This window comes from Cynocephalus volans, chromosome 2 (assembly GCF_027409185.1).
Source record: "Cynocephalus volans isolate mCynVol1 chromosome 2, mCynVol1.pri, whole genome shotgun sequence".
NCBI classification, from domain to species: domain Eukaryota; kingdom Metazoa; phylum Chordata; class Mammalia; order Dermoptera; family Cynocephalidae; genus Cynocephalus; species Cynocephalus volans.
The window spans coordinates 118347081-118491259 of NC_084461.1; the positions used below are offsets into that span (position 1 = coordinate 118347081).

At 39.1% G+C, this 144179-nt stretch overlaps 3 protein-coding genes across 6 annotated transcripts; 1 reads left to right on the plus strand and 2 right to left on the minus strand.

Moving 5' to 3' along the window:
* Positions 1 to 16012: 16012 nt before the first annotated feature.
* Positions 16013 to 66493, minus strand: CDKL3 (cyclin dependent kinase like 3). The gene is made up of 13 exons (XM_063086640.1): positions 66334 to 66493; positions 65719 to 65904; positions 63405 to 63599; positions 51408 to 51586; positions 31824 to 31936; positions 30150 to 30289; positions 25669 to 25757; positions 22861 to 23014; positions 22424 to 22752; positions 21189 to 21282; positions 19984 to 20146; positions 17989 to 18086; positions 16013 to 16066 (listed from the first exon to the last, which is right to left on the minus strand). The coding sequence occupies exons 2-13, from the start codon at positions 65881 to 65883 to the stop codon at positions 16013 to 16015; spliced, it is 1773 nt and encodes a 590-aa protein (XP_062942710.1). The 5' UTR covers positions 65884 to 65904; positions 66334 to 66493.
* Positions 66494 to 66579: 86 nt separating this feature from the next.
* Positions 66580 to 85560, plus strand: UBE2B (ubiquitin conjugating enzyme E2 B). Of its 4 annotated transcripts, none has more exons than XM_063086988.1 (6): positions 66580 to 66648; positions 71932 to 72012; positions 73722 to 73747; positions 77770 to 77859; positions 81708 to 81796; positions 82966 to 85560. In XM_063086988.1, the coding sequence occupies exons 2-6, from the start codon at positions 71987 to 71989 to the stop codon at positions 83092 to 83094; spliced, it is 360 nt and encodes a 119-aa protein (XP_062943058.1). In that variant the 5' UTR covers positions 66580 to 66648; positions 71932 to 71986; the 3' UTR covers positions 83095 to 85560. The 4 variants fall into 4 exon arrangements, with proteins under 4 accessions (XP_062943058.1, XP_062943057.1, XP_062943055.1 ...); XM_063086987.1 differs by lacking the exon at positions 66580 to 66648 and adding an exon at positions 69300 to 69386; XM_063086985.1 differs by lacking the exon at positions 66580 to 66648 and adding an exon at positions 69625 to 69780.
* Positions 85561 to 92864: 7304 nt separating this feature from the next.
* CDKN2AIPNL (CDKN2A interacting protein N-terminal like) lies at positions 92865 to 99059 on the minus strand. The gene is made up of 4 exons (XM_063087918.1): positions 98797 to 99059; positions 97510 to 97609; positions 94275 to 94350; positions 92865 to 93192 (listed from the first exon to the last, which is right to left on the minus strand). Exons 1-3 carry the CDS (start codon positions 99033 to 99035, stop codon positions 94330 to 94332), a joined length of 360 nt encoding a protein of 119 aa, XP_062943988.1. The 5' UTR covers positions 99036 to 99059; the 3' UTR covers positions 92865 to 93192; positions 94275 to 94329.
* Between the last annotated feature and the right edge of the window lie 45120 nt (positions 99060 to 144179).

Here is a 144179-nt window from a genome sequence, read left to right on the forward strand (position 1 = left end):
GTGACAGTGACCCAGGGCCCAGGGTTCTCACATTGCAAGATGGTGGAAGCAGGAAGAGAGAGAGAGGAGAGAGAGGAAAGAAAGGAGAGAGAGGAGAAAGAGAAAGAGAGAGAGAGAGAGAGAGACTCTCCTCTGTCTTCTTTTAAAGCCCTCAGAACCACACCCCGAACACCATTTTTAACCCATTCACTGTAGCATGGTCCTATAATCCAGTCACCTCTTTTAGTCCCCACCTCCGAATTACCATAGTAGGATTTTCCACTCTCTTAACAGTCACAATGGGATCTAAGTTTCTAATACATGTCCTGGAGGACACAATTCAAGCTTCAGTGAGTTTTGGGGAGACATAATTCAATCCACTACACTATGATTGATTTTTACAGTTAATAGTCATTTATATTTACCCACACATTTCTCCTTTTGTTTTTTTCCATTCCTTCTCAAACTTCCTGTTTCCATTTGGGTCTATTTTCCTTCTGCTTAAAGACCCCCCTCCGTCAGCTTTTTTCATTAGGGCAGGTCTGCAGGCAGTAAGTTCTCTCTGCTTTTGTTTGTAAAGAAAAAAAGTCTTTATTTTGCCCTCATTTTTGAAGTATATTTTCACTGGGTTAGCAGCTATTTTTCAGCACTTCAAAGATATCATTCCATCGTCTTCTGGATTTCATCATTATTGTTGCGATCAGCTTGTTTGAAGGAAACATGTTTTGTTTTGGTTTGGTTTTCTGTCTGCTTTTTAGATTTTCTCTTTTATATTTGTTTTCAGCAGTTTTACTATGATGTGCTTAGGTGGGGTTTTCTTTGTACATCTCCTGCTTAGGGTTCACAGATCTTCTTAAATATATGAGTTTTTGTCTTTGATCAGTTGGAAATATTTTTAGACATTATCTCTTCAAATATTGCTTCTGCTTTATTTTATCTCTCTTCTAATTAGGGGAACCCAATTATACTTGTTAGATCTTTCCATTCTGTCTTGAGGGGGAACTGACTATGTGTTGAGACCTTTCATGTCTCTAATATTGTCACTGTAGCTGCATGGAACTACCAAATAGCTCCATTCGTTTCTTTGTACCCCGGTAGCAGCCCTCTTCCAGAGCCAAGTATGAATTCTCAGTTTCTTGCCTGCTTCAAAAGTCAATATATACCCCCTGGGGAAAAGCCACTGTAAATCATCAGCTCAACTCTCTGGGAATATTCCCTTAAATCATTGTTGTATCATCGGCTCTCTGCCTTTAAACAGAAACTTCTTGAATTTTATCCAGCTTCAGTTGTTCTCCATGGATGATTAATTTTGTTGCAAACAAAGAAGCATAAGTCTCGCATAAGTTTTGAGACTGCATTTTTATTATTGTTCTTTTTAATGTATTTTCTAATTTCCATTACTATTTTTTCTTTGACACATTCAGAAAGTATATCTTAAAGTTTCATACATGTGGGTTATATTTTGTTGTTGGGTGCAATGTTTTCTTTTTTTTTTAAATGTTTTCTTATATATGCATTAAATCAAACTTGAACATTGTGTTATTCAAATCTATATCCATATTTTGCTTAATTTGTCAAAAGTTACTAAAAGAGGAATGTTAAGAACCTCACACTACAGTAATGGAGTTTTCAAGTTCTCCTTTGGTTTACTAAATTTATGTTTCATGTATTTGGAAGGCATATTATTAGTTGCAAAAACTTTTTTAGCATTTATGCCTTCTTGGTGAATTAAATAAAGCATCATATGCGGTATCTCTCTTTATGCATTGTAATTTTTTTGCTTTACAGTTTGTTTCTCCTCATATTAACATAGCTACATCAATATTTTCTCCTTAGCATTTGCTTGGTATATCTTTTCCAACATATATTATCACTATTTCTGTGTCCTAATATTTTATGAATAACAGCAGTAGTTAGATTTTCATTCCTTACATTTTTGACAATATTTATATTCTAACTGAGGTTTACATCATTTATATTTCTTAAGATTACTGATATACTTAAATTTATACCTGCCATGTTATTTTGTGCTATTTTTCCTTTTTCTAAATTCTTTCTAATTTATTCCCTTTTTTTGGAAAACTAAGTATAATATTGTGAAACTGTGTCTCATATAAACAAAGTCAAAAGATAAGCAGTTTATGGTTGGCTTGGCAGTGGCAATCATGAAGAACCCAGTCTCCAACTACCTTGATACTCCTCCATCCGTAGAGTGCTACCTTATGGTCCAGAATGGCTGCTTGAGCTCCAGTCTTCATGCCTGTATTCTAGACAGCAAAAAGGGCAGAGAAAGGAATGACCTTTTTCTTTAAAGATACTTTCCCATAAGATGCAAATGACACTTCCCTTTACATCTCATTGACCTGAACTAAGTTACATGACCTAACTGTAAGAAAGGCTAGGAAAAATGGTTTTTATTCCAGGCATTTACAAGCTCAGTTTAAAATCAGGGATTTTATTACAAAAGATGTGGGGAACAGATATTGGGAAACAAATATTAATCTGCCACAGTATGTCAGGTGTACAGCTATTTTCTCTTCGCCCTTGGAAGATATTATTTCACTGTCTTCTGGTTTCTATTGCTAATATTGAGAAGTCAGCTGTCATTCTACCTGTCATTCATTTATTTTATGACTGCTTTTAATTTTTTCACTTCTTTGGTGTTCTGTATTTTTTTTTTTTTTTTAGTAGCCTGGCAGGTATGAGGATCTGAACCATTGACTTTGGTTTTATAACACCATGCTCTAACCAACTGAGCTAACCATGCAGTCTTCTTCTGTATTTCATGATGATATATCTGGGAGTGGGTTTCATTTTAGTTGTTCTGGTTAGGATTCACTGGCATTCCTGAATCTGAGGATTCTTGTCTTTCATCAATTCTAGAAAATGATCAGCTATTATTTCTTTGAATATTGACCTCCCCCATTTTTTTATTCATTCCTTTTGTAATTCTAATTAATCATATGTTAGGTTTTTTTCATACTTCACCCATGTCTCTTAACTTTTACTTCATCTTTTCTACCTCTTTATCTCCCTGGGCTGAAATCTGTATAATTTCTTTAGATCTATTTTTCAGTTCACTAATTTTCTCTTCAGGTCTGTCTAATTTGCTATTTAACCAATCTACTAGGCTTCTAATTTCAATTATTATGTTTTTATTTCTAGATGTTTTGTTATTTTTTTCAAAACTGCCTAGTTATCTTTGTAGTCTCTCATTTTTTAATTACATATTCAATACGTTCTTTTATTTCTTTATATATATAGTAATAAACTTTTGTATATTATGCACCCAACAAGTTTAATTTTTGAAGTTTTTCCAAGTTTGATCCTATTAGCTGTTTCTGCAAACTCTCACTCATGTTGGCTTATTTCTTTATGTGTTTGTGATTTTTAATAGTAAGCTGATGTTCACAGGATCTCTATCCGTAGACATTATTTAAGATCCTAGTTAGAGTGCATTCCTCCAGAAAGGTTTTGCGTTTGCTTCTGTCAGGCACCTTGGTTTCATTACTTATCCATTATCACTTTACATTCTAATCTTGTATATTTTGGATACATGTAGTATGAGTTCTGAAACCAAACTTGCATAAAGGATAGTTATGAATTCTCAGGGGAAGGATTGTTGGGATTTTTTCCTTTCCATCCACAGCCAGAAACAAGAAAGGAAAATTTCCCTACAATCTCTTTTTATGGAGTAGACTTTTTTCTAATTCACTCTTTAGTAAGGGTGTCACTTTGTACGGACTCATCTTTATGTTCAGTCTTCAATATAATTTCCTATCTTGCTTAGGCTCTATACTTATCTCTTTCCACATGGGTGATCTGTTCAAATCAATGCTCTAAACCACCAGTAACTGGTCTTTTTTATAATTGTAATTTTTCAGGATATACAGTACACATATTGACAGAAACCTAGAACACATATTACCAAAAATAAAAAAGTACATTTGCTTTTGATTTAAGATGGCTGAAATTTCAGAAAATCTTCTACATCTTCCTAAAGGCAAACAGAATTGTGAGTACTATGAAGTTTTAAAGAAGATCTACAGCATGACACCACTAACTCACATCAAGATTTCTTCTGGCAACTTTGCTCAGTGACCTCCATGCCTCAGATTCTTACTGATCATTTTTAACATCATTCATTGATCCTTCAGCAAATCTCCAAACTACCAAAGTGACTTTAAATTTAAATTACTTGTTCTGTAGATATTAAAGTACATAATTATATAAAGGCAGGCATTGGGGGGTACAGTGATAAAAGTAAAAAGACATTTGACAACTCTGACCTCCCAAGAGCTATAAGTTTAGTTGAGGACACACGTAAATTAAGAGGTAACTAGCATCACAAAGCGAGATGTGAAACACAGTATAAACAATAAAAAATATGGAACCTAGAGGAAAAAGACATAGCATTTTTATGGGAAAAGTCCAGGTCATGCAAGGGAGGCTACACAAGCTTAAATATGAAAAATTAGTATAATTCAAGAGGATCAAAGTGTGTTAGAATAAATCAAGTAGGCCTGCTCCAGGAATGGCTAACAGATACATGGAAACTGAAAAAATAAAGGATTTCCCTGGTTTGAACCTTGAAAACAAGAAAAGCTAAAAAGGAAAGATGGTTTGGGGGAAACTATTTCAATTTAGATACGTTAAGTTTGAAGAGACAGCAAAATGATAAAGTAGAAATATTTTGCAAACACGTATAGACTGGGGCTTCAGATAAATGTCAGTGTTGGAAATATAAATTTTGGAGCAATACTCTCAAATACCCTTAGAGGTGGTAGTCAAACTATAAGAGCAACACACTGCTCTCAAGGAAACAGGGAAGAATGGAGGGCTTAAGAACCAAACTTCAAGGGCCAGCCCATGGCTCACTCGGGAGAGTGTGGTGCTGATAACAAACACCAAGGCCGCGGGTTTGGATCCTATATAGGGATGGCTGGTTAGTTCACTGGCTGAGCGTGATGCTGACAACACCAAGTCAAGGGTTAAGATCCCCCTTACCAGTCATCTTTTAAAAGAAAAAAAAAAAGAACCAAACTTCAGAGAATCCTAACAGGGAAACAGGTAGGAAGATAAACTTGCAGTACAGCAGAAAAGCATTTAGAGGTAAGAAGAAAATGATGACGTGACAAAAAAGATAAGAATGTTTCAAGAAAGGAAAGATAATTTATAGTGTCAAATGTGATACAAAAATCAGGAAAAATAAGGACTTGAAGAAAACCACTGAATTTGACAATCATGAGATTAATTGGTGTCCATCAAAAGCAAGATTTTATTACTGTGGTAAAATAGAAGCCAGACTCAATTATTTAATGAACCAAATATTAATTTTATTCTTCAAGGAATTTTAAATGCAGCGGGGTACTCACTATCCCTACGACTATATTCCATGTCCCTTCTTCCAAATTAAAGGAAATGAGTGTTACATAGCAGCAACCCACTGAGCCACCAATTGTAACCCACTCCATTTACGATAACACATAGCAAAGGAATACAGCCAGGACTCCCAATCATCTCAATTGACATGGATGCCTACCCAACAGCCTTCACTTGATTGCCAATTCAGCTGCCACTGCCACTGCCATAACCCACTTCTCTTCATGAATTTTGATGGCCATGGAGACTCAAGTGGCAGCAATCCTATCAGCAGAGACCTATTTCCTGAGAAGCCAGTGTAGGCCCTCCCTTGCACAGGCTCCTTCCAAAGCCAAGGAAGCAGCCCTAGAAATTTTGTTTTTAAAATTTTGTATTCTTTTTCTCAAAAAGGGTCCTCATTTAAAAGCTTCAGACTCCATAAAACCTGGATCTGCCTAAATTAACCAGTAACTCCTCCACTCAACACTCTACCACAACTAAGTTTGTAACATCACCTTACAAACTCCACTAATGCACAAAGATTCTGATAAAATCCAATGTAGCCTCAGAAGGTAAAAGTTGGGAATTGCTGGTCTAGACTTGATCTTCCCAGGATGGAAAAGAAGTACATTACTAGCATCCCCCCTTTGACATGGCACAACTCTAAAAAGGACTACTGAGTCTCCAGAGATTAATTTTCTTCCCAACCTTAATAGGAGACAAATTATATAATTCTCCTTGAAAACTCTAAATGCCATGTTTATTCTTGTATTTAATGAAACATTTTATACATGCTGAGCAGATACTGATGTACTTATCACTCATGCCAACTTCATGTCTGAATAAATGGAGACTAATGCACAGATACCCTCAGAATGTCACAAGCAGTATGCAACAAGAGTAGAGGACACCTCTAGACCTAATTTGTTACCAAAGGGAATAAAGTCAGGATAAACTCATACAACTTGAACAACAGAACTAAAATAAAGAACATAATTCTGTATCCTTGAAGAAGACCCCAGAGGCCCTGTGAACAACTCGATTTCATCAGCATAAACTCACTATGCCCTAAGTGGGTTAAATCTTATCTCAGTGAGTCCTCACAATATCTCTAAGAGGTAAGCTATTCTTGTCCCTATTTTCTAGCTGGGAAAATTGAGGCAACAAAGCAACACACACACACACACACACACACATACACACACTTCCCAGTGAAGAGGTGGTAAAGGCACTAACCACTCAGGCACGTGCTTTCAAACTCAGGCAGTCTGATGCTAATCAGGACTCTGACTATTATACTATATGGCTTTTAATAAAAATGGAATGTTTAATAAATTTTTTTAAGAAAGAATCCCTAGGAGTTTATAGGTATAGTTTCAATTAATATTCTGTTACTGTACCACCTAGTTTTCTGTTTGGAGGATAGACAGAAATTAAAGGAACCAATTTTCCAAACTCAACAACAATCCAAGTGTATGAGTCCGTTTCTGTTGCTTATAACAAAATACTTGGAACTGGGTGATTTGTAAGAAAGCAAAATTCATTGCTTACAGTTTCAGAGACTGGGGAGTCCAAAGTCCAGGGAACACATCTGGTAAAGGCCTTGTTGCTGGTGATAGTGACCCAGGTGTCTCACATGACAGAATGGAGGAGCAGAGAGAGAGATAGCTCCTCATGCACTCTCCATTTAAAGCCCTCAAAACAAGGGCCACGAACACCATTAAATCATCAACATATTACTCCATTTACTAGGACATGGTCCTCACAATCTAATCACCTCTTCAAGGTCCCACCTTTCAATTACCATAATAGGATTTCCCACTCTCAATAGTTGCAGTGGGGATTAAGCTTCAATGACTTTGGGGTCATTCAATCCACTGCACCAAGGAAGATCATTAATAGCAGAATTATTCCACAATAAATCTTGTTTTTAAAGTTTTTCATGAGGCATCAGATGCTTTTAACATTATAATAACACTGTCCAGTGAAATAATTAGTAGCCACAAAGAAATTACTCAAAGGAGACGCCCAAGAGTAAATGCTGTCTGAAATTATATAAACATACTAGGGCTTGGTTTGAAATGTCATCCATCTGAGAAAACCCAGTTCCTACCTTGCATTTTTATTGCATCTCTTATCTCAGGGATTTAGAGCAAAAAGTGCTGCTGTATTAGTATCCCATTTTCATACACCAGTTTAGTCCAATGGAGGACCAAATGACTTCTCTGTTAGGCCAGGGCAAGACTGGCTCCAGATCTTGAAAATCCTGGATCTTGGGCTCCCTCTGGAGGAGACTAGGACTATATGACTTCAAAAAGAACAGAATCATCCTTACTCTCTTGAGTGAAAGGCATATAAGACCATGTAATAGCTACTGGATACCTACATTCTATATACCGCTATCTAGAAAACTAAATTAATACTAGCATACTACAGAGAGCATATTATATTCCACCAGTAAAATTTGCCCATACTTCATTCTTCTTTTGTTGTTTCTCAAGTGGCTTACTATGGGGGGTGCTTAATAAATCCATTCATTCATTTGTTCGTTCACGCACAAAGCAAATGTTATTGAGCGCCAATATATGCTGGGCACTGTTCAAAGCATGGAGAATACAGCAGTGAACAAAACACTAAATCCATGCCCTTATGGAATCATATTTTTGTGGGTGGTGACAATAAACAAGATAAATAAGTAACATGTATATCTTGTCAGATAGGGAAATGCTGTATTAAAAAAAGCAAATATGAAAGGGGAATAGGAATGGGGAAAGTTATAATTTTATAATTATATAATATTATTTTGGTAGGGGAGGTTTTATATATGAATAAAGATCGGTAGAGAGGTTATCTTAAAAAACTGGAAAGAGGTGAAGGAGGAAATCACGCAGACATCTGGAGAAAGAAATTTCTAGGCAGAGGAAACAGCAAAAGCAAAGGTTCTGAGGCAAGAGCATAGCTGTTGTGCTCTAGGAACTGCAAGAGAGCTAATGGGCCTGGAACAGAATGAACAATATGAAGAGAAGTAGCAAATGGGGTCAAAGAAGGGGTAGAGACATACAGTGTAGGGCCTTGTAGGTTACTGTAATGTCTGTGGTTTTTACTCTGAGAGAAGTGAGAAGCCGTTGGTGGGGTTTGAGAAGAGCAATGACATCCTCTGCTTTTTTCATTAAGAACATCCAGGCAGTGCATTGATAAGAAAGTAGAGGTTAAATAAGGGTGAAAGCAGTAAGATCAGTTAGGAGATTTCTACAAATTCCAGGCAAGAGATGTGAATAGCAGTGGAGGGGTAAAAAGCTGTCATCTTGAAAATACTTTGAAGATAGAGATGAAATAATGTAAGGAATGAGAGAAAGGAGTCAAGGATTATTCCAAGGTTTTCCTGCTGAGCAACTGGAAGAACAGAGTTGCCCTTCACTAAAATGTGGAAAACACTGAGGGGAGCAAGTGGGAGTGGGAAAGAGAGACCAGGACCTTAATTTTGGACATTTTAGCTTCGAGATACCTATTGCATGCTTTAATGGAGCTGTTGAATGGGCAAGTGGATATCTGAGTCTGAAGTTTGGGAGTCAAGTCTAGGCACGGAGAGAGATTTGAGAGTAATTCTCATATAAAAAGTATTTAAGGCCATGAGTCTGGATGAGACCACGAAGGGAGTGTAGACAGAAAAGAGATGTCTAAGAACTGAGTTCAAATGCTTGTTGATTACTTGAACTACAAAACATCCTATCTCTTGCTTTCCCATTGTTTACATGGTTCTTTAAACTATTAGTAAGAGAAACTAACCAGATAAAATAACAAATTCATAGTGATTATTATCTACTGTTCCTCCAGATGACTGTAAATCAACTATCTGGAGATTCTTTCTAGGTCTCCAGTTTTCAAAATTAAGCTGAACAAATCTGTTATTTTTTTGCCCAAGATATTTTTAAGAAGGGTGCTACAGTTTTCTGTTCTCTGAGAGTTTTCCCAAATAAGAGTTCAAAATTAATCAATACCAACTACTTCTGACAAATCCTAGGATGAATGACAATATACTGAACAAGTCTGAATAGAACACAACCTGAAGAACTCTTACTAGCTGTGTCCTCTTCTCTTTAGTTTGGCTTCCATCCTACCCACCATAAGTGCATATTTCTAGTTTTCTGACCTCAGGATTACTTTTTGAAAAAAGAAGAAAAGTTGTTATAATCCTCTGCATGTCACAGTCATCAGTTAAGGCTCTCCCTAGCCCTGCAGGAGAAGGTAGGCAGTTAGGAGGTTAGTGGGATAGTAGGATATTTTGTTTCTATTGTTTGCCTTTTATTAAAATCAAAGAATACTTTCTTGCTATCTTTTATCATCTTGTAATTTATGGCTCCCACATCACCTAAGATTTCTTGATTGCTTCCCAATTCAATTCTGCTAGTTGTTTTAATAACATGGCCCAATATCCAGTTAGAGCCATTTAATTTACACTTTGGGCATCTGTATGATTCTGAATTTGACCAACTTTTACTCTTCTTGGCATTCCTATGTACTGGTTTAGTTTCTTCCTAAGTACGTAGAACTATGTTTCTAAAAAGGTATGACATTCTGAAGCTTGAATTTGAGAAAAATGTTGACTCTGCAGCAATCTACCACAACTGTGGCTTAGTAGGCACTGAAACTACACTTTAAACTATTGTTACTCAGACCCTGGAAATCCAACTCCTTGATCAGAGTTTATGAAAATGCTGCAAGGATGAAATAGAAATAACAAGCACAGAAATCAAGATTACATCTTCTATCAAAGACTCTCTGAGCCCTATCCTAACATCATGTTCTAGCCACCATAAGTTATTTTCATTTTTGATGTGAGAAGCTCACTACTTCAACGATTCATTTTTTTTTAAGTGCCTCATAACAAAGGTTTACAAGACAGTCATATATGGAAAACGAAAACAGACCAGAAATACAACCCAAACACACCTGCCTGACTAATACCTTTGACAAGTTATCATCAGCCAAAAAATATCCAACTACATTCACTGCTGAAGTTTCTTTTCTTTTTTTTTTTTTTGGCGGCTGGTAAGGGGATCCAAACCCATGACCATGGCATTACTAGCACCACGCTCTCTCAAGTGAACTAATCAGCCAGCCCCTCATTGCTGATGTTTCATTATACTATTGGCAAAAAAGTTTACATGTAAGTAACTGGAATAAGGATGAAATGAAAAAAAAAAAAAAAAGTATGGGCAAGCCCCTACTTATTTTAATAAGGGGACAAATTACTGTCCCCATATCTATACCCTTAGGTATGGTTTTAAATAAAATATCAGACAATCAATCAGTAGTAATTTACATAAAACAGAACTATATCTTTTAGTAGTTACTCTAAAAGTTCTTTAAAATTCTTAAGATGGGGCCAACCCCGTGGCTCACTCGGGAGAGTGCGGCGCTGGGAGCACAGCGGCGCTCCCGCCGCGGGTTCGGATCCTATATAGGGCTGGCCGGTGCGCTCACTGGCTGAGCGCGGTGCGGATGACACCAAGCCAAGGGTTGCGATCCCCTTACTGGTCACACACACACACAAAAAAAAAAAAATTCTTAAGATGAATGTCATTCTGTTAATCTGTAGATCTCCACTATTCACTCTAGTGACTAGATCTCCTGCAAGAACTCTTTAACTGAACTTCCATTTCCAGCTGTGATAAAATAACAGGTATTGGTCTTAACCTAAACAATGATAAATTTGGACAAAATATATAAAACAACTGTTTCCAGGCACTGACTAGCAGATAAATTCAATTTCATCAGAAATATAATAGTACTAAGTATAACAGAGCTTCAAAATACATAAAGCAACTACTGATAGAAATGGAAGGGAAAACAGACGGATCCACAATTATGGTTGAAGATTTCAATATTCCTCCCTCAGTAATTGATAAAACAAGCAAACTGAAAAATCAGTAAAGATATAAGACCTAAGTGCTCTATTGACCAACTTGACCTAACTGCCATTTATAGAACACTACAGCCAACTTTAGCAGAATAACATTCTCTTCAAATGCAAATATTCAGTAAAGTAGACCATATGGTGGGATATAAAACAAGTTTCAATGAATTTAGAAGAACTGAAATAAGACAGAGTATATTCTCTGACCACAATGGAATTAAATTAAAAATCAGTAACAGTAAGATATATAAAATGGCCCCAAATAGTTGGTAATTAAACAACATGCTTTTAAACAAATGAAAAAAAATCAAAAGGAAAATTGGGAAATATACTGATTAATAGACAACATTTAAATTTGTGGGATGCAGCTAAGAGAGAAATTTAAAGTTTTAAATGCACATATTGTAACAGGCTGAACAGACTCCATTTTGTTTAACTTCTAAATTTAAAAGTATTTTTTTCTTACTCTTGTAACCTAAACCGCATAGCTTGCAGCTGGACATTAGAATACAATGAATGATTCTTGTTCACATGATTGCTAGAACATAATGGCTTTTGCTCACACTGTACACAGAATAATTATAGAAGAAATTATTAACCCAGGTAGCTATTCTTTACAAGTCACTAACTAGACCTTTTTGAGGTTAACAGGAACTGAATCCATGACTTGACTTCACGGAGGATGGCCATCATCAGTCAGTTCCCACCTGAGAAGTTCTCTGATGCTTATCAGCAATTTTATGATTATGCTGGCACATCCCTGCTTAGATCACCATGAATCAGCCCCCCTACCATCTGTCCCTATAAAACCCTTTGGCAAGTCTGGGAAAAGTGGAGACGGTCTTTGAGACATAAGTCAACCATTCCCCCAGGCTACCAGCTTCCTGATTAAAGGCTACCTTTCCTTAAACCAACACTTGTCTCTCAATTATTGGCTATTGAGCAGTGAGCAAACGGACCTGTGGGGTTTTGGTAACAATATTAGAAAAGTAGAAAAGTCTCACATCAATGACCTCAGCCTCCACCTTCAGTAGCTAGAAAAAGAAGAGCAAATTAAACCCAAAATAAATAGAAGGAAGAAATAATAAAGATAAAAGCAAAATTCAATAAAATAGAAAACAAATGGGCTGTTACCTGGGGCTCACTCGGGAGAGTGTGGTGCTGGGAGCGCAGCAGCGCTGCCGCCGTGGGTTCAGATCCTGCATAGGGATGGCCGCTGCGCTCACTGGCTGAGCGCAGTGCGGGCAACACCAAGCCAAGGGTTGTAATCCCCTTACCGGTCACAAAAAAAGAAGAAAAAAAAAATAGAAAACAAACAATAGAAACAACCAATAAAACCAAAAGCTAGCTTTTTGAAAATATTAGCAAAATTGACAAATCTCTATCTATACTTGCTAAGAAAAAAAAAAGGAAGAGGAAAAACACAAATTACCAACACCAGGAATGATAAAGGGAACATCACCTAGATCCCACCAACTTTAAAAAGATAACAAGGGAAAATGATAAAAAATTTTATGCAAATAAAATCAGCAACTTATATGGAATGAATAAATTACTTAAAATAGGCAAATTACCAAAACTGAAACAAATCAAATTGGAATATCCCTATATTTATTAAATAACTTTAAGGAAATTGAAATTGTATATTAAAACCTTTCTACCATGAAAACTCCAGGCCCTGTTGGCCTCCCTGCTGATTTCTAACGAACATTTAAGGAGGAAATAAAATCAATCCTTCACAAATTCTTTCAGGAAAGAGAGGAGAGGGGAATACTTCTCAACTCATTTTATGACGTATTTTTAACATAACAAAGATAACAAAACCAGATGAGGACAATACAAGAAAAAAAATGAATTAAAATACTTTATTAACATAGATGCCAAAACCCTTAATAAAATATTAACCAATCAAATCCAACATAGAAAGGATCAAGTGAAAGTTAATCCCAGGAATACAGGGATGTTTTAATATTTGAACGTCTATTAATCTAATTCACCCAAATGGAATAAAGGAGGAAAATCATAAGAATATCTCAGTAGATACAAAAAAAGCATTTGACAAAATTCAACACTGATTCATGGTAAGGACTCTCAGCAAAAAGGAGCAGAAGGAAACTTCCTCAGTCTAATAAAGGTCATCTACATGAAGCCTACAACTAACAACATACTCAGTCGGAAAGAACTGAATCCTTTCCTTCTGCTATAGGAAAAAAAAAACGAGAATGTCCACTCTCACTAGTTTTACTAAACATTGTATCACACATCCTATCCAGTGCAATAAGGCAAGAAAAAGTAATAAAAGGCATAAACATTGGAAAGGAAGAAATAAAACTGTTTTTATCTGCAGATGTCATGAGTGCCTATTTGGAAATCATAAGGAATATACAAAAAAAAAAAAAAGAAAGAAAGAAAGAAGAAGAAAAAGAAGAAAGGAAGGAAGGAAGAGAGAAAAGGAAGAAGGGAGGAAGACAGAATGCAAGAAAAGAAATCTACTAGAACTAAGAAGTGAATTTAACAAGGTCTCAGGATATAAGATCAATATAGAAAAACAAATTGTACCTCTGTATACTAGCAACAGACAACTGGAAGATGAAGTTAAAAAGCAATACCATTTATAATAGCATCAAAAAACAAAATACATAAGAATAAATTTAACAAACAATGTATAAGACTACTACATTGAAAACTACAAAATATTGCTGAGAGAAATTAAAGATCTAAATAACTGGTGAGTTTATATCATGCTTGTGGGTTGGAAGACTCAATATTAAGATATTCATTCTCTTCAAATTTATATATAGATTTAAAACATCCTGATCAAAATCCCAGTAGGCATTTTTGTAAAATTGATTTTAAAAACTGACAATCTTTGATATTGGTGTAAGCATCAACAAATATATAAATGCAACAGGCAATGGGCAAGACTTATACCTGTTGAAACTACCACAGAGGACAACTCTTTAATTTCCCTGAAGGAGATTTGTTGCTAAAGCTAAGTCTGTTACAGTCCGTTAGAAAGGTATATTATGAATAATAATCTCAGCTATTAATTCTAATCCAGCTTTTTCTGAGATGGAAAGAGATCACAATATTGTAATAAAGAAAAGATGTTCTTTGTTTTTCATATTTATTTAGTAAAAACAAAATCAGGTAGAGTCCTGGTAAAAACACCAGGTAATCCAATTTTATTATTTTTCTCAAGAACAGGAAAATCCAGAGTTTTGATAGTATACTGCTTCTGAGCTGTATAATTTACTTTATTAAATAGAAAAAGTCCGTACCATATAAAAGACACTATCAGATTGAACTAGGAAACTGAAAGAGTGCTGGCAATTGTTTAAAATAATAAAAGAATTTAATAACATCTGAATACCATATCATTTTTAGATATTTTATAAATATTATAAATGATTTTACTGCTGACCAACAGAACATATGTTTAATCATGAAATGGTAATGGATAGCCTTTAAAACAGTGGGTCAGATAGTTCATTAAGAACTCACTTCAGGAAGCCTGAACATTCTAGAAGGTAATTGACTCGAGCTAATGCGACTACACAGGGCAGAGATCAGTATAAGTATAGTGTGTGTCATGTGACAGGATGTGTTACCCACTAAGTAATAGCAAGAAAGAAGCAGGCAGAGAGAAGATGATTTTATAATTCCAAATCAAAGCATCACATCAAAAGAGTTCTTAGAAGAAAGAAAGAATACAGTGAATATTTTGTTAACAAAACAAAACAACAAAAAATTGGATAATGCTAATGTAGACAGATGGCTGTCTTAACAGCTCACATTACATTTCTATTGTATATTAAATAAAAAAGGAAGAGTTGTCAGCTATATTTCTAAGATTATTTAAAAGAAAATACACTATCAGAAAAAAAAGTCTGTTCCTCTTCAAATTCCTCCCCTCACAATGGCCAATGCCACCCTAAAATTAGAAACCAAGCTAGTAAGAACCAGAGATAAGAATATAAGCATAAGCTGCCAAAACCTTGACTATATTAACGTTAAATTATAATGTGAACTACTAAATGATAAACACGCTGGTCAAATCAAAATTTTGCTTGAACGCTTTGCTCATTTCCATACATTTTTTTTTTTTTTTTTTTTTTTGTCTTTTTGTGACCGGCCGTACCGCACTCAGCCAGTGAGCACACCGGCCATCCTTATATACGATCCGAACCCGCGGCGGGAGCGCAGCAGCAGTCCCTGAGTGCGCCACGGGGTCGACCCTCATTTCCATCCTTTTAAACGATTTAAACGCTGCTCCAGAAATGTTCAGTGTGTAACCAAAACTCATGTTTCCTGCTTATCAAGTACACCCATTTGCTCAGAAATGTTTGGTGTTCCCAGACATTGGGCTCTCACTTTATTATACAATTACAAAATTTTCCTTCTGTAATTATAGAGCTCTGAGCCAAAGGTAAGAATGACCACTAATCAAACATGATTGAAATAACAGATGATCGAATAAAATTATATGACTTACTGTAAGCTGCAGTTTTATTAGGATGTACCAGTCAGGCAGTTTTTATAAACTAATGTTCAAATTAAGGAAACAAAAATAATTTAAAGATTAATAAATTTAAAAACAAATTTAGGGGAATATACACATAACTTCACAGGATTTATGATATATCTGTAGAATTATCTAGACAGTATTTTTGTGCATGTAACATTAATAAAAAGGATTTCTTTTAAACCATACAGTGATTCTGGGATTCCCTGAATTTTCAGCTGCTGCATTTTCTACTCTACATCTGGCAGGTTCTTCTTCCTTTCAGTTTGTGCATTTCCTGTCTTCTAAAAAGTAAATAGAAACAGGACCTTAATTGAGGAAATGGTGAGTCTTTGGCTAAGGAAAGACAGCCAGAGATAAATACTTGTACTTTGCACCTGGTGGTTGTTTCATAAAGTACAGGTAGATTATTTAGCAAAGTATTTCTCATTATCATCATCAAACAGAATTAAATGTGACCTTTGCATGAACTCTTTTCTCTCTTGCCTAAGTCATCCATTCACAGTAATTTAGGGTTTCTCTCAGGTCATAGACCCTACTCAATGCATGTGTGCACTATTTTAACATACATTTAAGGTGCCTGAAACAGTTTAATGTGCATCTGAAAAGTGCTTGGATCTGATTAGGTAATTCAAAAAACAAGTCAATGGCAGAGTCAAGAATAGAACAAATAAGTTGCTATTCCCTATCTTATGTTTTGAAAAACACGTCATATTCTCTCATCCTCTAAAATCAACTACATACTCAAAATTTAAGAAATTTTCTTAATCCTGACATTAATTTATTAAAAGCATGTGGACTAGCCTTCTATGCAGTTTCAGTCACTTGTCAGACTACATTTAAATGGGTAGTACAAATAAACTGTAACCAACACTGATGACTTCTGGTTATTTCTAATGACTACAACAAAGTCACTCTTTTAAAAAGGTCATCTTTTCAGGAGGTCTACATCATATAAACAAGAAGGGGTTTTCCCTTCCTATCTATTTATTTATCCTAAAAATGACAGAACTGTCTTAAGAGTTCCTTTCCTCCTGCATTGGAATGTAATTTTAGTTCCTGGGTTTTTCATAGGACAGCAGAATAAACACATGCAGCCCATGACTAGTCTGCCCAAATTCAGAAGTCCCAACTCACCCATTCACTAAAAAAATGTGGAAATGGTGTGCTGTGCAACATGCTGTAACATGAGTAAGTCACCCAAATTTAAAAGTTTAAAGCCATCTTATTACTTTTTGTAATGAATAAAAGCTTACCTTTTATGGCTTTCTTGTTCTATGATATCTCTTTTCTGCAAAGTGGATTGTAAAGACTAAATGTCACATGAGAATACATCTAATAATGTCTGATAATGCTCTTATCCAAATATTGTAGAAATTCAGTAGCCTTAGTTAAAATGCTTTCTTACATAGTTTCAGAACAGTTTTTTTATATTTTTAATTTCTTCAAATTTTCTTAATAAATATGTGCTAATTTTATCATGAATAAAAATGTAATAAATTTATTTTTTTAAAAACAGAGAAAATGAAGTTGATAAGTCACAAACAGAGATGACCTAACAAGTGTAGAATTGGAAGCCATCTATTTGATTTAATTCTGTGGGCACTCAGTACAATCTCTTTCCCTTAAAAGAGTATCTTTAGAGAGTATTCATTTGAATGTTGAAGGCTTCAAGGTTTCCAAATAAAATTCAAGAATCTCTCTGGTAGATAGAGGCTGGGGAAATTTCAACAGGATTACCTGACAGCTAGCTGAGAGCAAATATCTGTGAAAATAGGACAGTAGACAAACAGCAGAAATAGGGGAATAAACTGGGGCAAAAACAAGAAGGAAAGAAAAGGCCAAAGACAAATATATATAGGCTCGTGGCCAGTATAACCATATGTTTTTACCATTACTCATTTTTACTGACATGGCTTACCTGCCCAATGTTTGACTATATAGTAAAACAGATACTACTTTCCCTGAATATTGTGTATTCTAAACATTTAAGATTCAAATAAGGGCAGGAATTACTAACCCAAAAATAACTTTCAGAAACTTTTAGTAATTGGTAATTCTATGAAAATATAGATCTGTTTCTAGAGTTCAAAGATTACAGAATTTTGAATTTTTATATAGTTTCCAAATAACTAAATTTATACACTGAATCAAGGGCTTTAAACAACATATAGCTCAGTAAAAGCTATAAACAAAATAGTTTTACCTCTTGTTTTTCTTGATTTTGATCCACATTAAGTAAAGTTGGTATTTTAGATGAATCTGTTTTCTTTGACTCCCTCTTCAGCACTTTTATCTGTTTAACTTTTGCAAAAATATATAAAAAAATAAAATTTGTTATTCTACCTTGAAATTTTACTTACCTTTTCACAAATTTCAAAAAGAAATTCTGATGATCAATATCCAGAATATACAGGGAATTCACACAACTCAACAGCAAAAAAATAAATAAATAATCCAATTTTTAAAATTGGCAAAAGACCCGAATAGACATTTCTCAAAAGAAGACATACAATGGTCAACACATATATGAAAAAATTGCTCAACTGACCATCAGGGAAATGCAAATCAAAACAACAGTGAGATACCACCTCACTCCAGTTAGAATGGCTATTACCAAGAAGACAAAAGAAAACAAGTATTGGTGAGGATGTGGAGAAAAGGGAACGCTTGTACACTGTTGGTAGAAATGTAAATTAGTACAGCTATTATGGAAAACAATAGGGAGGTTCCTCAAAAACTTAAAAATAGAACTACCATTTGATCCACCAATCCCACTACTGGAATATACCCAAAGGAAATTAAGTCAGTATGTTGAAGAGATATTTGCACTCCTATGTTTATTGCAGCACAATTTACAACAGCCAAGATATAAAATCAATCTAAGTGTCCAACAACAGATGAATGGATTTAAATATATATATATATGGTATATATACACAATGGAATACTATTCAGCCATTAAAAAGAATGAAATCCTGTCATCTGTGGCAACATTGACATTACGTTATGTGAAGTAAGCCAGGTACAGAAAGACAAATACCACACACTGATATGTGGAATATAAAAAAAAAAAGTTGGTGTTGTAGAAGCAGAGAGTAGAACGGTGGTTACCAGAGACTCGGTAGGGGATAGGGGAGGGAAGACAGAGAGTACGAAATTACAATTAAATAGGAGGAATAAGTTCTGATATTCTATTGCACAGCAGGATGACTATGGTTAACAGTTAAGTTTTGTATATTACATAATAGCTAGAGGAGAGGCTTATGAATGTTTTTACCACAATAAAATGATAAATCCATGAGGTGAGGTGATTGATACATTAACTACCCTAACCTGATTATTATACAACATATATGTCTACCAAAACATCAGTTTGTACTCCATACATATGTTTAATTACAATGTGTCAACTGAAATTTTTTAAAAAATAGTCTACCAAGTATTAAAAGAAGGCATTTATTTTCTTTTATTTTTTTCATTCTGAGTATAACATTAAGTGGATCAGATAATTTCTCTTGAGCTGTATTAAGTACTATATTCTTCCTATTATATTAGCTTTTCACAAGGTGTCACTATTCTTCAAAGAAACATAAGAACATTTACTGAAAGCAAAAAAGAGTTTCATTTTAAGATAAATCTTAAATTTACAAATCTTAATCTACTAAATGCTTGGTTGCACGTATAACATTCCTGTTACTATATGGGCAAACAATCATGGAGAAATGCAGGAAGGTGATTCACTCCAGGTCATATACTGAACCACAACCACCTTTCTCAGGGCTGGCTAGTTGGCTCAGTTGGTTAGAGTACGGTGTTATAACACCCAAGCCAAGGGTCTGGATCCCTGTACCGGCCTGCTGGAAAAAAACAAAACACCACCTTCCTCAAATATTGTTCTAACATTTCAATTACATTGAGCTAATGTAAAATTTACCCTTTAAAGCAGTCTTCCCTGTACTGGCCAGCCACCAGAAGAAAATAAATAAATAAAATAAAGCTGTCTTAATCCTTTTTTAAAATTATCTCCTTTAAGTGTCTATTTGACTATGAGAAAAACATTTTGTCAGCTGAAAGTGTTTTTCTCAGCAATTTACTATTTTCTACCTAAATCACACTATAAAATGTAAGTAGCACTACAAAAAAAGTCTTGTAAATTATATCATCTGGAGATTTGTAAAGCTATGCAACAAATGTGTACCTTCCATTCCTTTCATCTCCTTTGACTGTATTGTGAAAGGTAATTCTGGGAAATGGAATTCTTTTCTGTCAAATCTGGAAAAATTCAGTTTCCTTTTGTTCCCATTTGCCATTTGGTCACTTTGACCTGTTTGCTCATTAAATACACCCTTCTCCGTTTGGCTCTAAACAAACAAACAAGAGTTAGTCTGAAGAAACGTGTGTAACTATTTGAGAATGACAAACCTGGAATTGCTAGTTATTTGGATGGTATATGATAGGCATAACAACTATTTTAATAACTAAGAAATAGAATAGAATTCCATTAAACATATGAACAGATCAAACTCCAATAAAAGTTTCATAAAACAAATGTTTTTAACATATTTAATATTCTGAGAATAATAGTCTTGATCATAAGAACCATAATCTTAACTTTTAATTTTCAGTACTATTCATTGCATACTGATGAACAAATTGCTTCTGTTAATCTTATTAATAACTTATTTTTCTATTTACAAAATGATATGCTTTATGGATACTGGGAAAACCCAAAGGAAAAAATTAATTGTGCACCCAGCATCTAGAAAACCTTTTGTGTTACTTACTTTAACAACAGAACATTTAACAACAGAACATTTAACAACAGAACAGATCATAAAAACTTTCCTAGGTCAATAAACATTCTTCCATGACGTAATGTGTAGTATCCCACTGTATGAATGTACCCTAATGTACTTAATTGGTCACCTGCTTTTGGATAGGTTTGTGTTGTTTTCAACTTATTATTATTATAAATAACACTGTGCTTCGATTTTGAATAAGCCACTTTCCTATGTAAAAAATCGGGGAGAGGGGAGATGAACTACACTGATTATTTTTTTCTAGTGAAAGTCAGTTGTGTCTATTTGGCAATTGTTTTTAATCCATAAAGTAAGATATTAAAATCATTTTTGGGAAGGGAAAAAACAAAAATTCTTGTGACTTTTAAAGGTGGAAATCTTAGCTTCTGCCCAAGTCACACATTAAATACACAAATTAAGATATAGGAAATTAACTAAAATTGTGAAAACACTAAGGGAATGGTGGCCTATTTTCATCTCAGGAAGAAAAAAAAAGAAACTAAAAGCACATTTTTAAAAGTGTTAGTGCTCCAAAGACAGAGAAAAGGAAAGGGCATGTAATGTTAAAAGAGACCATATTTTAATGACTAGCTTCTTGCCTTACTTGAATGAGACCTATATCCTCTTGCCTGTTATTAGACATAACTCGTCCAATAGATTGTGAAGAAATGTGTCTCTTTTTTGCTCTTTCAGTTAACCTATTAATTAAAAACAAATAAGAAGTTATTAGAACTCTCCAGAAGTGCCTTCATTTTATCTTCAGGAACGAACAAGTTATACTGTGGAAGTCTACTGTTTGAACACTGAGTGTCAAAATGCAATTGTCAATCCTCGGGCAGAGAACAACTAATTCACGGCTAACATCAGTAGTGACAACCATTTTGTGGGGTTACTCCTGCTGGCCTTCTTGCTCCCTTCTACCTGTTCTGAGCTTGTATCTCTCAACTACTGGGGTTTCTCAATTTATGAGCTTGCTGTCCAAGACTGGCTTGTAACCACAATCGCTGGCTCCATGGTTTTGGGGTCACCTGAAGAAAAACTGGGCTATTGCAGTCTGTAGACTGCTGCACATCTGGACTGACACAGATATGTTTACTTGCCCACCCCTGCAGACCACTAAGCTTTACAACCTACAGCTCAAACCAGTCTGCTAGAATCTGCTTGGGCTAATGAACTTAAGTCTTCTTCCTCACCTAGAATCACAGTAGTCTCCCTAAATATAGAAATGGCCCTAATGCCTTGCTAGATAGACTCTCACCATCCATCACACTGCCCTTGATGAACCAAACTCATTGTACCAATCTCTCAATCTGATACCACTGAATCTGATACCATTGATTCCACTGAATCTGTCAATCTCATTGTATCAGAGGCTAAATCTTAAACTGGCCCAATACACTGTTTTTCTCCCCAAATATTTGAACTTGAAAGACTATTTCACTATTAAAGATTATTTTTGACAATCCTTTCTCCATTTAGAGAATTTGCTGTGATAGGGAAATAAAGCCTTTGTTACACCAAGGTACATCAATACCAGAACTTAGGCCGTATCACTTTTTTCTCTTCAAAGGTAAGACATTTTCTAAGAATCTATTTTTTTTAAATGAGGTTTTTCCAAAAGACATGAATGAAATATTAAACATCTATATATCTGAGAAAAGTTAATTTCTTTTATAGCATTCATAAGAAGCACTCAGTAAATGGCCCATTATTTAATTAAAATTTCAATATGTCCTCTTCAAGTTCAGTTCACATACAGACACTATGAATGTGATTCTCTGAAATACCATTATACAAGAACATTGAATTACTTTAGGTCTCTTCTCTGTTACAGCTCACCTTGGATTGGGGTGGGAGAGATTCAAATTCAAATTTGCAGTCATCAAATTAGTACTAGTTATGTTGATGGGTGGCATTGTCATACAACCTCCACCATGTGGATCTTCTTTCATGACATTAGAGTTAGTGCTGGGATTGACAGGGTTTGGTGGTTCAATGATTACAGATCTTGTATCTTGAGACATAGCATGGGCATTTTCAGTTGAATCCTGCTGACAATGTACTCTTTCATACTCTATTTTTTTTGCTTCTGAGATATCTCCTTTTCCTCCTTTGACTTTAATAACTCTGACTTTGATCTCCTTGGGCTTTTTCTCTTTTTCTATTTCCTGGAATAGACACATCCAGAATCTGAGTCATGAGAACAGTTATTTTTGTCACTGGAGTGATAACTATAATGCAGTTATACTGGCTGAAATGAAAACCAAAGTTCTTACCTTTCCCAAAACTGAACTATTTGGCAGTGTATTGGTATAAATTGTTTTTCTTTCATCTTTCATAAGTTCATTTTCTTTAGAATTATCTTTTGTCTTTATGAATGAATTGACTTTTGCTTCTTGTAGTAATTTAGCTCTCAGCTCTGGTAAGAATCTGATAAAACAAACAACATAAACCAACAATCTTTTTATTTATGTAGATTATCTTTAATGAACCATTTCATCAATTAGTTTACACTTCAGCTATAGCACAAATAATGCTTTATAATTATAATTCATGACAAGAGATGGCATATTTATCTAATAAAAATTGCTTCCTAGTAAAGATACATCTTTCACTGCCATAAAGAATCTACTACAGGGCCGGCCCCATGGCTCACTCGGGAGAGTGCGGCACTGATAGCGCCAAGGCCACAGGTTCAACATCCGGTGAGCTCACTGGCTGAGCATGGTGCAGACAGCACCAAGCCATAGGCTGCAAATCCCCTTACCAGTCAAAAAAAAAAAAAAAAAATCTACTACATAAAGCTTTTACAAATTAAACTTATATGAATTAGATTCCTTTTGTGATGCAAACTTTGCTCAGTAAAAGTAGTTTTTAATTTTGATATACTATTCTTTTTGAGGAAGTCTCAGACCACTTTGTCCTCTTTGTGGTTAAAGTAACAGGACTTAAAAAATTAACTAACTAGTTTTTTGAAATCTTACTCTGGAGAAATATTTTCAGTACAAAATGTAACAGAATACATTAATATTGAAGGGAGATTGTTTTGGTTTTAGTGGTCTTTCTTTTTAAAAGTTTTTTTTTTAACAGAAAATCCACTCATATGGTTCAAAATTTAAAAGGCTATACTGAAAAGTCACCTTCCTACTCTTTACTTGAATTACACAGTTCCCCCTCATTGAAGCAGCTACTGCTATCAGTTTGGGAAAGTTCTAAAACATCAGTCCATGAATGAATTTTTCCCTGTTCCAGCCTACTCTCGCCAATGCTGGCACATGTTTAATAAAGGCAGTGTGAGGAGATGAAAAAAATAAAGAACAATTGTGATTATCTTGACTAAATGAGAAAATGTAACTTTTCTGTCAAAACACCTTGCATTGCAGAAAGGCCCATGAAAGAAAGAGGCATCTTATCAAAAGAAAAGGTCTTACTCAAACATTTTCCAAAGGCTCTATAATTTAAACTTAAGGTACTTTTACCCCATGATAGTAAAATCCTAATATCTGTACATCCGAAAGAAATCAATTTAGTCTATGTAGAATTGATATGAAAGAACCTTTTATTCAATAACTGGCACTTTTCATCAATAGCACTTTTTTTTTTTTTTTTTTTTTGCAGCTAGCCAGTATAGGTACAAGGATTGAACCCTGGACCTTGGTGTTATCAGCACTACACCCTAGTCTAGTGAGCTAACTGGCCAGCCCAATGGCACTTTCAATATAGCTTCTTCTCATTTCTTCTCATTTTTTGTCTTAGAGTAAAATTCCTTAAATGCTTGAAGTTCTCGTTATGCTCAAAGATTCTCTTTTCTTTGCCTTTTTCTATTTAGTCTATCTCCAGGGGCAGTTCCTGGACTTTTCCATACCTGACTTTAACCCTATCGCATTTTTTTTATAAATGATGACCGGTAAGGGGATCTTAACCCTTGACTTCGTGTTGCCAGTTCCATGCTCTACCAAGTGAGCTAACTGGCCATCCCTATATAGGGATCCAAACCCGTGGCCTTGGTGTTATCAGCACCACACTCTCCAAAGTGAGCCACGGGCCGGCCCGAACTCTATCGCATTTTTATTAGATGTCCGTCTCTCTGACTTCAGGTCCAAAGGCCGACTGAATGATTTTGCAATTAATAAGAAACTTTTCCTGTTTCTTTCAAAGCCCAAATATAAAATGGTGTTTTTTAGAAATATGGTTGACTAATAAATCTAAATTGGCATTACATACTACATGCTGAGCATGTCATAGGCAATGTGGAACACAGAAGAGCTATAACTTCAAAGCATGGTCTCTATCTTCAGGGAACTTCCAATTTAGTGGGTAGGATAAGACAACAGACAATAAATGGAGAAAAGAATCATTTCGGAAGTAACTGCTAATTATAATATATAGATCAAAGATGCAATCAGAAGTAGAAAGACCAAGATTAATCACTGAGTCAGAGGTCCAAATGGGAGTAAAGCTAAAAAGTATTGTTTGTGTATATTGACCTAGGTCTGGGTCTGGAGTTCACAGACCCCTCAAGCCCGTTTTCCAGATTGGGTCACAAACCCTTCACAGGCAGGTCTACAAGCTAGGTAAGCAGCCAAAAGGTCCTTGGAGCCGTAGGTTTGAGAGCATGGCCGCACACGCAGCAGCTGCCCGAGGCAGTCAACACCAGCCAAGTGGTGGCACTGCCCATGCACATGAACTCCACCCATGCACAACTTATTTACAAAGAATGCGCTGCACCACCCCCAGCCAGACCCAAGGCAAGGAGGCCTGATTAAATTATTCTATTTTCCCAACAGTGTATTTAATATTATCTCTGTTCTATGACAACACTGAAATCGTACTATATAAAGAATTCAGCACACAGCCTAGGACATTGTAACTGTGTAACAAACATTAGCTGCAATTATTTTTATTACTAGAATTTTCACCTATGATACCTGTAAGTCTACCAAATACCTAGTCAATACCTGATACAATAACTCAGCGTCTGTTAGATATTTTTTATGTAACATTAACCTAAGTAGCAATTCTCCTGCTAGTAAAATTTCCTAATATAAAATGCTAAAAAAACCACTTTCATTCAAAATGCTTACTTTTCAATAAATCCATCTCTAGTAAAATACTCATGATGCAAAAGATCAGTAGATGAAATCCTCTCAGCAGGATCAATTTGTAAACAAGCCTTGAAAAGGAAAAAGATTTTAATAAATGAGCTATTAACAGGTCTCCATATGGTAAAACTTAAGTTTATTCAATAAATGAAATAATTAATTATCCAGAGCTAAAAGGGTCTTGAAAAGATAGACATAGACCTCAGGAATTTCTGAGTAAGTTCTGACCATTTATCTCCCTGAGAAATTTGCACTTACATTATTAGCGATTTGCCAAACTAGAATTTTACCCTGTGTTTTCTGACTCCAAATCCAGTCCTCTTTCTATGGTGTAATACAATTTTGCAAATATTCAAGCCCCCAAATCTTTTAATAATCTATTATTAGAACAGCCCTTTTCTGGTCCCTGCCTTAAGAGTACTTCAACTATGTAGAGAAACAACCAAAAATAACAAAAAACAAAAACAATGCAAGGAAATTTTGAATATTAAGTTGTACATAATTTATACTTAATTAAATAAATATAACCATAAATAGAATGCATTTCTTTAATCAAAATATTAAAGACAGAATATGAATAAAAGGCATCTACTTCAGAATTTTCATTCTTTTTCTGAAGGAAGGAAAAACATAATAAAAATAGGTAACTTTTATTAATGCTTACTATGTACCGGACAATGCCCTAGCCTTTTCCTATCACTTCATCCCAACAACAATCCTACATAGTAGATATTATTATTATCCTCATCGTATAGTCGAGGAGACTGAGACCCAGGGAGGTTAAGTAATTTGTTGAAGATCCATGAGTAGAGGAGCAAGAATTAAAATCTAGAAAATCCAGGGTAATTTTATACAATATTTTGCTTCTGCTTATTTCAAAATACATAGTTTTAATTGAGTCACAGGAAGAGTTCTACAGATCTGCTATACAACAATGTGCATATAGTTAAAAATGCTGTACTGTACACTTAAAAACCTGGTTAGAGAGTAGATTTCATGTTATATGGTTTTTTTTTTACCACTATTTAAAAAATTAATTCACAAAGTGAAGTATTACCTACTTTATTATGTGGGAATACCTAGATACTTAAAACTGCAACTAGCTAAAAATATGTGCTTATTTTAGAACACAGTAGTAATCCATCAATAAAACTTAATAAGAAAAATGCTAAAAGGTCTGCCCAAATCATAGCGTGTTAGTGGGAGACAAATTAGAGACAGTCTTTCTGTGAATAATATAATTCAGAAGATTTAAACATATGCCCTATTTTGGAAAATGTAAAATGTGACACTCTGGGAAACAAATTGTCAGTTTCTTCAAAAATTAAACATATACCTACCTTATGACCCAGCCATTCCACTCTTAGATATTTAGCCAAGAGGAATGAAAATATACATTCACACAAAGACTTGTACACGAGTACTCATGGCAACTTTATTTGTAATAGCCAAAAATGGGAAACAACCCAAGTGTCCATCAACAGGGCAATGGATAAAAAATTGTGGTATATTCATACATGCAATACTAATCAGCAAAAAAGGGAACAAATTACTCACTCACACCAAAACATGAATGAATCTCTCAATCTTTATGCTAAGTGGAAGAAGCCGGACATAAAAGTGTACATACTGTATGGTTCTATTTATATAATATTCTATAAAATGTAAACTAATCTATGGTGACAGAAAGCAACTCATTGGTTGTCTGGGGACAGGAATGGAGAGAAAGCTGGGTTGCAAAAGGACACAAGGAAATTTTGGAGGATGATGGAAATATTAGGTATCTTGACTGTTGTGGTGGTTCAGCATGTGTATGTCTATCAAAACTCATCAAATCGTACATTTGAAGTATGTGTAATTTACTGTTCATAAATCAAACCTCAATAAAGTTATTTAGAAAATTTATATCTGGGAAAAAATACATGTCCTACACCACATATTAAAATTTATTTTGGGGCCGAGCCCGTGGCGCACTCGGGAGAGTGCAGCGCTGGGAGCGCAGCGACGCTCCCGCCTCGGGTTCGGATCCTATATAGGAATGGCCGGTGCACTCACTGGCTGAGTACCGGTCACGAAAAAGACCAAAAAAAAAAAAAAAAAAATTTATTTTAAGGTTACAATAATCAATCAAAATCGTACTAATTCTAGAATAAAGAGAGAAATCAATGGAACAGAAAAAGACCCAAGCATGTATAAGCATTCTGGTTTATGATAAATGTGTCATTCCAAATCACTGAATTATTCTACTTGTGAAAAAGGTATTTGCAACTTATGACAAAACATTAATATCCTGGGTCGGCTTTAGCTCAAGCGGTTACTTCCTCAAGCCAGACTTCAAAACATTAATATCCTTATTATTTTACAAGTCAATATGAAAAAATATAAATAATCTAATTGACAAATAGTTTAAGAATTCTTTAAAAAAAAGAAATACAAACAGCCATTGAATATTAACAAAATTTTCAACTCCTCCTGTAATGATATAAATTTTTTAAAAGAAGCAATTTTTAAAAAGATATCATTTCTAGATTATTAAGCTGGCAAAGATTTTTAAAACTATAATAACCAATGCTAGATTGACAGTAGGGATATAAATCAGTGAAACCTTTCTGGAAAAAAATAGCAAAATATATCAAAAATTATAAAATGTGTAAACCCTTTGGCCCACTAATCCCACTTCTAGCAATGTAACCTAAGGTGCATAAAGACAAATACAAAAGATGTTGTAACATCCTCATCAATAGCAGAGGGTAAAAAAAAAAAAAGTAACTTAAATGTCCAAAATGCAAAGTCAGACTGGCTGGTTAGCTCAGTTGGTTAGAGTGAGCCTTATAGCTCCAAGGTCATGGGTTTGGATCCCCATACCGGCCAGCTGCCAAAAAAAAAAAAATGCAAGTTAATTAAATAAATTAACGGTATAGTCATACAAAGAAATACTATGCAGCCATCGAAAATTATGATGTGATTTCATATTTATTGGCATAGATGTATGTTTACGATATACTGCTAAGTAAAAATAAACAGATTACTTAGCAGTATGTTAAGTATGACACCTTGTAAAAAGCACACATTTCTATACATATATTTGGTTGGGAAAATTCTAGAAGTATTTAAACCAAAATGTTAATAGTAATTTTTTCTGGGTTATGGGAGTTGGGATAACTTAGTTTCTTTTTGTTTATTGTGTATTTTCTATTTTTTCGATAATTATTATATATTTCTTGTATAATTAAAACTATAAAATATAAGAAAAAAGAAATTAAGCTGGAAATGTAGTAAAGAAATCTGAGTTTTAATAAATCCAGTTCTCTCTACATATCAATTAAACAATTTTTTTCTTTCAATAATATTCTTTAGATGTCACATATGAGTATGCATAGGTTTATATCAGTAACAGCAAAAACAGCAATTAACATTTGTTGACAGCTTATTCAGGGCCCTGTGCTGAACACATTTCCAACATTACCTCATTTAACCCTCTAGCCCCAGAAGATAAGAACTACTATCGTCATTTTTTAGCCCAGTAAACTGAGGCAGAGAGATTAAGGTTACAGAGCTAATCAGTGAGATCTGGGTTTTTTATGTAGTCTGTGTGATTCCAGAGCCTCTTTTAAACACTACACTATACTTGTTCTGAAATTTAGGGAACCACTTTTCGTTAAGGGCTGTATGTTAGGAATAAGTGATCTTAATTGCCCCTGGTAAAGGAAATTGTCTGCTTAAAGAAATGAAAGCAAATTTATTTTCCATAGTAAACCCATATTACATTTTGGATTTGGTACTAAATGTGTTGGTATATTTATTGCCTAGTTGAAACAAAACTTAAACATTAAAATACTTTTTAAAAGGTTTACATAATGTTTTTGTTTTCTACAATTCAAGGTGAATTTTGGCAACGGTGTATATTCAAACAAAATTAGAATTGCAGCTGGCCATGCCTTGAAGATACCTTAGGATACCACAGTACAAAGAATAAATCCCTAACCTGGCTAGACTGGATGTTAAAAGGTGGTGATAAACATGGTTAAGTCCTCAGAATTTTTCCAGTTTATACCTAATTATCATAAAAATTAGGATAAACTAAAAATAATGAATATAATTGTCTTATGGGGCATTCAATTCTAACAGTCTATGAATTTTAATTTCTCTGGATTAAAGATTTAACTTTCTATAGAAAAAATTACTTTAGGATTCCTTCTGGAATTTCATTAAAGTAAAAATTTTATTTTATTTTATTTTATTTATTTATTTATTTATTTTTTTGTCTTTTTCGAGACCTGCACTCAGCCAGTGAGTGCACGGGCCATTCCTATATAGGATCCGAACCCGCGGCGGGAGCGTCACTGCGCTCCCAGCGCCGCACTCTCCCGAGTGCGCCACCGGCTCGGCCCTAAAGTAAAAATTTTAAACTATTAAAATTTACGCAAATTTCTCAGATATAAATTATTAATCTCTTAACATACGTGAACTATATCTGCCAACAATCCATTAAGCTTTGGGTATTTTTTTCTTGCACTTTTGGGGTGTTGAACTTGGGGAAGTACCACCCCAGCAAAAACTGGACTCTTGGAAAAGATATTCTGCAAATGAGGCGTCAGATTGCCTGAAAAGAGAAAAAAAAACACATATAAGAAAACAGAGAAATTAGTCTACCATCAAAAAATTTAAATTGCTTTGTGATCAGCATTAAATTAGTGAAAACTCAAACAAGAAAGAATAACAATTATGTGTTTTAATTTTTTGAAGTTGAACAAGAAACTATTTAAAGATGTCATAAAAAAATTGAGGTTTCCCCAGTAATCTGGGATAACACATAGGCAGCAGAGAATGTGAAACCACCAGGTTCATTTTCTTTTCCCAAACCGTAAGACATAATATGTAATGCTATCATGAAAAGCACATTCAAACTTTTAACACACTTCCATATGGGTATCAAAATGGTTTCACTATCAAGTGTTAATCAGCGAAATATGTTGAACCCTTACTTACACAGCTAAAATATTTAAATTATTTAGAAAGAAAAAATATTGCAAAGAAGATACAAGGCTAGAGAGTAGTAGTAGAATGGAAAGAACTATAAATAGTAGCAGAGATAACTAAATTCTTGCATGTTTTGCTGTAATTAATCCTGTGACCTTGGGCAAATCTCTTCCCCTTTTGTGCCTTGGTTTCCTAATCTGCAAAATGACAAGATTAATCCCATTATCTCTAAACTTCCTTCTAACTTTAATCTCATAACCAGAACATTAATTTCTTTTTTTTTTTTTGTCTTTTTCGTGACCGGTACTCAGCCAGTGAGTGCACTGGCCATTCCTATATAGGATCCGAACCCGCGGCGGGAGCGTCGCTGCGCTCCCAGTGCTGCACTCTCCCGAGTGCGCCACAGGCTCGGCCCATAACCAGAACATTAAAGACACAAAAACGTCTGATGCTTTAAGGCCCTGACCTGTATCTTAAATCAATATTTATCCAGATTTCTTTGTTTTTATAAATGTTCACACTACCTTCCTCATTATCCTGTAATCACGTCTATGTCTAGCTTCCCCACACACAAAGGGCTCCTCAAGTTCCTCATTCAGAAATATTACAGATAAATCATTGAAATACCATGTGCAATGCTAACCATCAAAATATCTGGGCAGTCCAAGCAGATCATCAAATAATTAAACTTTCATGAAATATATTCTTGAATAAGTTATTTAGGTACCTGGCTATCTATTGTGGGTTTTTTAAAAAAGGAGAGTGGTTTCTAAGTAAATAATAGATTTTCTGTCTCTAAAAAAGCATCTGATTTAACTCTGTTATCTAAAAGTCCTTGTTTAGAGGTGCAAATATTTGTAGAAGCCAAAATTTAAAAACAATTTCTAGACAAATTGAAGTACTTTGCTATTGTACTATTTTTCTTAGCATCAACCGTCAACATATGGGTTAGCTATTTGCATCCTGGCAAAGAAAATATTATTTGGAAAAACAGAATTTTCTGCCTTCTTTATCAGCCCAAGGTATCCATCTGCTGCCATCATCAAAACAATATCCTTCCCTGTTCTTATGCAGAAAAGCTAAATTTAAATATCAAGCAGAATTGATCTGGCAATATCTATTTTAGATGTGTAACAGAATATTTTAGCAATACCTACCTACTTTTAAAACAATCTTATGTAGTAAATCCAAATCAGAGCTGCTAGGAAGAAAAGGATTTCCAGTGGCCATCTCAATGATCATACATCCTAAAGCCCAGATATCCACAGGTCTGAAACAGATCAGAATAAATCACCTTTTCATGCAGAAATACAAGGATACTTCAACTGTTTTGTGAAAAAATGAAATTAAGTGATAATACAAATCTTTCTATGAACTTTTTGAAGACTCCTCATATGTAAAATATCTAATCTAAAAAAAAAATTTAATAAGATCAAGGTTAAAGAATATTTAAGTGGTATCATTTATGAATTTTCACTGCAGCATCATATGCCAACTTTAGAATATACATTAAACAGTATACCATTTTATTATAATAACATTAAACAATTTGTAATTAAGTTGCATGAGAAGAAAAGTAGCAAGTCTAGATAAAAAGTAACTAATTCTAAAATTGTTCCAGATATTTATATAAGGATATTATCATAATGGCTTATGAATTAGAATAACTGAATAATAAAATCTTACATTTAAAAATTTTTAATCTCAAATATTTTTACCACTTACATTTTAATTATTTATCTTAACCCGTTATGAGTCAGCTATAACCTGTAATTTTTTTCCACATAACGTTTTTTAAGATAGTTTCTATCCCAGGGACTTTTAAATAGGTAAAATGATACCCAACCCCTCCCATTTAAAAGAAATATAAACACAATGAGATCTATTTTTCACTGATCTAAATGAGAAAGATTATAAGAACTGATAACTGCTATATTGGTGAGGCAATGGGGAATAAATATTTCCGTGTACTGTTTTGGGAGTGTAAAATTATATTTCTTCGGAGAGAAAATTGGGGGTTCAGATCCCTGTACAAGCCAGCCACTAAAAAAAAAAAAAAAAACTTGGCAAAAGCTACTCAAACAAATTAAAGTAATACATACTTTTGACTGTACAACGTTATTCCTAGGAATTTATCCTAAGATATACTCACATGTCTGCACAAAGATAAATTATATGAGAATTGCACTGCAGCATTGCTTGTGGTAGAAAAAGACTGGAAACAACCTAAACATCCATCAGTAAGGGAATGGCTAAGTAAATTTTTGTACAACCACACAATGAAATATTATTCAGCTATTAAAAATGACGAGGTCGGTCTATCTATATGTGCTGAAATGGAATGAGCTTTAAGATAAATTGTCAAGGGAAAAAAGCAAGATTCATGAAGTAAATCAAAGAAGATCTAAATAGATGGAGAGTTAGTTCATGTTCATGGATGGGAAGGCTCAATATTGCCAAGATGTCAGTTTTCCCAAACTTTATAAAAGACTCAATGCAATCACATTTAAAATCCCAGTAAATTATAAAATGATAACAATGTGAGGTAATGCATATGTTAATTAGCTAGATTGAGTCATTCCACAATATATATATATATATATATATATACTTCAAAACATCATGTTGTACATGATAAATACATGCAATTATCTGTCAATTAAAAATATCCCACTACATTATTTTGTAGATATTGACAAATTGATTGTAAAGGTTATTTGGAAAGGCAATAGACCCAGAATAGCCAACCCAATGTTGAAGAAGAACAACAAAGTCAAAGGAATAATACTACCTGACTTCAAGTTGTACTATAAAGCTACAATAAGCAAAACAATGTGGTGTTGGTGAAAAAATAGACAAATAGATCAAGAGAACAGAGTAAAGAGCAAAGAAATACTCTCAAACATACTCAACTGATCTTTGACAAAGCAAAGGCAAAAGAGTTGAGAAAGGATAGTCTTTTCAACACATAGTGCTGGAACAAATGGGCATCCAACTGCAAAAAAATAGATCAAGATGTAAACCTTTCACCTTTCATAAAAATTAACTCAAAATGGATGATGGACCTAAATGTAAAATGCAAAATTTAAAAACCTCTAGACAATCCCATAGGAGAAAAGCTAGATGACCTTGGTTTGTTTATGAGTTTTTAGATACAACACTAAAAGCATAATCCAGAAAAGAAAAAAATTGATAAGCAGAACTTCATTAAAGTTAAAAACTTCTGCTCTGTGAAAGACCCTGTTAAGAGCATTAAAAAACAAGCCACAGACTGGGAAGAAATATTTGCAAAACACTTATCTGATAAAGGATATGTATCCAAAATATACAAAACACACTTAAAACTCAACAATAAGAAAATAACCCAATTTTAAAATAGGACAAGCAACCTCACCAAAGACAGCAAATATGCATATTAAAAGACGCTCAATATCATATATCACTAAGGGAATCGCAAATTAAAACAACAATGAGGTACGATTACACACCTATTAGAATAGTTAAATTCAAAACACCACCAACACTAAATGCTGATGAGAACATAGAGCAACAGGAGCTCTCATTCATTGCTGGTAGAAATGTGAAATTATACAGTACTTTAGAGGACAGTTTGACAGCTACATACAAAGCTAAATATAGTCTTACCAGCAATCACACTCATTTGTATTTACCCAAATGAGTTAAAAATTTATGACCATACAAAAACTGGGATATGAATGTTTATAGTAGCATGCTTCATAATTGCCAAAAACTCAGAAGCAATCAAGATGTCCTTTGACAGGTGAATGGATAAACAAACTGTGGTACACACATACAATAAAATATTTTTTAGAAGTAAAAGAGAAATGAGCTATCAACCAACAAAACAAACAAACAAAGAACATGGAAAAACCTTAAACAGACTTTGCTAAGTTGAAGAAGCTAGTCTGGAAAGGGTATACACAGTATGATCCCAAATATAGGACATTCTGTAAAGGCTAAAGTACAGTGACAGTGAAAAGATCAGTGGTTTTCAGGAGTTCAGGGAGAGGGGGAAAAGAATAAAAAGGTAGAGCACAAAAAATTTTTAGGGTCATAAAACTATTCTATACGAGCCTATAATGATGGATACATGACAGTATACATTTATCAAAAGCCAAGAAGTACAACACAAAGAGTAACCCTAATGTAAACTATAAAATTTAGATAACAGTAATAATGGTCCATCAATTGTAATAACTGTACCACACTAATACATGATTTGTTTGTTTTGCTTTGTTTTTAGTGGGTGGCCAGTACAAGGATCTAAGCCTTTGATCTTGGTGTTATAACACCATGCTCTAATCAATTGAGCTAACCAGCCAGCCCAACAAGATGTTAATAATAGTGAAATGTTGCAGGAGTGGGGCGAAGGAGGTATAAGAGAAACTCTGCACTTTCGGTTAAATTTTTCTATAAACCTAAAACTTCGGTAAAAATTTAAGTCTGTTAATTTTAAAAAATTAAAAGAGAAGAAAAAAGCAAGATTCTATAAAATATATATATACTCTGTAATATATATATATACTCTTATTTATGTTTAAAAAGAAGGAGACAGATATGTGTTTGTATTGCTAGATAATTATTTAAAGAATAAGGAAATTGTAGTGTATACAATTTTTCAAGTCTATATTATAAACACAACTGGATGATATAATAGGAAACTTACAAGCTTGCTTATGTCACAAGTTTTAAGAACTTAATGGAAATTAGTAAGTTTTAGTGAAAATCAATAAAATTAAGACCAAGTTTTAGCCCTCAAATCTCTAAGTAAATTATTTTTAAGTGCTCTCCCCACAGAATGCAATTCCTACTCACCTCATCCACTTCCAACAGAGACACTAAAAACACTGCTACACAAGCCAGTTTACTTTTCAGCTTGATGTGAACTTTCATAGTACAATTTAGTAAGGTAAGCCATAATCTGCAAAAATGCAAAGATTTATCTAGGCGGGACTTTCAAAAAGCAATGGAAGACAATATATCCAGCTGATTATCATTGCAGCGGTAATCTTAAAGGGCTCCCTCATTATCCAAAATATGAGTAAGTCCTAGTTCAGCTATATAGACAATCTCTCCTCCTCATATCAACCACAGAAAAAGAGTGGTCTGCTAGAAAGAATGAAACCAAAATTAATCTCCTACCTACTGGGAGTGAAGGTATTAGGCTCAAGCCTTGGTCAAGAAAAGCAGATCCAACCAAGCTTACCACTAACATGCAGGGGTAAGGAGGAGATTAAAAAGAAGCATAGGGATGGACTTCTGGCATGACAGTGAAGAGAAAACTGCTCTACTCCCTAGTCAAATTAGGACAAATTTTTTTTTTTAAACACAATGATTTAAAGCCTCTGGAAATAGTCCTAAGGGCAAACATCAAATAAAGAAATATCCATTGAAGAAAATCTATAAATATTCAGTAAGAAAGATGACTCTACAGTGTTTAGACCAAGACAACTCCCTCCTTCCTCAGTCTCAGCTAAATGAGGCAAAGACTTCAGTCTAAGGCTCCATCTTCCCCCAGCACCCAGTTGAAGGGCTTTCTTCCCAGGAGGATCAGAATATCATCATTTCTCATACTTTCCCAACTACCTGTTGCTGAGAGTAAGTCCTGGATGAGTAGGGGTAAGAGATGGGGGTCCCTTCTTCCAACCAGTCCCCATTCATTAAACAATGGCTCTACCTTGGGTGTGGTGCACTGAGAATTGCCTTTGCCCCAGCTCATGAGGCAGTGGTTTCACTGCCAGGAGAAACAAGCTGAGGCGACCTCAAGCTGCTGCCTCCCCACACACACACCTCACTGAGCACTAAGCTCCTAGAGCAGGAGAATTACTTAGAAAGGAGATTGCCATTGCCATTAACCTAACCCAGCTCCAGAACCCTGGGTCAGAGATTCTGCCTGTGGGAAGAAGCAGGCCATAAAAGAGATGGCTCTTAATCTCTTCCAAATGAATTGACTTCATTTGCAAAAAAGTGTAGAGAAGTTCAAGGCTAAGGGTACACTCAAGAATAGTGGAGAATGTGGTGAAAGACTATTGAGTGGAGATTTATGGATTTAATGAAGATATAGTCTATACTACAGACTAGCTAGTGTGGAAAACAATCATGAAATAAGATGGTTTGGAGAGGACTTCCTGGAGTCAGAACAAATAGTAAACATTAACTGCAGAAATAATTCCTTCAAAGGAGCCACAATTTGACTGGAATAGTTCAGAGCAATTTAAGTCCCAGGGAAATGTAGAAAACAGTAGAGCAAAAAGCCACCAATTAGTGGAGTTTAACAGCTAGGAATTGTCAGGAAAAGAAAAAAAGATAACCCTATCAATACCGCTGTCATCCCAGGGTGACTGTTGGCCCACCCAAAGCTGTGCCTCACTAAGGAGCAACTACAGAGGTTTAATACTTGGGGTGGGTGGACGGAGGGAGTAGGAATAGGCTTGACTAAAATAATTCAACCAGTGACTATAATACAAACAAGCAAATAACAACAAGGGCCAGAGAGAGAAGTCCCATACCCAGAGTTGCTGCAATATGTTATCTAAAATGTTCAGGTTCCAATAAAAATGACAAGACATCCAAAGAAATATATACATACACCATAAAAAAAGCAAGCAACCCAAACTGCCTGTAAGAATAACCAGTTTTAAATTTAGCAGAAAAATATTTCAAAATAACCATTATAAACGTGTTCACAGAACTAAAGGAAAGCATGATTAAGGAAGTAAAGAAATTCAATGATTGAATTCAAGCGAAAAGAAAAAAAGTAAAGGAAGATATGATGACAATGTCACATCAAATAGAGAATATCAATCAAATAATATAAATTATATATATAAAAAGAACAAAGTGGAAATTCTGGAGTTTAAAAGTACAATAACTGAAATAAAAAATTCACTAGAGGGGCTGAACCGTAGATTTGAACAGGCAGACAAAAGAATTCATAAATGAAAATAGATCAATAGAGATTATGCAAGCTGAAGAAGAGAGAATAAAAAGAATTTTTTTTAAAAAGACCCTTGGAGAAATATCAGACACATCAAGTGCAACATCATATATATACTGAAAATGCCAAAATGAGAAGAGAGAAAAAGAAAAAAAATTGGTGAAAGAATGGATGAAAACTGTCCAAACGTATTGCAATTTATTTACTTATAACCTACAAATCCATAAAGCTCAAAAAAAACTCCACATATAAACATACAAAGAGATCCAAAACACATCATTAATAAAAATGCTGGAAGTGAAGACAAGAAGAAAATCTCGAAAGCAGCAAGAAAAAAACAAATCACTTACAAGAGAGCCTCAACAAGATTAACAGCAGACTTCTCTATAGAAATAATGTAGGCTAGAAGGCAGTGGTACAACAATTCAAAGTGCTTAAAAACAAAAACAAAAGCAAACTGTCAATCAAAAATCCTATATCCAGCAAAGCTATTTCAAAAATAAAGGTGAAAGGGGGGAGGGGATAGAGAGAAGGGGAAAAGAGGAACAGATAAAGGGACATGAAAATCAGCTACAATGTATATTGAGAAGTTAAAATAAAAAAAATTAAAAATTAAAAAATTAAATTAAATTAAATTTAAATTAAAAATAAAGGTGAAATTAAGACTTCCCAACATAAGCAAAAACTGACAGAATTTGTTGCTAGCCAACACACCCAAGAAGAAATACTAAAATAAGTTCTTAAGATTGAAGCTAGTGACCCCAAAGAGTAATCTAAATCCACACACAAAAAACCAAAAAAAAAAAAAACCTAGTAAATGTAATTATGTAATTATAAAAGGCATTATAAATACATAATTTTCTCCTTTTGTCTCTTAATTAATTTTAAAAGCAATTGTATAAAATAATATCCATATAATAGATTATTGGGCCTATAACATTAGAAATGCAATATGTGTAATATATTTATCCATAATAGCAAAAAGGAAGTGAGAGGAAGCAAAACTGTATTGGGTAAGGAAATGACTATAGATGGTAAAGTAATAATTATAACAGTGTATTGTTCAGTTTGTAATATTAATAGATGTAGTATGTACAACAAATATACCATACAAAGGGGGAAAAAAGAATAACTTTTCTATATCTATATCACTAAAATTAAGCTACTATAAATTGGAAGTTGATTCTGATTAGCTAAGGTATATATGATAAGCCTAGAGCAACCATCAAAAAAAAAAACCATCAAAAAATATAGTAAAAAATTATTAAACAAATTAAAATGATAATTAAAAAATAATCATTTAATGCCAAAGAATGTAGGAAGGGAGCAACAAAGGAAAAAAATTACACACACACAAAAAAAACCCTAAAACAACAGTTTTAAGTACAATTATATCAATAATAACATTAAATGTTAATAGATTAAACAACCCAAACAAAAAACAGAGATGATCAGTCTGGAGGGGAAAAAAAAAAAAACATGACCCAACCATATGCTGTTTGGGAAAGACATACTTTGTGTTCAAAGATACAAACAGGTTAAAAGTTAAAGGCATGAGAAAATATATCATGTGAATAACAGCCACAAGAAAGATGGAATAGCTACACTAATATCAGTGAAAATATTCTTTTAACAAAAAAATGTTACTAGAGATAAAGAGGGAAATTTCATAATGATAAAAGGGTCAATACATCAGAAAGATATAACAATTATAAATGTGTCTAAAACAACTAAACAGAAGATCAACAAGGAAACAGAAGACATGCTTAACATTATAAACTAATTAGACCTAATCGACATTTATAGAACACACCACCCAACAACACTAGAATATACATTCTTCTCAAATCACACGTAACATTCTCCAGGACAGTTTATATGCTAAGCCATATACAAACCCCAATAAATTTTAAAGGACGGAAATGATACAAAGTTCACAATGGAATAAAATTAGATATCAATAGCAGGAATGAATTCTCAAATACCTATAAATTAAACAAAGCACTACTAAATAATTAATGAGTCAAAAAAGAAATTAAAAGAGAAATCAGAAAATACTTTGAGATAAATAAAAATGAAGACAACATACAAAATGTATGGGATACAGGTAAAGCAGTACTTAGAGGAAATTTATAGCTGTAATGCCTATATGAAGAAAAATACCAAATTAATAACCTAACCTTCCAACTTAAGACACAGGGGAAATAAGAACAAACTAAACCTAAAGCTAACAAAAGGAAGGAAATAATAAAAATTAAAGTGAAAACAAATGGAACAGAGAATAAGAAAAAAATAGAGAAAATTAATGAAATCAAAAACTGGTTTTTTGTAAATTGACAAACATTTAACTAGAATGATCAAGGAAAAAAAAAGAGAGAAGACTCAAATTATTAGAATCAGAAATTAAAGAGGGAGGGCTGTCCTATGGCTCACTTGGGAGAGTGTGGTGCTGATAACACAAAGGCCACAGGTTCGGATCCCTATATAGGGATGGCAGGTTAGCTCTCATGGGAGACCGTGGTGCTGACAACACCAAGTCAAGGGTTAAGATCCCCTTACCGGTCATCTTTTTACAAAAAAAAAAGAAAGAAAGAAAGAAAGAAATTAAAGAGGAAATTAATTGACTTTACAGAAATAAAAAGGATTATAAAGGAATACAAAGAATAATTGCTTGCTAATAAATTAGATAACACATTTACAACAGCTTCCCAGAAAAACACAAACTACTAAAATTGGCTCATAGAGAAACAATCTCAATAAATCTGTAAAAAGTGAAGACTGAATTAGTAATCAAAAAACTACCCAAAAAACAAGAACAACAACAAAAAAAAAACTACCCACACACACACACACAAAAGCCCAGGATCAGATGGCTTCACTGCTGAATTCTACCATTTAAAGAAGATTAATACCAATTCTTCACCTAGTCTTTCAAAAAATTGAAGAGTGAACCCTTCCCAACCCGTTTTTAAGGACCAGTATGAGTATTACCCTGCATATTAATCTGTTTTCTGTCACTTACAATAGAATATCTGAAACTGGGTAATTTATAAAGAAACAAAATGTATTTCTTACAGTTCTGGAGGCTGAGAATAGTCCAAGATCGAGGGGGGTACATCAGGTGAGGGCCTTCTTCCTAATGGGAACTCTTGGCAGAGTCCCAAGGTGGTGCAGGGTATCATATACATAGCAAAAGGGGCAAAAGCTCATTAGCATGCTCATTTTCTCTCCTTATAAAGCTACCAGGCTGCTCTCCTGATAACTCACTCATCCATTAATCCATTAATCCATTAAGTCACAAGTGGATTAATCCATTCATGAGGGCATAGCTCTCACAATCCAATCCCCTCCCAAAGACCCCACCTTTCAATGCTGCCACATTGGGGATCAAACTTCCACATGAGCTTTGGAGTGAACAAATATTCAGACCATAGCACCCTGATACCAAAACCAGATAAAGACATTACTAGAAAAGAAAACTACAGACAAATATCTCTTATGAATATGGACACAAAATTCTCAACAAAATACTAGTAAACTGAATCCAGCAACATATGAAAAGAATTATATACGGTGACCAATGGGATTTATTCCAGGAATACAGGGTTGGTTTAATATTTAAAAATTAATAAATGCAGGGCTGGCCAGTTTGCTCACTTGGGAGCATGGTGCTGAAAACACCAAGATCAAGGGTGCAGATACCCATAATGGCCAGCTGCTAAATAAATAAATAAATGTGATACATCAATAAAATAAATCAACAGAATAAAAATCACAATTTACATTTTGATATCTCAATAAACACAGAAAAGACATTTGACAAAATCCAACACCCTTTCATGATAAAAGCACTCAACAAACTAAGAATAAAAGGAAACTTCCTCAATTTGATATAAGCCATCTGTGAAAAATCCAAGCCAATATCATACTTAATGGTGAAAGACTACATGCTTTCTCCCTAAGATTAGGAACAAGACAAGGATGTCTGATCTCATCACTTCTAGTCAACATTATACTGGCAGTTCAGGCCAAGGCAATTAGGCAAGAAAAAGAAAAAAAGCATCCAGACCATTCAAGGAGTACTTTTCTCTTGCTAACCTGTCTTTTGTTATAGGAGTGGTGGCCATGATCCTTGTGATGGGTGGGTAATACAATTGTAATACAATTGCATGCACTGAAACCCATTAAATATATTTAAGCCCATAAGTCCATATTTTTAAGTAATATTTAAGTAATATTTTTAAAAAATGAATTGGTTGCTGTATTAGTCTGTTTTGTGTTGCTTATAACAAAATACTTGGAACTGGATAGTTTATAAAGAAAATGATATTTTTTGCTTACAGTTTCTGAGGCTGGGAAGTCCAAAGTCCATTTGGTGGTGGCAAAAGTGATTCAGGGGTCTCACACTACAAGATGGTAGAAGCAGAGAGAGCAGAGAGAGAGAGCAAGACAGACTTTCCTCTTCTTACAAAGCCCTCAGAACCATGCCCCTGACCATCATTTTTAATCCATTCACTACTGCAGGGTCCTACAACCCAATCACCTCTTCAAGGCTCCACCTTTCAATTACCATAACAGTACTTCCCACCTTCTTAACAGTCACAGTGGGAGCCAAGTTTCTAATACATAAAACTTGGGGACACAGTTTTGGGGGACACAGTTCAATCCACTACAGTTGTCTTTGGAGATCACGTTTTAGAACCAACTCATCTTAAAAATTAATAAATAAATCAAACATTTATCCTATATGAACTATATCCCTGGGCAACCAAATGAGGGAAAATGTCCCTTTATAAAAGTATTCTGAGTAAGAAGTTAAAAAGAGATGATAAAGTTAAAAACCACCATTTTGAAAACCCCATGAATTGATGAAACCAGCCATTAAGCATCAATGTCTACAACATCAAAAAAAGAGACATTCAGATATTATGTGCCTCCTGATTAAAGAAGACAATAATGCCTATGTTCTTGCCAAAAGAACTGAACCTCAGACTAATTCAGCCTCTGGATACAGCTGCCAATTTGCAGGAAATATAATTCTCTGGTGGACATTAAGGAAAAAAAGAGAGAGAGAGAGACTTGAAAAACATCAAATCTTATTTAAATAAAAAAGGCAAGACCAGTTTTGACAAATATACCACAGTAATGTAAGATGATAATATTAGGGTAAATGGAAGCTGGGTGAGGGCTATATAGAAACTCTATACAACCTTTGCAAATTTTCTATAAATCTAAAATTATTCCAAAACAAAACATTTATTTCTTTAAAAAAAAAAAGGATAGTATAGCTATCCAAAAAACAAAAAAGATATGGAGAAAGTGTAACACTCATACTTGGCCAGTGGGAATGTAAAATGATGTAAACACTTTGGGAAACAGTCTGGAAGTTAGTCAAAAGATTAAACATAGTTACCAAATAATCCACGATTCCAACTCATAGGTATATACCACACAAATAAACGTGTACACAAATGTTCATAGCAGCATCATTCATAACAGCAAAAAAGTGGAAACAACCCAAAAGTTCATCAACTGATAAATGGGTAAATAAAACAAGGTATATCCATATGTATTAGTCTGTTTCTGTTGCTTGTATCAAAATATACAGAAATGGGTATTTATTAAAGAAAACGAAATTTATCGCTTACAGTTTCAGAAGGTAGGAAGTCCAAAGTCCAGGGAACACAACAGGTGAAGGCTTTGTTTGGTGGTGGCTTCAGTGACGGTGGGGTATCCCATTGCAAAAATGGCATGGCAGAGAGAGAGTTCTCACGCACTGGTCCTTTTAAAGCTATCAGAACCACACCCATGACCACCATTTTTAATCCATTCACTACAGCATGGTTCTAGAATCTAATCACCTATTCAAGGTCCCACCTTTTGATTACTATAATAGGATTTCCCACCCTCAACAGTTACACTGGGGATTAAGCCTCAATGAGATTGGGGGGCACCCAATCTATAGCACCATACAATGAGATATTATTCAGCTTTAAAATGAAGTACTGATACATGCTACGATATGGATGAACTTTGAAAATAATGTGTGAAGTGAAAGAAGCCAGTCCCAAAGGACCACATATTTTATAATGCCATTTATATGAAATGTCCAGAATAGGTAAATCTAATGAGAGAGAAAGTAGATACCTGTTTGTATTGGCTTGGAGTTGTAGGGAAAAAATAGGAAGTGATTGCTAATGGGTATAGGATTTCTTTTTGGGGTGATAAATGTGTTCTGAAATTGATTATGGTTATGGTTGCACAACTCTATGAATATACTAAGAAACCACTGAATTGTTATAAGCAACACCCCTCTTCTCTGGTACCAGTTTTCTGAATTGTACACTTTAAATGCGTAGGGCCTGGCTGGTTAGCTCAGTTGGTTAGAGCCTGATGCTGATAACACCAAGGTCCAGAATTTGATCCCTGTACCAGCCAGCCACCCAAAAAAAGTATATTAAAAAAAATAAAAACAAAATGGGTGAATTGGATGGTATGTAAATCATATCTCCCAAAAGCTGTCATGAAAAAAACCTAGATTAAACTAAATGGATATACATTTGGGCGTTAAAAGCATGAAGAAATGTAAGGAACTCATGACAATAAAAGTCAATATTGTGGTTACTTTGGGGGAAAGGGTATGTGTTGTTATTAGAGTAGGGCACATGTAGTGGATTCAATGTTTCCTTAACTTACTGAAGCTTAAATTGTGTCCCCCAAGTTTTGTGTATTAGAAACTTGGCCCCCATGGGGCCAGCCCATGGCTCACTTGGGAGAGTGTGGTGTTGATAACACCAAGGCCATGGGTTTGGATCCCTATATAGGGATGGCCAGTTAGCTCACTTGGAAGAGCATGGTGTTGACAACACCAAGTCAAGGGGTTAAGACCCCTTTACCAGTCATCTTTTTTAAAAAAGAAAGAAAGAAACTTGGCCCCCACTGTGACTGTTGGGAGTATGGGAAATCCTATCACAGTAATTGAAAGGTAGGGCCTTGAAGAGGTGATTAGATTGTGTGACCATGCCAGTGAATGGATTAATAATGGTGGTCAGGGGCATGGTTCTGAGGGCCTTAAAAAGAGAGTAAATGAGGAAGTTAGTCTCTCTCTCTCTGCTCTCTCTACTTCCACCATCTTGCAATGTGAGACACCTGGGTCACTGTCACCACCACCAGATGTGTTCCTTAGACTTTGGACTTCCAAGCCTCTGTATCTGCAAGCAATAAATTTCATTTTTCTTACAAATCACTCAGTTCCAGGTATTTTGCTATAAGCAACAGAAACAGACAAATACAGAAAATTGTTACCAGAGAAGAGGGGTGTTGCTTACAACAAATACTTGAAAATGTGGAAGCAGCTTTGGAATTTTGTATTGAGGAGAGCCTGGAGGAATTTAGAGGAACAGGCTAGAAGAAGCCTTGATGCTGGTGAAAGTTTTTCAAAGATGAGAAAAGCAAGGAAAGTTTGGAATGTTTTAGAGGTTGGTTAAACGGTGGTGACCAGAATGCTGATAGAAATATGGACTGTAAAGGCCATTCTGAGAAGGTAGATATATCATTCAGATAGAAATGAGAAGGAGCTTTTTAGAAACTGGGCCAAAGATCAACCTTGCTATGAACTGGCAAGGAACTTGGCTGTATTGTGTCCATGCCCTAGGACTTTGTGGAAGTTGGAACTTAAGAGTTCTGAACTAGAGTATTTGACAGAAGAAATTTCTAAGCAGCAAAGCATTCAGGAAGCATGGCTACTTTAACAGCCTATGCTGAGTTATGGCAGCAAAGGCATGATGTAAAGCCAGAATTTAAAAGGGAAGCAGAGGGCTGGCCAGTGGCTCACTTGGGAGAGCGTGGTGCTGACAACACCAAGTCAAGGGTTAAGATCCCCTTACCAGTCATCTTTTTAAATAAACAAATAAATAAAATAAAAGGGAAGCAGAGCATAAAGATCTGGAAAATTTACAGCCTGGCCATGTGGTAGAAAAGCAGAAAGCATTTTCAGGAGAAAACTGCAATGGTTCTAAGAAGGTTTGTACAAAAGAAACAAATTATCAAGAGAAGAGGGGAAAGGCCCTGAAGGCACTGCAGAAACCTCTACGGCCAACCCTTCCATTGCAGGGTCAGAGGGCTAAGGAGACAGAATGGTCTTGAGGCACAGGCCTGAGGTGCTCTCCGCAGGCTCATTGCACAGGACCACCTTGGGATGTTGCTTCCAGCACCCTTGCTGCCCCAGACTTGGCTAAATTGGCCTCAGGCATGGCTGGATCCACAGCTTTGAAAGATACAAGCCAGAAGCCTTGGTGGCATCCATGTGGTTTTAGGTCTGCAGGTTCACAGAATGCTAGAGCTGTGGAGGCCCAATTTCAAAGAATGTATAGAAAAGCATGGGGGCCCAGGAAGAGATCTGTCACAGGGGTGGAATCAATGCATAGAGTCTTTGCTAGACCACTGCCAAGAGGAAACGTGGGCTCCGAGCTACAGCAGAAGAACCCAACAGTGCCATACCTAGTGGAGCCGCAAGAGTGGGACCACCAGGGAGAACCCACATCTGTAGAACTACCAGAGTAGAACACCAGCCTGGGAAAGCTGAAGTATGGCCTGAAACCAGGAAAGCCATTGGAACAGAGCTGCCCAAGGACTTGGAGACTCATCCCTCACACCAGCGTGCAGAGGACACTGAACATGGAGTCGAGGTATGTGATTTGCTAGCTTTAAGATTTAATGCCTGCCCTGCTGGGGTTTGGACTTGTTTGGGACCTACTACGCCTTTCTTTTGGCCTATTTCTCCCCTTTGGAATGGGAATACGTACCCTATGTTTGTCCTACCACTGTATCTTGGAAGTAGATAATTTGTTTTTGATTTCACAGATAGGACTTTGAACTTTGGATTTTTGAGTTTTTTTTTTTTTTTTAGATTTGTGTTTTTATTATTTATTTATAAAATTTTTATTGAATCATAATTGATTATACATATTTCGGGGATTCAACATTGACATATGTTGATCAAGTCAATATTACTTGCATATACATTGTTACAAATCATACTTACTCTTTATGCCCCTTGTCTAATCTCTCCCCATCCCCCTCTCCACCCGCCCCCACCTCTGATAACCCTAGATTTCTTCTCTCATTCTTTTTCTTTTTTAAAAGATGACCGATAAGGGGCTCTTAACCCTTGACTTGGTGTTGTCAGCACCATGCTCTCCCAAGTAAGCTAACCGGCCATCCCTATATAGGATCCAAACCCGTGGCCTTGGTGTTATCAGCACCGCACTCTCCCGTGAGCCACGGGCTGGCCCTTCTTCTCTCCTTCTGAAAGAGTAATGGTTACTCTGTTAATTTGTTGCCTAGATGATCTGTCCAATGCTGAGAGGTGTGTTCAGGTCCCCCAATAGTATCGTAGAGCAGATGCTTCTTCTGTCACTCTGGAATGGGCTTTGTGGAGAGACATCCTCTTCTTTTCTTTATCTCTGCTGGTGACTGTCCTTGTGTCAATGCACTCCAGTGGCTGGCAGACCATCTGCACAGAGGTTGTGGCATCTAGCAATATTCGCGGCAGCCATGGTTATTGTAGTAGCTATGGTGGGCCACCCACATGGAGATGATGCTTTTGGCATGCTCCTTACCTGGTTGCTGGTGGCTCCCAGCTTCATACCTCAGGACCCTGAGCAGGCCCTGTGGTGCTGGCAGTGTGCCTGGTTGTGGGAAGAGGATCCGGTCCTCAGCTCCATACCTCAGGACCCCAGGTGGGCCCCAATGAGTACTCTGTTTTTTCTTTCAGTTCTGTGTTGGATTATTTGCTGGTTTCACCACTTAAACTCTGTGCTGGAACTAATTTGTTGTCCTTTGCTTACTTCAAAAGTGGGAGAACTTCCTGTGTGAACCAGTACTTGAATTCTGTGGTTGAGCTAAATTGCTGCTTTGCTGTTGATTCCCTGCAGAAGGTTTTTGTGCAGCTCAGGTTTTAATGGTTGATTTTATAAGTACTTCTGGTTATAGTGAAATCCACTGCACCTGGGTTGCATAGAAACTCTGGTCTGGGCCTGAGTCTTTTCATCAAACTACACCCCATGCAATTCTATATTACTGACCAGTCTCCTCTCAGTGGTCCTATGCTGATTGGGAGGCAGATCAGCTGTCCTTGCTGTGCCCCAGTGTTCTCCCAGTGGACCCGTCTCCCCCACTACCTGTGCTCCAAACACTTCCCATGGGATGGGCTATGCTTCGGTCCCTTGCAGTGACTCACTGGCCTCTGAGTGGCTCCTTTTTTTCATTTGTTATGGCTCCTCTGTCCTATGTGGGTCCACGGGAACCCTATTAGTGGCCTTGCTGGCCCCCCAGGCCAGCAAGGCCCTCTTCTCCCCTGCCACCACCAAGCAACTTCCTCTGAAGGGCACAGCTGTGGCTTTTGCAGGTCCAGCTCCTCGCACTTAGGAGCTCCAGCCTGGATGCGGCCAGGGCTCGAAACGGTCAGAGCTGTTTTTTCTTTTTCTCATCGTGGCTTCTCCCCCCTTCATGCACTCCATAGGTCTCTCCTCCTCTTCTCCTGAGCTGTAGCCTGGACTTTTGAGTTTAAACAAGACTTTGAGGATGAAATGAATGTTTTTGCCTGTAAAAAGGAAATGAGTTTTGGGGGGCCAGGGATGGAATGTAGTGGATTGAATGTCCCCCAAATTCATTGAAGCTTGAATTGTGCCCCTCAAGTTTTACATATTAGAAACTTGGCCCCCACTGTGACTTTTGGGAGCATGGGAAATCCTACTGTGGTAATTGAAAGGTGTGCCTTGAAGAGGTGATTGGATTGTGGGACCATGCCATAGTGAATGGATTAATAATGGTTGTCAGGAGCATGGTTCTGAAGGCTTTAAGAAGAGAGTGAATAAGAAGGTTAGTCTCGGGCCGGCCCCGCGGTGCACTCGGGAGAGTGCAGCGCTTGGGAGCGCAGCGCGCTCCCGCCGCGGGTTCGGATCCTATATAGGGATGGCCAGTGCGCTCACTGGCTGAGCGCGGTGCGGGTGACACCACACCAAGGGTTGCGATCCCCTTACCAGTCACAAAAAGACAAAAAAAAAAAAAAAAGAAGGTTAGTCTCTCTCTGCTTCTACCATCTTGCAATGTAAAACCAGTGGGTCACTCTTGCCACCACCAGATGTGTTCCTTGGACTTTGGACTTTGGACTTCCAAGCTTCTGAAACTGTAAGTAATAAATTTCATTTTTCTTATAAATTATCCAGTTCCGGGTATTTCATTATAAGCATAGAAATGGACTAATACTGTACACAAAAGGTTTTCTGGGGTGGCTAGCAAAATTGTAACTTTTGATCTGGTGGTGGAGCTATACACGTTTTTGAGGTTTTCTGCATCTGTGTTTTGCTTTACAATAAAAAGTTTTTAAAAAGACTTACTAGTAAATTTGTTTCAAACACAATGTTGAGTCTTATAGAATCCAACATTACCATGCACAAAGCACCAAATTTGGCTATGTGGAATACCAGAAATTATGCCTGTCCTCAAGGAATTTATTTTTAGCTGGAGGTTAAAAAGAGAGAGAGAGGGAGAAAGATAAAAAACTAGGCCATGTTAATTTTCTTTTTAATTTTTTTGCAGCTGGCTGGTATGGGGATCTAAACCTTTGATCTTTGTGTTACAACACCATGCTCTACATGCTCTAACCAACTGAGCTACCTGGCCAGCCCAGCCAGCCATGTTAAATATTAACTGGCACAACATTTCCAGACAACGTACTGAAAGGTTTAGAAGAGGACATAATTCACAATTTGGGGGCAAAGGATAAGTGCTAGCAAGTGTATCAGAAAAGGAATTTAAGCTACATCAGGAAAAGAGTTTGTAAAACTGGGACAGAGAGATCTTACGAAGGCTACATTATGCCCAGAGGTAAAAAAGAATTGGAGAAAAAAATGTTTGAGGGATTTTGAACAAGAATAGCTAACATTTATTAAGCATTTACTATATTTTAATACTTTTCATGCATAAAATCATTTAATCCTCACAACAAACCTATGAGGTGGGTACTATTATTATTTCCATTTTATAGATGAAGTATATCTGAGGCACAGAAACAATCTGTGCAGGGCATTAGTGGTGGGTGCAGTTGAAAAGGTACTCTGGGGCATGGAATGTGAATGTAAACCACCTGAGTTGGAATCCTGGTTGTGCCATTAATGAGCTATGTGACTTCAGGCAAATTACTTTACCTTAGTGCCCTCTTATTTAAAGTGGGAATGATAACAGTAGCACCATCATCATAGAATTGCTGTGAATGATTTAATGCATATAAAGCATTTAGAACAGTTTCTGGTAGAAAGTAAGTATTCGTTAGTATTAGATGTCATTATAATAACAGAATAATAGTTTCTAGGAAAAGCACATGGGAATGATCCCCCTTTTTCTATTAAAGTTTTGTTTTGGGGCCGGCCCGTGGCTCACTCGGGAGAGTGTGGTGCTGATAACACCAAGGCCACGGGTTCGGATCCCATATACGGATGGCCGGTTCGCTCACTGGCTGAGCGTGGTGCTGACAACACCAAGTCAAGGGTTAAGATCCCCTTACCGGTCATCTTTTTAAAAAAAAAAAAAAAAAAAAAAAAGTTTTGTTTTGTTTTTTGGCAGCTGACTAGTACGGGGATTCAAACCCTTGACCTTGGTGTTATAACACTGCACTCTTAAATAAGGTATTAAGGGCCAGCCCATGGCTCACTTCGGAGAGCATGGTGCTGACAACACCAAGTCAAGGGTTAAGATCCCCTTATTAGTCATCTTAAAAAAAAAAAGGTATTAAACTGTACACCTTTGTCCTTTTATGTTCTTCAAAATTGATTATTTATATACATATTTTTTAGATTGCTTTTTCACATTAGCCTGAGACCATGCTACTTTTTGAGGCACCCAGACCAATACAAGTTTTGAAATATTACCGGCCAATCTTTGAAAGACAGTGCCATTTTTCCAGGAAAGAGGGAACTTGGCAGTTCAACCTGTTACCACACTTGCTGAGTCAGGTAAACGATTTTAAAATCTTTGCAGAACATAGAGGCAAAAGATAAGCAGAGACAGCTCTGCCAAGGGTGTGGCACAGCTTAAAGCAAGCATGGATACACCCTGATGGATGTCTGCATAGGTCTCCTGAGGCAGTGGCCATTCAACCCCAGAGAGTACACATAGCAGCAGCCCTAGCCAGCTGTATGGGAACCTATAGGGTCTTTCTCTAAAGGTGCCTGTACTGGATTGAATTATGTCCCCCCAAAACTCATTGAAGCTTGAATTGTATCCCCCACATTTTATGTATTAGAAACTCAGCCCCAACTGTAACAGTTAAGAGGGTGGGAAATCCTATTATCGTAATTGAAAGGTGGAGCCTTGAAGAGGTGATTGGACTGTAGGACCATGCAGTAGTGAATGGATTAAAAATGGTGGTCAGGGGTATGGTTCTGAGGGCTTTAAAAGAAGAGGAGAGTCTGTCTCTCTCTCTCTGCTCTGCTTCCACCATCTCGCAATGTGAGACCCCCTGAGTCACTGTCACCACCACCAGATGGACTTTGGACTTCCCAGCCTCAGAAACTGTAAGCAATAAATGTCGTTTTTCTTTATAAATTACCCAGTTCCACGTATTTTGTTATAAGGAACAAAAATGGACTAATACAGTGCCCCTCTTCTTTAACCCCAACCCAGATGCAGAGCATAGAGAGAGTCAGTAGTAGGGATAACAGATATGCCAAGGGAAAAAAGAGATGCCTAGGAAAGGCCAGGTAGGATCCCAAAATATACATACTTTCCATAAGAAGTATCTTTTAATACTAATTCTGGAGCTCTATACCAGCGTGTGGCCACATAGTCTGTATAAATGTCCCCAGGAGCTGCTAGTGTTCGTGCAAAACCAAAATCACAGAGCTTAGTAATTCCTGACTGGGATACTAAAATATTTTCGGGTTTTATATCTCGATGAATGATCTAAAAAACAAACAGAAGATGAAATAAATTAAAATGAAGTATCATGATCTAAAGAATCTCTCAAAAATTATACAGAGAAAATCTAATCTAATTACAACACTAAAGCTATTTTCTTACCACATGCAAAGGGTTAACTACACAATTCAAAAATAGTTACATATTTTCAATTCTTGTCCCATCCATCACTTCAGATGAAATGAAGCCAAGAAAACAGACTTAATACTAAAAAGGTAAATCACATTCCTAAAATGAAAATCAAAAGAATGTAATTAAAATTTTTTAACTTTCCTTTAACCTCATGTCCCACCCCAATTACTGACTGCTTTTATTTCCTTTGCAGCTAAACCACTTGAAGACATTATCTATACTAATAGTCTTCACTTTCTGACCACCCACTCACTCAAGATAATGTAATCTATCTTCTGCTCCCACATTGCATTACAGTTCACTAACCAAAGTCATCAACATTGTTGCTACATCCAACAGACACTTCTCAATCCATTTCTTACTTGATAGCGTATAAACATTGCTAACTGCTCCTCCATTTCTGGTTTCTGGAACCTAAAATTTTCCCAGTTTCTTTCTGTCTCCATGGCAGTTCCTCTTTCTCTGTCTCTTAAATGTAGGAGTTCTGGTCTTAGGCTTTCCTCTCTTCTCAAGTTTCTTGTTCAATCTCATCTACTCTTTTTTTTTTTGCAGGGGAACCACTTTCATCACTTGCTGATGGGGACAGCATACTAACACACTCTCTTGGGCTTATTCCTACCTACTGGCTGCTCCATCTCAATCTCTTCTACTCTTTTTAAAAATCATTACTTTAATATTTTATTTATTTAAATTGACAAAAACTGTATATATTTATCATATACATGTTCTTTTGAAATACGTATACATTCTGAAATGACTAAATAAAGCTAATTGACGTATGCATTACCTTACACATTTTATTTATTCATCACCTCAAATGAAATGAAGAGAATATGTGGTGAGAATACTTAAAATCTACTCTCAACAATTTTCTTTCTTTTTTTTTTTTTAAAGATGACCAGTAAGGGGATCTTAACCCTTGACTTGGTGTTGTCAGCACCACGCTCTCTCAAGTGAGCTAACCAGCCATCCCTATATAGGGATCTGAAGAACCCTTGGCCTTGGTGTTATCAGCATCACATTCTCCCAAGTGAGCCACGGGCCAGCCCTTACTCTCAGCAACTTTCAAGAACCCAATACATTGTTTTTATCTATAGTCACCACATTGTACAATAGATCTCTCAAACTCATTCCTCCTAACTTAAATTTTTTATCCTTTGACCAACATCTCCCCAACCATCCCTCTTCCCCAAGCCCTGGAAACCACCATTCTACTCTCTCTACTTCTGAGTTCAACTTTCTGACATTCCACATGTAAGTAAGATTATGCTGTATGTTTCCTTCTATGCCTAGCTTATTTAAGTTAACATAATGTCCTCGAGTTTCATCCACATTATCATAAATAACAGGATTTCCTTCCTTTTTTAAGGCTGGATAGTATTCCACTATGTACATATACCACACTTTCTTTATCCACTCATTGGCTGATGGACACTTAGGTTGATTCCGTATCTTGACTATTGTGAATAATGCTGCAGTGAACATGGCAGTACAGATATCTCAACATACTGATACTGATTTCATATCCTTTGGATACCCAATAGCGGGAGTGCTGGATTATATGGTAGTTCTATTTTTAATTTTTTGAGGAACTTCCATACTATTTCCCATAATACAAATGAGGTTGTACTCATTTATATTTCCAGCAACAGTGTGCAAGGGTTCCCTTTTCTCCACATCCTTTCCAACATTTGTTATCTTTCATTTTTTGATAATAGCTATTTCTATCAGGTGTGAGGTAATATCTCATTGTGGTTTTAATTTGAGCTTCTCTGATGATTAGTGATTTTCAGCATTTTGTCTGAAACTCCCACAAGACTGTAAGCTTCATGAGGGCAAGATGAATGTTTGCCTTGTTCAAGCAATATCCCCAGTGTCCAGTACAGTGCCTTGAACAAAGAAGTCACTTGAAAATGTTATCAAATGAATGACAGAAGCATACACTCATCACCTGTAAAGTATCACAGCATGAGTGGAAATGTCTCAGTGACAGAAATCTGTGGTCTTTCCTTGCTTATACAATTTACTGCCATAGTCCTTAGAATTGGCTCTTGTTCTGCCTCAATCTCCCTCAATAAATAGCCAAAAAATTAACTTAGGGTAAGCCTTTCTAATTGAGCCACCTTAAAAAGTTGCCACCTATCAAACTATATTAATCCTTATTTACTTCCACAATTTTTACTGAGTGCCTACTATATACCAGGTACTATGCCAAGATCTGAGGATACAATATGAGCAAAAATAGAATTAAAAAAGCACATTAAGATACCACTTCATGCATTCTTCCCATCACATATCCATTGACCTCCTCCTTAGGGTTTGAATATGGAGCAGGAAGATCCACCCACTGGATACCCTGACATTCTCACTCTTCAACAACTAACACCATGACTACATCCAGAATTTTGTTATCCTTGGAAACCAAGCACTCTTTGAATCCCAACTTTAAAAATTCTATGTTTTGATGACATCTTCCTTGGTCTTCCATCATCACATTGAGACCTCCATAAAAATAATATTTTTCTCCATTTGATTAGGCTTCTTTAATATTTCTCATCAATGTTTAGTAGTTTTCAGTGTATAGATCTTATATATCTTTTGTCAGATTTTCCCTAAGTATTTCATATTTTTTGATGCTATTATAAATGGCATTTTTTTAATTTCAATTTTTGGTTGTTGCTAATATATAGAAATAAAATTGCTTTTGGTATATTAATCATGTATCCCACAACCTTGATAAACTTACTTATTAGTTCTGTTAATTTTGTTATAGATTCCATAGCATTTTTTACATAGGTGATCATGTCTTCCACAAATAGTTTACTTCTCAAAAAAAAAAAGATACCACTTCACACCTACTAGAATGGCTTCTACAATAAAAAGACAATAACATTCAAATCCTGATACTAGCCAGCCAGCCACCAAAAAAAAAAAAAAAAAAAATTATCAAACAGCAATTGAAGTTTTGGAAATCTTTCTCTTCCCTGTGATTTCCCTCTTCTGATCTCCCAATTCCATTTCAATGAACAAATGTATGCATGCATATACACGTGTATACACGTCCATGAATATGGATACATATATTTGTGATCTGGCTGCTTTGCAAGCACGCTGACATTTTTGTCATTCTGCAGTATTTCCTAGCCCCAGGCTTTGAGACACACTGAGCAGCCATGGAGAGGCAGCATGGTAGAAAGGAAAGAGCATGGACCACGGAGGACTTCTAGCCTCCTCTCCCATCACTTATTAACTATCTGACATTGGAAATTTATTTATTAAGCTGTAAATATGTTTCCTTGATTATTGGGTTACTATTAAAAAAAAAAACCTCTCATTTCACAATCAAATGATTAGTTTTGTATTACATCAAAAGTGCTTAGCTCCATGTGGATGAGGACAGTGGCAGGCCATCCTTGGGAAAATCATATCACTGGTCAGAACTTGTCCTAATGACTTTCTTGCCCATCCTTTGCTATACTATTACACTGAGTGTTTGTGCCACAAAACTTGGCACTTTATCATCTTTTATGTTTATTTTATCATCTGTCTAAGCCTATTTTCTCAACTATAAAATAAAATCTTTGAAGGCAACATACCTTTTCTACTTATTTTGTATCCCCAATATTATTCAGTATATTGAGTCTATCCAAACATTTTAATTACTGTTTTTTTGTTTGTTTTATTTTGGGGGGCTGGCCAGTATGGGGACCCAAACCCATGACCTTGGGATTATAAAACTGCACTCTAACCAACTGAGCTAACCAGCCAGCCCTGATTATTGCTTTAAGGAAATGTAACAAATTGATATTGTGGTGTTCCTTTTCTACATAAATATCTATAAATGGTAGATATTCATAACATCCCTGACTTGTTATCACCTATTAATTAAATTCATTTGTTTAATAAATATTTATTGACAGCGTATTCTATGAAAAATTCTGTCCTAGGCAATAAATAAAGTTCCAATCCTCATGGATTTTACAGTCTAATAAGAAAGGCAGATTATAAGCAAGTGAACAAATACACAAACAGGCTGGCTGGTTAGCTCAGTTGGTTAAGGCCAAGGGTTCAGATCCCCTTACCAGTCAGCAAATAAATAAATAAATAATACAAACAAAAGAATTACAAATTGTGAAGGCAGTGTGATAAAGAGCCAAGGGAGAGATATCAGCAGGAATGGCATATTATGGACCTCCAAAAATGCTCTCCTCCATAAAAGAATTGAGAACATTGGGGGAAAGTGTCAAAATCAACTTTTTCAGAACTCTGGAAACTAACCAAAGGCTTGCAACAATTCTGAGAGCATATTTAAAAAGAAAAAAGCAGCCAAATCTCAGTAAGAACAGCAAGCTTTGAGCTTTGTCGTATACTAAACCTGTCCTATTTCCATTCCTCTCTTCACAGCTCCTAGTAGCCTTGAAAACCAACAGCCCCACAATCATGGTGAAAACCAGCAGCTTAGTAGCCACTAACAGGGTTGTAGCTCCTCTAAAGCCCAATTCCTAAGGGCCGGCCCGTGGCTCACTCAGGAGAGTGTGGTGCTGATAACACCAAGGCCACGGTTTCGGATCCTATATAGGGATGGCCGGTTAGCTCACTGCCTGAGCGTGGTGCTGACAACACCAAGCCAAGGGTTGAGATCCCTTACCGGTCATCTTTTAAAAAAAATAAAGCCCCATTCCTAGATAACTATCATCATTTGACCTGTCTGGCAGTTCCCTGGAAAATCCCACTAGAAAGCTTGTCTTTATTTGACCTAACTCAGAACTTGCCTGTGAAAACAGCCTGTCCCCTGGGGCCTTCACTGTAAATAATTATTGGCTATTGTATATCACAGCCACCTGAGGCAGCTATAAGTTAGGGCCAATAACAAGCTAACCAAAATATTTAAAAAGCTGGGAGTGAGATGTTCATAGCTCCAACTTATTCCTGAGAATCAAGAAAGCCATGTGCATATGCAGATCTGTGTGCCTGTCCAGGAAAAACCTGAGATGGTCCTAAGCTCTTACTTCTGGCTGACTATGAGGGCCTGCACAAGCAGGAAATTAAGCAGGAGTTTTAAACTACCTGCCTGATAGAGTAGTTTATGTGTATGAACACAACGTCTCACCAAATGATATCAAGAGAAATTATTAAAAAGAAATAAATAGAAAAGAACACTATCAAGAATGCAAAAAAGGGCTGGCTTGGTAGTTCAGCTGGTTAGTGTGTGCTTCTGATAACACCAAGGTCCAGGGTTTAATCCTTGTAACCAACCAGCCACCAAAGAAAAAAAAGAATGCAAAAAGACAGCCTACGGAATGGGAGAAAATATTTGCAAGTCACATAACTGATAAGCATGTGGTATTCATAATACATAAACTATAACTCAAGGGGCTGGCTGGTTAGCTCAGTTGGTTAGAGCATGGTGTTGTAACATCAAAGTCAAGGGTTTGGATCCCCTTACTGGCCCGCTGCCAAAAATAATTAAGTAAAATACAACTCAATAATAAGAAGACAAATAATCTAATTTAAAAATGGGCAAAGAACTCAAACAGATACTTCTCCAAAGAAGATATACAAATATGGATTTGCCTATTCCGAATATTTCATTTAAATGGAATAATCTGTGGTCTTTTACATCTGACTTTTTTCATTTAACATGTTTCCGAGGTTCATTTATGTTGTAATGTGTATCAGTACTTCATTCCTTTTAATGGTTGGAAAATACTCCCTTATATGGATATACTTCATTTTGTTTATCCATTTATCAGCTGACATACATTTGGGTTGCTTCCACTTTGGGCTACTTTAAATAATGTTGCTGTGAATATTCCTGTGCAGGTTTTTGTGTGAACATATGTTTTCAATTCTCTTGGGTATATTATCTAGGAGTTGAATTGCTGGGTCATATGGTAATTCTATGTTCTACTTTTTGAGGAAATGTCTGTTTTCTGCAACAGCTGTACAATTTTACATTCTCACCAGCATTGTATGTAGGTTCCAGTTCTCTACTTCCTCACCAACATTTGTTATTGCCTGTTTTTAAAATCATAGCCATCCTACTGAGTGTGAAGTGTGAAGTGTTATCTCATTGTGATTTTGATCTGCACTTCTGTAATGACTAATGATGTTAAGCATCATTTCATGTGCTATCAGCCATTTGCATATCTTCTTTGGAGAAATGTCTATTCAAGTTCTTTGTGCATTTTTATTTATTTCTTTATTTTTTGGGCAGCAGCTGGCCAGTACAGGGATCCATTGTGCATTTTTAAATTGAGCTATTTGTCTTTTTATTGTTGTTTGTAAGAGATCTGTATATATGTATAGGGGATATAAATGCTTATCAGATATATGATTTGCAAATATTTTCTCCTATTCTGTAGGTTATATTTTGACTTTCTGAAGGTATCCTTTGATGTAAAAAAATTTTAAATTTTGCTTACCTGACAGCTGCCAAAAAAAAAGTTTTAAATTTTGTTTAAGTCCAGTTTGTCTGTTTTCTTTGATTGCTTTTGCTTTTGGGGTCATAACTAAAGAACCATTGCCTAATGCATGACCACACAGATTTTAACCTACATTTTCTTCTAATAGTTTTAGCTTTCACATTTCAGTCTTTGATCATTTTGAGTTGTTTTGTACGTGGTGTAACTATCAGACTTTAGATTCAAACAATCAGTTTAATTCTCCTTTACTTTGTAGCTGAATGCTCTCCAGGACTACAAAAAATTCCATATTACAATCTGATTTTTATAATAGCTCTGTTCTATATAACCATATGTGCTTGAATTTAAATACTAATCAAAGAAGACAGTTCAAACCTCCACAACCTCCAACAGCCTCAAAGAATCTGAGTTCTAAGTCACCAAGAGCTTCAATTTAATAAACTTTCCAATCTGATGTTATACAATTAAATGTTCATGTATATGAAAAAATAAGCCAGTAGCTTCTAGAAATAGGCTGAATAATGATGTCTGAGGTAGGCTACAAGACTGGGAATGTCCTATTTGCCCTAAAAGCAAATGGGCAAAGAGTATAGTCCTTGATTGGATACTGATTTTTTTTTTTTTCCGACCAGTAAGGGGATCACAACCCTCGGTAGGGTGTTATCCGCACCACGCTCAGCCAGTGAGCGCACCGGCCATCCCTATATAGGATCCAAACCCGCAGCCACGGCGCTACCAGCACTGCACTCTCCCAAGTGAGCCACAGGGCCGGCCCCTGATTTTGATAAACCAGCTGTAAAAGATATTTTAGAAAAATCGGGTAAATCATAATATAAATTAGGCATTAGACGATATTAAGGAATTATTGTTAATTGTGTAGACATAATACTGATCCTGAGGTTATATAGGAAAATGTCCTCTTTTTAAAGAGATTTAGTGTTCTAGTGACAGTGGGTCCACATAAAAAATAAATAAATAAAGAGATACATAGTGAAATATTTAGGGGTAAAACATCAGGTTGCCTGTAATGTACGTTAAAGTACTTCAGGAAACAAAGTTCTACAGTTTCTGTACAATTATTGTATGTCAATTTTTTTTTTTTTTTTTTTTTTTTTTTTTTCATGACCGGCACTCAGCCAGTGAGTGCACCGGCCAGTCCTATATAGGATCCGAACCCGCGGCGGGAGCGTTGCAGCGCTCCCAGCGCCGCACTCTACCAAGTGCGCCACGGGCTCGGCCCGTATGTCAATTTTTTAAAAACTTAAAAAAGACAAAATAGATGAAGCACAGAAAGCAAAATATTAACAACTGTTAAATATTTAAACAATAATAATCCCTTGTTTGGGTCTGGTGGTTAGCTCATTCGATTAGAGCTGGTGCTGGTAACACCAAGGTAAAAGGTTTGGATTCCCTCAATGGCCAGCCACCAAAAAAAAAAAAATTACTCACAATCCATGATAACACCGCGGACAAGGATTCAGATCCCCTTACAGAGCAGCCACCAAAAACACAAAAAACAGACAAAAAGAATTACTTGTAATTCATAAAATCTACTGAAAGTTGGATAAAATTTAACAAACTCAGTAAGGGTAGGAAACAAGTCTTTTACTGAAGGTTGCATTCCCAGCACCTACCAAAATCAATGTTTGTTAGTGGTAGATGCTCAATAAACATTTGTTGAATAAATAAATGAGGGAAGAAATAAATATTTCTGGGCCGAGCCCGTGGCGCACTTGGTAGAGTGCTGCGCTGGGAGCGCAGCGACGCTCCCGCCGCGGGTTCGGATCCTGACCGGTGCACTCACTGGCTGAGTGCCGGTCACGAAAAAACGACAAAAAAAAAAAAAAAAAGAAAGAAAGAAATATTTCTTTCCCTTAAGTGGCCAAATATTTGCATTTATACTCTGCCTACTTCCAAAATGGTTTTGAAGAGGCTTATAATATTAACTGGATCAATTTTTTTTTTTTTAATTTTATTTTGTCGATATACATTGTGGCTGACTATTGCTCCCCATCACCAAAACCTCCCTTCAAATTTTTAAATTATAAAAACAACTAGAATGAGAAAGATGTACCAGATTCCTATAATGTACTAGTTACTGAAAATAAACATTATATTTTACTTTAAGAAAGGAAATATGTTTTCATTATTAAATAAAAGAAGGTTAACAAATACTTTTAGAGACAGAAAGCTTTTTCTGGTACTGAACTGTATCTGACTTCATTAATTCTTATTAAAAGGAACATGAGTTTTCATGGTAGACAATATCTCAGATATTTTAGTTATATAAAAAATCAATCATCTGAAATTTGGAAATATTAAGAAAATAAAGTTTTATTTTCTTGATTTTCGTCAACATGAAGATAACCTTAAAGCATCAAGGGGCCCAAACTCAGATATACAGATAAAAGGCATAATAGGAGCTGGCTGCTTAGCTCAGTTGCTTAGAGCTTGGTGTTATAACACCAAGGTCAAGGGTTGAGATCCCCTTACAGGCCAGCTGCCCCCCCCAAAAAAAAGTATAATAATATCTAGTCTAATGAGCCACTTCATTCATGGATGCCTTAATTCTAAAAGGTAATTAACCTTACAACATTCTGTGAGGTGAGGGACAGGGATAATTTTACTCCAGGTCCTAGATAAGACCAAGAGAATAAAAGAAGTGCTTCTGTCTAGGCCTCCTTCTCTGCTGTCTTCAATCCCACACAGATACTCTTCCATACTTGGTGCTGAGAGCTTTTCACTTTTCTTCCTGTCCCTGTGAGTGTGATCTATCCTTACTTCTTCAACAACAGTCTCTAAGATTCCCAAATCTATATATCCAGTTCTGACAACTTCCTAAAGCCATGATATAATTAATATTTTTACTTAGAAATTCCCACTGTCCCTGAAAATATATCAATATATCTAAAAGCAATTCCCTCTTCTAAAAATCAGCTACTAGGGCAGGCCTGTGGCTCACCTGGGAGAGTGTGGTGCTGATAACACCAAGGTCGCGGGTTTGGATCCCTATATAGGGATGGCCAGTTAGCTCACTTGGGAGAGCGTGGTGCTGACAACACCAAGTTAAGGGTTAAGATCCCCTTACAAGTCGTCTTTTAAAAAATAAAAAAATAAAAATAAAAATCAGGTACTATCAATGGCACCATTATTCTCCTGTTTTCAAATTAAAAGTCTTGTAATTACCTTTAATTTCACCCTTTGTTTATACCCCTTTCATATCTAATTAGTTCCCAAATCCTGTCATTTCCCTTTTAAAATCTTCCATCCTCTTCCCTGCCATCCTTCTTCTCCTTCCCATTGCCACTATCCTAGTCCAAGCCCTTACCACCTCATATCTGGACCATCATAATAGCTTTTCACCTGATCTCTCTGAGTCTCTACCCATTCTTATCCTCTACTCTTGCCAAAATAAGCTTAGGTTTTCTTTTTATCCTGTCACAGCAATGCTCAAAAACCTCCAATGGTGTCCCAGTATCCTTAGGAAAAAGTCCAATCTCCTATGGATGAATTTCAAGGCTCTGGAAAACCTCTCCCCAGGGCACCTGTGCAATTTTATCTCCTTCTGGTCTCTGTCAGCTGATTTATCACCACTCTCTGAAGTCCCCTGCTGAGGTCTATTTCTGTTCTCACAGTGGTACCCCATCAATGTATTTTTTCTTCTATTCTACTGAAATCCTAGCTATAGCTCAGAATTGCACCTTGAAGTCTTCTACTCTCAATTTAGCCTATAATTAGTCTCCCTTATTCAAGAAACATTTTTAGAGTCTACTATAGAGAAGGCACTATACAGATACAAAGATAACACAACTACAAGGGTACTTCAAAAAGTTCATGGAAAAATAGAATTGAAGATAATTTTTCCATGAACTTTTTGAAGAACCCTCAGATTTGTGACTCCCTACCAGTACTATTTATGGAGCACTTAAAATGTGCCTGACACAGTGCTAAATGCTTTACACCTGCTACCTAATTTGATCTTTAAAAAAATCTGTGAGGTACTATAGTATCATTTTATAGATGAGAAAAATGAGGCTCAGATAGGTTAGATAACTTTCCAAAGGCCACAGAGTCATGGGGCTGCCACCTTTGGTTGTACAAGTTGTGCAGTGCACAAGTTGTGTGGTTTTTCATAGATAACATGGTGGCTAAAACCCAGGATAGTCTGATTCTGAAGACTGTATGCTCTTAACTATCACATTATATTGCCTCCCCATGGATCTACCTAGCAAGGAAATTACAATCTGAATTCCAGTTGCTATCACATATTTTTCAGAGCTACAAAATGAGATGCACTATTAATAAGTCAGAAAACTGGAAATTAAGGCCGGTTAGCCCAGTTAGTTAGAGCATGGTGCTGATAACACCAAGGTCCAGGGTTCAATCCCTGTTCCTGCCAACCACCAAAAAATAAGGAAAAGAAAAAAAGAAAATTGGAAATTAAGGCATCTGGTCTGAAAAAGCCTGGGCTATATAATTGTTGTGCCTGTATTCCTACTTAATAAAACTATTTTTGAAGCTTATATTATTATTTCCTGAATATATATCTAATTTTCCAGAAAGCAGAACCATGTTCAGAACCAAAAAAGCTACACAGCACCAAGGTCAAGGGTTCAGATCCTCATATCAGCCAGCCACCAAAACACACACACACACACAAAAAAAACAACACAAAAAAGCTCCATAAAAACCTGCTGAGCTAAACGCTTACTAGGCAATGCTGAAGTCAACACTAAAAATCAGAATAGTTAATCTTTTCTCTTTCTTGATTTTTCATAGGTTAAATGACAAGGCCCTACACCTCTCAGCCACTTTATTTCTCCTTTCTTCCCTTAAAGACATCCACATTGACTTGCTATTCCCCTGACCTAATTTCCAGTTCCTCACTTCAAACCTCCCCTCATTTGAGCAAGTCTCCATTAAGCCAAAGCCCTGACTTTCAACGTTTTAATGCACTTTCTCTAATAAAAGGTGCCCTAGTTGACTGTTGATTTCGCTAAACCTAAATATTGATACAACCTTTAGTATCCCATACTTGGTTTGTCCTATAGTTACAGTGCTTAATAAATGTTTTTTGGGTTTGCAACTAAATTGTAAGGTAGTGACCCCCCATCCCCATTTTCAGGATATCTATTACTATTGCACAGAAAAAGAAGTTTAGCAACCTTCATAAAAATAGAACAATGTTTAAAAGGCACTTACAGTTCATATTTATCCTATAGTTTGGCTTACTCTAAAGTACTTACATTATTATTGTGAAGATATTCAATTGCTCGAAGGATCTGAAAGAGGTATTTTCTAAGTCGTTTACTCTCTAGTCCATGACAATAATGTTGTAACTCATCTAATACTGTGTGGTCAATAAATTCAAACACCAAATGAATTTTCTTTTTCTGTCTAAAAACTTCAATCAGATTGACCAGGTTTTCATGACGAAATTGCTATTGACAAAAAGAAATGAATTTTTAATAAATTATTTCAAGCATAATACTTTGTACATATAACACCTATGTAATTTTGAAAAGACAAAGAAACATTCTCAGCTTCTTTTCTTCCATGCATTTCAACAAAAATTTCTCAATTGATTTGCTTATATTCCTATTTTAAGAAAATTTTTACCCATTTCATGATCAATATTTATAGAACCAGCAGCAAAAAAAAAAAGTTCATCAAACTAAAATAAAAGAGTATCAAAATACCTAGAAAAATCTTCAGATATACGAAATACCAGTTCATTACCATAGGAACTTTACATAAACATATTCATACAATCATTTGTGGGTAACATTTTGTTCATTGTACTATTCTATTAAACAAAACACCTTTTTATTGTATTTTTCTTTTTTTCATTTTTTAGTTTATGGCTGGCTGGTACAGGGATCAAACCCCAGACCTTGGTGTTATGAGCACTGTTCTAACTAGCTGAGCTAACTGCCAAACCTACAAAATATCTTTTGGACTGGTGACAATCATTGTCAAAATAATTTTAAAATGTCAAAATGGCCACTTAACAGCTTAGAAAACAAATGAGGTTTAATATTTTATGTTGCTTATTCTTTTCATTACATTGATTTAATTACAATCAATTCTGAAATATTTAACCATATTTTTTTCAAATTACCAAAAATATTTATTCATTTGGCTAAAAATTAAGAGGTATATTTTCATTGTTGGAGTCATTAGACAACTATACTTTCATGAAAAAAAAATTGCCTTCATTCCAATGGCACAATGTCAGTTTTTCTACTTCTCTAACTAACACAGAGACGAAAGTCTTTAAAACATGTCTACTAGAAAAACACATCAAGGGCCAGCCCATGGCTCACTTGGGAGAGTGTGGTTCTGATAACACCAAGGCCATGGGTTCGGATCCCTATATAGGGATGGCCGGTTAGCTCACTTGGGAGAGCGTATTGTTTCCCATCTCTAAAAGACTACTGGTCATCTTTACTTAAATGTACTCCTGTCACCTCAAGTTCAACATTTCTAAAATTGAACTAGTTCCCAAACCATGTCTCAAGTTCTGAGTCTTTCATATTTCCATCAATTGTAGCAGTCACTGAACCTCAAAGATACCTTTGATTCCTGCCTTTCTATATCCTTCTACACTCTTTCATGTCTTCTTTTGAAATACATCATGTTCTAACTTTATTTTCCATTCACATTGCTGCATTCTAGCAAGGACCCTCATGACATTTACCAGGATTCCTGAATTAAATTTATAACAGATCTTCCTTTTCTTACTTTTAGTCCTCCAATTTATTCTACATAATAGTGCTAGATTAATATTTACAGAGTTTCTTTACACTGAATTAAAAAAAACTTCATTGACTATCCACCTCTTACGATCAAGTTTTAACTCCTTAGCCTAAAAGACAAGACTTTAAAATCTACCACCAATTTACTTCTCTAATTCACCTCTTTCTAATTCTGCACAGGAAACTCTAGAGGCAAATGTCTTTGCTCTTTGTCCTTTCCACTCTGCTCTTTGTCCTTTGTCTTGCTTTAGCCTCTCTGACCTTATGCTGTTCCCTAACCTGGAACACAACAGTTTCTCCTTCTTATCTAAATCTCACACATCCCTGAAAGCCAAATTCATGTCCCATTTCCTCCAAGAAATCTTTCTTGCCTAACAGGACTGTGTGTTAAACACCTGGCATTTATTATGAACCACTTTTTATTATTATTTTTATATAGCTTCCTGTCTTTCTGCTTAAAATATAAAAGCCCTGAAGGGCAGGAACTCTCTTTTATGTCCTTAAAGCCTTAGCACCTAGAAAAATGCCTCCCAAGAAGCAGACATTTTTATTAAGTACTATACCTGAATATTTCTCAATATTTATTTCACAATATTGGCCTAGCTTTTGGTACATTATACACAAGCACATACACCTGTTATCACTATAAAATTACAAAATGTAGACAATAAGGTAAAGTATCACACTTGTTTTTCTATTACACGTCTTAATACGTGTTACCTGAAATACTCTTCTACACAATTTTTATTCCATAACAATTTTTCTTTTGACTTACAGAGCAATTAAGGCAAAAGAAGCAAACCTTTAGAAACTTTATTTCTCTCGTTGCAATTTTGTTGACAGATTTCTCTGGTTTCTCAAAAAATATCTTAATAGCCACTATCTGCCCAGTATTCTTATGTTTACATTTCATGACAGTTCCGTAACTTCCCTCTCCCACTTTTCCAAGGGTTTCATACATCTCCATTTTCAATCCTGGCTTCTACTTCTTCACAGAAACAAAAAAGAAAATGGAAAGTGTTAAACGTTTACACTTTTTAAAAATCCAAGCTAGATAATGCATATCCACAATAAACCCATACTTTCAAATACAGAAACAGAAAACATAAGAATCTTTTCCACAGAGCTTGTTCGTCTTTGGGAACTCTGCCAGGTCGTCAGTAAGGTGTCCTTGTTAGGCTCCAACCCTCACCAGTACTTAGGGGTCCTCCTTGCTGTCTCGGTCATTCCCAACAACACTGAGATTCCCTCACTACATGTCACCATCCATCTAGCGTGGGGTACCCACACTTCCTGGCACGCTCCTGTCAAACGAGAGGTTCCCGCACTACTGCAGTCACCCACGTATCAGGCCCTGCGTCCGAGGAAAGCCTCGGTCCAGCCCGCTACTCAAACCGAACGTCTTAGGATCCCGGACCGGCGTCGCGCCCCTCGCCCTGCTGTCGACTTCGTCCGGGCAACCGCCGCCACCTCAGCCCATTCTGTAGTCCTGCTAGCCCGGCTCCGCACAGTCCCAGCCCAGCAGCCGGACACCGACCCTACTTCGCCCGCTAGCCCAGCTGGTTCCGGGCTGCTCACTACCATGACAACAGTTGGGTGTGGGCTGCGCTCGAGCCCTAGTGCGCAAGACCGGAACATCATCGGCAAGGTCCCGACCCGGAAAGGAAAATGAAAGGAAGCGGAAAAGACGCCGGGTATCCTCTGAGTGGAATCGTGCTCGGGAATAGGGGAGGTTAGTACAGACTGCTGTCACTGTTTGAGCCTCCTCAAGGTTGGTTTTGAGTGGGGAGGGGGAGCATCCGCATTTTGGCTGCAGCGTGAATGATTGCAAATCCACTAGAGAATGGAAACCGAGGCGGAGCGTGTCTAAACTGCGTCACGTATGTCCTCGGGTCGGAGAACACCCGCCACTTGTACTGTCTCCTAAAAGGATAGCTGGTGTCATTAAGGTACAACTTGTAAGACGAGACTTCCTACGAATTCTTATGATTACATTTTTCTAAGTTATCTACATACATTAATATCCCGTATACCTGAATTCGACCTCAGTGGTCGACATTCATCCTTAAAACGGATGGTTTTTAAATCAAGAGCTTTTCTTGAACACCTGCTGTATGCCTTTCACATGTTTCCAACTCCCTAGAAATCCTTTTTTAAAACGCCCTTAGTGCATGTCAAGACTCTAAAACTCTCTCATTAGGAAAGCAAATAATTCAAGGTGTTCTACCACATGCGGAATGATGTACCAAGGGCACAGGGGGAAAAAGAGGCTGGTATCTAATAACTTAAGAAGTAGACAGGGGGTTCAGCTAGAGTGACAGCCTGTAATGAATGACAAGGGTATCGCTAGAGCAAGTGCCCAGGGAGTGCCGTCTTTATTGGTGCTTTCTTTTTTTTATGTAAGATGAGTAAAAGGCCAAATCTCGCTATGCTTAAAATTCTAGTCCAGTGGGTCCCAACCCAGTATGCACCTTTTGCTGGCCCATATCAGCATGCACATTAGAATCACACCTGGAAAGCTTTTAAAAAGGCCTCACTCCCAGTGACTGGGATAGGGTAAATAAATTGGTACTTTAAAAGCTTCCCAAGTGTTTCTGCTATCTGCTTGGGTTTAAATTGAGAGGAAGGAGAGGTGGTAACGTTTTTTGTTTATGACGCAAAATATTCAGATTTGTCTTTCCTTTTGAAAAGTTACTCAACCATATTATAAGATACTTTTTATCTATAAATAAGAATGTCATAGTGAATCTGATAGTGGGCCCAGACTTGCTATAAGCATTTTATTAAACATTTGTTGTGGGTTAAATATTTGCAAGGGACAAAGCATGAACCACACTGAGTCCATGCCCTCTGAGCTCACAAGAGAAGAGCTGTAGAATCGCTACAGTATATAATCATAACCTTAAAACTATCCTTCCTAGAAGTAGGTTATGGCAAGCCTGGTGACCAGGAAGGCCAGTGATTCTTGCTAATACGTTGCTCTGAGACTTCATGAATCACATTCACTGAATTTATCAAAAGTTTTTATTTCATTTTGGAAAATCATTGTCAGTTTCTAAAACAGTTATTAATTACTAGATAAATGACAACAGATTTTAAAATATACATATAGTTTCTCTTTATCATTTCACTGCATGTAAGCCTCTGCATATGTCATCCTCCTTAGCTAGGGGGAGTTGTAAGATTGCTATGGCAGGAAGGCAAAAAAATAAATAAGGTAAGAATATTCAGCTTATGACATAGAGAATCACATTGTGAATGCATAGCAGGATCTATCAAGAGTTAGTCCTGGCTAACTTGATCACCAAGGCAGATACCAAAAGCCAGAGAGAGATTTCAGAGTTTGAAGAAAGAGAGGTACCAGGAAAGAGGGAAAAGTTAACCTTTTCTAGTTCTATAGAACCATGGACAGGCTTGGGGCAATGCTAAGGTTCTCATTTTACCCTCCCTATCCCTGTTGAACTGAAAAATTCCCCAAATTGATATTAAAGTGCTCAAGAGTCCTCGTGATCAACAAAGTCCTAGAACAGGAATTGGAAGCAATAGAGGGAAGGATTTCAGAGAGTAGAGATGTTTAGGGTCCACAGGGTCAACACCTCTACCAGCTCTTTTGAGTTACCTCAGGCAGATATATAAACTCACCCATGTTTGCATGATCTCTCCCGCAGATGTGAATCATATTTGTAGGTTTCTTTGACAGCCAACCACCCATCACTGATATGCTCTCGAGATCGCACCCCTACATTTATTTGGTACTGTACCGTAGGCAAATCCATGGACATCTTCAAATGAAAGCAGATTCATAAAAGAAAAATAAATTCTTAATTCCTTGGGGGCTTTAAACAAGTCTTGGACATTCTATAACTGTTCTTTTTATCTCTGCCCAGAATTTCCAACTATGGAAACCCTACTGCAGTGCAGAAACAGGCTATTTGGTGGCCCTAAGAAACATTTCAGGAGAATTTATGTTGGCCTCGGCATTCAATGCTGCATTTATTAGAAGATGGCGATCCATGTACTCTGCCTTCCTGCCCCACGTACCAGAGTTGATAAGCCACTGAACCAACTAGAGGGGAGTTAAGACTAAATTATTTTTCCTTACGTTTTAAAGACTTAGAAAGCAAAAGAAGCTGTTGCTTCTGCCATGGACAATGGTAATATACCAGCACCTGGGAAAAACGGGGAACGACTAATAAAGGTGTATCCTGCCTACAACCCCGTAAAGTTAACTACCCGCTTCGTAGACCTGGCTGAAACTCAGATTCAGAAGTGACCTGTTCTTATAGCTTCATAGGGACACGTGGGTTCTAGATACTTCGCCCCCTCCCCCCAGGGGTGAATTGTTGACAACGCCGCTGGCAGTCACGTGGTCTTACGTCATCTCACCACCTTTGCCTGAAATCTCGGCCCCGGATGTGTCCCTCTCTCCCCCGTCCCGCCGAGCCTAAACTAGTGACGTGGGGGAGACAGGTTAGTGTTTCGGTTTCGACTTCGGGGTCTCTTAATCCACGATCTGTAGTCTGAGCACAGAGCACACTAATTCGTTTATTAGTTCAGAAGTCCAAAATGGAAACGATACCCGCCGCGAGGCTGCCAGGGCGAGCGCTCATACGTCCTGGCCCCTCCTCCCCCACCGCTCGCTCTGTGGTATCGGCGGAGGGCGGAGGGATCTGGAGGCGGCGGAGGGAGACGTCATTGCAGGGTTGTTTGTGCAGTCTCGGTAGCGGCGGTGACCCACAGTGATTTGGCTGCTGCGCCGGGGGGTGGGGGGTTGCGCGGGACTCTTTTCTCTCAGACTGACCGCGGGGCAGCTGGGGAGCATGTCGACCCCGGCCCGGAGGAGGCTCATGCGGGATTTCAAGCGGTAAGGGCCTTCACCTTCGCCTGGATGACGGCTCCTCCCTAAAGCTGCGGGGCTGCAGGGCGGGGATCCCGGACACCTTCCGGTCGTGAGCCTTAGGGGGCCGGCTATAGGCCCGGTGGACCGACAGTAGCCCAGTCCTAGCCTTGGCTCCCACTCCTTCACGCTGGCTGCCCACTCTGGCGGCTTAAGAAATTTAGATACTCCTCCCCTTGCCAAAAGTAAAAAGGTGGCTATCGGTTGGCCTGGGGTTCCCTGCTGTCCACTTGGGCCAGCTGCCCTACGCCTCTCCCAAGCGCTCAAACCTCATCCCCCCGAATCTGCACCCTGCGGCGCCCCCTGCTTGTCCCTTCAAAGTGAGCTCTTGCAGGAGCTTGTTTGTAGTCTGCTGTGCCAGGCAGCTTTGTTCCACGGCCTCGCGGTCTCCCTTAAGGGGTAGGATTGGGGCGGAAAGCCAACCCACCCAACAATTCCTTTCCTTTCTGCAGTGAGGGTGGGGTTTACGGCGCGAGGTCCGGGGTAGTTAGTCCATCCCCAGAAACCCGACTGTGCCCCGCCCGCCTGGAAGGACCTTGAGAACTGGCTTAGAGAGCTGAGACCTTAGATCTGCCCACCCCGGCTGCCAGTGCTTTCTGGAACTCAGCTCTGGCTGGTGAATAAAGCCCTATCTATAGCCTCTGAGGTCTGGAAAAATGCCTTCCCTCAGACTGGCGCTAATCTGATACTCCCTAGGCCTCCTTTTGTAAAATAAGGTTTTGTTAGAAGGTGTTGTGAGTGTGAGGAGGAAACGACTTTTTTTCAGTTGTTTGCCTTTTATTGAATACTTGAGAGGCACACACACACAAAAGAGTGAGAAAACAGCATTGTGGTACTCTGCACATTTTTCGTAAATTTTTTTCTAGGAAGACCTGCCCTGACATAAAATATCTGAGATAAAAACTTAGATCTGCCGCTCAGTAAGTAACATCAATTTCGTGTTTATAAGGCCTTTTGTGAAGCATTTGGAAGCCATTGTTTTAGGCTTTCACCAACTTAATTCATTTATAGTTTCTTCTAGCCGTTTAAAGGTAAGCAAGCGCCAAGCAGTATAGTTCCTCTAAGGCTTCTGTTCATCGTGGCCTGATTTGCTTGAAATTGACTAAAAAGAGCGGTTTGTATGTGAACTGATTGCAAAGTATTATGCCACTTGAAAATTCACCAAGGTCAAGGTTTCGGATCCCCAGACCGGCCAGCCGCCAAAAAAAAAAAAAGGAAAGGAAAGAAAATGACTGTGTTTGGTGCAAAAGTCTTTTGTCATTCCCCAAAATTATATAATCAGTTAAAAAAAGAAAAGTCTTTTGTCTTTCTATGGTTTGAAATCATTAGTTTTTACTAGCTCCCATGACTGAAATTCAAATAATAAAACAGTTCATGTCCGCTGTTTCCCTGGTTCTTTATTTGCGATTCTCTGCTTATTTCTGAGTTGAACGCATGGCACATTTGGTAGTTTTCCAAGGGTCTTCAGGTTACAGGAACTTGACTGTGACGAATGTTGGAAGCTTTGTACATAGTCTTCTGGAGTGACGGGGTAGATTTGATATTAGTGCAGAACCTTTAAAGTAGGTACTAATGGAAGGCCTAACTGAAGCTTCTGGATACTTTTAAAATCCATTGTAAAGGGAATAAAGTAGATCTCCTGCCTAAACCTAGCTTCCTAATTAAATTGAAGTGAGTGTTTTCAGTCGTTTAGTGTTTACACTGAGGTTTGCTTTTTCAGGTAGCTGTGGTTAGGACTCTGAGTCTTTGCGTGTTTACAGCAGCTAAACCGATGGTTCTGTAAAAATATTTTTTTGCTTCTGATTTTTTAAGCTTTTTTGGTTCAAGAGGACAGTTTGTATGTATCAGTTGTTGAAGAGATAATTTCTTAATCTTGATGACATTCGAGGAGGGATGATTCCCCAAGACAATCGGACTTTCAGATAATTTGGAGAGGTATTTAATGTGTATCACCTGGTCAGTATATTTAAGTCACATGATTCATTCCAGATCAGCACAATAACAAGGAAATGGATTTAGTTTGTGTCTCAAAATAAATGGTATAGAGTCTATAAGTGTTCTTTTTGGCCTCAGTGGCCTTAATGTTCAACTTTTTAAATTACCATTCTGAATTTCTAGATTGCAAGAGGACCCACCTGTGGGTGTCAGTGGTGCACCATCCGAAAACAACATCATGCAGTGGAATGCAGTTATATTTGGGTGAGTTGAAAGATTTAACAAATTATAGATGTATGGTGATTCTTTAAGAAAAGTGAATGTACATTTTTTTTTTTTTTTTAAAAAGATGACCGGTAAGGGGATCTTAACCCTTGACTTGGTGTTGTCAGCACCACACTCAGCCAGTGAGCGAACCGGCCATCCGTATATGGGAACCAAACCCGGGGCCTTGGTGTTATCAGCACCGCACTCTACCGAGTGAGCCACGGGCCGGCCCGTGAATGTACATTTAGACAGCTATCTGAGAAAAGAGACTGAGGTGAAATCAGGGATCTTAAGGATTGAAACTACAAGATAAATTAGGGGAAAAGACATTTTAACAAAAGTCGGCAGTTATATAAAATTTATTTGCTCTTTGGTGTTATTACTTGTGGTTTTATAATAAGTTTGGGTTTTATGTGATAAAAAAAAATACTGTTTGAAACTAAATAGAATGGAATAGTAAAGGAGAAAAGATAAAATTATTTTGTACAAAACGTGCCACACAAATGTTCCTGCTCTCATTATATTGGAGCTGTAAAAAGGCTTGGAACCGAAAATATTGAAAACTTCCACTGTGCCAAGAACTCAGTGAAAATGTTTCACAGCCCAGTATGAAATAACTGAGAGAAGCCATTTGTGAAGCATTCTTAATTTTGCATGTTATGTATTACATATATGCTTTTTTGTTGTTGTTGTTGTTGTTTTTTGTCTTTTTCATGACGGGCACTAAGCCAGTGAGTGCACCGGCCATTCCTATATAGGATCCGAACCCGCGACTGGAGCATCGCTGCGCTCCCAGCGCCGCACTCTCCCGAGTGCGCCACGGGCTCGGCCCTACATATATGCTTTTTAATTTTAAAATTCCCTATGCCTTTTCTTCAATTTTCCTTGACTTGATCTACTTTTTTTCTTTTTACTCTTTTAAAACTTTTGCACTAAAATGTAAAAGGAATACTTTCATAAACAAAATTACGAGTTGCCACAGAATTGATTTTGAGAGTCTTCATTTAAAGACTAGTGGAAAATGAACAAAGTTCACCCTTCTAGAGTAAAGTAATTCTGTTACATTCAGGCTGTTAATCGTGCTTCTTTGAGATCCTGAATGTGCCTTGCAAGTAACAATTAAACTTTATGTTGCTGCTTAGGAAAGATGAAATTGGGATATGGAGGCAGGGAAAGATCTGAGCAAAAGAATCTGACTTTCTAGGTGACATCAGCTATGCTTAGCCAATTTGAACAAGAGCTATTGCTCTGTTGGGAGGCAAGATGCTTTGGTTTGGTGTCATAATTATTTTAAACTAAAAGCTATTGATTTCCATCTTATTGCTGTAAAATGAAAAGATGACTTTTTCTCTTAAGAATACAGATATTTAGGCATTTGGTGTCTAGGAATAAAAAAGAATACACATATTTACAAAATGACCGGTCAGTATTTATGAACTTTTTGTGCTAAAATTATGGACAGGTTTTTTTGTTTTGTTTTGTAAACCACCCTAAAAGGAAAACTTAGAAAATGAAAGTTATTCTTTATTCCTGTATCTATAAAAATTCAGGGATACGGTGGTATTAAACTATGGTATCTTAAAAACTCCAAGAATCATTAGAATGAGCCCTCCTTTCTCTGTTGGAGTTTATCCTTTCCATTCTTGAAGATCAGGAGAAAACAGAATGAAATACTTTTTTTTAATCAGAAATCTTTTTGTTTTCAGACCAGAAGGGACACCCTTTGAAGATGGTAAGTCAGTTTTACTGTTTTCTATAGTATTTAAGGTGGTTTTTAAGTAGAAAATTGTAACACCAACAAATCTATTTGAAGCCATTTTCTGTTGTTAAAAGGCCAAGTTAAAACTAAATAAAACTACTGAGAATTTACGGTTTACAAAAGACTTTCTTCCCACATCAGCTTGGTCACCTCCATTGCCAGTTTCCTCTGTTACTTTGATGTTTGCATGTAGAACTGTAAGCCTAGATGGTACAGGGTCTGTGTTGGGAATAGTTTAAATTTAGGTGGACATGTAGCACAATGAAGATCTCCCTGAGGTAAACACAAGGTGTAATCATACTTTTTTGCTTTGTTGTCCATATTAATAAGGTGTTGAGCTGAAGTTTTTCTTAAACATACATAGCTGCCAGTAGCTATTAACCCTTAATACCCATAAGTAGTTAGCATTCAGCATAAACTTTTTCATCTCAAGTTAGGTATTTTCACCAGAAGCCAAGAAGATGGGAAGCCTATTCTATTATGTGTTTATAAGTGAGTTTATCAAATTGATTAGCCAGGTATATAGATTTTTCCTAATTATGGCTTGGGTTTTTAAAAAATTATTGAATAGCTTTGTTATAATTATTATAATGTCTTCAGAATTAACCCATCAAAGATATTTGTGCAAGAATACTGACTGTAGCACTATTCGTGAGGAGAAAATCTGAATGCCCATTAGGGGAAATAGTTAAACAAATTATGATGTATCTGGACTCTGGAATATTATGTACCTGTTAAAGAATAAGATAGATCTGGACATATGTCTGAGTAGACCAAAAAGTTGCAGAATAATTTATGAGTGTTGTAGCATCACATTTTTACTAAATAAATACACAGATGTGTGTGTGTCTTAAAGGTTATGTACCACACCGTTATCAGTAATTATCACTAGGTAGGAGTGAGGAATTGAAAGAGGTACTTAAGGGCTTCAGCTTTTTTTTCTATACCAGGGATGGTTAATTGTTGTCCAAAAACACTTTAGGGTCTCTGAGACCCTTTCACAGGATTCACGTGATCAAAACTGTCTTCATACTAAGACTGTGTTGATATTTGCACTGATGGTATAAAAGCAGTGGTGGCTAAAACTGCATCCAAGCAGTTTAGCGTCTTAGAACAAATCAAGACAGTGACACCAAACTGTACTAATAGTCATTGTATTCTTTGCATTTTAAAAGGTGCCAGTTTTACTTTTAAATGCCTTGATGAAACAGTACAAATTATTAGTATTACTAAATTTTGACCCTTGAGTATAACATCTTTTTAATATTCTGTGTGTTGAAGTGGGAAGTACGAATAACGCACTTCTGCATTTTAAGGTATGATGGTTGCATAGAAGAAAAGCACTTCTGCAATTGATTGTGTTGCAACTTGAACAAGTGCTGTTTTCAAGGGACATTTTTACTTGAGAGAATGGCTGACAAATTGTGATTATTCAGGTTTGAATATATGGCAAACATATTCTTCAAGGTGACAAGAGAGCTGTTAGGTTAAGGAAAGTGACTGAAGATATTTGTTGCTGATGATTAAATGACAGCTTCCGAATATTTAAAAGACTTTTCTGATGAGATTAGTAGGTGATGTTACTTACTGTGACTTTTTTTTTTTTTTTTTTGATAGTATATAATGGAGTATGACAACTTTTGGGAGATCTGTATAACTCCAATGAACCAGTATTTTCCAAATGACCAATGCATAATATTACAAAATCATGGAAGATTTATGCAAAGTGCAACATATTTTAGTGTAACTGAGTACAAACAGCTTATCGATATGGTTTCAGATTTTATATTGCAACAACCTTTTAAAAACTACCATTTCCTCTTTGGTGTAATATCAAAAAAGAGTATCTACAGTTATCTGGAAAGTCTATGAAAACACTCCTTATTTCAATTATATATTTGTGTGAGGCTGGATTTTCTTCATGTACTTCAACCAAAACAGCATATTGTAACAGATGGAGTGCAGAAGCAAATAAGAGAATCCAGCTGTCTTTTAAGCCAATCATCAGAATTGCAAAAACGTAGGAGCCGGCCCGTGGCTCACTCAGGGAGTGCGGTGCTGCTAATACCAAGGCCATGGGTTCGGATCCTATATAGGGATGGCCGGTTCACTCACTGGCTGAGCGTGGTGCTGACAACACCAAGCCAAGGGTTAAGATCCCCTTACCGGTCATCTTTAAAAAAAAAAAAAAAAAAAAAAAAGAATTGCAAAAATGTAAAATAATGCTGCACTTCTCACTTAACTTTTTTGGGGGGAAATATATTTTTCATTAATTAGGTTATTTAGGTTAATGCATAGTGGATTTACAGTTATTTTTTAATGAATTAGTAAATATTTTAAGATTTTTTAAATTATAATTTCTTTTTTTGACCGGTAAGGGGATCTTTACATTGTACTGTTTATGGTATTCTTGAGGTTATTCCTGTTTGTATCTCTGTGGTAGAAATACTGTAAAATAGTATGCTAGTGCAAGTATCTCTTCCCAGCTTCATGTTCAGTGAATTCACATTGGGAGTTTAGCTATGGTGGGACTAAGAATGTGTAAAGGAATTCTGAGATCAAAAAGTTTAAGGATAGCTGCTTCATATTTAAATGTGTTTGCCTGAAATTATACATTATACAGCTGTTGTTTTTGTAATTAAAGAAAATTAGAATGTGAACTTTAGGCATAAGGCTAGCTTTAATAATTAACTGTATGTCTCAGAGTACCTTTATTATATTAATATATACCAAAATATGAAATAGAAATTGCCTTTGATTTGCTTGTATCTTTGACCTCCCTAATCCCAAATTTCCAAGCAACAGCAACAACAAAAAAATTTAAAGAGGTGGAGGTTGTATTCCAAATATATGAACAGTGAGGATATAAAATAGTTACTAACTATGAGACTCTTATCTTGGTAAGAGCTTAGAATTTAGACTGAAAAACAGTTTTGTTTTTAACTGCATTGATGAAATAAGGAATGAACCTTGTAGAGACATCTAGAATGGTTTAAAGTTTTATTGACTTCTTTAGGAATAAGTCCCTACGTATGAAGTATGTCTGGGATTGTAGTTGGAGGACCTCTCCAACCTTCGGGTGGGTTTCCTCTAAATACTAGAGCTCTGGATAGTTACATAAGCATAAAAGAAATCTAGAAAGACAAACAAGAAACCATTAGTATTAGTTATTTTTTTTTGGAAATAGAATTGGAGTTGAGTCATTAACATCTTTGTATACTCTGAACGGGTTGACTTGGTTACAAACGTATAATTTTTTTTTCTTTTTTCTTAAAAGATGACTGGTAAGGGGATCTTAACCCTTGACTTGGTGTTGTCAGCACCACGCTCTCTCAAATGAGCTAACCAGCCATACCTATATAGGTATCCGAACCCGTGGCCTTGGTGTTATCAGCACCATACTCTCTCAAGGGAGCCACAGGCCAGCCCTAAATGTATCACTTTTAAAATGCCTGTATCTCTATTGACTAGTAAATATTGATTTGTAATGACTAAAATGTGCTATGTTGGCCGATAACCAACAGTAGGCAATTACACTAAAGCTTAATAATTCTTGGTATATTCACATGAAGGGATTGGTATGGAGACGGAACCAATCTTTCACATTAGCACCTATGCCTCCAATCTGGGTTCTTTACCATGTGGTAGTCAGCCCCTCTCAAAATTGTTTGGCACCCTACTTCTAAGCTATAGTAAACCATAGTTCCTCAATTGTGGACTTTTAAATCTTGGTAGCCAAGGCCCAATTGCCTTCCAAAAATGTGACAGTTAACATTTTTACCAATAGCACATGAAAGTGCTTGTTCCCCAAGAGCTTGCCAATGCCATGTATTAGTCTAAAAGTATATTTAGTGTGTTTTGTGTGCTAAACCAAAGTTGACTTACTTACTTTTGTGTGGCTGTTCAAAAACCAGTATGGGATTGAGAATTGTGATGAAGAGATGAAAAGTTGTGCTTGTCTTTACTATAATTATTTTGGTTTGTTTTCTTTCTAGGTACTTTTAAACTAGTAATAGAATTTTCTGAAGAATATCCAAATAAACCACCAACTGTTAGGTTCTTATCCAAAATGTTTCATCCAAATGGTAAGTAGCAATTTATTAGACTTTGCAAATGATAGGGAGGGAAAAGAGTTGTTTCACTCCTTTTAGGTCTTTAGGGCCCACCTGTAGATGTTGCTTCTGCATCCATGTTAACCATATTTTTGTAGATGAAATCTTATCAAGGCCCCAAATTTAAGGTAAAGTTGTTTTAAGAACTTTTAAGTTAAAAGTCAGTTGTATTTATTTGTAGAAGTGAAAGATACCAAAAAGAATTTGTTGCCTAAAATTTAGTTTTTAAAAAATACGAATTTGTGGGCTAGCTTTTAGCTTAGTTGCGTAGAAAGCAGTGTTATAACGTCAAGGGTTCAGAAAGGTTTGGATCCCAGTACTGGAAAAAAAAGAAAAATAAAAAAATACAAATTTGTTTATACAGAATTGGGGTCATGTTGTATACAAAGTTTAGTAATTCTTTATATACTATGAACATTTTCCCTTATTAAATATTCTTCTGCATCATTTTTAATGGCTGCAAAATATTCTGTTACATAGATTTATCATAATCTATTTAACCAGTGTCGAATTGTTGATAGTTTTGAATTGTTCGCAACTTAAAACAGCACATTACGCATTCTTGAAAATCTTTCCAGATACCAATGATTATTTCTTTAGTATAAGTTTTTTAAAGTGGGATTACTGGGCCAAAGGCTTTTATATTTTTAAGGGTTTAATAAAGTTTTCTGTTTTTTCCTTCAACGGGATTTCCCATTTTCACTTTGAAGAGCAATTTGTTTTGTTACTATTTTCCACTATGTGATGGCTGAATAACTCTTTCATAATTAAATTTGGTGCATTGGTTCATTTTCTGTCACTCGTAACAAGATTACCTGAAACTGGGTCCAGGGGACACATCTGGTGAGGGCCTTCTTCTTGGTGGGAACTCTCTAGAGTCCCATAGTGATGCAGGCAATAACATGGTGAGAATGGCAAGAAAATTTTCATGTGCTCTCCTTATAAAGCCACCACTCTACAGCCATGATAACCCATTTATCCATTAACTCATTAATGGATTAATCCATTCATGAGGGTAGGGCTCTCATGTACCAATCACCTAAATTCCCCATCTTTCAACACTGCCACATTGGAGATCAGTCTCCACATGAGCTTTGGAGGGGACAGACGTTCAACCCATATCATTTGGTATTCTTTGACTTGTTTACATCTATTATATTTCTATTTCTGGATTGTAAATTACCATGTGAAAGACTTCACCAAAATCTTAAAGCTTGTTTTCCTTTTTATAACTTTTGCTCATTTAAATGTGGTCTTCCCCATCTTACTTTCAGAAAAAACATTTTCAGAGGTCCTTTTGATTCTCTCTCTAGTACTGCAGACTACATAATAGAGCTCCCTTCCCAGAGGAGAGATTTGTTTTTCTGTGCCTGGAATCAAGGTGACTTCCCAATGATAGATAAAGCCTTTGGTGCGTCATTGCTGTGAAGTTGCTTTTTTTAGTTCTAGCTGCATTTTTTTGTTTTGTTTTGTTTTGCCAAGACAGGTTTAATTTTATTTTCTTTATCTGTTTTGGGGGAATTCCCAAGTCATTTACTGTTTATTCCATTGTAGCTTTATCTGGCTTACACTTGGTATTGAATCAACCCAAACAAATGTAGGGAGTCTTTAAAAATCAAGGTGGGAAAGCCTGTAGAATGTATAGGGGTTATTATATGTGTATAGATGTTATCAACTTAAGCAGCCTTATAGGAAAACAATGTATTTGGTTTCCTCATCCCTTCATATTCATAGCATGGTTTCTCTTTTTTTCTGCTATGAGTACTTTTTTATTATTTATCCTTCTGGTTTACTTTTTAAAAAATGTTTATTGAAATATAATTTACATACCATGCTACTCACTCATTTGAATTATACAATTCAGTGGTTTTTCGTATAATCACAGAGTTCGTATAATCACGGTGCAACCATCACCGTGATAATTTTAGAACATTTGTAACACCGCCTACCACCCCAAAAAACCCATAACTATTAGCAGTCACTCCTTATTTCTCCCTATACCCCTCATCCCCAAGCCCTAGGTAACCACTAATCTAGTTTCTCTAAGTTTGACTGTTCTGGACATTTCATATAAATGGAATCGTATATGTAGTCCTTTGTGATTGACTTCTGTCATTTAGCATAAAGTTTTCAAGGTTCATCTATGTTGTAACATGTATCTGTACTTCATTTCTTTTTATTGCTGAATGATATTCCATTGTATGCATATACTGCATTTTTTTTTTAATCCATTCATCAGTTGATGGACGTTTCAGTTCTAGTTTACCTTTGGATTACTTCTCAAAATTAGTTACTAGTTCAAAACTTTAAAATCGTTTTATACTTACCTTTATGGGTTTTACAGAGGTGCTGATTTTTGGTTTGGGCGTGCTGAGTTTGATGTTCCTGTGGTGTAGACAGTAAGCAGTTGACTCTGGAGCTTTGAAGCTGAGAGATAGATCTTGACCAAGACTAACAATTGGCAGTACTGAACACATGGGTAGTAACTGAGGCTGTGGGAATAGATAGGATTACCCAGAGGGTGTTTAAAGCAAAGCACAGAAAGAAAGGTCTAGGATGGAGCCCTGAGGAATGACAGTATTATATCTGATTTGTCTCCCTTTCCCCAAAAAAGGCTTACTTATTCCTGTTTTTATGGAGAGTTTTGTAGCTTGCTCCATGAAAGTTTCCATAATTTGGTAGTACTGTAACATTTGAATGCATTTTCCCTTTGTCAACATAGCAATTGTACTTCTAGAAATTTATCCTACAGATATATAGGTCTCACAAGTAGGTAAAAATTTATGTTCATTGCTTGTATTTTCACATTATCGATTTAAGAAGGAAAAAAGCCTCCCAAATGTTTAAGACTTTCAATATATATTAATCACTTAATTTTTTTTATTATTATTATGAAAAGATTGTATATTTATTACAAAAACAAATCATAAAATACAAAGTAGGATAAAGAAAATAAGGGCTGGCCGGTTAGCTCAGTTGGGTAGAGCATGGTGTTATAACACCAAGATCAAGGGTTCAGATCCCCATACTGGCCAGCTGCCAAAAAAAAAAAAAAGATCATTCATAGTCCTACTGTCTACAGATACTCAATACTTATGTTTTGACATTTAGTCTTACAAATATTTTTATGACTGCATATACTTCAAATGAAAATATGTATTTATATATCTTTTTTTAACCAAAATATGGAATTATTCAATATAAATAACTCAATATAAATAATTTAAAACTTCTCTTTAAAGGTAATATACTATGGATGTTTTCTACATAAACAAATGTAGAATAGATATATATAATTTCTGGTGACTACATTGGTATTGGTTATATGAATGTACCATTATTCAGCCAGTTCCCTCTTTATGGACCACAAGGTAGTTTCCAATTTTTAAAACTCTTACTAATAGTATTATAAATAATCTTACAATATTCTTATAATAGTATTATAGTGAGCGTCCTGTAAATAGATATTTGTGCATATCAGTGATTATTTCCTTAGAATAATTTCTAGGCATGGAATTGCTATGTGAGTAAATAAGCAGTTTTCCGAAGAGCTTTATTTAAGAATATTTAGAAATAAGGATTTTAAACATTGCTATATGGTGTGTGTTGAAAAAATTTAACTCTCAGTCTCCTGATGATAAGGTGCAAAATAAAAGACCTTTGTATTACACATGTTTTCCTGTGAGACAGAAGGGGGTTAGTTATTGCCTGATGTTCAAAATTTCTGACTGGTCCAAGCATTCTGTTTGTGATAAAGATTTCTCTTAACTGTTAGATATGACAAAATTAGCATGTAACCAATTTTAGTGTTGTCTTTGCAGTGTATGCTGACGGTAGCATATGTTTAGATATCCTTCAGAATCGATGGAGTCCAACATATGATGTATCTTCTATCTTAACATCAATTCAGGTAAATGTGTGTTAAAATGTATCATAATTTTTCAATATTCTGTAGGATACAGCCAGTTTTTTAGGAACAGTCAAAAAGACCAAGTGTGCAAATTAACCTTCTCCAGCACCCAGGTAACCAATTGCAGAGTTTGGACAGGAACCCATGATTTTTAACTAACTGGTCTGCTCTTTCATTAGCGACCACTTGGGACCCAGTCCACAGTCCCTTTCCTGATCATGTGTAAGTTACATGTTCTCACAGGTCAGATTTATTTGAGCCCATAAAGCATTGTCAGAGGTCATGGAGAAGAACATCTTGCGGAGAAATAAAGATTATTGCGTAGAAAACCACAGGGATCTTAAATAATTGCTAAGTGCAGAGAAGCATTGAGTATGTTGCCCCATCCAAGAAATCCTGTTTTTAAAAAAGAAAAAGTAGTGTAACTGTTTGCCAAAGCAATCTGAGAGAATATTTCAGTTGAGCTTGAATAACAGTTTTGGAGGGGTGCAGTGAAGGATGTTTCAGTTACGTGGATTTGAGGGACTGGCTGGTTAGCTCACTTGGTTAAAGTGTGGTGTTGTAACTCTAAGATCAGTTATGTGGATTTGAGAAGAACAGAAATAATATTTTACTTTGTGACCTTTTTAAAATTTTTTCTATCACACTTCTCCATTAATTCTGGTTATGTTATAAACACTATTTTCAATCTTCCTATTTTCATTTCCTCACTGCTAAATGTGTATGTTTTGCTGATTGAAGAAAACAAGATTTACACACACCACAACTTACTATCAGACGTTTGCAAAGTAACCCCAGTAATAGAGTTTAACCCTAGAAAATGTTAGTTACTAAAGTATTTACAGGTATTATACTTAACCAAATTAAGCTGTTTATCTCCTGGTTAATGAGAAAGTCTCAGTATGCTGAATAATATTGTTCTATTCCAATTTCTTTGAAATTAGAGATCTTAAAGGCAATTGAGAACTATTTGTTTTGGAAGCTGAAGTTCTTTAGCAGCAGGAAACCTCTTACACGTTTCTGGTATTTAGACCTAAAAATATATGACATACTAATCTCCAAAATAATTTCTGTTGTTTTATGTAACTTTTCTATATTCTATATCTGACCTCTGTTAAAGAATAACTCTGCAAATCTGTTTTGGTTTATTTTTCTCTTTTTCCTTCTAGTCTTTGCTGGATGAACCAAATCCAAACAGTCCAGCTAATAGCCAGGCAGCACAGCTTTATCAGGAAAACAAACGAGAATATGAGAAAAGAGTTTCGGCCATTGTTGAACAAAGCTGGAATGATTCATAATAGACAACTGGTCTGTTAATCTTTTTCATCATTGTTGTGTATAATTTACCTCTCAGTAGAAAGGCTAATAAATTTTAAGTGCCACAAGTTTTAAGGATTCGGCAGAAAAAAAAAAAATCTTCAGTTTAGAACCCACAGAAGCTTGTGTATCTTGATTAATGTACTTTTTATTGCATGGTATGAACTAAGTTATTGCTGCATAAATTTGTAATATATCCTGTTTGTATTTTTTTCCAAGTGTATAATGTTGGTGTGGAGTTTTCATGACAGAATATACACATTTTGTAAATCTGTACTTTTTTCAAATATTGAATGCCTTATTTTTGAATTCTTTAGATTTTTAAATTGGAGAAAAGCACTTAAAGTTTTTTATATATGAATATTACATGTAAAGCTGTTAAAATACATAACTTCAGTGCAAGAGACTTTGTCACTTATTTCCTTATCTGTAGGAGGGGTTAATAAGTCTCTAGCTCTCCATCAATTGTCAATTGATAGTTTCATTTCCAATTTCAAAAGAACATATTTATAGTTTATCAAGAAAATCTTCAAGTTTGATTCAAAATACCAATAATCTCCAACTTTATTTTGAATGTACCTACATTAGTTTCAATTGAGTAGTATAGACATAATTGGTTTGATTCTGTCCAACTCTATATTTATGCCACTTGTTGTAGTTTCTTCATGCATTACTTACTGTTAAACTGTACCTTTTGCTGTTTCACAATTGGCACCTCTGTTGGAGCAGAGAAGTGGTGCCACTTATTTTGCTGCTTCATAGCACTTTAAAAGATTTTTTGATTAATGAAGAAAGTCAAACCATAAACACTACCAAAATTCCATGCCCCAGTATTAGCAATGAATTGGTTGCATTGGCTTGAGCAAGGCAGATGTTTGGAAGGAATTTTGGTGTAATTTAAATATTTGAAACCTATGTTTTAATGCAATCGCATATCTGTTTATTCTAGGAAAATGTTTTAACACCAGGGCCTGCTGAGTTGCTTTCTCTTGTGGAGATTTTTTTTTTAATCTCCTAAATTATATAAAAGTTGTACTGCATCTTAGTTTGCTGGATAAATTTAAAACACAGTATTGTAGAAAGCTAATACAAAGCTATCCTATGCCTTCAAATAGTACAGAAAATGGAAAATACACAAGTAAATTCTGTTGAACCACCCGTGTAGTCTCTCTAGTAGTTAAAACAGCTGTTTTAGTAACCCCAAGAGTTTCTTGTTATATTTATACCAACCTCCTGGGAATAAGCTAACAGTTGCCTCTATATTGGAAGACTGGGTTGCAGGATGCCAGTATCTACACCTTCTAATGATTAAGCAGACTTTAACACTGGAATGGATAGGTGCTGATGTTTCCCTTTAAAAGTTGTTACTTGGCAAATTTTGGGGTATGTGATCTTAGGGAACTTTGATACAAATGGGAGTTCACTCAGTAAAATCATGACCAAAAAAGAGATGCTTTTTTTAAAGGTACTTTATGGTCATATTAAATGTGTGATGCTTTTATGGTTTAGCTCTAAAACAAATTATAGACATTTACTCCAGTGACTTCTAGATTAAATACACAGTAGCTATGAGGGTTTCAAGTATTGATAGATAATTATAGGGGAGTTACATTTTACTTTGCAGGGAGGTCAGTGAGCTCTGAATCCTAAATGCAGCACATGCATAAAATTCATACCTAATCCACATTCCTTTTGGAGAAAATCTTTAGGAGGGTTCTTTCTCTTAGTAACTCCTCACTGTTTTTTCTTTAAACCTTGGAACAGATTCCTATTTCTTTGGTTGTATATCAGATGTAAACCTTGGACTTACAAGGTTATGTCATACAAAAAATGTTTACTTTTAAACTCTAAGTAAATTTTTTTTTTTATAAATGTATGGTATGGCAAGAAGCTAGAACTAAGATGTTTTGATACAAAGTTGGATTGTTGGATTCACGTTAAAATTTAAATGCATTTGTGATGCAATTCCTCTGTAACAATACCTCTAGCATAGAACAATCTGTGCAAGGCACTATTCTGAGCACTTTAACATATATTATTTCATTTCAAAAGCACAGTAATCCTATGAGGGTAGGTACTATTATAGATAAGAAAACTAGGCACTGAGAGATGAAGTGACTTGCTCAAAGTCAACCAGCTAGTAAGTGAGAAAGTTGGGATTTTTAACCCGTAACTGTACTATCCCTTAAGAGATATTAAGGGATTGAGTTTAGTTTTGGAAATTCTACTGAACTTAAATATCCCAATTTGTGGAAATACTTTAGTTAATTTAGAGTTATACACAAACTTGTATCTATCCAGTGAGATTTTCTTGACCACCATTTTCCACCTCTTTTTTTTTTTTTTTTTTTTTAATGTAACAAGTCTGGATATAGGCACACTTTCTGGTCTCTAATATAAAGGACTATTACTTATCAATAAACCACATTTTTCTCCCTTCCTGGAAATATCTTTGAGTCTATAGGACATAACCCCACTCCCACCCCAAACATGTTCCATTGATATAAATAACTTCTGGAACTGATGTAAATTCTTAACTCATGTAGGTGGAAGGTAGTGGAAAAGAAAGCTATTAGAGGTGCTGTTAGTAATAACAGTCTGTTTTGTGCTCAGTAAACAAAGTACCTGCCTACTTAGCTTATTCATTCAGTACTCTTAAGAGAGAACCCTGGGGCTCATAGCACTGCTAGAGTTATGTCTAAGATGTTTTGATATCTCAATTCTTCCAAGGTTTGGGAGGTAGGGATCAAGTTTTTGGGTCTTGGTGCTATTTATTACATTTCATTCAGCAATACAAAGTCTCAACGCATTCTCAGTTACATAGGGATTATGTATGTAAATAGAAAAGTCAATAGTTGGAGAGCTATTAAAGATAAAGTTGTCCATAGGACAGAGGCCTTATGCCATGATGGTAGCCCTATAACTTCAATTCCCATCTAGTTAGGGAGAAAATGAGCTTTTATCAGGGGAAAGGGCCGGCCCGTGGCTCACTCGGTAGAGTGCGGTGCTGATAACACCAAGGCCCCGGGTTCGGATCCCATATACGGATGGCCGGTTCGCTCACTGGCTGAGCGTGGTGCTGACAACACCAAGTCAAGGGTTAAGATCCCCTTACCGGTCATCTTTAAAAAAAAAAAAAAAAAAATCAGGGGAAAGATTGGTTATCTTTAGTTATTCTAGTATATGAGATATAGTGGAAAGATATTATAAACTAAATTTTATCGTTCAAAGGATTAACTTTTTTTCATCTATTCTTTGAACAAAGAAGAGACCATTAAATATGTGTGCCATTCTTCCTTCAGTAAGTTCTCCCCACATTAATACCACTTTTTAAAACACTTTTGACAGGAATGGCTTGAGGTTTTAATGTTTCCTCTGTTCATAGGATGGGCTAGGGATTTTTTTAGTTGGGCCAAAAATATGAATGAGCTATGCCTTACAAACCTTGTTGGATATGTGACTCCCCCTCAGCTTAGCAACATTAGCTCCTTGGTGGTTGAAATCAAGAACCCTGGAAGGACTTTGACTTCCTCTTTGGCATATGGAAGATTCAGACTTGGGTGAGAAACTAGCATATGGAATGACTTTCAGGAACTCTGCCATTTACTGAATGCTAAAGCTTGGCCACACAAAGCTTTTATCTATCAGTGACTTCTGCATTAATATGTTTGGACAGACTCTAATACATTGTGTGCTGGGCTTAGAGAGGGCAAATAACATTTTAGCTGATTAGAGAAAGTCTTTACATGGGGGTGGTCGTGGTATAGTATAATGCTTCTTAGTCTTTGTGGGGAGGTTGGCTGATCTGAAGTCTTACCTGAAAGACTGAGATCCATAAAGTGCCAGTGGGTTGGGAACTTGTGTAAGGGAGATCAAATCTGAAAAGATCCTCAGGTTCCATCACCCTGAACCATTTAGTTTTTATTCTTCCTGGAATGCAGGTGTTCTGTGGTGTCTTGAAGGCTGCCAAAATGCAAACACAAGAGCACTTAAGGCATACCTTTTAACAGCAAAGGGATGGTTATGTTGCTTCTTGTCTGAAGCCCAAAAGATAGTTGTCCTCTTCCTTTCCCCCTTTACGAATAAGATCTTTTGCCAAGTACACCACAGCCCACCAGCTGATTTGGACTAGCAACACTCCTGAACAAGAGAATGTCAGATAGAGAGGCTTGCAGCTCTTTGGCTTGCTCCTGTATAAAGTCATAATATAAAACTGAGTTGGAAATTTTATGTTTTTGTGTTGGTGCTAATACAAAGAAAACAAGGAACAGGAAGCTGCTGCTTACCTACTACATCATTCCAAATCAGGGATACTTTCCACTTCTAGTAGAAAAGATGCTTCTGTTTGGCTTGATAACCACTTGGGGCAGAGAATAAGGAGGAATCCACAGACTCCAGCCCATGTCACCAGCTTCAGCTACAGGTTCCAAAGAAAAGCTAAATTAGTAACCTTGCTGTGTTGCCGTGGGCTTTGGTTATAGGACTGTTCCTGCATGGGCACATAAGGTGGTGGTTTTAGGTGGAGACTCCCTGGAACATCAGCTGCTAGGTTGCCTTTAGAGTGAGGACAACCCCAGGGGTGGGTGCTAGGTATCTTCTGCAAGTCAGCAAGATCAGCAAGGGCAGTACTGGGACCTGATGGTGGTGAGTTTGAACTTGTCTGTGGGGGAAATTTCCCTCCCTGGCATTTGACAAGAGCTGGGTCTTTTGCACAGAACAGCTTGAGAATAGGCCACGTGGCTCCGTCAAGATCAAGTCAGGGATCAGGCTGTAAGAGTAGCAATATACATACCAAAGATTGGAACTTAAAACCAAAAATTGAAAATGGCTTTCCAGATAGCCTCTGACTGTGCCTGTACAGGCCTGGGCAAGAGGCATACAGGACAGAAGAGGACCTCCAAGTTCCAAGCTCTGAGTCCTTTGGGACACTTTAAATAGTTCTGTTTTTTTGTTATACAAGTAGAAAATAGGCATAAAAAATAATTTGGTAAATACAAAAAGGTAGACGGAAACATGAGTCGTAGTCTTGCCACCGGAGATGTTGAAAACTGCTAGTTTAAGGGGACGTGGGGGCTTCGGGACGTGGGGGCTTCAGTCAGCTGGGACCCAAAATTCACAGCCAGAGTGATGAGGAATCTAGTCACTTTACAGGACACAACTCTGGGACAAGCCTCCTGCCACATAACACTAGAGCAAAGGCCATGTTCAAAGTGACAGGAACCTACCCTCAGGCTATGCAAGCCCCAGAGCCCAGGTCAGGTGGTACAGGGGTTCCAAGGCACCTAGTGTTGGGGGGAGTGGGGGCCTGCAGTGACCACATGAGCTTTGGCCAAGGTTTGTCATCTGGTGATCCTTTTCCCCTGAAAGTTTTGCTTCTGTCCCCTATCCAGAGCAGCCTGGCATTTGAACCTAATGGGTGCCAAGTTACATGTTAAGCCCTGCTCCACAATTTAAACCAACCAGCCCTGGGGATGAAGCCTGGTTGAGTGGGGTGATTGTGGGCACTCGTTTTTCTTTTGTATAAATCCAAATTAGTTGAAAAGTTATGTCTTCTAGCTTGTGCTCAAAGGGAAACTAGGGCAGGAATGAAGCAGTGAGAGCCCACTAAGTGCCAGTACTTTCACAGACATTAGTTTTTCCACTGAATCCTCCAATAAAGACTGAAGTAGGCATCATCCCTGTTTTGCAGATGCCTACACTGAGGTAAAATAACTCTCAATAGGAAGGAACTATGTACCCAGTGACACATACTAGGGACAATTCAACATTCTTACTATGAGAAAATATGAAAAAGAAAGGAAAATGATGCAGCCTTAAGAGGATGAGACTTTGGTGCCAACTTAAACAGCAAAGCAAGAGCTTTAATCACTAGGCCCACACAACTCAAGGTTGACCTCTTTACTGTTATTTGTCCCTTCATCAAACCAGGGGAGGACCAAGACCTGCCTCAGGCCCCAAACTGACACTGTCCAAGGCAAATGTGGTTGGAGGGCCATATTCAAGGATATTTTTGGTTCATTAGCCTACTAGGCTGTGAAGGAAGGATGGGACTTGGGCTGGAACCACCTAGATTATATTCTAAAGAGGCATCCTTGCCTGACAGCCCTGTCAAAAAAGCTCTGGCTCACTTATTTCCTGTTCTTTGATTTCCAAGGGAATCTTTGTTCAAATGATGGAGTCTTTTTACCCCACTTCCTCAGCCCTCAGTGTGTCTAAGAGCAAGCCTTCAGGCCCACATCCATCACTGACAAACACATGCAAAGGACTCTGCCCATACTGCTGGCATTATGAGAAAACCTTCCAAACCAAGGTGAGAAGCGCAGCCAACACTGCCACCACCCACCCCAAGGGGTCCTAACTTTTTCTAGAAAGGGCAGAGTAAACTTTGGAAAATAAACAATCTTGCATGGCTTGCTTCTCGTTTTATATGTTGTATTAGGGTTCTCCAGTGAGACAAAACCAATTGGATATGTATATAGATATATGAGGGGCCAGCCCGTGGCTCACTTGGGAGAGTGTGGTGCTGATAACACCAAAGCCATGGGTTCGGATCCCTATATAGGGATGGCCGGTTAGCTCAATTGGGAGAGCATGGTGCTGACAACACCCAGTCAAAGTTAAGATCCCCCTACCACGTCATCTTAAAAAAAAAAAAAAGAGTGTGGTGTTGATAGATAGATGAGAGGGGAATTGGCTCATTCGATAGACTGCAAGCTGGTGATCCTGGGATGCTGGTAGTGTTGCTCAGAAACCTAGAACCAGGAAAGCCGATGGTGCAGTGCTCATATCAAGGCCAAAGGCCTGAGAGCCCAGGGGTGCCCCTAGGGTAGGTCCTGGAATCCAAAGGCTTGGGAGCCTAGAGTTCTGATTTCAAGAACAGGACAGAAGTGCATCCCAGCTCCAGCAGATAGATAACATGTGCCTTTTCCTCTGTTTTGTTTTCTCTGGACCCTCAGCAGATTGGATGGTGCCTGCCTATATTGCAGCCAGATCTTCCCCACCTAGTCCACTCAGGCTCACATGCTAATGTCTTCTGAAAACACCCTCACAGACACACCCAAAAATAATGCTTTACCAGGTTTCTAAGTATTCCTTAATCTAGCCAAGTTGACAACTAAAATTAACCATCATACATACACACACACACACACGCACACAAGCACGAAGGCAGAGATTTTTTTTTTTAGCGTGCACTATTTGTTGAATAAAGCAATTTCCATATGACCAAAAATCTATTTCTTAAGTTCTAAAACACTTGACTCTTAAGATGTGTTTATTCTTATTCCTACAGAACAGAAAGATGTCCCTAAGCTAGTCAAGAATGAGTGCCACCACTAGATGTCCTGGGGTACACAGGCCTCAAGACACCAGAAGTTAACCATCTCCTTCCAGATAGATGGCTCCCCAGCAGATACTCTTTATAGAGCTGGAGAAATGGGCAACACCAACTTATCTGACATTTTAGGCTAATTTAAATCTCATTTCAGATTGGGCAGAATGTATTTGACTACAGATTGCAAAGCATCAGAGTATGGGCAATGGTTAGTTAATGTGATTCCTCCCAGTGCCCATAGATAAGCCACCAGGATCCAAATGGATCCTGGAAAAGTTCAGAGGGAATGCTTACCTCTGATAAGACAGAGAATTGATCAGGCGGGCCATAGACTCTTAAGTCATGTTTCAGAAAGCAATTTTCTGGGTGTATTTTGGATAACATGAGGGCACATCACTGTTAACTGAGCACCCTAAACTGTACTAATGTTAGTTCTTGTATCTCACAAGGCTTGATACTACGTCTTTATTTATTTATTTATTTATTTATTTATTTATTTATTTTTTAAGATGACCGGTAAGGGGATCTCAACCCTTGGCTTGGTGTTGTCAACACCACGCTCAGCCAGTGAGCTAACTGGCCATCCCTATATACAATCCGAACCCGTGGCCTTGGTGTTATCAGCACCACACTCTCCCAAGTGAGCCACGGGCCGGCCCTGATACTTATCGTCTTTAACAGAAAAAATCCTCTCCTTGTCATTACTTGAAAGTTAAACTTTATCATGTCCCTTCCTATGATCTCACCTGATCCTCACCCCAAGTCTTGGGCAGACTACATATGAAGGCCAGAATCTTGCAGCATGTATGTGGTGTGACCTCCTGTTTCAAAGCTAATAGTGGGCCATTTTACCTAAACCATAAGAAGTACTGCAATGCAGAAATTTAATTACTTTGCCATTTTCTATTCCAGAAATACATAAAGGATGAAATTCTAAAATACTGGTTAATTTTGTAGGTGAGATAGCCATGGAGGTTGTAAAAGTAAGATAAGAAGAAAGGCAGTTTTTGCTGAGGAAACAATGAGAAAAAACCCATTAGAAAATTGAATCAGAAAACTCTATTTTGATTAACTAGATGTCTTCAAAAATAAACTGAAGGAGAGCTGGCTGGTTAGCTCACTTGGGAGAATGTGATGCTGATAACACCAAATTCAAGGGTTTGGATCCCCATACCAGCCTGCTCCCAAGAAAAAGAAAATAGAATCCGTGATAAGAAACCTATGGAAAATGCACTTTAAGAGGGAATAATCACACTGATTTTTTTCCATTTTGTAATTTGATTTTTTAAGCCTCACAAATTTGTACAAATAATTAGAATGGAAAAAAGCTAAGCTATAATTTGAGGAAAAGAGTCTAAGGCTCATTAATTACTGTGCTTGGCCATCTAACATTTACTATCTTAATCCTTGCTATAGCTCACTGTGGTAGATATTTCCATGATCTCCATTTTCCAGGTGAGGATCAGGGGAGAGTAATGATTTGTCCAAGGTTACAGATCAGAGATCCTGACTTCACTCAGTCCAACCTAATGGTCAATAGGGTGACTGGAGCTAAAAGCTGCACAGAAATGTGGCCATCCGAGGTGTGCTGCCTGGCCTTCGTCTTTGTGGGTAAGAATCTTGCACCACTTCTCTGCTCCCAGACACTTTGCTCCTTCAGCCAGCTCTCCTTTTCAGCACTTCTCCTGGTTGTTCAGTTACAAGTATCACCAGTAGATTAAGCTAAGGCAAGGTCCACTGTTTGATTTGCCACTATGGCCAGAACCAAGCACGGTACCTGCCGATTAGTAAATCCTGCTGTGTTAGACAGTCACGCTGCTTCCTTCCCACCCCTCAATGAAGCCTGTCTCCCAGAATTTATCCCTGGAGGTTTGTACTTAATGGTGGGCACTAAATAAGAGGAAAAGGGAGGGGACAAAGAACAGGTACATTAACTAAAAGGTAGAACGGTAATACCAAAATATAGTGCAAAGAACAATTGCATACAAGTATTTCTTGAGACGCTATGTGCAAGGCAGTTCCTCAAGTCTAGAAGACTCAAATCTCAGGTTCCCTCCAGAAAAAAAAGAGAATGTGGGCTTTATTCAGCAATCTGGGAGACCTTCTAGAGAATCAGCTCGCTCACCGGCTGGACAAAGCTGTGGAATCGCATATCAATGAGTTTTTTAAAAAGGCCAGATGCTTTTTTGTAGGCTGCCTTTTCCTATGAAGTGGTGGGTACCTCAGTTTTATGATTTGATTCTCATTTCTTAAAAAAAAGATGAGTATGCGTGGTAGGGGGTACAGGTATGGTATAAACTTCAGGTAGAAATAAGGAAATAAGGGATCTGGTTTACCTCAGTCGGAAAAAAAAGGCCATAAAACAGAATCACACTTAAAGGTACAAACTATAAAATTTACTACCTGCCATTTATTACATCAACCTTAAAAAAAAAAAGTCATTTTAAACAAAAAGTTTGACATTTAAAAAGAAAAGAGGGCTTTTATAATGCTGATGAACTCATCTGAGAGTACATGATTTATAAATACATAAATATCATGCACGTTTTTACAGTGATAGCTACTGGAAGAATGAGAACTTTTAAAAAGCCCATCTGAATAAATTCCTTTTCATTCCAACTGCCTCTTTATGCTGGTAATAACAGGAGTCTTAAGAGTTGCTGTGGACAGTGTCACATACATCCCATCCTCCTAAGCCTGTAGCTGATGATGAAAATGTGATAAATCTTCTGCCTTAGGTTTCATGCTGGAGAAAAAAGAAAGAAGTTTACATAGCCATGTAGTCCAGTGAGTCAAATTTAATTTTTTAATCTTCATAAATTAAAATATAGCAGTAATATATTTATATACTACTCAGATGGTAAGTATACTTAGAAATTATTAATATTTTACTACATACAGAAAATTCAGCAAAACACTGACCACACCATCCACTTGGAAGCCAGAACCTAATTTTCTTGTCACTTGCACAGTGTCACAATTTAAAGTGATAATGGAAATACTTAAAATATAACTTTTCCTGGCATGCCATGCAGTGAAGGGTTATAAAAATTGAATCACACAAACACTTATTGTTCTGAATTAAAAGCAGTCAGATTCAGGTAGTAATTCACAACATTTCACATTGAGTCAGGATATTTAGGAGATGTGAAGGTTATATATTTCTGGATTTCACACTATTAGAAACTGTAAAAGCATGTATTCAAATAGTGATAAACTGAAGCAGATATATTCTTTCTGGGTAGTCTCTTGCACCTTTGGTAAATTTAAACATGGCTTTATACAACTTTTAAGCAAGGTGTGAAGAAATCACTTTGGCTGTCACCTTGTATTTAAATGGATTTCCTTAACATTTAGCAGTTTGAATGAATCAATCTGAGTCTTTTTAGTAATCAGAGATTTCAAGGTATGACCTATTTCCTAGCTCTTTTTGAAAGATGAAAAAAAATTCCTCAGCAAAAGTCAAATATAAGAAGTCTTTCTCTGTTTAGGATAATGCAATGTCACCTAAAGAAGCCATCTTAAATCCAGTGAGAAAAAGTCCCCTAAGCCACATCTCAGATTGCTCTACAGCAGCACAACAGCTGCCCCTGGTTTTGGCTGCTGCGAGTATAGTCTTTTCTACAAGGTGTCGGCCGGTGATTCCATCATCCTTGGCACCAGACAATAAGACCGGGCTGTGGGACGGCACACAGCTTTTCTGGCTTCTATTTCTTGTGGATAAAGAGAAAAAGACTTTTTAAGTACCTCCACTGAGCATTTATCTTGGGATACGAGACCTCTGATTTAACAATTTGATAGGCTGAATTTTTTTTTTTAAGTACTCACCAGTATTTGCCACCTCAGAATCATGGCTGCTTCCACCAAGGGAGCGCCAGCTCCATTACTTCAGAGCTTGCCAAGACTGGACATAATGCACAAAAGAGAACCTCTTAAAATACAGGCATGCTGTTTTTCTAACTTTCCTTTCACAATTCACATACAGTGACTTTTCATACTGCCATTTTCCCTCTTGGGATAAAAATGTTCTCAGGAAAAATAGACCAAGTAATTAGGTTGACAACTACTTTCTTTAAGCTAATAATGATAGCTTCCTAGTTAATCACTCCTCTTTTTCCTTGATTAAGACATTACCTTGGAAATATTAACTCTGGCAATAAAAGCAATGACACCCTACCTGAGTCAGCTGCTGCTTTTTGTTGATTATTGCTCATTAATGGATAAAGCTGGGCAACCACAAAGGCTGCTAGTGGGTGCCTAGGAGTGGTGGTTAGATAATCAAGATATTTGTGTTTGGATCCTCCTCTTTCAAAAGAAAAAATCATACACTGCAACTGTTTAACAAATCTCACCAGAGACCAATAATCATTTCTTTTCTCAGACCAAAAAAAAAAAAAGTTGGACAGCACACAGAGATGTACTTGCCTCAAAGCTGCAGAAAAGACATAAAGTATTTTTAAAATCTTACTTTAAAGAATTTACGTCTCTAAGTCATCATCACTGTCTGGTCCCAAGATACCAACAATGCCTGGCGATTCATTTCCACTTGCTAGCTAGCTTTAAAACTCAACTAAACTCTAATTTTGGAGCTAAGATTCAATTCTGGGCAGAATGACAACAGACATTTTCAGGTGTATGGCTTAACATCAGGGTTTTTTTTCCTCTAGGCCAGCAATGTCGCTTAATATTCACCAGCCTCTATTACATGCAAAAACCACAGGCAAGGGACAAAACTACTGCTGCAAAGTCCTCATGGCTCTCTTTCCAGTGGGTTTTCAGGGTGGCCTTCAATGAAGAAGAAACAGTCTTCAATACCACACAAATCTGTTATGGCATACAGATTAGATGACTTTCTCAGGATGGGCTTAGCTAGAAGAATCTAACAACTGCCAAAACTGTGTGTGCACGCTCTAAGTATCTCACTTTTCAGGATCAGCTGAATTTCATTTTCAGTGGCACCAACAGTCTAAATTTAAACTTTGTTACTAAGAAAACATAAGTTTTATTTGAAGGAAGTTGCAACACAAAATCCCAAAATGCCATAGAATTATGGCTTCTGTGAAGACTTCCTCCAGACGTAACTGCTAATGATTAGTACAATGGCAACATTTGTTTCAGGGATGCTAAGTACATGTCTCAGGACTCTTCTCTGGAGGCTCACACTGTGCAGTAAGTGTCAAGAATGAACACCCCAGGGCAGGAACTCTACATTTTTAAGGTAGACCCCTTTACGATGTTTAAGTTTAGACAGACCCTTCCCAACATACACACACACTTCTTCATACTGGTCTATGGATGTTTGGGACATGCCAAACCTCCTTAGTCTCCTCCTGGGGTCTGCATCTTAAATATCATGAAATGTTCTGATTTCTAATAGCCCAGTGTGACTGAAAAGAGCACAACTACCTGTCAGAAAACATACAAGACAGAAAAGTATAATGGAGAACTGATGTAAGAAAAACTTATCTGAGGGAGGGCAGAAAACCTCTTAGCAACAAAAGGCAGGGAAAGAATCTGCCACAGGCAGTTAGGAAACGAAGGTTCGCCCCATTCCCTGCTGCCCCTGCCCCTACCCCTGCCCCATGGGCTACTCTGTGGCCGCCAGCAACTATCTAGCCCCTCCCTGACCAGGCCAAAAACTTCACCACTCCAGGACAACCAAGAAGGACTCCCAGTCATTTTTTGAAGTATTACATGAGAGGATCCAAAAAACCACAAACTCAATTCATATGGCTCCCTGGCTAAAAACAGCCATCTGTTAACAGCTGATTTTAAAAACAAAACAGTGTCTCAAACACCAACCTGAAGCTTCTGACTCCAGGCTCAGATTAAAAACTAAATATTTTTTTAGAAAAACAAACCATCTAAAATCAAGTGGGGTGTGCTGTTGGGGACTAAAATACTTTCTGGGCAGCCGAGGATTTGATTAGTTCCTTGAAACCCATACAGAAGGGGATCTCTTTATGTTTTTCACGTGTCCTGCCTCCCAAAACAAGACCCAACTGGGGTGAAACAGGGGCTTACCTAGGTTTCTGAGGGTAGAACTAAAAAGGGGCCAGCAGCTTTTTACTATTACTTTGGTCATTTTCTATTTTCTGAGTATCTTCTCTGGGATATGCCTACACTAGGTTTTGCAGTTATAAGGACTAACAACACTTTAGGCACCACCTCTCCCCTCAAGGTCACAATCTGCTCTAAAAGAGTCCTGGGTAAAGTGCCAAAGGAATTTTGGAAGATAAGAGCAATCAATTCTGCTGCCTGAGTAGACCGGGACAAATGTGAAAAAGCATGTCTGGGGATGATTCTGAAAAGTAGCAGGGATGCCCAATACTATCTTCTGGTTCATTCTGCAACTCTCTATAGCTCCAGCTCTAGGGTCCACATATAAGACTCGAGGCCAGAGCTCACTGTGTAAAAAGAAAATAGCCTCAAATCAAACTAAGCCCTACAGAATAGGGAACAGCTATGATATCTGAACATTACTCTAGCCACATTCCTATCAGCAAGTCAGAGAGGCCAAACAAGTTTGGTCAGGCCTTCACTCATTGGGTAAGGATGAGTTACTCTGTCACCAACAAGATTTTTTAACAAGTGGGAAACTTTAGCAACATTTCCCGAAAATCTAGCAAAAACCTCAAAGCAATGTTTCTAGACAAACTGAAGAGCTTATGTGTAACTCCGCTAACAATGCATAATTTATAGTACTGAGTTATCTAGTTATGAAAAGGTTTATACCAATTACGGTAAAATAAAAATGGAAGGGCTTAGATGTTTGGGGTAGTAAATGAGCACTCAAAAAACAATATACTCTTGGGCCAGCCCGTGGCTCACTCGGGAGAGTGTGGTGCTGATAACACCAAGGCCACGGGTTCGGATCCTATATAGGGATGGCCAGTTAGCTCACTGGCTGAGCATGGTGCTGACAGCACCAAGCCAAGGGTTGAGATCCCCTTACTGGTCATCTTTTAAAAAAAAAAACAAAAACAATATACTCTAATATAATGTTTTCAAAGCAGGGACTGTTTACACCATTTCATCAAAGACATTTAGAAATCCTGTTTACCTTTTTCATTAATTCACTTCTGGTAGTAAACTGGGGCAGGTCTTCCACTTCAATCCCGTCAGCCATTTCCATCACCTTGTCTAAAAGGTCTTTATTGTAGCTGCACAATAAAAAGTAGTAAGGTAAAAACCTTGGAAGAATTACTTGTCACTGTGAGTTAATAAGAAATTGAAGGTTGCCAGATTGTAAATTCGACTCCCGGAGGGCTGATTTGATACTGCAGGGGAAACCTATACATGTTCAGCACAAGATTAGGAAACAGTTCTTCCTGCTAGTGGATACAGAAGTGGGCTTTAGGAATGCCAATAGAGCAAAAGATTTACAAAACAGAGGTACTGTACATCTGGCAGTACATATTCTTGGATATGGTATGACAGCCAAATATATTTTTGATTATTTTTTAAACGTGTGGAATGTTGGTCTAATGAAAATAACTTGACTTGTTTACTCTCTCTGACATCTGCCTAATCTTGGATCCCGTTAACCAGAATTTCCCAGGGGCACCTAGAAGGCAGAAAGAGGGATGGGTAAATCTGGCACTGCTTCCCCACATTTTCAATATGTTTATAAACCTCAATATGTGAAGCAAAACCAAGTGGGGCCTTGTGACCAGTCAGGCAGCCATAATGGGTATAGAAACCAGGACCAAATCAAGTCATCCTGTTGTCCTAACACAACTTTAGGAAATAAAAGGGTACAGAGAGCATCAAGATTTGCCACCTTCTTCATGGTCATCGGGTTTGCTCTATCAGGAATTTCAAAAGCAGGCCCTTCTCCCCCGTGGTCGCCAGGCCTGGTTGCGCGGGCATTCAAATTAATTTTTTTCAAAAAAGAAAAGAAAAAGCAGGCCCTTGCGCTCTTGGTGCAGTAGCCAGGAAGCAATGGGCTTGGGCTTTGGGACCTTGACAAAAAAGACATCTATTGTTTTCATAAAAGGGAAAACAGAAAGGCCAAGCTCTTAAGATGCATCCTGCAAAGGTGATAGTTTGAACTTAAAATGGTAAGTAATAATACAAGTAACAATAGCAACTTTCGAGCCCACCAAGTATTGAGCTCTTCACCCTTTAGTTATAGTAGTCACCACAACCACCCATCTACCAAATGAGGAACCTGAAGCTTAGAGAAGTTAAGTATTTTTCCAATGTGCTGCCAGGGTGAGACGGGCCGTCGGACAGGCCAATGCGGTTGGAGGTTGGGGTGCGTTCAGTCTCGGGCAAAGCTTCACAGCAGGGGTGAGCCCTAGGAGAGGGCTGCGGATAGGATCGGCCGGCCGGCAGGGGTCCACACCTGCAGCCCAGGAAGAGGTGGTTGGCCCAGACCATGGAGAGGGACAGCAGCTGGTCCAGGCGACCGCCGCCGTCCGGCGGGTCGCGGTAGTCGGGCAGGTGGCGCAGAATGAATTCCATGCGGGCCTTCCACTGCTTCTCGCTTTCCGAGTAGGAGCGGAACTGCTCCGCGAAGTCGGCCGCCTGCCGCACCCCCGAAACCAGCTGCTCCACCGTGACGACCGCCTCGCCACCTACCATGGCGCCGCCGCCGCCGAGGGCCAGACCCGCCCGCCGCCTTCCCGACTCGCACCGCGCCACCGCCCGACGGCTAGAGGGGCCCTGGCGGCGCGCGACCGCTCGGGAGGACCGGTCTGGAGCGCCCTCGCCGGGCGCGGCGGCCTACGGAGCCTCAACCGGCCGCGCCGGGCCCCTCAGACTTCCTCAGCCCAGGGCTGCAAGGGCGGTTCTCGGTCGACCCCGCCGGGACCGGTGGGGAAACTGAGGCCCTCAAGCACAGAGTCAGGCGCCCGCCTCCCAGTCGGCATCTGGATATCAGTCAGAGCTATGGTGTGCCCTTCTTGCCCGGGGGTTCTCCAGGCACCACCCCATCCTGAGAGACATCAGGGGCTCGGGTGGGTGCAGAGGGATGCCCACAGTTCTGGAGACATAAGTGTAGCTGCTGGAGTCTCTCTGTGACCGATTTCCAGGGGTCTCGACACCCCACCAAGTTGGGGCCCGCCTCGCTGGAGAGAGTCAGCCATCCAAGAATACCTGCCACGCACTTTGCTGGGTGCTGGGGGTGCAATAAGAGGAAACTTAGAGCCCTGCTCTAATGAACTTTACCACCTGGGGGATGCAGACAGTGAAATAATTGCTCAAGTAAGTGGAACATTTCAACGTTGACAGGTATTAATAAGAAGAAAACCTAAGTGCTTACAAGCGTGAATAGCAAGGGACCTGATCCAGTCTTGGGGTCAGAGAAGTGATGCTGGAGAGGTGAAGAATGAGCAGGAGTCAGCTAAAGGAAGGGGAGCAGGCCATGGCAAGAGAGAGCCTGGCCCGGTAAGAGAATTGCTAGACAGTGTGACAGGATCCTCAAGTGTGTGCCTGGGTGGGAGTGGGGGAGCAAGGAGAGGATGGAGGAGATGAGGCTGCAGAAGTTGGCAAGGCCAATAGGCCACGGTAGGGATTCTGGTCTAGATCCAAAGAGGAAAGGGGAGCCCTGACGGTTAACTAGAGCAGTGACAACTGTATTTCCAAAAGATGTTGGAATGAGCCAGAATGAATGTGTCCAGATGAGATGAGCAGGTGGGCCTGAGGGTGTTTATTTAACTGGCATGACTATTCTAGGTTTAGGTAGCTGTAGTGGATTGAATTCTGTTCCCCCAAAACTCCCTGAAATTTGAATTGTATCCCCAAAGTTTTATGTATTAGAAACTTGGCCCCCACTGTGACTGTTAAGAGGGTGGGAAATCCTAGTATGGTAATCGAAAGGTGGAGCCTTAAAGAAGTGATTGGATTGTAGGACCGTGCAGTAGTGAATAGATTAAAAATAGTGGTCGGGGCGTGGTTCTGAGGACTTTAAAAGAAGAGGAGAGTCTGTCTTTCTCTCTGCTCTCTCTGCTTCCACCATCTTGCAATGTGAGACCCCTGGGTCACTGTTGCCAACACCAGATGGACTTTTGACTTCCTGGCCTCATGTAAGCAATAAATTTCATTTTCTTTATAAATCACCCAGTTTCAAGTATTTTGTTATAAGTAATAGGAACGGACCAATACAGTAGCAGGCCCACTGAGAGACAGTGGTGAATTCCCCATCCCTGGAAGCTGTTAAGCCCAGAAGCTGCTACTCCAAAGATATGATACTTTCACAGGCTGGAATAAAGCAGCCTTGCAGTGTCTCTGACCTTCCCTTCACCCCTCCTGTCTCTCAATTGTCTGTCACTCTCCAAAGCACAGGATTAAGCTGTTCTCTTATCTCCCTAAAGTCCAGACCCACCAAAGAAGAAAGCAATTAATACCTTTGGTCCTTTTCCTGAGTTTTCATTAACTTAACTCATGTCACAAAAAGAAAGACTAAAGTCTGTCAGCATCATACCAGGACGGATTTTTGTCACCAGCCCCTGTCTTCTATTTCAGTCTCATTTAATATTTTGTTACTTTTCTCGTTATTTGGGTTTTTTTTTTTTTTTTGGTGTTTAGCTGGTACAGGATCGAACCCTGGACCTTGATTTTAATAGCACCAAGCTCGAACCAGCTGAGCTAACCAGCCAGCGCCCCTTCAGTATTTTGAAGAAAATCATTTGCCAGTCATTGTCTGCTCTACAGGCCCAATAGACTTTGTCCCAGGCCATGACATGTTCTCTAGGCCCATTGAGTCCCCCTAAAAATCAGTTACTTCTACACGCCCGTCTTCCCTTTCCCTGTGAAGAGGGATATATAAGCATCTGTACCCCACTGAGTTATTGGGCAATCATTCTGCTATTTTCCCATGCTATACACATTAAATAAAATGTTTTATGCCTTTTCTTCATATTAATCTGAATTTGTCCGTGATTTTTAGAGAACCTTAAGGTGTGGAGAGGAAGCTTTCCCTTGGCCCCTACAAAGCATTCAAGTACAGTAACTGGGAACTCACTTTGCCTCCATCAGCCTTGAGAAATTAGGGACCTAACAGGCTTCCCTATCATCCCTCATCAAATGTGGAGTTGGGGGCTGATCAGTTAGCTCAGTTGCTTATGGCATGGTGCTTTTAACATTAAAGTCCAGGGTTCAATCCCTGTATCGGCCAGATGCCAAAAAAAAAAAAAAAAAAAAAAACGTGTGGTGTTGGGGTACAGAGGTGGGCCTAGAATCCAGGGTCTAGGACTCCAGTGCAGGTCCTACGTCATGAGTGGGGCCTAGGGAAAGAGCTATGTGCTGTCTACTGCTTCTGCAGCTTCTACTGGGGCATCAGAGCCCCCAGCAGGCGGAAACCCAATACAGCATGGAAATAAAGGGCAGTCTAACAAGCAGACTTGCCTGGAGACCCAGCACCAGGCTCAGTGACTTATTATTGTTAACAACAGGAAGGCATGCAACTCACACTCAGGTGGGCAGGAAAAGTGTGAATAGCGTCTGTGAAACCAAAGACAGCTTCTCCGCAGCAATCAGGAATAGATGCCCAGAGCTAGAGTTTCCAAAACTGAGTACAGATCACATGTCCTGGGGGCATGTTAAAATGGCAGATTCCTATGCCCACCACTAGATGCTCAGAGTCAAGGCTCCACATAACTCTGATTTCACCTGTGGCTGACCAAACATGGAAAAACACACACTGTTGTTGAAGGTTCTCTGAGCCAAATTCTTGGTCATTTGATTTTGTAGTGCAGAGGCTGGCCCAGAAATAGGAATTCAGGCTCTGTGGACAGCAGCTGCAGCTGCACAGCCAATCCTGCCTGTGGGGTGTGAAAAAGCTAAGGGTCACACAGCAGCTACCCTATTCAGCATTATCTTTGACAACGATGGGGCACATGCACATATATTCATACGCACAAACATATTCAGATGTACATATGGTTAGAAGAAGCCAAAAGTGCACAAATAGGCATTATTTTTTTCTATAATGTGAAATTGTTAACATTATACTTTCAAACTGTGAAGTACCATAGTTTAAAAACGTTAGTTAGTACTGACACTTTACAGGACCCTGTGGGAAGTCCAATTACTGACCAGTTTATTGCTTCTAACCTGTTTTTTTGATTTGGATTTTCTTAAAGTACTTACCAACATAGTCAAAGTCAGTTTTCCTACCTTATCTTTTCTTAAAATATCTTTATTGAAATATTATTAACATATCATAAAATTTAACCATCAAGGGGCCGGCCCGTGGCTCACTCGGGAGAGTGCGGTGCTGATAACACCAAGGTCCCGGGTTCGGATCCCATATACGGATGACCGGTTTGCTCACTGGCTGAGCGTGGTGCTAACAACACCAAGTCAAGGGTTAAGATCCCCTTACCGGTCATCTTTAAAAAAAAAAAAAAATTTAACCATCAACACAAATTAAGTATAGAACATTTCCATCACCACAAAAGAAAACCTTATACCCATTTACGATCACTTCCCATTCCTGCTAACCCCTGGAAACCACTAATCTACTTTTTGTCTCTATCAATTTCCTACTCTGGACGTTTCACATAAATGAAATCTTTTGTGACTGGCCTCTTTTGCCTCTACAATGTTTTCAACTTTCATCCATGTTGTAGTAGGTGTCAGTACTTCATTTCTTTTTATGACTAAATAATATTCCATTGTATGTATCTACATTCATGCTTATCCATTCATCAGTTGCTGGATATTTGGGTTGTTTCTACTTTTTGGCTATTATGAATAATGCTGCTATGAGTATTCATTACAAGTTTTTGTACAGACATACATTTTCAATTTTCTTGGGTATGTAGTAGATTCCTAGCTCATACACTAACTTTTCTGTCTAACTTTTTGAGAAACCAGCAGATTGTTTTCCACAGTCTGCATCACTCTGCGTTCCCACCAACAATGTGTGAGGGCTCCGATTTCGCCAAATCTTCACCAACACTTAGTATTTTACTTTTTTTTTTTATTATTGTCATCCAAAGGGATGTGAAGTGGTACCTCACTGTGGTTTTGATTTGCATTTTCCTAGTGACTAATAATGTTGAGCATCTTTCATGTGCTTATTGGCCATTTGTGTATCTTCTTTGTAGACATGTCTGTTCAGATCCCTTGCCCTTTTTGTCCTTTCTTCTTTCCTTTAGTTACAGTTATTTTTTTGCTTATGAAATATTTCACACATATGGAAAATTATTAAGAGTAATGTAACAGTCACCCCATAACCTGCTACAATGAGCATTAACTTTTGTCATGTGAGGGTACTTCAAAAAGTTCATGGAAAGATTTGTATTATCTTTTAAAATTCTATTTTTCCACAAACTTTTTGAAGTACTCTCATATTTGCTTTGAAAAAAAATTTTTTAGTAGACTTTATTTTTTAGAGCAGTTTTAGGTTCACAGCGAAATCGAGCAGAAGGTCCAGAGAGTTCCCACTACTCCCACATATGCATAGCCTCCCCCAAAATTGGTACATTTGTTGCAATTTATAAACCCACATTGACACATCATTATTACCCAAAGCCCATAGCTTACATTAGGGTTCACTCTTGGTGTTAAACATTCTATGGATTTTGACGGATATGTAATGAATGACCTGTATCCACCAGTATAGTGACATACAGAATAGTTTCCACCATTATAGTGTCATACAGAATAGTTTCACTGCCCTAAAAATCCTAACACTGTCTTTTGAAGAACAAAAGTTTTTAATTTGTGCGAAATCAAATTTATTAACTTTTTTATGATTTATGCTTAGTCCTATCTAAGAAATCTTTGCCTAACCTAATGACTTCAAGGTTTTCTCCTCTTTCCTTCTAGAAGTTTTATAGTTTTAGATTTTACATTTACTATGATTCATTTCAAGTTAATTTTTGTATGTGATGAAAGGTATGGGGTTGACAAGAATAGTAAAGGATATAAGATTTTTACCCTACTTTCATCTTTACAAGTATTCCTGCCACAATTTAAACGGATGCTAGCAAAAGACACAAGACCCCTGAGACAGAGACAAAGAACTGTATTACCACAGCACAGCAAGCAGCATGATCTTCATCATTTGCACTGGTTCTTCTTGTCTCCCAAGTCCCACAGGGGCTATGTCAAGGGGTCCAGGTAGATAAGTTACACACCATGGATTTGTATCACAGCTGAGGACCCCAGGGTTAGGGAACATCAGTTTATAAAGGACTGCAAGCAAACCTGTCCAACCATTCCCCTAGAGCAATATATTATTTTTATCTGTACAGTAAACAAATCTGCCCTGTGCTGTAGAGGTAGACACTAACTCTATGCTGTTTCAAGGACAAATGTCTTTGAAAAGATAGTCTGGGGGCCGAGCCCGTGGCGCACTTGGTAGAGTGCTGCGCTGGGAGCGCGGCAACGCTCCCGCCGCGGGTTCGGATCCTATATAAGAATGACTGGTGCACTCACTGGCTGAGTGCCGGTCACGGAAAAAAAAAAAAAAAAAAAAAAAAAAAAAAAGAAAAGATAGTCTGGAACAAAAGAGAACTTAGTGTGTAACTCTTTTTTTTGGCGGCTAGCTGGTACGAGGATCCAAACCTTTGACCTTAGTGTTATCAGCACCACACTCTAACCAACTGAGCTAACCGGCCAGCCCAGTGTCTAACTCCTTAAGATGTGCAAACACATGAGAGACTCATGGAGAATTCTCTCCCAACATAGGAGATTCTTTTTTTTTTTTTTTTTTTTCATATAGGTTTCTAATTGGTCCAGTACAATTTGTTGAAAAGACTATCCTTTTACATTCTGTTGCTTTGGTAATTTTGTCAAGAATCAGTTGACCATAAATGTGTGTCTATTTCTAAACTCTCTATTTTATTCCATTGATCTACATGTCTATCCTTTTGTCAGTACCATACTGTCTTGATTACTATAGCTCATGAGTTAGCAAACTGTAAAGGATGGGCTACATACAATTCCTGTTGCATACTTTTCTTTGTTTCTGTTTTCAACTATTTAAAAATTAAAAAGAATGGGGCTGTCTGGTTAGCTCAGTTGGTTAGAGTGCCATGTTCAAGGTCAAGGTTTCGGGTCTCCATACCAGACAGCCACCAAAAAATAAATAAATAAAACAAAAATGTAAGAAGCATATTTAGTTTATGTGCCCTGCAAAAACAAGCTGCTGGCAAGCTTTGACCCCTGGGTCAAAAGCCTTATAATAAATTTTAAAATGAGGTTGTGTATTAGTCCATTTCTGTTGCTTATAATAAAAATATCTGAAACTGGGTAATTTGTAAGAAAATGAACTTTACTGCTTACAGTTTTGGAGATTGGGAAGTCCAAAGTCCAGGGAACACATCAGGTGAGGGCCTTTTCCTGGTGGTGACTCTATAGCTATGCAGGGTGTCACATATAGAATCTTCACTATTCACTATGGCACGGTCCTAGTGACCTAATCACGCTAATCACCCCTTCAAAGCTCCATTTTTCAATTACAATAATAGGATTTCCCACCCTCTTAACACTGTTAAGGTGGGAATTAAGTTTCTTTTCTTTTTTTTCTTTTTTTCTTTTTTTTTTTTTGTAAGAAAACAAAATTTATTCCTTACAGTTTCAGAGGCTGGGAAGTCCAAAGTCCAGGGAACACATCTGGTGAGGGTCTTCTTTGGTGGTGGCTTTACAGCAATGCAGGGGTCTCACATGGCAGAAAATGGCAGAGCAGAGAGAGACTCTCGTGTGCTCTCCTTTTAAAGCCCTCGAACCATTCCTACAACCACCATTAAACCATTAACTTAATCACCCCGTCAAGGCCTGCCTTTCAATTACCGTAATAGGATTTCCTACCCTCTTAGCATTCTCACAGTGGGACCAAGCCTCCAACACATTAAACTTTGGGGGGACACAATTCAGTCCACTGCATCCCACCCTTGGCCCCTCAAAACTCATGTCCTTTTCAGATACAAATACTTTCATTTCACCTCCAAAGTCTTGACTTATTTCAACTCAAAACATCCAAAGTTCAAAGTCCCATCTGTGAAATCAAAACAAGTTATCTACTGCCAAGATACAAAGGTGTGATAAACATAGGATAATTATCCCCATCCAGAAAGGGAGAAATAGGCCAAAAGAAAGGGGTAACAGGTCCTAAGCAAGTTTGAAACACAGCAGGGTAGGCATTAAATTTCAAAGCTGGTGAATCATGTACTTTGACTTCATGTTCAGTGTTCTCTGCATGCGGGTCAGCCACACCTGGGTCAACTTAGCTACAGCGAGGGCAGCCAAAACTTCTTGAGTGCTGGTGTGGGGAGCATCATTACAAGGTGATGCTGGGCAGTGAGCCCATGGAGGGCACCTCAGGCCTGTTCCCCAAGACCATTCGGTCTCCCTAGGCCTCTGAGCCTGTCTAGATTAAGTTTCTAACACATGAAACTTTGGGGGACACAATTCAATCTATATCAGATTGTATCTGTCCTCTGTGTTATTCTACAAAATTGTTTTGGCTATTTTAGTCAATTGCTTTTTGACATAACTTTTAGCATAAGTTTGTCAATTTCTATGAGGAGAATTAACTTCTTAACAATATCAAAACTTACAATCCATGAACATGGTATATCTCTCCATTTATTTAGACCTTCTTATTGTTGTGGTATATTTTAAAATCTAATGAAACATTAGATTTGTACACATATTTACCACTTTATTTGTTCTTCATTCTTTATCTGTCTCTTACGTTCTATCCAGTTTCATTTTCCTTCTACCTGAAAAATTTACATTAGAATTTCCTTTAGTATAGGTCTTCCAGTGCCAAACTCTCTGACTTTTTGTCTGCTTAAAAATGTCTTTATTTTGCCTTGTATATGAGTTACATGGCTCCATAACAAATTACTCAAAATTTAGTGATTTAAAATAATAAAAATTTATTATCTCACAGTTCCTGCAAATCAAGAATTCAGAAGTGGCTTAGCTGGATGGTTTTGACTCAGGGTCTCCAACGAGGTCTCATTCAATTTGTTGTCTGCTGCTGCAGTTATGGAAAGGTTTGTTTGCGGCTAGAGGATCCACCTCCAAGACAGCTCACTCACATGCTATTTGCAGCAGGTCTCAGATCCTCACTACATGAACTTCTCTTCAGGGATGCGTTAAGTGTCCTCACATGGCGAGGGTTTTTCCTCCAGAGAAAATGAACCAAAAAATAGCAAGGCAGAAGCCACAATATCTTTTATGACTTGGACTCATGTATTTACATACCATCACTTTTGACTTATTCTATTCATTGGAAGTGAGTCACTAAGTACAGTACACATTCAGGAGGAGGAAAATTAGAATCCACCTTAGGAAGAGTGTCAAAAAACTTGTGAAGGTGCTTTAAACCACCACCACTTCTCCTCTTTCTCCCCTTCTCCTCCTCCTCCTCCTGCTTCTTCCTCTTTTCCTTCTCACCTTTTTCCTCCTCCTCCTCCTTCTAAGATTATCTTACAGAATATTCTTCATTAATTCTTTTGATTGTGGGCCTAGAAACTCTAAACTAATTCTAGAAGATAATCTAGAATATTTCTCTTGATTCTTTTACAACTAATTTATTTCTCATGTCTATATTGAGGTGGCTAATAAGTCTAATACATCCTAAATATTCATGTTTCCAGCATTTCCTTATTATTTTATTCCACTTTTTTTTTTTTTTTTTTTTTTTTTTAAAAGATGACCGGTAAGGGGATCTTAGCCCTTGGCTTGGTGTTGTCAGCACCACGCTCAGCCAGTGAGCGAACTGGCCATCCCTATATAGGATCCGAACCCGTGGCCTTGGTGTTATCAGCACCACAATCTCCCAAGTGAGCCAACTGGCCAGCCTTAGTTTTTCCTTATTGTTACTTTTCTGATGGAAAAAAACATAACTTTCTATTTTTGAGAAAGTACCTATTGTTTTACTGAGTATTTAGTTTTTAATCAAGAATGGTGTTTAATTTTATCAAGTGCATTTATCTCTTTTTTTTTTTTTTTGGTGGCTAGCCAGTAGGAGGATCTGAACCCTTGACCTAGGTGTTACAACACTACACTCTACCCAACTGAACTAACTAGCCAGACTTCAAATGCATTATTAGTGTTTGTGATTCTATGATTTTCTATTTAGAACTATTAATATAATGACTTGTATTAGATTTTCTAATATTTTATTTATTTGTTTGTTTGTTTGTTTGTTTGTTTGTTTATTGTTTTGCTGGCTGGTACAGGGATTGATTTTACTCTTTATTTATTCATTTATTTATTTAATGATTTTGGCAGCTGGCTGGTAAAGGGATCAAACCCTGAACCTTGGTATCATCAGTGCCATGCTCTAAACAATTGAGCTAACTGGCCAGTCCTATTTATTTTATCTTATTTTACATTTTCTTAATATTGAACCTTACTTCCATTCCTAGGTTAAACTCCGTATGGATACAATATATTATTCTTTCAGCATGCTTTTGAATTTTGTTTGCTAAAATTTTATTTAGGATTTTTGCATTGATATTGATAAATTTGATAGGCCTATTTTTTTTTTATGCTTGTAATTCTTATTATATTTCGGTATTGATAGGGCTGAGGACATGCTATTCCAACACATGACATCTTGGCATTTGAGAAAGCAGAAACAAGGAAGGTCACTCATGCCTCCCCCCGCCTTCTCCTCTGAAGCAGATCATGAGACTCATTCAAGAGGTTGCCTCCCTATACCCGGAGGAAAAGAATATCCTTTTTTTCTGTAGCTATAGGGACAAAGAGAAGTATATGAACAAACAGACCTCGTTAAGTTTTTCGCAGTTTATTACCATTAGATCACATCCTTTCGTTCTCCAATCATATTCTCCACAGCCGTACACTCCTCATCAAACCTAAGCATAAAAATACACAAGTTTACCTGTTTCTTCGCATCTTCATTTCTGTAGGCTTCGGTGTCATGAAAAACGTATTTAATAAATTGGTATACTTTTTGTGTGTGTGTTAATCTGTCTTTTGTTATAGGGGATTTAGCAACAAACCTTGCAATGGATGAGAAAAGGAAATCTTTTTTCTCCCCTACAGTTTCAATGTACTCATATTTTCTTTGTGAAAAGAATTTATAAGTTTTTCTTTTTCTAGACTACAAGGCATTAAAAAAATCATAGGAACCATCTGTTCTTTAAAGGTTAGTAGAATTGTAGAATTCCTCTATGAAACCACAGGCCTAGTGTTGCTTGTTTTTTTCTTGGGGGAGGAGGTTTGCAGGGTAGGTATTTGAAGTTTTATCTATTTCTTTTATGCAAATTGGTCTGTTTGGGGTTTCTATATTTAGTTTTCTGCAACAAATTGTACATATCATATAGTTTAAAATTTTTATTTAAATAAAATTGTGTAAAGTATTTTCTTAGGGTTTTTTTTGTTTTGCTTTGTTTTGTTCTTTACTTTCTAATGTTTGCGTGATTATTTTCCCCTGTAATTTCTTATTTTGGGTATGTGTGGATTTCCTCTCTTTTTTTCTTATGATTATCTTAGCTTGTAGCTTACCAAATTTGTGGAATTTTTTTTCTAAGAACAGGCTTACTTATTTATAGCTTCTACTACATTTTTCTTTTATTAATTGATTAATTTCTATATTTATCTTTATTAATTTTCCTTTTTTTTTTTTTTTTTTTGCTAACCACTAGACAACCAGGGATAATTTTTCCTTTTGCTTTCCTTTGGTTTATTTTAAAAATTATTTTTCTTGCTTTTTGAGCCAGCTGCTTGATTAATTTTTTCTTCTTTTACTTATATTGATATAATTATTTAAGGCAATGAATTTTCCTTTGAGTACTGCTTTAGCTGTACTCATAGATCTTTTACATGGTGTTTTCATTGTTGTTTTGTAGATATCCCCTGTTCCATTTTGTATTTTCCCTTTACACATGGAGTTATTTAATATAGACCTCCCACACACAGGTAGAAGGGCATTTTCTGTTTGCTTTCTAATATTTTCAGTGTCCATTGTGTTGATATTATAGAATGCTATCCATATTATTTTTACTTTAGGAATTTAGTAAAGTTTGGTGTATGGCTTTATATATATATATATATATATATATATATATATATATATATATATGTATATAATCTTTTGCATATATAAGCTTGTGTGCATATACAAATATTACAGAGCACTTGAAAAGAAAAGATAGCCTCTATTCTAAGTGTACAATGTTTAATGCATATCAATAACATCTACTTTTTTTTTCTTTTTTTGGTTTGTTTTCTTTTTTTTGTATTGCTTTTTTTGTTATTGTTTTACCTTTTTAAATATGCTGTTTAGACTTCTAGATTTTTACTTAATTTTGTTTTGTTTGTTTTTCTTTTGATGGTTGGCCAGTATAGGAATTTGAGCCCTTGACCTTGACCTTAGTGTTGTTAAGTACCATGCTCTCCTAAGTGAGCTAACTGGCCAGTCTTTACCTAATTGTGACATTTGATCTGCTTTGGATTGACAAAGGCAAATTAAAGTCTTCTATTATTAGTGTATCTTTGTCTAAATCTCTTTGCATCTCTATAGTTTCTGTTATATAAAAGTTGCTGCTAGGGCTGGCCAGTTAGCTCACTTGGTTAGAGCATGGTGCTGATAATACCTAGGTCAAGAGTTTGGATCCCCTTTTGTCTAGCCTACAGAAAAAAAGTTGCTGCTGTGTTATTTGGTGCATAGATACTCATAACAGTTTTTGTTTTTTGTTTTTGACAGCTAGCTGGGATCCAAACCCATGACTTTGGTGTTACTAGGCTGAGCTCTAACCAACTGAGTTAACTGGCAGCCCTCATAACACAAATTTTTATTGTGAATTTAGCCTTTGGCACTAAAAAGTGCTCTTCTTTATCTTATTTAAAGCTTTTTGCCCTGAATTCTAGATTACCAGATATTAAGACTCCTAATGTTTGTATTTTCTTGGTATGACTTTCTTTGCCCACCCTTTCACCATTAACCTTTCTGAATCATTTTGTCTTAGAGATGTATACAGCCTAGAGTTGGATTGGGTTTGTGATCTATTTTGAAAAGCCTTTTAAACATAGATGAGCTAAATCCACTTATATTTATTGAGATGACATATGTTTGGTTTTAATTTTTTTTTTTTTTTTTTTTTTAAGGATGACTGGTAAGGGGATCTTAGCCCTTGACTTGGTGTTGTCAGCACCACATTCTCCCAAGTGAGCCACAGGCTGGCCCATGTTTGGTTTTAATTCTATCATATTATTTTATGCAATGTTTTTGTAATATAGATTTGTATTTGCACTGTTGGGGGTCAGAGGCTATTACCCCAAAATACGGTGCTTTGACAGGCTGGTATGAAGAAGCAGCCTCAAGGTCTTTCTGACCTTCCCCCCAACCCTCTGTCTCTTAATCCTCTGTCATTTTCCAAAGCACAAGACGAAACTTTCCCTTTCTGCCTAAAGTTTAGCTCCACCAAAGAAGAGGACAATTACTCTGGTCCTTCCCCTGCATTTTCATTAACTTAACTCCTATCACAGGAAGGAAGATTGGAGTCTGTCAACACACCTGAACAGACTTTTGTCGCAGACCATTATCTTCTATTTTGGTTCCACTCACTATTTTGAAGAGAATCATTTACTAGTCATTGTCTGCTCTACAGGCCCAATAGACTTTGTCCCAGACCATTACATGTTCTCCAGGCCCATTGAGACCCCCTAAATGTCATTTACTCCCACATCCCCACCTCTCCTTTCCTTATGAAGAGGGATATATAAGCATCTGTACCCCACGGGATTACTGGGCAATCATCCCGCTGTTCCCTTGTGCTATGCACATTAAAATAAATTTTGTTATGCCTTTTCTTCATGTTAATCTGAATTTGTCAGTGATTTTTAGAGAAACTTCTGGGATGGAGAAGAAGCTTTGCCTTGGCCCCTACCACACCCTCACCCCCTTTTTTTAAATGTAGTTTTGATATTTAAGAAGGTTTGTATTTTTTTCCTAGGAGTTACCTTTATAAAATACCCTTGATTCATTCTCTGTTGGGACAATAGCTTTTGATCTCCTGCTATGAGCAACAATGAAATTATCTTATAATCTCATCTTCCTCTTCCCCATTCCTCCATCATCCAGTCAATAGAATTATAAATCTTTTTTTTTTTTTTTGGCAGCTGCCCAGTACCGGGATCTGAACCTTAACCTTGGAGTTACCACACCATGCTCTAACCAGCTGAGGTAACTGGCCAGTCTAGAATTATAAATCTTATTGTTTATGTTAAATATACTTAAGCTTCTATTTGATTTGGAAACTTTAATATCCTTTGAGTCAATTAATTTGAGGTGATAAATGACCTCATTCTTATTCTTATCTTCTTGATCCCTTCTGCAATTTTTTATTAGTAATGAGAAATATCCACAGAATTTTTTTTTTTTTTTTCTTTAAAGATAACTGGTAAGGGGATCTTAACCCTTGACTTGGTGTTGTCAGCACCACACTCAGCCAGTGAGCGAACCGGCCATCCGTATATAGGATCCGAACCCGTGGCCTTGGTGTTATCAGCACCGCATTCTCCCAAGTGAGCCACGGGCCGGCCCAATATCCACAGTATTAAGGCACGTTTGGATCCCCACACTGGCCAGCCACCAAAACAAAACAAAACAAAATACAATATTAAGGCATATAACATCTGCATTCTGGTCTGTCACCCTAATCTCTGCATTTGTTTTAGTCTTATTTCTACAGTTAAATACATTTACTGCTCAAGGAAAGTACTTTTACCCTGATTTCCTCAGGGTTGTTCAGTGGTGCTGATATCACTGGTCCGTGGTTCTAATAAGTTGCTCAGAAAGAGCTCATGAAAATGAAACTCCCTGATTTCTTACAGGTTTTTAAATGTTTGTCTATAGGCTTTACACTTGAAGATCACTTTGGCTGGATAGAATTCTTGGCCCATACCTTTCCACCTTTGAGTGTGTGTCTTGTAGGTGTTGCTCCACTATCTGTGGTAGTGATTGTTGCCCTGGAGAAATGATGGAGGGGTGGAGAGATGGGGCCAAGGTGGCTGTCTTCTGTTGCCACTGCGAAGGACCTCAAACACGACCGCTGTGAGGAGCCACCTCTTCTCTGGATTTAGAGCCCCATTTGATTGAGAGCTTCTTCTCTGTCCATCCCTGTTTCCAAGCTCTCCATTGTCCCCAGCAATCTTGCTTCAAGTTAGGCCTTGCTTTCATAGCTCCCTTTCAGGGTGGGGTCCTCCACTTCTGCAAGGGAATAAGTCCTGGAGATTTCTGAGCTCTCTGAAGCTGTCCCTTCTTCACTCAAAGATTCTTCAACCAGGCTTCCTTCTCCATCTTTAGCAGTTTTTTTTTTTGTGTGTGTGTGTGTGACCGGTAAGGGGATCGTAACCCTTGGCTTCATGTCGTCCGAACCGCGCTCAGCCAGTGAGCGCACTGGCCATCCCTATATAGGATCCGAACCCGCGGCCTCGGCGCTCCCAGAGCCGCACTCTCCCAAGTGAGCCACGGGGTTGGCCCCGTCTTTAGCACGTTTTAACACTTTGAGGTTGCAGTTTTCTCCTGGTTTTACCAAATACAGAGTTTGCAGGCTTTTTGTTGTCGGTGAGTGTAGGACTATTCAGAACTAAACTGCTGCCATGTTCCTTCTGGAATGGAACATTTTCCTATTTTTATTTAATTTATTTATTTATTTTGGCAGCTGGCCAGTATGGGGGATCTGAACCCTCGACCTTAGTGTTATCAGCACCGCGCTCTAACCAAGTGAGCTAACCAACCAACCCCCCTATTTTTAAATTATACTAAAAATATTTAATCAATGCCACTGTCAAAAGACAAAATTACAACAATTTAATTTAAAAATCTCAGTTGGCTTTAGTGCAATTCTAGAATCAGACAACACTTCATCCCATAAAACAGAATAAGTGTTCCAATGAACTTAGCAGAGGAAGTTGGTTTTATAGACAGGAAAGGCTGAAGAAAGCAGAAACAAAGAACAAAAAGCGATTGGTCATTTCAAAGTTACTTTCCTTGTAAGGGCTGGACAGGGAGACAGAACAATAACTGATCAAAACAGAGGAAATTTCATTATCATGCCAATTGTAGCCTGGTTTCTAGGAATGTCAGATAACAACTTAGATTTAGTTTGGTGACATGGAACCTCAGCATGAGTGGCACCATTTTGATTTTTAGTCCGGTCTGTTAGAGTTTAGTCCAAAATAATAGCCTGGAACTGGCTGATTAGCTCAGTTGGTTAGAGTGCGGTGTTGATAACACCAAGGTCCAGGGTTTGATCCCCATACCAGACAGCTGCCAAAATAATAATAATTATAATAATAATGGCCTCTTACAATTTCTATTTAACACTATTATGGCCTATATTTTCAACTAAACTATGAATATCCAGGTTTTTTTCTCCTTCTGGTAATCCCTAGAAGTGGAATTCTTGACTGGAAAGAACATGCACACTTTTAAAGTTTTACTATGTTTTGCCAAATTACCCTCCAGAAAGTTTATTCTAAGTTTCCATACCCACAAGCTGCAGGCTTACTCTTAAAGCTGGTGAGTAGTTATGCAATCACTACTCTCACTTTCTTGAATTTCCAGACTTTCTTGAACACACTTTCTTCCTTTGCACAGCCCCCCACATTGTGACTGATGCTCTGTAGAAGCTCCCCAGCCCAGAGGCCCTGGCACTTAAACATGGCACTGGAAAAACAGCTGGTCTTTATTTACCCTCCAGCACTTTCAGCTCTTCTGTTCAGATCTTGATTCCTGCAAAGGACGGCCAATCCAACAGGTGAAACGCTACCCTCCCCCAAATGGCTCAAGGAGGCCTCCCAGTGGGTGGCAGGAGACAGAGCCATGGATCCCAGACTTTCCTCTTTCCCACGACAGACAAGCTCAGTAAGTAACTTACATCCATAGGGGTCCTGGAAGTGCCAAAGAGATAAAATATCTATTTTTCCTTCGTACACAACAAAACTGTTCTAAAACACCCAGATGAACCAGAGAAGCAGTTTTATTCTTGCCCATCCTGCCTTGGAAAAGCTGTAAATGCAGGTGCATTAAAAATATTAAGTGGAAGCAAGAGCTAAAGGCCAAGTCTTGTCTGAATTCTTTGGTGGGGACACATGGATTACAGTTCGGGTTTTTTTGTTTGTTTTTGTTTTGTTCTTTTTTTCTTCTGTGTAATTGGTTTTTGATTGTTGTTGTTTATTTCTGTTTGTGTTTTCCTCTTCAGTTTTAGGAATGACTCAGCTAAAGATTCAGATTCTAAGAAGAAAGTGTCTGCTTGGGCTAACTGAGGTCATGGTGCTATTCCTTAGGCAGAAGTAGGTAAATCCATATATTATGGATTATATCCAAGGAGAAAAAGTTGTTACTAAAGAATACTAAGAAGCTTTTTCCAAAAGAAGGGCTAATGGCAGAAACGACAGATGTTGACTACAGAAGGGGTGCTATGGATTAAATGTGACCCCCCCCAAAGGTTCATGTATTGGAAACTTGACTCCCGTTATAACATTGTTAAGAAGGTGGGAAATCCAATTGTGGTATTTGAAAGGTCAGGTCTTTAAGAGGTGATTGGATCATGAGAATTGTGCCCTCATGAATGGATTAATCCATTTATAGAGTAATGAATTATCACAGGCATAGTTCTGATGGCTTTATAAGGACAGTGAGTGAGAAAGTCAGCTCTCTCTTGCTAAGCCCATTTCTCCCGTCATGTGGTACCCTGGTCACCACAAGACTTTGTAGAGTACCAACCAGGAAGAAGGCCCTCACCAAATGTGTTCCCAGGACTGCAGACTTCCTAGCCTCTAAAACTATAAGAAATAAATTTCTGTTCTTCATAATTTTTTTTTTTAAGTGGAGAGAGCTCTCCGAGCTGGCTTCCCAGCTTCTGAAGAGGAAACATTAAAAGCTTTCAAACCTTGGGATCAAGGCTATTAAAGAAGTATCTAAATTCCGAATATTCCTCTCCAAGGGTTTCTCCTGCATCCTGACACTCCAACAGCACAGGGCTTTCATAAGAACAAACAGCCAAACTTTTTTTTTGTCTACTTATGATAATTGACTCAAGTTAACATCACAAAGCAATGGAAATTACATTCCCAAAAGGCTTCTTACTGCAGGAAGTTACCCTGCTCTTACTGCAAAGGTAGTATGGATTAAAATCGGTCTGTCTTCTGTCTTGCAAAAGTTTGTCTCTTTATCCATTATTTATATTCACATAATATGGCATTTCTGTATCAAAATGCATGAATGTTTTAACCTGTTGTAAATATAAGCTTAATTTTTTTCCTTTTGAATTAGACAAGTCTCTCTACCAGAAATCTTAAAATTCGTATTCTTGTAACAGCAGCCTAGTGGCTGCTTTTACCTTACTGAATGGATGTTCAGCATTCAGATCACAGAAAGTTAAAGTTCTTCACTATTTTGCTTGCTATGGGCCATACAAGGAGAACTTCAGTGTGAGTGCCTTATTTAAAGCCCAGCATTAATGAACGAAAGTGCTCACAAGGAAGGAGATGGAGGAGGGGAAGTGCAGACCAGATTGCATAGGAACAGGATGGATATGGTTGGAGAGGCCCTGTAACATCTGCAGGTCTTTGCAGGGATGTTTTGGAAAAGATGGCTCATTCTTCCTTGTTTTTCAAGGTAAGCACAGGGCCAAAGAGTGAGAGCTATATAGAGCCAGACTTCATCTTTAACTGGAAGAACTTTAAACAATTAAAGCTATCTGAAAAATACAAAAGAATTCCTAGGATTGAACTGAGCTCCCCATCATTGGGAGGATTCAAATGAACAGTCATCTTTCTGATCTACAATAAATTCATGGTTGAACTACATACATAATTAAGTGTTTTACAATTTAAAATATATACATGGTCCATAACCATTTGTTTTAGAAAGCCTTGAAAATGTTTAAGAAAACTCTCTTGTTATTCTGACCACCACTTTTATAAAATAGGACTAGGTTACTAATCATCTTAATCCCAATTAGGTTTCTTTCTTTCTTTTTTTTTTTTTTTTTTTTAAAGATGACCGGTAAGGGTATCTTAACCCTTGACTTGGTGTTGTCAGCAACACACTCAGCCAGTGAGCGAACCGGCCATCCCTATACAGGATCCGAACCCATGGCTTTGGTGTTTCAGCACCACACTCTCCCGAGTGAGCCACGGGCCGGCCCCCCCAATTAGGTTTCTGAAACCTGTTGCCTGGCTGGCAGCTGCTGGCATCTACTCATAAAAGGAATTAATTAATGTCAAAACTACAAAAATGGTTTATGTTCTTTTGCATTTTTAAATATCCAGATTTTAGCTGTTTCTCTTTCACCATATACATTTATGTATTTCCAAATTATATATGTGTACTTCAAAAAGTTCGTGGAAAAATGGAATTAAAAGAATATTAGTCTTTCCACAAACTTTGTGAAGACTTCCCATATTTATATATTCCAGAGATGATTTTAGTTTTCAGAAGGATTCATCTGTCTTTTTAGTCTTAATTCTATTAACGCCAGAGAAAAGTTTCCCCTGTAGAGTGCGGTGCTGATAACACCAAGGCCACGGGTTCGGATCCTATATAGGGATGGCCGGTTCGCTCACTGGCTGAGTGTGGTGCTGACAACACCAAGCCAATTGTTGAGATCCCCTTACCAGTCATCTTTATTTAAAAAAAAAAAATCCTCTCTTGAGGGTAAAACTCTCAAGTAAACACATTGTAAGGGCCGGCCCATGGCTCATGTGGGAGAGTGTGGTGCTGATAACACCAAGGCCATGGGTTCAGATCCCTATATAGGGATGGCTGGTTCGCTCACTGGATGAGCGTGGTGCTGACAACACCAAGTCAAGGGTTAAGATCCCCTTACCGGTCATCTTTTAAAAAAAAAAAAAAAGAAAGAAAAGCACATTTTTAACAAGATTAGGCAGTTGTCTAAGAAATTTACTTTAAGAGATAGTTTTTCCATAAAAAGCAAGAGATGGGGCTATGGGTATGGTCCCCCTCCTGAATTTAGCAAAATCACTTCTCATCCTACCCTGCCCGCTTCTCAGGAGAAAAAACGCAGCCCAGGGAAGGCAATGGCCTACTGTAGCCTTGGGCTCAGCTCCTGAGCCTAAAGGAAAGATGGAGAGAGGAGGATCAGACTTTGGGCCTTGGGAGGGAAGGGTGGACCATGCCACAATTCACAGGGCAAGACCACACCCCCTTAAATATGCCTCTGGGCTCACAGAGATTGGCCAGGGACTGGTTGGCACCGCGACGCCTTGTACATCTGGACTAGATACCAAATCACTGCTCAGCGTCTGACCAGGAAGTCTAGTCAGATTCTGGATAAATCTCCCACACTGTGAATATTATTTTTATTATTATTATTATTTTTTTTTTTTTTGGCAGCTGGCCAGTACTGGGTCACACTGTGTATATTAATTGCAGAAGAACTTTCTGGTTCCATTATCTGTTTGGCCTCAGTCCTAGCCTGTGGGGCTAGCCCAAAGGAGAGCCCACATTTTAGGGTCCTAAATTTAGCAAATAAAAATACAGGACGCTTAGTTAAATTTGAATTTCACATAAACAACAAATAATTTTTTAGTGTAAGTATATTCCAAATGTATTTTATCTGGCAACCCTACCACATTTTCTAGCCAAACTTTAAGCATTTGAAAGAAAGAAAATAAATAGAGAGAGAAAGGTAAGCAGGACAGGAACAAATCAGAGATGTAATTAATGAATGACTAACACTTTCTGTTGTTTTGTTTTTCTCAGTTTAAAATATTTTCTATTAGTTTTTCTTTTAAAAATTACCTATGTATACATGTGAAGGAAACCAAAACACACCACCCCAAAATATACTTTGGTGTATTTTGATATGGCTATTCAGAGGGGCTGTAAACACGGGAATAGCTTTGAAAAGCTGTCCAGTCACGGGGGAGACTTGCATCTGTGGAGGAAATCTACATTAGTGAGGAAAATGGCAAACAGGCTTTCACTTAGACACCCTTATCTGCCTTACCCGGATCTAGGAAAAATTAACTCCTAGGAAAAGGAGACTGAAAGTCTTACACTTTTGAAGGTCTTATAGAGAAACTCTTACCGCAGGCTACCATCCGTTCTTTCTGAGGGCAGTTCAGAGATGGCCTGGGAGGTTTTTATCTGCATGACAAGACAGCCTTTGCCTGCCCTGCACTGCTTCCCTCACCCTCCCGTAACCTGTGTGGCCACCTCTCCCCAGCAGGCCTAAGCCCCTACTCTCTCTGTAACCTCAGGATGGTATATAAACTTCAGTCTTGTATTTTATATGGCTCCTGTGTTTAGTACATTTAAAAATTTGTATGTTTTTTTCCTTTTAATCTGTCTATTGTCAATTCATTTAACAGACCTAGACTCAAACCATCAGAGGGAAAATTTGAACTTCTCACATGCACAAAAATTAAAAAGTCCTGACACCAAGGTCAAGGGTTTGGATCCCCATACTAGCCAGCTACCAAAAAAAATAATTAAAAGTTAAACAAACAAAAAAGTCCAATAGTACCAAAAGGTATATGATGAAAAATGGCAGTGCCCAACCCCACCCAGCCCCACCCCTTCTCCGATCCCCAGATACCCGGTTCAACTCTTTCAGCTGTTTCTTCCTGTTTTAAGCCCCTCCCCCACATTTCTAAATAATATGCTTATACTGCTGTTCTGTTGATTTGTCAGTTTTAGACATTACCCATTTTCTTACAATTACGGGAGATGAGGACTTGTTTCTTTTACCCATGGCCACCTGCATCCTCCTTTCCCTTCCCTCCCCCATTTTCCCAGCACTGTATTCTACAGTCTTTAAATAAGTATTCTGTTTCCATTATCATGGCTATGTAAATTTTTTGTGTTGCATTTATTTAATTTTAGAGTTTATATGGGTTTTTTTTAGTAGGTAATAATTGCCTCATATTTTTTATTGACTCTGTTTTTGATGAACATGTTATTGATTCTTGTAGCTCTCCAACAGCCTCTCAACATCATTTCCCACCTAGTCACACCTGTGGGGTAATCCATCTAGACTTTTTCCCAACGTCCTCCTCTCTTGGCTTGGAGTCCTCCTGCCCAGCTGTTGTCCAGGGTCTCCTTTGCCATTGTCCTAGACATCCCTTGGCCCTCTCCTGGGCACATCTTCTGCATTCTTGGATTATTCTTTGTTTGGGTAGAAGGCTTCCTGAGAAAGAGGACATGAGAGGAGAATTATTTGTGATCTCCCTTGTCTGAAAACATCTTTTTATTCTACCATCCCTTTTGATTGATGGTTTGGATTTAGATTTCTAGGCTGTACATAATTCCCACTCCGATTTCTGAAGGCCTCACTCTATTATATTCCAGCTTCCAGTGTTGCTGCTGAGAAGTCTGGTGTCATTCTGATTCCTAATCCTTTGGATTGACCTGTTTTTTCTTTCTAGATCCTTTTAGGGTCTTTTCTTTATCCCTGGTGTTCTAACATTTCATGATAATAAACCTTGAGATGTAAATTTTATTTTTTTCTTCCTGAGGATTTTATAGCATTTTTAAAGTTTTCTCCTACTGAGTTTATGCATTCTTCATCCCCTCCCACCCACCACACCTTCCCACACACACTGGTCTCTCATGTCTGAGGCATTCCTTAAATGTCTGGGGATCTTGGCTCTCTGATCATATTAAAAGGATTATGTGCTGAAGAGACGACTGATGGTCAGCAAGCTTGGGTGGAGTTTATTTAACGGTGGACTTTCCTGTGCAGTGTGGTTGGTCCAAAGATGCCTCTTTCATTGAGGGCCCCAAAAGTCTGTATCCGTAGGTCTTTCCCTTGCGCCTGTACAGCTTCTACAGAAAGGGGTTCTTTAGTTTCCAGCCTGGGGGTGACAAGTGTCCCTGGCTGCCAGAGCAGGGTGAGGAAAAGGGGATGGGAGTTTACCTTTTAGCATCTAGATTAACATTTATTCCCCATATTTTCAGCTCTGCACCTCCTACCTGCTCCCCTCAGTGCCTGAGTTGCTGACCCAAATTCCCCAAGAAGTAAAGCTCAGGTATCCTGCAGGAGCCCCTGCCTGTCTGGGACCCTCTCCTGGCTCTCACGCAGGCCCCGCCACTCCTCCTCCTCCCGCTGCTCGGCCCCTGCGTCTCACCTGGAACCCTTCTGCAGGCATCAGCCTCCACGTCCTCCACGCTGCTGTGTGAATCACTGCTCCTTCTTCTGCCTCCCACCTTCCAAAAATGTGTTGATATCCTTCTCTGCCGTGATCTCCTCTCCTATTCTCAGAGACTTGGTCAGTATATAGCTCTTTTTACTGCTTTATGGTTGTTTTTAGTAGGGATTTGAGAGGGAGCAAAGATTCACTGGAGACTCTTCTGCCGTGTTTAGCCAGAAGTTCTTTAGTGTCAGTTTTCACGCTGAAGAACTTTCAGGTGACAGCTTCCAGGTGTGTTCTGAAATAACTCTTGCTTTCCATCAACACAGTCACTTTTTGTTTCATTTTGGGGTGGATGTTTCTTTATGGGAAATGGAGCAGAGTGCAAACACACACATTGTTTAATGGTATTAGTAAAACACTCTTGACCTTTTGGACAACAGCGACAAGACCCAAATGTGTCTCTCTGCTTTTGTCTCAGAATGGGGGATGGCCTCAGGAGAGGCCCTTTGAAGCATGGCCCTTGCCCCAGTGCTTAGTAGATCTGCTCTGTCTTCTGTGCTGGAAAAAAAGCAAGGAGAATGCCAAAGAATCCTCTCCCTTGAATTCACCCTGAGCCCCACCTCTGCTGCTATCCTGTGTGTACATATTACTGCTATTGTGTTGTATCTGCTGGCAGATCTCCTTTCATCTGCAGGCCACACAGAACCCCCTTCAGAAAGCTGAACATATGGCTCTTGCATTACAAGGGACATTTTAGCTGTAATTCCTCATTCCTCTTATTGAAGGGTTCAAAGTCTTAGGGAAAGATGACTGCCATTTCAATGTGCTTCGCTGTGCCCAGCTGACATCCAAAGTCCAGACAAGCTAAAGAGGGAAAGCAGGGTAAGAGCTGGTTACAGGGAAAGGTGGCTCTATGGGGTGGCACACAAGAAGATTAGAGGCACATGAGTGGATAGGGCCTCTAATGCCACACTAAGGACTTTGGACTTCCCTGCAGGCAGTGAGGAGCCACCCAAGGATTTTGAGGAGAGTGACATGAGATAAGTTGTGCTTTAAGAAAATCAAGCTGATAGCTGCGGGTCAGAGGGTTCAGGGAGGGAGAGGCTGGACTCTAGGGGGCCAACTAGACAAAAGGGTTCTTATCCCTGGCTAGACAGACTACTGGAAGGAGCTTTTTAAAAATTCAAACCCTGGCCTCTACCTTTTGAGACTTTGTTTCAGGTGTTATGGGAGGGGACCAGGAATCTGTGTTCTCAAAACATTCTGCAGGTGCAGCGCTGAGCTGGGAGGCTATTGTGACCGTCCACTAAAGGGGACAAGACCCCAAACATGGGGCTGTGACTCTGGGGAGGCAGAGGAGGAAACAGATTGGAGGGTGGCTGCCCTGAGGGGATTCCCACCTGACCTCTGCCTGTTTTGGGGCCTCAGGGGAGGGAGCATTAGGAAGACCATGGAGTTGAGCCAGGAGAGCTGCCCAGAGACTGGTGTCCTCCCTGTAGGAGAACCTAGAAGAAAATCAGATTTGGGAGAAAGTGGTGACATATGACATCCAGGGTACCAAAGGGGCCTGGAACTTAGGGGATGCTGAGTCTGTGAGCATCTGTCTTCTACCTACTGTCATAGAACACATGGAGCTGGGAGAAGGAGACTACAGTTCAGATCCCTCAGGTCACACACACACATGGGCACATGCATGGAAACATGTGGACACACAGACACATGTGGGCACACACACAGGCCTCTTCTGTAGGTTCAGAGATTGGGCTCTGCAGTCCAGCAGCCCTAGACTGAAATCTTGTCTGTGGGACTCTGGAGGAGTCACCAACCTGTGAGCAACAGTCTCTTCACCTGCAGAAAGCAAATGATGCTAGCAGTGAACTCAATATGGCTGTGTGATGACTTGATGAGATGCCACGTGCAAAAGCTAGGCACCATGACTGACACCCAGGGAGCACTCTGCACGGCAGCTATAACAGTAACACTAAAAATGCCATCTCACTTCTGAAGCCAGAGAGCCATAAAGTATTTCATTCACAGCGTTAGGAGACAAATCCACAGGAAGGCATGAAACCTTTCATTTGTTGCTTCCCATTCCATGTGGCTTTGTCTGGGTGTGTGTTTGTTGAGTCCTTTGCCTTTGATTTCTAGGACTTGTAGAGAAATGACAGTCCCTTGCTGCTGCATTTAATTGGAGAGGAGCACAGAGACCCGAGATTATAATTATGACGTCTTAAATGTCAAGCTCTTCAAAAGTCTGCCATTGCCCTCGCTGTCACCCTGAACAGCTCTGGAAACCAAACCCTGCAGCCCCCTGGAGCATGCCCTGGGTCTCTCAGCCAGGTTTTACCTGGGAAATCTGAGTGACAGTGGCGTGCAGGCAGCTGGAAGATGCACAGTAAACCCAGGAGCCTGTGATGAGCTCAGAAGAGGTGAGTTGATGATCTGCTATTTATAGCCCCACTAAGAGGCTCTGGCCGCCAGCTCCATGTGAGGCTGGCTAGAAATGATGCCTTCACAGCACACAAAATGAAATTGGTGATTCATGGGCAGCAGCCATTTGAAATACAAACGCTTCTAGTCCCCAGCCCCATGGGTCTTTCACACCCATTTGGAAGCGTGTTGAGCAGAGTTGCTAGCCTGCTGCATGTGTTTGAGCAGGATAAGAGGACAGGCAAGTTCTGCCCCAACAAGGGGCCTGCGAAGGACAGCCACACTCCTGGGAGAGCTATGAGAACCTCAGCCCACCCCTCCCATAGGCCTTGGCTAGAACCCAGGTCAATGCCGAGCAAGGGGCAAGCCTGGGGGGAGCCTGTGGGTCAGAGAAACAGACAGTTCCTGTTCCTGCCCTCTGTCTCCAAGGGTGACGCTGGCCACAGGGCAGCTCCTTGATGACACTTGTTCTGCTGAACATACAAAAATGTACAATAAGGAAATCCTTGCAGCTTCCCTAATCCACAGCCCAGTACCTGTCACCTGAAAGAGCTGTTGTTTATTTTCCTTGGTAACATCTTGGCTTCCAGGCCAAAGTCTACTTGGAGTCCCCATCTGAACTCACCCAATGTGAGGATTGCTCTAGCGGTCTCCTAGCTTCCTGCAACCAAGACTGGATTTAAAGGGCCAAACCAGGATAATGAGGCATAAACCAACTGAGCTCTGAAGCCAGACTGTCTGGGTTCAAATTCTATCTCTACTCTTCCTGGCTGCGTGGCTTTAGTTAAATTGCTCTCTGAAACTCAGTTCATAGCAGAACCTACCTCACTGGGTTCTGGTGAAGAGTAAAAGATGTAACATATGTAAAGCAGTCAGCACAGCATCTGGCACGTGGAAGGGCTCACTAATGGATGCTGCTGCTGCTGCGGAGGCTGTTTTCACTACTGAGTTTTGGCCCCTATACTGATACCAATCCTTTACACACAGTCTGTTCCTCATGAAGGTGGTGTTCTGGGGTCTCTGTAGAGACCCTCTGTCCATCATGAACACACCCTATGTCTGGCTGCCCAGCATCATGGAATTCACCCCCGTACAGCTCAGGCTTTTGCTTGACCAGCCCCTGCTTTGCCTAGGAACCAAGTGCCTGTCCCTCAGGGTTGGGCCCTGCCTGAGGTTAACCACCTGGTTCTTCTGTTCCTCTGTGTCCTGGGGTGGCCCCTTGGGGCACTAACTATTACCATCCAGTAGAGGACCTCACCCGAGGGTCCCAGGCGCTTGCTTGAGGTCTGTAGCCAGCAGGCCACTCACCAAGGGAGGGCCTGGATGACTGACAGGATGGGTCCACCTCACCTACCAGCTGGACATACAGCACAAACTGCTGATTCATGGAGGCTCATGCGGCCTCGGCTCTTTGTACATTCTCTCATCTCCAGCTGCCGGCCAAAACATAATTGTAGTTGTCACTTTGGCAGCAAGATGCTGTGATGTGTCCTAATACGACTGCCTCTGCTCCACAGCAGTGAGCTTTTGGGAGGAGGGAAGGATCTGCAGCTGCTCCCATGGAGAGAGCCGTTCTGGAAGTGGTCTGTGTGATGTTCACCCAGGTGCAGTCCCAGGGATGGTGTGAGCATAAGGTAAGGCCCTGCATTAGAATGAGCACTGACATTGCCTGCGTCTCGTAGACAGTAATGCAATTCTGATGACATTGATTACTAAGAGAGAGACTGCCACTGAAATGAGGCGTTTTTGGCAACTGGGAGGGCTTGGAACCCAGCCTTTAGACTTACGCATAAGTTGGACTCCAATGAGCATGGGGTGAATGAGTGATTAGGCAGTGGGGTAGGGAGATGGCGCCAGAGATATAGCTGGGACAAGATTGAGAAGCAAGAGATTTGAAGGCCAGGCCATGCAGCTTGGACTTGATCCTGGAAGGAATGGACAGCCATTGAAAGACTTAAGGGAGAAAGTGATAGGGCAGATGACACTAGGGGTCTGGGCTCAAACACGCCTGAGAAGTGGCACCAAGGGTAGGGTTCTCCCTCCCCACAGCAGTTGGCAAGAAGTGGCTTGCTGTTTGGGAAGGTGTTTTTGCCCCTCTGGAGCACCAGCCCCAAGATTCAAGGGGTGACCGAGGCTTCATGCTTAGGAGTGTGGGAAGGTCCAGTCCTAGTCAGGCCAGCTGCAGTGTGTGGTGAGCAAGGGGAGGCACTGTCTCCTGCCTTCCCTCTCCGGGGCCAGGAGTTCACTAATGAAGCATCTGTATGCAGATGTGCCAGATGCAGGGGACACACACAGGCCAAAGGTCAGAGGAGGCTCCTGGGGCTGAGAGATAGTCTCACTGCCTGTGGGTTTATCCTCCCTCCACCCACCCGCCACTAAGAAAGCAGCAGAGAAACATCATTTGCCTAATGGAGGAATTCCTAGAAGGAAGATTCTATCCGTATGTACTTAAATAAAACTGGTTTATGGGTTGGTTAATGGAGACAGAAGAATATGAAGTGTTGGGAGTCATTACCAGTGGATGATCCGCCCATGAGCATGGAAGCCAGAGCATATCTAGACCATCATGTAAGTCAGGAGGAAGACATGATTCAGTTAACAAAAATTTTGTGTACTCTCCTTGGAAGTGCATTGTTGTGCAAGAAACGGCTTGGCAGTGATTCTCTCCTTTCAGCTGCAAGCCATTGAGGGCAGAATGCCTCTCAAGTTGCCAGGGGAGGAGGGGCAGGTGGAATGATGCTCCTACTCTGGCATGATCTTCCACTGAATGCTCTCTGAGTTGGGCTGCCAGGGGGCAGGTGTTGAACAGTGACGAAGTCCCATCACCGGAGCAACTCCTGCTGCGAGATGAGTGGAGTGGGTGTCTGCAGCCCTTTGCCTATGGGTGGAGGGTGAACCTTATCCTCTTCCCTGAGGGCAGGCAGCATATCATAACCACCTCTGGCTGCCCATGGCCCTTTGGGGCAATATGCCAAGACGTAGTTTTGTCTATTTGGTTTGCTTTTTCCTTTAAAATTTACAAAGTTCAATGATAGCATATATCATTTTTTAAAAAATTATATAACACATAGCCAGAAAAGTCTAAACAACCATACATAGAGCTTAACAAATAATTATAAAATGAATGCTATTTTCAAATAAAGAAAAGCATTTTTTTAGGTTAAAGTGTGGTGTTATAACACCAAGGTCAAGAGATCGGATCCCTGTACTGGCCAGCTGCCAAAAAAGAAAAAAGAAAGAAAGAAAAGTGTTTTTTTAAAAAAAGCAAACAAGGGGCTGGCCGGTTAGTTCAGTTGGTTAGAATGCAGCCTTATAACACCAAGGTCACAGGTTCAGATCTCCGTACAGCCCAGATGCCAAAAAAAGAAAAAGAAAAAAAAAATAAATGACCTATAAAGCTTTGCCTGGGTAATTTCCACTGATATTCTTTTAACTTAGTTAAAAAATTAAAGTGGTACAAAAAGATATAAAATGAAAAGTGCCTTCTCCCTCCCTTTTCCCCCACAGGTAACCACTAACGATTTCTTGTGTATCCTAAATTTTTTTCTCTGCATCAATAATGTTTTGAAAATGAGTATGTGATCATACAGGCTTTGTCTATATTTACTGCTACATTTTTTTTTTTTTTTTTTGGTGGCTGTTGACCTAGGTGTTACAACACCATGCTCTAACCAACTGAGCTAACCGGCAAACCCTTACTGATAACATTTTAAAAGAGGATGTACTCATAACTCTCCTATGATATAAAACTACATGTGTCAAAGATTTAATTCAAGTCATTAATTCACTAGGAAACCAGTAAAATATTACAACAATATTACAAAGGAAAATTCAAAGTATCACATATGATAGTCAGGTAAGGAATGCTGAAATGATTTCAAGAATGGATGTAAAACTGGTCAATAATCCACAAGGCAAGGGCCGGCCCGTGGCTCACTTGGGAGAATGTGGTGCTGATAACACCAAGGCCACAGGTTCAGTTCCGTATACAGGGATGGCCGGTTAGCTCACTTGGGAGAGCGTGGTGCTGACAACACCAAGTCAAGCCTTAAGAGCCCTTTACCAGTCATCTTTTATAAAAAATAAAAAAAAATATATATATATATATCCACAAGACAATAGTCAATTGCATTTCACCAGACAGAATTTGCATTTCTGTGAACAGGAATTATTTGGATTACTATCAGGTTTTTACAATTTAACTTTTATCTTTAGAGTTGACAAACAGACTAGTAAAAGACAACAAAAGGCAGAAATAACCTGGATGCATAAGTTATTAAAGACATACACTAAATTTCGACAGTTTTACCCTGCACTTGTATTTGGCTCCCTACCCACAACCCTCCTAGGATTTCCCCCTCGCATGATCCCAGCTGACCCCACCCCTGCTCCCATGTTTTGGTGATGAGCCAAGGCAGAAAGCCCAAGCTGGGAGAACCAGCTCGTCACCTAGGCTGAGCCAAACAAGTGCTCCCAAGGCTTAGCCACTCTGCTGCTACAGTGGGCTCTGGAGCTGTGAGTCAGGCAGATCCAGGCTGGCAGTCAGGATGGACCTTACACAAAATGATCAAGGATTTTTTGAAAAGGGGACCAGATTAGAAATGCAAAGAGAAAAGACTAGTCCTGTGAGAAAGACAGAGTGCCTGTCCAGTGAGTTTCCAGTTCCTGGGATGATTTCCTGCTTTGGATTCTGTGAGAGTCCCCCTTTATGCGCCAGTCAACTTGGGTGGGTGTCTGTTCCAATATTTGCCTACTTACGAGAACAGCTGAAATACAACACATTTTAAGAGCTAAGGGGCTGAGTATGCATCTGAACCCAACCCAGCCATGGGACAGTTTCCCACAGAGCCCAGGGTCTGGGTTGGCACCACGGGGCCTTATGTCAGCTCCAGAGGGCAGGAGGCAGAATGGTCTATGATACAGCAGAAAAGAACAGATACCTGACTTGCTGTACACCCTTGGACAATCACCTCATCTCCTGTGAGTAGGTTTTCTTATCTTAAAAATGGGGGCCAGTGCTCTTTTCCAGCTTGCCTCCAGGGGGTCCCTGTGGGAGTCCAGGGAGAGTCATGGAGTGAGTCTACTGCCAAGGCCAGTCATGAGGTAGGAAATGAGCCCACAGCTCTGGCAGGGTAGGACAGCTAGGCCCTCTGTGCAAAGTGCTCTGGGAGAAGAGGTTTTGTGCGAATGGCCAGTCATGATTAATTGATGGGAAGGCTCTCAGGCAAAGGATCAGATTTCACAGATAAATATATATACACGTAATTTGGCTCTCCTGAAAAGGAAATGTTCATTCATCTTAAGCAAGACAGTGTAAGGCAAGCGTATCTAAATTAAGTTTTTTTTTATCCCTTAAATGAGTACCTTCTCACCATCTTCATTCATTCAGTGAGCATTTATTGAGCACCTACAGTATAATAAGTACTGTACCAGGCACTGAGATACTGAAATAAAGATAGTCCCTGCCCTTGTGGCATTGGGAAGCAGACAAGTAAAAAGAGCTTTACAGGGCCGGCCCGTGGTTCACTTGGGAGAGTGTGGTGCTGATAACACCAAGGCCAAGGGTTCGGATCCCTATATAGGGATGGCCGGTTAGCTCACCTGGGAGAGCGTGGTGCTGACAACACCAAGTCAAGGGTTAAGATCCCCTTACCGGTCATCTTTAAAAAATCAAAAAAAAAAAAAAAAGAGCTTTACAAAGAAGTTCAATAAGCACAGACAGAGAAAAACAAAGGATAATTTATGAGCACTAAGAAGGGGCCCCACCCATGGGCCCAAAGTGGTGTCAAGGTCTGCAGAGCACACACAGAGGGAAGCCTAGTGTTTCTGGGGTGCTGCAGAAGGTGAGAGCTGGCTGAAGGGGCAGTGAATCTCGGGCCTGAGAGGGAAGTCTGTGCTTCACTTCCAGATTGTGGGGTTTAAGAAAGTGAGTGCTGTGGTCAGATCTGCACTTTGGAACTATCACTCTGGCTGTGGAGAATAGGTTGGAGGGGCAATGGACTAGATACATAAAAACCCGTCAGGGGAGGCTACAGGCATCCGAGCAAGAAGTGATGGCCTAGACTTAGGAAAGGAGTGGAAAGAACCGATTCAAGAAATGTTTTGGCCAGGATTTAACCTGAGAAACAAGAGAACAATGACCCTCAGGTTTTCAGTTGGGATGACCATGTGGTTAGGGTGTCACCATCATGGGAGAAAGAAACCACAAGAGGAGGGTGGGCTAGGCGATGCTGAGCTCCATTTGAGACATGGTAAATGTGAAAGAGCTCTGGGCATCCAGGTGGATACACAGGTCTGAAACCTAGGAAGAGGTCTGGGCTGTGAAGCTGGAGTGAATGTGGACATGGACAAATTTTACATAAGTGGGGGGTGAGGGGAGCAGGGCATCATGCTTTTTGGCCCTACAATTCTCACTGTTGAGAGTGGGGGGGGAGGGGCTGGAGCAAGGAGTGAATATTTGGAACACTTGTTATGGGAAATAGGAGAGAGGCTGACCCAGGCCTAGCAATACAGGGGCCCTGCTGGCTCTGAAGGTCATAAATCTGTATTGTCACTAATCTGTCCACCTTGGAGTTTTCTCCAGGATGCAGAAGCCAGGGAGTCAGATCAGCCTGTAGTGCCAGTCTGGTGTCTTGGTAGGAAGGTGTGGCAGAAGGAAGTGAAGGATATGTAGCAGCGACAGCTAACTGTTCACCAAAAAAGATATTGTACCCCATCCTTCCATAGAATGGAGTTGCAGCTGGGAAGTGGCCTGAACATCCATTATATCTAAGAGGAGTCAAATGACTAGTTCTTGCCAGTGTAATGTTGACCTGGGATGACATGTGTCACATTCCTCCCAAGATAGTTAAGAAGCAGATGTGCCTTCTTCACCCCTCCTTTTCCTGTCTTCCACTTCGATGCCCCTTTGTTATGGACTAAATGTTTGTGTTCCCCAAAATTCATAGGTTAAAATTTAATCCCAATGTGATGGTATTTGGAGGTGGGGCCTTTGGGAGGTAATTAGGTCTTGAGAATGGAGCCTTCAAGACAGGATTAGTGCCCTTATAAGAAGAGGCCAGAGGGGCCGGCCCGTGGCTCAGTCGGGAGAGTGCGGTGCTGATAACACCAAGGCCGCGGGTTCGGATCCTATATAAGGATGGCCGGTTGGCTCACTGGCTGAGCGTGGTGTTGACAACACCAAGCCAAGGGTTGAGATCCCCTTACTGGTCACCTTTAAAAAAAAAAAAAAGAAGAGGCCAGAGAGCTAGAGGATACAAGAAGTCGGCAATCTGCAACCCAGAAGTGGGTCCTCACCAGAATCTGAGCATCTGGTATCCTTGTCTTAGTCTTCTAGCCCCGAGAACTATAAGAAATAAATTTCTCTTGTTTGTAAGCCATCCAGTCCATGGTATTTTGTTGTAGCAACCCAAACTGACTAAGACAGCCTTGGAAACTACATGTTAGAGATGTCAGAGCCACATGGTAGAGGATCGTGGGTCCCTGAATCATCACTTAGAAGAGAGACACCACTGATCAGGAACACTCATTTGGGTTTCTTGTGAGCAAAAAGTCAACTAAATCATCTGAACCAATATACATTTGGGCATTTGTTATATCATACAGCATTACCCTAGCTAATGTAGGATTTGAGAAAAATGGATGGTTGTCCAGATGATTCAGAGGAGTCCAGGCTGGGGAAACAGTTGAGACCTCTAGGAACGAAGGTCTTTGTTAAGGTCGAAGAGCAGGAGAGGCAGGGGGACTGGAATAATCTAGAAAGCAAGACACCAGGGCCTCTTGTAGAATGCAGGAGGCTAAGATTTCAGAGACAAGCTATCCCACTCTAAGGCAAGAGCCAAGTGGGAGAAGGTGGGGAACATTATGCAGGTCTGGGAATTGTGATGCTGGAGGTGAGGAATTGTATTGGCTGGTTAGTCCACATGGATGTTGGAGTCCAGGATGAAGCAGGATGTGGGGTGAGAAGAAGCCTCAGAGGGGTTGGACATTGCTCTGCAACCAGAACACTAAGAAGGAGTGCTTTGGTAAATAGCACAGACTAGAAAGATTGCCATCACTTAGTCCTGTCAGCTGCACGGCTGAGTGCATCTGAGCGGGGCAACTCATCACTGCTAAGGATTTGCTCAGTAGGCCACATGAGACACACACCTGAATGCTGGTGCATGAAAGGATTGCCTGCAAATGCTTGGTAGGCTAACTCCACCCAGAAACAGCAGACCCACAGCAAAGTGCTGTCTTCAGTTGGCAAAGCAGCTTGGCACTCTCCAAAGCACTTTATCCACAAATCTGTCTGGGCCTCATGGACATCCTAGGGAGACCCATAAGAAAGTGGCTTCTCCCTGTGTTACATAAGATCACCTAAGTGACAAGTGAGATCCCACAAGAGGGGGTGGAGTCAGGATCTCATGATCTTGACCTGTGGTACTCATTACAAAATTCCTTTTACAGACATTTTTTGACATAAACTACCCATCACCCTAGGAAGATTCAGGCTTTACCGTGCCATTGGCAGCAGGGGTGACTGAGCTGGATTCCACAAGGCACTTCTAGCTGGCAATTCTTAGAAGAGCTTCTGAATGAATGGTGTGAAAACAGGAAGTGACAGAAAACTCAAAATCATAGTTGTGAAAACAAAAGAAGTTTATTCCTCTTTAAAAAAAAAAGAAGTCTGAGGTAGGTGTCAAGGGTTGCCATGGCCCTCCACGGTTTCAGAATGCCAAGGCTCCTTTTGTTTTGGTGTTCTCCTCTATCGTGTGTAACAAATTACTTCAAAACTCAGTGGCTTAGGGCCGGCCCGTGGCTCACTCGGGAGAGCATGGTGCTGATAACACCAAGGCCGTGGGCTCAGATCCCTATATAAGGATGGCCGGTTGGCTCACATGGGGGAGCGTGGTGCTGACAGTGCCAAGTCAAAGGGGTTAAGATCCCCTTACCACTCATCTTTAAAAAAAAAAAAAAAAAAAAAACAGTTTCTTAAAACAACAATAACCATTCATTACCTCACACTTCTGTGGATCAGGATTTGGGAGTGACTTAGTGGGGTGGTTCTGGTTTCAGGTCTCTCATGAGGTTGCAGTCAAGATGTCAGATGGAGCTGTGGTCATCTGAAGGCTTGACTGGGACTGCAGCATTGCTGGCAAGTTGGCTCTGGCTGTTGGCAGGAAGCCGCAGTTCTTCACCACCTATAATCCTCCAGAGAGTTGCTTGAGTGGGCTTACAGCATGGCTGATGTCTTCTGCTAGCCTATAGCAAGTGATCCAAGAGAGAATGAGGCATAAGCTGTAATCTCTTTTATGACCTAGTCTCAGAAGTCACATGCTATCATTTCTGCAATATCCCATTGGTTACCCAAGTCAGCCCTATTGCATCTAGGAGAGAACTAAACAAGGACATGAATACAGAAGTTGAGAATCACTGGGAGCCATCTCAAGTATGGCTTCACTTCCATGTTCCAAGGTGGCTGCTCAACTCCAGCTGTCATATCATAGACGGTGCATTATAACTAGTATGAGGAAGGAAGAAAGGAGGTAGAGCTTGGCTTTTTCCCTTTAAGAATGCTTTCCAGAATTTGGATACGCCATTCTACTTATAGCTCATTGGCCAGAACTTACATAGCTGTAAAGGAAGCTGGGAAATTTAGAATTTATTGTGGGTGCCATATGCTCAGCTAGATGAATTATTGGGGGACAACTGGCAGTCTCTGTCACATCAGCAATGCTCTTGTATATGTTACCAGGATGGGGGTGTGGAGGGAGCACAGAGAACATCATCACCTTGGGTCACTAGCCTGGCTAAGGAGTGCATATCCATGCTTCTCACTGTAATTAGCGAATCTCGGTTTGAAGAGAAAAAAGTCCTCAGAGGAGCTCAGGAGACGAATGAAAACAGACCCAGTCCTAGAAGCCCAGCCAAGGGTGCTGCTAAAAATTAAAACTATCCAGAAAATGAAAGATCATCCTGGGAGGCACAGTGAGGGCGCTTCATTCTACACCCAGACCTGCAAAGTTAAGTACGTTCCAGGCATCCTGATTTACTGATCCAAATGCAGAAGCACAGATGGGAGACTCTACCAGCTGTGTTTTTGAAAGATCATATGATTCCTTATCAATGAACCGAAGAGACAAAATGCAGAATTGTTTAGAGCTAAGCTGCAGATTTGCCCAGAGACCTCTTAGAGACCACCACTAGGGCTTGAGCAGCCAGCTGGGTGCTGACTCAAGATGGGGGTGGGTAGAGAGGATGGTGTTTGGTAGCAGAAGCCCAGCTGAGCAGAAGATAAGCTACCAGTTAGTTGGCCAGAGAATTCTAAGGCTAGGGAAGTCTACAGGAAGAAAAGCTCCCTGGCAGAAGGAAGACAAAACTCTGGCTTGGCCAAGTGGCCAATGACGGGAGCACTATGATCCTAGAGGAATACAAAATCTGGAGCCAGAAGCCTGAGGCTAGGGCACCCAGTAGGACAGCAAGTATTGCCAAGGTCCTTCTGGCAGGGGCTGGCTTTCTCCATTCTGCCACAGCCTGTCTAGGCATTGGAACCTTATCTTAGTTGAGGGTGGAAGAAAGTGTACTGTTGACTCAGTAGTATTTGCTGCATGGAGGGTGGCTGGGGGTCTCCTACCTGCCTGGCTATTCCCATACTCCCTGCCCATAGTTGGGGATGGTGGCCCGAGCCAGATGAGGTCCTGGGTCCTGTGTCTCCACCTGACCATGTCCAGGTGGGGTTGTCAGGACATCCTGGGCAAGGAGTGTGCTCACCTGCTCACTCACTCAGCCCGTGACCCATGCTCCTTATTGTGTGTGGGTTTTCAGTCATCACCGCATTGCTGCTGCACAAGGGTCAGTTTCCAGAGCAGTGATGGGATCACCAAAGCTCCCAGCCTTCCCTACTCTGCCTTGGCTTGAGTCCTAAGTTCACCAACACGGCTTTGGAGGACTTCTGCAGACTCCTAGTTTGAGAGATTTTTAAGAGAGACACTCCTGGGCATGGCTGAGGCCAGCTCCAACCTTGGTCAGAAGGGGAGATCCAGGGGCGGCTGAGGGTGAGTAGGAACCCCCAGCCTCACTAAAGCACCCATCTTGCCTCTTGGAGCCTTACCTACAGTATGAGAAGAGTGATCTGGCTTATGCTGCCACACCCTAGTCACTCTTTTTGTAGTGTGTGAGCTTGCTTTACCCCCAGGACCTAGGAAAATGTGAGATGCAAACAAATCATAGGCAAAGTGAAAACAAACAGCACTCTGGAGGTGTTCCATGAAGGCTGAAGGAATCAGAAGGAATTACCTCCCCTCTAGGTCAAGGTGGGCAGGTGGGACTGAACCAGAGTCATGCTGGGGTGGCACCTGTCTCCAGCTTCAGGTGGACCAGGAACCTCAGGCGTGAGCTGTCAGTGCCCAGGGAGGCTATGGGAATATTTGCAGCGCAGATGGAGGGTGGGCCCCCTTGTGTCTAGGCTCTGGACAGCCCACCTCATTCATCCAGGAATCCCTTTCTCCTGGTTGTGGTTCTTCTCACTGGGATGTGCAAATAGCCTCCTGGCCCCTCTCCCACCTCTGTCATCTCCAATCCCAAGGCCTTGTTCAGGTCATATCCCTCTGGCTCTGAAACCCTTTAGTTACAAATTCCTCAATCTAGCATTTAAGGCCTTACCTACTACAGGACTGATTCACCTCTCACCAGTCTTCCCACATTCTCCTTCTCTAGCCAAGTATGTGCCCATCTTTTTTATACTCTACCTACAAAGCTCTCCCATTTTCAGAACCTGGATCTTGCCTTAACTTTGTTCAAAAGCCCCCTTGTTGCTGCTGTAGACACCTGGCCCACCTGACCAGGCCCAGCTTCAACGCTGTCTCACCTATCAAGTTTTCCTTGTCATCCTCTGCCCTCTGAACCTGTGGCCTAAGGGATGGAGCTTTTTACTAGATGTGCATCTTTAATTACAGGAGTGAGGCATGCTTGTAAAACCATTCCCACATTACAGAAGTGTAGGCAGTAAAATGAGTGTATATCATCCCAACTCTCCTTTCCCTAGAACTCACTCCAGTCAACAGTTAGGCATGCACACGGACACCCATTTTACCCAGCATGGGAGGGGTCCCTCCATAACTACTTGACGTGGTAGTGTCAGGGTAGCAGTGGAAATGAGCAGAGTTGGAGAAAGGTTTTCAAGAGTGGTGAGCTGGGCTGACTTTGAAAGAAAATCCTCAAGGTCAGTCTGTGGGACCCCTTGATTTCTTTCAGAAGTTGGTTCAAAGAACAGGAGACCCAAGGAGGCATTTCTAGTTCATGTGGGAATATTTTTTTCTTTTTCTTCTTTTATTTGTTTTGATTTGTTTTGTTTTGTTTTCTATTTTCATGTGGGAATATTCATTCTATTCACTCAAGAGCCAGAAACTCAAGTTCAAAAGGCATCCAGGCCTCTGGAGAATCCCCTGGGCCTAGCACAACTCACCACTACAAGCCCAGGCTGAGCGGAACCAAAGTCTGGCAGCCTGAACAGGTGATCAGTTAGATGGAGACAGGCTTGTCCTTCTCCAACCTGGGCCTTTGCCTGGCCCCTGTGGACACCTGTGTTCTGGCTGGTCAGCCTGGAGCCCCTCTACCACCAAATACAGACACTCCTGTGTGCCCTGCTGGCAAAGGAGTGATTGCCCTTATAGTATGGCCCAAGAGAAGAATCATCCTAGGGAATACATGGGTCCTGACCTCCTTAGAATAGGATCTTGGTGGGGGGGGGGGGGAACCAGGGCTATGCTGGAACTCCAGTCCATGTTTCTAAGGAGTTTGAGGGGCACAGGGCAGATGTCTTCCCCAAATAATCTGAGGGACCACATCTCTCCTCAACACCCCAATTCAAATAAACGCTTAAGTGAGGAGAAGGGACTGGAATACACCAAGTTGGAAACACCTAACCCCAACTTAGGGACGTCAGGGAAGGCTCTCCCAAGGTGTTGGCATCTAAACTGACCCTTGAAAGACAAGCAGGAAGTGGCCAGATAAAGCTGAGAATAACATTCCTTGCAGAGGGAACGCCATGGGCAAAGGCCTGAAGATGAGAGGGAGCATGACTTTGGAGAAACTGAGAACTCACTGTGGCCAAGCCTAGAGCACAAGGAGGAAAGTATGGCAAGTGGCTAGAGAGGTCAGCCTCCTGCATGTGCAAACCCTTCTCTGGCCAGCTGAAAGGCCAGGGTTTTGTTCCGATGGCCAAGGGGAGTCATTTTAGACAGATAACTCTGGTTGTTACGTAGACTATGAACTGGAGGTGACGAGTCTACAGAAAGTGAATGCCTTTGGGTGAGCAATAATAGTAGCCTGAACTAGGGCAGACACAGTGGAATATAGAGAAGATATATAATTTGACACAGCATTGGGGTGGGGGGCAGTGAGAGAGAAGAAGGGGACCCTGGCTTCGTTGGTGAGGATGTAGATCCTAGGACTGCAGTTACATTTAGCAAATAATTGTTAATTGGATTGGTGTGGGGAGCTAGGGGCCCCTATACCCTTTCATAGGTGAAGAATCAAAGGCCAGTAGCAAGTGATAAGCCCTGACCTGGCCATCTAGCCTGCTGACGTCAGTGAAGACCTGACTGGGCACCCAAACCTTCTTGTCAGGCACGTCATGTTTGGGAGGATACTAGATACCGTAACCCTGGAGCAGAAGCTCCAGGAGCACAGCTGACCACCTCCAGCCAACCCAGTGCTCAGCTGACCCACAAACCTTCAGAAACTTTATTTCTTGAATTCATAACAGAGACAGCTTATGACCAATCCCACTTCTCCCCCCATCCCCCTACCCCTGAGGCTAGAGTCTGTGCTGGGACAGTTTCCTTGTTGGGTGGTAAAACTTTTCTACTCAGCACTCAATCTTTGGTCTTTAGTCTTTTGGGGGGGCAATGGCGGCAGTTGTCCAGACAGGAAACAAACCCTGGCCCTTGGGTCTTTAGTCATTTTTTAAATTTTTGGCAGCTGGCCAGTATGGTGGATCCAAACCCATGACTGAGGTAACGGGTCTTCAGTCTTAACACATGCCAGAGGCTCCCACCAGCCACAGGGGCCTTAAGGGACACGCCCCATGTGTTCTTTGCACAAATGTAGTATTCTGCACTCTGTGGTTTGTCTATGAGCTCTCCAGGGCACCTGGGAGTACAGTGGATGGCCCAGTAGGGGTTGGGGTGCATCTGAGGTCATGAAGCTTGGGGCCGTTGGGCTGTGGGTATGATGGAAGAATATATGTAGAAATTCCAAAGACTGGGTTCTGGTCTTCAGCTCCCCAGGTGACCTTTGACATGGCTTTTCCCTCTCTAGGCCTGTCCCTTCCCAGCCCCCAGGCCTTTGCACACGCTGTTCCCTCTGCCTCGAATTCTCTTCCCCTTCTTCTTTGCCTATCTGGCTCCTGCTTATCCTTCATATCTCTGCTTTCTCAGGGAAGATTTCACTGACTTTCTGGTCCACATCAGATTTGACAGTTAAATATTCCCATAGACCATGTTCTATTACTTCCTCTGCTTCATTAGTTTTTTATTTGTTTATTAGCTTGTTTGCTGCCATCTGCCTCTCCCAACGGACTGTGCTTTCTATGAGGGAAGGGTTCTGCCTGTCTTACTGCTGTATCCCCAGCCCCTGGCAAGGGAGCTTGTTCCAGAGGTGGCCACTGAATGAATGAATGGACAGATGGACAGATAGATTGACCTCACTTGGTAAAACAAAAGGCTCGATTGGATAAGATCCTTCTCAACATTGATATAATTTTCTAGGCCTCCATTGCTTCACCTCTGAAATAAGAAGAATGTTGCTTGCCACTTTACTTCTGTATCTAAAATGGCTTGAGTCAGCCTGACAAAGATTGGGATGCTTTAAAAACAATTTAGATAAATGCTCCTGTCAAGGACCTTATTTTCTGATATTGGTCACAAATATGTAAACATAGGGATAGAAATTCAAACTATGCCAGAACCCCAGGCCCCATTGTCACAGCTGGAATTAGACAACACCCTCCAGGGCAGAGTGAGTTTCCAGAAGTCTCAGCCAAGGCTTCTAAGGTTAGGGAAATAAAGACTCTTCTATGTTGCTGTGGTCAGGCAGGGAGGCTGGATGAGTGTCATAGCTCAGAACAGGGAATTGTGCCCTTTGAGGGGCCCGGAGAGCTCTGCTTATCTGTTCATCTATCTGTCTTCAGCAATGAGCTGAGTAGAGGATGTTCTCTGAGGTAGAGCCAGAGTTCTGGCTTAGGGCCTGATGAGTCATCTTCTAAGAGTCTAGGCTGCACAAGAAGGCTGCCTATGCCAACCTTTGCTTTTGCTGCTGCAGGTAGACCTCACCTGCTGAGGCTTATAAGATGCACCAGCTGGCTAGCTGCCAAAAAAAAAAGGATGCACCAGGAGAAGATCATCTCTATAATCTTTACCAGGTGATTCTGCTCAGCCAGCCCCTTCCTGAGGGCCCGGAATTGCTCTTGAGGAAACATGCTCTTCCTGCAATGAACAGCTGGCTGTACTGGAGGAATGATCTGTCTAGGGATTGGGGTGAGACACAGTGCCCAGCCACATTAAAAATAGTGCCAATGTTCCTAAGAGCTGGGATAGGGAGTTCTTGTTCTAACAAATCAACAAGGGGCATGAAAGAGCTGAAAAACCTGAATGAGAGAAAGGAAAAGCCTTTTCAATGGTCTAAAAATGCAATGCCCATGATACAGATGGGTAAACTCCTGCCCATGGGACCACCCTCTGATGGAGGAAGCCTGGGAAGAACCAACGTTTTCAGTATTCTAAAGAAGGGTAGCCCCTTGCCCCCAACCTTTGATGTGCCAAGTCTGTGCCTTCCCCTTCTGCTCAGACCACCATTCCTCCTCTTTGCACTGTTGATTCCTCATCACCTCGGTGCACCCTAGCCAGCCCTGGCCTTCCTTAAAGTTGCATGGTGCAAAAGTATCACTATCAAATCATTATCAAAATTCCAACAAAATTTTTTTCAGAAAAGAAGAAATCCATCCTGAAAAAATTCATAGGGTATCTCATACAGTATTTGACCTTGAAAAGCCAAAACAATCTTGAAAAAGAAGAAAATTGGAGATCTCACACCTCTTGCCTTCAAAACTTACTGCAAAGCTACAGTAATCAAAACAATTGGTATTGATATAAAGACAGACATGTAGACCAATAGAATGGAATAGAAAGCTCGGAAATAAATTCTCAAATGCATGATCAGATGATTTTCTACAAGGGTCCCAAGGGCATTTAGTGGGGAAAGAGCAGTCTTTTCAACAAATTGTGTTGGGAAATTGCATATCCACAGGTAAAAGAATAAAAGTGGATCCTTACCTTACACCATATATAAAAATTAACTCAAAATGGATCAAAGACCTAAACATAAAAGCTACAGCTATAAAACTCTTAGAAGAAAACATAAGAGAAAAGCTTCATGACATTGGATTTCGCAATGACTTCTTGGATATGACACCAAAGCACAGGCAACAAAAGAAAAAAATAGATAAATTTGGCTTCATCAAAACTTAAAACTTTTGTTTATCAAAGTACAGTACCAAAAGAGGAAAAAGACAGTCCATGGAATGGCAGAAAATATTTGCAAATATGATCAGATATTAATATCCAGAATATATAAAGAACTACAATTCAACAATAACAACCAAAAGGACAACTGGATTTTAAAATGGGCAAAGAACTTGAATAGACATTTCACCAAAGAAGATATACAGATGGCCAATAAACACATGAAAAGGGCTGGCCAGTTAGATCACTTGATACAGTGTGATGCTGATAACACCAAGATCAAGGGTTTGAATCCCTGCACCTGCCAGCTGCCAAAAAAAAAAAAAAAATACACATGAAAAGATGCTCAACATCACTAATCATTAGAGAAATGCAAATCCTCCACAATAAAACACCACTTCACATCCAGAATAACTATTATAAGGAAAGAGAGAGAGAGAAAATAAAATAAGTGCTGGCAAGAATGTGGAGAGATTGGAACCCTTGTGCATTGCTGGTAGGAATGTAAAATGGTGCAGCCGCTGTGAAAAACAGAATCGTGGTTCCTCAAAAAGTTAAATACAGAGGGATTCAGCAATTCCACTTCTGGGTATATATTTAAAAGAATTGAAAGCAGGGACTCAGATATTTTTACACCCTTGTTCATAGAAGCATTATTCACAATAGCCAAAAGGTGGAAACAACCCAAATGTCATCAAAGGATGAGTGGATAAACAAAATGTGGTATATGCATTCAATGGAATATTATTCAGCCTTAAAAAGGAATGAAGTTCTGACACATGCACAACAAAGATGAACCTTGAGGACATTGGGAAGTAAGCCAATCACAAAAGAACAAATGCCATATGATTGCATTTATATGCGCTACCTAGAGTAGTCAGATTGATAGAGATGTAAAGTAAACGGTGGTTACCAGGGACTGGAAGAAGGGTGGAGTGGGGAGTTATCTTTAGTGGGTACAGAGTTTCAGTTCGAGGTGATGAAGAAGTATCGGAAATGGACAGTGGTGATGGTTGCACAGTAATGTGCTACCATCTTAATGCCAGTGAATTATGCACTTAAAAATGGTTAAAATGGTAACTTTTATATTATGCATATTTTACCACACACACAGAAAAAAGTCACATGGGGGTGAGGAGCTCAAATCCATAAATGTCCTTCACAGGGAGCTTACTCAGGGCCCTGGGAGATGGGGGGAGGTGGGTGCTGGAGGAAGGTGGCTCTCTTTGTAACTCCTGCTCATTTTTCAAAGCTCAGCTCTGGTCCTCTCCCACGCCCTCCAGGATGGGAGCTCTGGCCCTCAATCCTGCCCTCAGAGCATGTTAGAAGCGTCCACTCCCTTCTGCTCCAGCAGTCCTGCTCTTCTCATCCTGGGCTCTTTCCAAGCCTCTCTGGGGCTCGGCCAGCTTCTGCTCCTCTCCAGGCTGGCAGAGGCACACAGTAGATATTGTCTCCTTGTCTGTAAGTGGGACTATTGATATCCATCTCTCAAGGTTGTTGTGAGCATCCAATGAGCTTATAAATAGAAAGCTCTAAAGTACAGTGAAGGATGCATAAAAGCGCACCCTTATTATTATCACTGCTATGATTATGCTTCATGCTGGCTGGGAATACTTCCTCTAGTCCCATCTACCCATTGCTCCTCATCCTTCAAGCCCCTGCTCCACTCCTGCCTCCACCACAAGCCTTCTTGACCTCTTCAAGCCCCACTGACCTCTATGGGATGTTTTAGAATTAAAGAAAAATCTGACTTCATAGGGTTGCCATGAAGATTAAATGACCTAAGCCATGTAAAATGCTTAGAAGAGTGTCAGACACATAAAACATGCTCAGTAAGAGTTAGCAGTGTTGATGATGATGACAATGATGACAGTGATAACGACAGTGATGATGGGCTGTGGTCACTTCACATGTTCGTTCTATGTGTATTGTCTTGATTGTGACTGTTAGCCTAGTGGGAAGAATTAAGAATAAAGAAATATGATAGTAAGAAGCAACAGGTCCTGGGGGATGGACTCAGGTTCAGCAGGGATTCTCAGGGCCTTGGACTGGGTTGATAAATTGGGACAATTCTTCTTCATCTTGAATGATAAGTGACAGTCAAGAGGCCAGGGAGATGGGAGAATCACAGTGAAGAAGCTAGGGGCACAGAGAATGAGGTCACAGTGGCAGAGTGCATAGGTCAAGGTGACAGGAGATGGAGCCAGAGCCAGATCGGGCAGGACCTTTACCTAAGGGAGACCATAGCCACCCTGGAGAGTTTTCAGCAGGGGAGAATCCTATTTGACTTGCATTTTGAGAAGCTCACTATGGCTGTTGGGTGGAGAACAGACAGCAGGGGCATGAGTAGGAGCACGCAGTGAGGAGGCTGCTGCAGGAGTCCAGAAGAGAGGCCTGGTGGTGGCGGTGGAGGTAGAGGGCTATGGACAGATTCTAGAGGTGTTTTGGAGGAAGAGATGCCAAGGTCTGCCACTGGATCAGCCATGGGCTTGGGTGGAAGGGTGAATGGAGTGCCATCTCCTGGGATCTGACCAGTAGATGAACAGGGTAAGATGACAAGACTGACATGTGGTTATGGAGAGTTAAGTGATTGGCTCACCTTCTCTCACCATTCTGAGTTACACACTCACAGCCATTATATTCAGAACGTTCTTCGAGTCTAACCCTGTTCTTTCAGCTACAATTTGAGCTCAGGCCATTCCACACTGCCCTTGTTGCATCTGCTCAGTGCTGAGAGGCCATGCAGTGAGGGATGGGCAGGAGGCCAAGGGCCTGGGTGGCAGGCATGCCTCTTGCATGACCACTCTCAAGAGTGCCAACCTCTGGTGCCTGTCAGACTCGACCCAGCGAACCTGTGCCAGGATGCGTGGGCTGGAGGACCCAGTACAGGAGCCTCTTGCTCTAAGCGCTTCAGGTCCACACATGCCTCTCCATTCTGCAATCTGGAGCCCTCTCCCAGATCAGAAGCATCCCCCAGGGCCCCCAAGATGTGTTCTTCCTTATGATTCCTTCAGAGGTAGGAGGTAGAGAGCAAAGCCTCTGATCTTGATGCCAGACACAAATTCTAAGAAATTATTCACCAGAGGGCAAAGCTTCAGAAACCCAGGCAAGGGGCCTGGCTCCATGGTCTGATCAGAATGGCTGGTCAGTATGGCTGTGGCACCAGGGTGAGGCCAGAGCCCTGCCCAGGCATAGCTTCTTCCAGAGCTAGGTTGCCCTATACTGCATCTTACCAAACTGCAGGTGGGAACTGGGGGCCCATGGGCTGAGCCCTCGCTTGGAGCTGCCCCTCTAGCTGACCAACCTGGGACCCTCAAAGCCCTCAGACCTACTCAAGATTGACTTGCGTTTTATTTGGGGTCCTATCAGTGACTTCCTGATCCCTGATCCCCTGGAAAGTGTCAGTTGGTGCTGTCTTAGCCCCTCTCCTGGAAGCCTGCTCCCCAACACCCCCCAGGAAAGTGTCCCAGTCTTGGCTTCTTATGAGCTGCCCATCCCCAGGAGCTAGGATCTGATGACCAGCCTGCTCAGGTTTCCTCCTCCATTTACTTCGAAAAGACAGAAGCCCCTGTCCCCGACCCGCCGCTCAGCTTTCCTGGGCCTGGCTCACAGCCATGAGTGGTGCAGTCATATGCCTGCCAGAGGGTAAAGGGAAAAGCACTGGAGAGGGAATCAGGTGACATGGGCTCCAGCTGGCTGGGAGGAAATCTCTGGGAGAGAGGGAGGCCATGCAGCTGTCCCAGCAGAGATG

Coding starts and splice junctions, on each gene's coding strand:
- CDKL3 (XM_063086640.1), bottom strand. CDS start 65,883: ATGGAGATGTATGAAACCCTTGGAAAAGTGGGAGAGGGAAGTTACGGA. Junction 25,758..30,149: donor TGTTGGCAGATATAGTTCAC/GTATGTTAAGAG, acceptor TTCCTTTTCAAG/GCTTGTTTACAAATTGATCC. Junction 20,147..21,188: donor AGGATATAGGTCTCATTCAA/GTAAGGCAAGAA, acceptor TTGTTTGTTTAG/AGCCAAACGGAGAAGGGTGT.
- UBE2B (XM_063086985.1), top strand. CDS start 69,737: ATGTCGACCCCGGCCCGGAGGAGGCTCATGCGGGATTTCAAGCG. Junction 73,748..77,769: donor AGGGACACCCTTTGAAGATG/GTAAGTCAGTTT, acceptor TTTTCTTTCTAG/GTACTTTTAAACTAGTAATA. Junction 77,860..81,707: donor CAAAATGTTTCATCCAAATG/GTAAGTAGCAAT, acceptor TTGTCTTTGCAG/TGTATGCTGACGGTAGCATA.
- CDKN2AIPNL (XM_063087918.1), bottom strand. CDS start 99,035: ATGGTAGGTGGCGAGGCGGTCGTCACGGTGGAGCAGCTGGTTTCGGGG. Junction 97,610..98,796: donor CACCTCTTCCTGGGCTGCAG/GTGTGGACCCCT, acceptor TTTATTGTGCAG/CTACAATAAAGACCTTTTAG. Junction 94,351..97,509: donor GAAGTGAATTAATGAAAAAG/GTAAACAGGATT, acceptor CATTATGTCCAG/TCTTGGCAAGCTCTGAAGTA.